This window comes from Choloepus didactylus, chromosome 9, assembly GCF_015220235.1.
Source record: "Choloepus didactylus isolate mChoDid1 chromosome 9, mChoDid1.pri, whole genome shotgun sequence".
In the NCBI taxonomy this organism is placed as follows: Eukaryota; Metazoa; Chordata; class Mammalia; order Pilosa; family Megalonychidae; genus Choloepus; species Choloepus didactylus.
The window spans coordinates 72,892,825-73,024,095 of NC_051315.1; the positions used below are offsets into that span (position 1 = coordinate 72,892,825).

The following is a 131,271-nucleotide window of genomic DNA, read 5'->3' on the forward strand; positions in this document are numbered from 1 at the left end:
CAATGTTCAAAACTTGATTGCGGTGATGAATGCACAACTATATCATGAAACTGTGAACAACTGTACTCTTTGGATGATTGTATGTTATATGAATGTATCTCAATAAAATTGCACTAAAAAAAAAAAGACTGCAGTGGAGGAAATAACTGTATGGGGCATGGAAATAGCTAGAGAACTAGAGTTAGAGGTGGAGCCTGAAGACATGACTGAATTGCTGCAATCTTGTGATAAAACTGGAATGGATGATGAGTTATTTCTTACTGGTGAGCAAAGAAAGTGTTTTCTTGAGATGGAATTTATTCCTGGTGAAGACACTGTGAACACTGTTGAAAAGACAACAAAGGATTTAAGATATTACATAAACAGCTGATAAAGCAGTGACAGGTTTTGAAAAGATTGGCTCCAAATCTTTTTTTTTTGAAAGAAGTTCTATCATGGGTAATATGCTTTCAAACAACATTGCAGGCTACCAAGAAATCTTTCATGAAAAGAAAAGTCAATCGATGCAGCAAACTTCATTGTTGTCTTATTTTAAAAAATTGCCACAGCCACCCCCACCTTCAGCAACCACCACCCTGATCGGTCAACACCCATCTACCTAGAGGCAAGATCCTCCACCAGAGAAAGATTATGACTCATTGAAGGCTCAGATGATGGTTAGCATTTTTTAGCAATAAAGTATTTTTTAAATTAAGACATGTACTTTTTTTTGGCATAATGCTATTGCACACTTAATAGATTACAGTATAGTTTAAACATAGCTTTTATTTGCACTGAGAAAACAAAAAATTTGTGTGACTCGCTTTATTGTGAAATTTGCTTTACTGAGGTGATCTGGAACTGAACTTGCAATATCTTCAAGGTATGCCTGTAATATTCCATCCCAAATATAATAGTAATTTCAAATATTTCATATTAAGGATTTTTTTTTTGTAATTTGCTAATATGCTTTCTGGAGGGCAATTCCCTAACAACATGAAGCTATATTCACTATTATTATTGTTGTTGATGTTGTTGTTCTCACTACTACAGGGAAAGCATTCTTTAATTCCTCACATCCTTGAGTAGTTGTTAGGTAACTAGCCACTGTGTTGTTCACTTTTATATTGCTGTCTTTTGTATTGCTAATAAAAAACACATTTAGTGGAACTTTTTAACTCTTTAATGTCTGCTTAGCAAATGTTCATTTGTAGTGTGGCTGAGATTCTGACTTATAATAATCAATTCTAATTTTCAAAGGTAGCAAAATCAGAGAGTTCCAGCAATATGATTTATCCAAGAAATACATCTCCAAAATGTCAATAAAGCACTTTAAAATACTTGGAAAGAAGTTTCCAATTATCTATTTTGATGGCACTTCTCTCAAAGCACCCTACAGCCAATTTTTAGGTTATCAGTGCATGAACGACTAGATCTATAGATAATGGAAAACGTATTAAGCGAAACATCCACCAAGATTCTTTCACTTGAAGCCCCAAGAAAAACTTTTAAAATAATTCTGCTCCAGGCTATCATCCTCAGAAACACTTCAACAGTATCATGCAACGGTCATCCTTTTTTAAGGATTGTATACCCAAAACATATTCTTTTCTAAACTGTGAAAAGAACAGTCCTCACTCTAAACCCTCAATTTTAATTCACAATGACTTTTGTAATGAAAAATATACATTTTAATTAGCTGTGTTTGGGCTATTTTTCCCATTTGGTCAAAGGAAAATGACACCATGGGACTGTAAATATTTTAGTATGAAACCTCATCTAGCATTGCTCTCCCTCTGCCCACTACCCTAGACTCAGAAGTACTAGAAGTTTAAAATCTAAGTAATTTGGAAATTCATGTTCACAACATGTGAATAATTCCAAGCTTAAACAATGATTATGAGGTTAGTAATGGGAGAAATTTCACAATGTTTTCCCAATTTGAATAGCTGATTCTTCCTTTAATCCTTGGCTACAGCATATATTTCAGAAGAATTATCCCAACTGGTTTAAGATACAATAAAACTTTAAGTCCAAAACATATTCAAAGCTCCTAGAAGCTTTGAGAACTGGAACATTCTTGCTCTTAACCTTTATTTAAAGTAACTAAATAATAAACCAAGCAATACCAAGGCGTGCATGCCTGCGTGTGTACTTAAGAAACAGTATCTGAGAGGGTTTTTCCTGGGATGTACACAAATTCAAGTTAATTGGTTAATCTTGCACAGTGTTCTCCAATGTTCACATATTACCAGATAGATAAACATAAGGATAATGAAAAAAATCCAAATCACGTGAGATTAAAATATTTGCAATGAAAAGTACTTAGTAAAGCAAGAAAGTAAATGAATACGTTTTAGACAGGCCTTTATGAAATAAGAGTTGAGTTGAAGCAAGGAAAGATGGTCTGATTAACTCAGTGCTACTCGTCACTCCTTTTTCCTTTATTCAGTTGACTACTCAGTTCAGTCTCTATTCTGACTCTCTTCTGATTTTGATGATCCTACATTCTCTTGGTTTTCCCCTGCACTGTCCACACCTGACTAGTCTGCTTGCTTCTCTCCTGCTTGACCACTAAACATCGCAGTAATCCAGGACTCCATCTTCAGCCCTTTTATCCTTGCTCATCTCTGTCCACATTCTGTTGGACAATCGTATCCATTCCCAAGGTTGTCAATGAGATTTTGTTCTCTGACACTGACTCACCTGTGAGTTTCAGATTCATTTATCCAACCACCTATTTGACATCTTCTCTTGGAGATCTATTAGGTGTTGCAAACTTAACATGATCAAAAGACAATTTGTCATCTGCCCACCCACCCTCCATCCCCCAAATCCTTGCTCCTCCCCCAGGCTTCTCCATCGCTGTTAAATGACTGCACCACCTATACTGGTTTCCATGCCGAAAACATAAGAGTGACCTTTGATTACATTGTTTGCCTCAACTTTATATCCAATTCTTCATCCAGACTTACTTATACCTGTCTTTTCCTCCTCCCTCCAACTCCATTGGTACTGTGCTATTTCAGCCATCTTTTGCCCTGACTACTGAACAGCCTCCTAGCTGGTCACTATGTTTGCACTCTTGTTCTTCTACAATTTATTTTAAACAGAGCAGAGGGAGTGATAATTTAAGGTGTAAATCAATATCACTCTCCTGCTGTAGATTCTCTCAATGGCATTCCATTTTTCTTAAAATTAAAGTAAACCTCTTCCATGACCTACAACACTCTTAGTGATATAGCCCCTGCCAATTTCTCAGGTTCCTCCAGCATTGTTTTTCCTCTCTCCACTGTCTTCTAGTCACATTAGTCTTCTTTCTGTTCTGTGAACTCCACCTTTGTACTTTCCGTTCCCTCTACCTGGAACACTCTGTCCCCTACATGTTCATGTGATTGGCTTCTTGTCATTTAAATCTCAATTCACATCATACCAATATAAGCCAGTTCTTGAAAATCTTGCTGCTCTTCTGTATAACAGCCTAGGTTAGGTGATTTGTATATGGTGAGTCTCTCAGATAAGAAAGGTAATACATGAGGAAGAACCAGTTTTGAAAAAAAAAAAAAATTAGTTCAATTCAGGATCTATTCAGTTTGAGATAGAATGACCAATAGGCTGTTGAATCAGTGGAACTGGTCCTCGGGTTATGTAGCTCCCAGTGCACAGGTAGCAGCTGAATTCATGAGAGTAGGTAGGACTGCCTCAAAAAATCAGGGAGAAAAAAAACTATAAAAGAGCTGAGAAAAGAACACCAAAAATTCTACCCATTTCACTGATGGGTGGACAAAGAGGAAATTTTAAAACCTGTGAGATAAGGAGTAAAAAAACCAGTGGAGAATGGAGACAGAAAGCCAGGGGAGAAGAAGTTTCCAGAAGAATGAAGTGATACTCTTCAATAAGAAGTTCAAAGTGTAAAAAAACTAAAAAGAGGGAGAAAAACTAAACTGTTCATTGAGAGGTCATGGATGGCCTGGGCTAGAGCTTCAAGCCAGACTGCAATGGATTAGAGGTAAAGAGTAGAGTCAATGACTGTCAACTGCTTATTTCTTGAATGTCCATCTTCTTTGCCAAATTGTAAACTCTCTAAGGGCAGTACCCATTCTGTTCATGTTTTCCTGAAATTCAGTCCAGTGCCAGACACATAGTAGGCTCTCCCATTCTCAAAAAAATGACTTATCCAATAAATGCATGTAAGGAGAAGTAGGGGAGGAGAAGGAAGGAGAGGGAAGTGGAAATAAGGAGAGAAAAGGAGAGAAAATGAAGAAAGGAAAAAAGGGGGAAAAACAAAACAAACAAACAAACAAACAAAAATAAAACGAAAAGGACAAGGAAAAGATACAGCAGTAGATAGATAAGATCTAATTGTTTCCAGGGTGGGAACTACTTCAGTTTATTTACTTGTGGGGGCAATCCAATAGGGGGAGTTTTAAGATACAGGAGAGTTTTAAGACCCAGGAAAGAGAAAGACAAAGAGAAATCTGTGTGTGGGTAGGAAATGGAATCAGGAACTGTTGGGAGGCTGAATTTTATTTTGATATTCAATGAACGTTGTTTCAGAAAGACTGATATTCTGTCAATCTCTATATAGGAAATAATCTATGAAATGTTTTAAAAATTATTTTATAATACTATTTTCATTTCCTTATTAACCAGCTTAATAATGTAATTATGTGAAATAGCTAACATTTATATCCAATTTTATATTCTTCCTTAAATCCTTAATAACCCAGTTATAGTTTTTATTACTTCCATCAGAATTTCTATTTTTTGGAAAAACTTTCTACTTTAGCAATAAAGCATGTTATATCTGAAGGTAAGGTGGAAATAAAACAAAGAATAAGGAATAAAAATGCTGAATTCTCACATACGATAAACGGCGTAATCCCATTAAAAAAAAAAAAAAAAGAGTTCTGCTTTGCCAGAATCAGAGCCAACAGAGGGCAACAGAAGAAACAGAGAGATAAGGTTTGTTATTTGTTTCAAAAAAAGATTCCAGACTAAATCTCATCCATTTTAGTACATGTCCTTTGAGGAATGTAAGCTACCCCCATCCCCAAAGGAAAAAAAAATGAATAGTTATTAAGTTCTATTTCAGTGTTGGCTAATGTAGCCAGATTTCTTGTTTACCAAAATTGAACTCTCATAACATTTGTCCTACATGTTCTATGTTGAGGACAAGGCTCTACTGATTTATTTGTGTTTTTTAAAAACCTTATTTTGGCCTCACCCCCAAATCCAAGGAAACAAATCTGAGTTTTGCCTACTTTGAATCTTAGTTGAAGGCAGGTAAGAAATACAAACTTATTTTATGCTTCCAAAACTAGGTTCTGCTAACCTAATATCAGATTCTTTATTTCTGTTTCATAGAATATTTGTCAGAGCTGAACTTAGAGATCATGAAATACTACACATGACTAAAAAATTAATTATGCAACCAAGAAATGGTGAGTTCCATTTGATTCTTCTAAAATAAAATTTGAATTCCACTTCTATCTCAATCGGACCCCCTTTCACTAATTCAGAACACAGTTATCCTATCCATTGATAACCTGAACCCGTGTTCCCCTTTTGTGTTGGGTCTTTTTATTGCTCAGTTTATGTCTCCCACAGTGCAGACGGGCACTGTGAACAAAGATGAATCTTTCCTTCATCAATTTAGTTATTTTGCAGAGCTAGTAAAAAGTGTGTCAAGAGAGCCTTGAAACAAATGGCTTATCTAGGGTTTTGTGACTGTTTTTTTCTTTTATGTGTGTTTTCCTCTTACATAGTTCCATGAACAATGGAGAGTTCTGGAGTGGACACTGGGGGCTGTTCCACCAGCTTGCTTGCCCCCTCCTCCCTAACATATCCTTCTGCATCCACTCAAAGGCTCTCCGCCTGGACACTCACAACTCCACCCAAGGGAAGATTGAGGCCTCCTGCCCATGCAGGGCCCTGCTTGGCACCTTTTCACCACCACTACCCCACACAAGCACACACTCAAATTGAAGTGCAGGGGTTTTTCACACCCAGGATTTTTGGGGGGAGAAGGAGGGAAGCTATTCTTCCACCTTTCTCTCCAGCCCCTTCCCTGGGTTCTGAAGGCAACCCCTACTAGACCCAAGCAAGTCCCACCTTCCTCAAGCACCAGGAGTTCACTCCCTTGATTGTGTGAAACCCCATCCCTTCTAAGTCTTATTTCATTGGGGAGTTCTCAAAGTCAGGTTGTTGTAGTTCTCCTAGGATGGAGAAGGAAGGAAGGAAGGAAGGAAGGAAGGAAGGAAGGAAGGAGGGAGGGAGGGAGGGGAGAAAGAAAGGAAGAAAGAAAGAAAAGCTGGGTAATGGAATACTTATAAAAGCGTGACACAGAGGTGGTTCTTCCCAGAGAGGTGCAGCACAGATGATAGCTGACACAACTGTAAATCATCCTTTTTATATTTTTGGCACATTGAGGGAGACACAGAGACCCCAACAGTATTTCTTTAAAATCTTTAAAATCCTCTTGCATCCACTAACGCTCCTCCTAGTCTGCTGTCCTCAAATTTCTGTGGTAAAATTTCTCTGGCCCAGCGTGTGCATTTAAAATTCATCATCTTTCCCTCTTCAATCCTTCTGTTTTCAGCTTAACTCTTTTTTAAAAGTCCTCTTCCTCCATTTCCTGCCCACCTTGGGCCCTGGCTCTATGCTCCTCCAAATTTCCACCATAAACAACACTTGTCAAGATTTTTCTAGGAGTTATGACGCCTTAGGATGAGACTGACTCCAGATTCACATTATAACCATGGTTCTCAAAACGTGGTCCCCTGAGCCATATCAACAAGCTCTGGAACTTGTTAGAAATGGAAATTCCCCAGCCCCATCCAGAAACCATGGATGTGGGGCCCCAGCAATTTGTGTTTTCACAAGCCCTCTACAATGCACACTAAAGTTTGAGAAAACTATTTTAGTAACCATTGCCACATGGTTCTCATTCAAACCTCGTTCTATATCACACTCACCTGGAAGCTTTTAAGACTTAAAGAGATTCAGTTTCACCTGGAGTTTCTAGGTGATTTTTATTGTCCAGCCAGGATTCTGAAACATTCCCCTATCCTCAAATAAGAATGGAATAGTGAAAAAAAAAAAAAAAAAAATTCTATAGTAGAGGTTTTTTTTGGGGGGGTGGGCGGGGGGGGCGGTTGCTGGTTTCTTTAAGTTCGAAATGTCTAGGTATATTTATAACCTTAATCCTAAATTACTCATTAGCATGAGTATACAGCAAGAGTGTCCAATTATTTAAAACTTGCTTCATTAAAATATATGTGCTCTTTAGAATTTCTGAGAGGCACATGTGGTAGAATTGCTCTAAGTAAGCCTAACTGCTTCAAGCATCAGGGACACCTACAACAGCTACAGCGTACTTGTGGTTCATTGATGGCTGGCTTGGTGCCTTCCCCCTTAATAAACTTAGCAATGCTTTAGATTGGTGCCCTGGGCAACTGGCCTCTCACACACTCCTCTCCACCCCCTCTCCTTTAGAACGCAGCTACAGTTCTGCTAATGTCTTTAGACAAAGGCATCATTTTATTCAGCTTTTATTAATAGCAGCAAGTGTTAGCGACTTTGTAGACTGAACCCTGTGGGGAGAAAAGTCACAGACCGAGTGTGGATTTAAGTATTATGCCTCCTCATCAGGCCATTTTTCCACTTTCTTTTCATAAGAACCAAAATAGACAATGGAAAAAATGTCATTTCCAATTTTTCAAATGGAAATGAGACACTGCTTTGGGGGTTCACTAGTGAAGTTTATGTTTCGATAAAATAATATATACAATCACACAAATCCCTACCTTTTGTGGCTTAATCTGCCTCACTTACTGCTCAGCTGATTTAAGGATTTTTCTTTCAATTTAATCATATGGCATGTGGTTTTAAGTAGTATACTCTTCCTGTTTTAAGAAAATTATGGGTTGACCAATGTATTCAAGTTTCAGTATTTTCATCTAGTTTGCATGAATTACCCTTGTTGTTCTCCTGACAAAAAAATCAAGCAACAATCCGAAGTGTTATATGGCTACACAACGAACAACTGCCAAACAGCAGTTCAAGGAAAATCTCCAAATTGCATGTGGTATTTATGAAGAACTTGAGTGCCAACTTGTATCTATGTCCAACAACAATAAAATAGTTTTAATATCTTGTCTGTGCTTGCAATGTGCTAAATAAGCATAAAGGAAAGACATAAGAGAGGCACTGTTGTTATGCTGCAAGTGAAAGAACATCTGTTCTGCTCTTGATATCCTAAACAGTGCTGGGAACGGATACTGTCTTAGTTTGCCAGACTGCTATGAGAAATACCACACAAGTGTTGGCTTAAATGATAAGAACATACAAGCTCATGGTTTTAGAGGCTGGAAGTCCCAAATCAAGGTGCCAGCGAGGTGTGCTTTCTCCCAGGGACAGTAGTATTCTGGTAATAGCTGTCCTCCATCACTTGACAATGTCCTTGGTTTCTTCCTGTGTCTGCTTTTCAGGTTTCCACTTACTCCTGCCCTGTAGAGGACTTCAGTAATACAAATTAAGGCTAACACTGATTCAGTTTAGCCACACCTAAATAGGATCTTAGAAATCTCAGTTTGCAAATAAATTCACACCTGTTTTAGTTCCCAGCTGCTATGATAAATATCACACAATGGGTTCGCTTAACAACAGGAATTTTGGGTTCATGTTTTCAACGGCTGGAAGGCTTTCTTCCTCCCATGGTTGGTAGCTTCTGGCTGCCCAGATGGCTGGCAATCCTTGGGTTCCTTGGCTCTCTGCCACATGGCAACGTCATCTCCTTTCTCTTCCGAATTCCACTGACTTCCAGTTTCCAGCGCCTTCCCATGGCTTTCTCCCTTAGGAGATCTCTTTATTACATAGAATTAAAACCCATCCTGATTCAGTTAGCCACACCTTAACTAAAATTAACATCTTCAAGAGATCCTATTTACAATGGGGTCACACACACAGGAACACAGACTAAGACCAAGAACATGTGTTTTTGGGTACATACTTTAACCTACCACAGCACCTTAACTGAGAGAAACCAAAATAAACCCTCATATACATGGCCAATTGGTTTTCGACAAAGGTGACATAGCTTCAATGGGGGAAAGGACAGTCTTTATAACAAATGGTTGTGGGAAAACTGGATATCTACATGCAAAAGAATGAAGACCATGTGCAAAAAGTAACTCAGATTGGATCAAAGACCTAAATTTGAGAACTAAAACTATAAAACTCTTAGAAGAAAACAGAGGAAAATTTTCATCATCTTGGATTTGATAATGGTTTCTTAAGTATGGCACCAAAAGCACAGGCAACAAAAGAAAAAAAACAGGCAAATTGAACTTCACCAAGATTAAAAGCATCGTGCATTAAGAGAGTGAAGAGTCAATCCACAGAGTGGGAGAAAATATTTGCAAATCATATAGCTGATTAGCAATTAATATCTAGACTATATAAAGAACTACAACTCAACGGCAAAAACAAACAACCCAACTTAGAAAATGGGCAAAGGACTTGAATAGACATTTCTTCAAAGCAGATATATAAATAAAAAGATGAAAAGATGTTCAATATCATGAACCATTAGAGAAATACAAATCTAAACCACAATGAGGTACCATACAAAAAAATAACAAGGCTTAGTGAGGATGTGGAGAAACTGGAACCCTCCTGAATTACTTGCAGGAATGTAAAAATGGTACAACCTCTATGGAAAACAGTTTGGTGGTTCCTCAAAAAGGTAAATATAGAAATACCATATGACCCAGCAATTCAACTCTTAGACATATACCCAAAAGAATTGAAAACAGGGACTCAAACACCTATTTGTATGCCAGTGTTTGTAGCAGCATTATTCACAATAGCAAAAGGTGGAAACAACACAAGTGTCTATCACAGATGAATGGATAAACAAAATATGGTTTATACATACAATGCAATATTATGCAAACATAAGAAGGAATATGTTCTGATATGTGCTACAATATGCATGAATCTTGAAGACCTTATGCTAAGTGAAATGTCACCTAAAAAGAGACAAATATTGTATGATTCCACTTATATGAGGTATCTAGAATAGGCAAATTCATACAGACAAAAAGTAGATTAAAGGTTTCCAGAGGTGTGGAAAATGGAGAATGAGATTTTATTGTTCAACAGATACAGGATTTCTGTTTGGAATGATCAAAAGTTCTGGAAATAGAGTTGAGGGTTATACAACTTTGTGAATGTAATTAATGCCACTGAATTGGATACTTAAAAATGGTGACAATATTAAATTTTAAGTTATGTATATTTTATCACAATGAAAATACATAAAGTATGTATGTGTATAAGGGGCTTTTTAAAAGACTCTACTGAGAGTAGATGATAATAAACCTCACCCCCAAAAGGTGAAACATGAACTTTACTCTTAGACCTTAGTTATTTTCTGATAAGTCTGAGGAGGATAAGTTGGATTTATTGAGCTGAAATTAGAGTTGGACATTTTGTACTTCAAAATTATATGAATGTTCAATACAACAAAATAATTTTATAAATTTTGACAGAATTTAAATTCAACAAGCAGAATACAGAGGCAGGATTGCTTGAGTTAATCTTGAGAGGTGTGTAAGCTAGTCATTTAAGAATGTGCAGAGATGCCAGACTCTGAGAGAAAGCAAAAGATAATACCCTGGAATCTTTGTCATGGAGAATTAAAAATATTTTGTGCCCATAAAAGATTTTTAAAATAGGTTGATTAAATATTCTATTTTAAAAATAAAACTTGTAGATTATAGTTGATAAACTTGAAAAACACTGAATGGACATATTTTTAAGCTCATAAAAATAGGTAACATTTATTGGACTTGTACCAGTGGTCAGGCAGTGTGTGAGGATTGTTTTCGTGGATCATCCCACTTGATTGTCTGGCAGTCCTGTTAGGTAAGTCCTGTTAATTCTCCCCCTTTATAGATGAGAAAACTGATGCTTTGACAGATTTGATACTGGATTCACATCCAGCTGTGAATGAACACTGCACTGGCCCTTCTGACCATGAGACAATTAAACAGCCCCTTCTGAATTACCCCCTCCAAAGAGAACCACTGGTATTAAGATTCCCCAGAATGTTTATTACTGAAGCACTTGTAATACAGGAACTAATTTCTTCTCATAAATTGTAAAAGTGAATGCCTGAGTACTCAGATCCTTGTATTTTTCACTGCATTTTTGCAGTGAAACTCATCATTTTTGATGCCTTTAATATGTTATTTTTTCCTCCGCATCTTGCCCAAATTCTGTGCAGACTCCCAAATGTACTTTTTGAGTCAAGACATTCAGCTTAATAGAAATGGGAACCAGAAGAAAAGATGTTTTTGTACATTTTTTTTTTTTTTGGAACCTTAAATTTTGATGCAGCTGTAATCATTATACATATACAACACTGAGTCCTGCTTTACCATTTATATTATATCATAAGCATTTCTAATATTATTAAACACTCTTCACAGAAAAAATTTCAATAGTTGATAGCATTCTATCAAGTGGATAAATCACAGATCTATTATTAACCGATTCTCTGTCATGCAACATAAAGCTGACTTTGAGGTACAAAAGTTAACCTAACTCTTACTTTAGCCCTAGATACCTAGAAACCAATCAGCAGGCACTGTTTTCAGGGTTGTTATCTAAAAGGCTACTGCAATCAGTAAGTTATATAGCATGTCACACTTGATCAATTTTTACCATATTAACATTGATTACACGTTTCTCAGGTTTCACAGAGAAGTCAAATAATGGACCACAGCTGGCAATATTTTATGCTACGTGGAGGAACTTCAGCCTAACCTTAGGCAGGGCTTTAGTTGGCTACAAGCATTAAAGGCAGTGTCTTGTACTGGTTGATTTTCTCTCTTTTGTCAGCCTTTCAGTGTCTGAATATTTTCAAAATTACTTACAGGAGTTACATATCCTTCACTGAGGCCAAGTAGAAGCCAGGGGCCCAACAAGCTTGATTTCAAGAATGAAAAACAACTCCTTGAACGTTTAGAATATATCATAGGCCTTTCTACTCAGCAATGTTTTGAAACTCTCTTGATCTCCTCAAGTTTAGCAGCTGCTTCAAATCGATAACCAGGATAGTATCTTCAGAGAATGTGTTTTGAAAGCCAGTGATTTTTGCTGTGGGATTTTTATAAGCAAAAATAAAATAAAAACAAGAACGGCAAATGAGAAATAAAATACTTTCTCTGCTACTTAGCTTTACAACTTCTTACAAGTTGTGAAATGAGGTGGCCTTGTTATTTTATCTGAATCAATTGATGAAAAACAAGGATTCTGTGAGTGCTTATCCTGTAGGAATGTTAATATGGAGTTGCAATAGTTTGGTTATTAAAAAGAAATGTAAAATCCATTCTACCCACATAATCCACAAAACTTGAATCAACATGTTGTATGAATTTAAATTTTTGAAAAGTGATTAGTTTTTATTGGGTACTGTAAGAAAAAGGAAAAATATGACTGGAGGAAGCATTTTATAGAGCAAATCCTTGATTTATTAAAAATAGAGACAGAAACAAATAGCCCAATCTTATTACAGCTGCTTTTTACTTAACGGAACAAAGAATGCTGCTGTCTACCGGAGAGGCACTTACGGTCCACACTTGAAATAACAAAAATAATCCTTAAAAAAATGAAATAACTAAAATATGTCATCCTATCCTTAAAACATAATTAAGGATCAGTTGGAATCAGCTAGATGAGAATCTTTAACATCTAATAAATATCTTTAAATACGTATGAATGTATACACACACATGTATACTTACCCACAAACTCTAGCTTCTATAATTTTAAAACTTTGATTAATCAGTACTTTAAAGTTTGTATATATTTTAATTGTGCATGACAACATAAGAGTGATTGTAAATTATTTATTTTTAATTTTAAAACTTTAAAATATCTATTTTCATGAAGAACAATTTTAAAAGTTAAAGTACTCCATTTTTTAGTATCCATCAAGCTCTTACTCACATGTTTCTCAGAATCTTACATTTAAAAGAATGTTGTCTGGCAACTTTAAATATGCCTCCATTTCTCCAGACCGTTTTTCATGGAATTTCCTGGGTTTACATGGATATTGCCATTATACACAGCACACAACCAGATTGCAGCTTTAGAGGTATAAAAAGTCTCGTAGGGGTTATATCAATAGCACCTAAAAACTGAGGCGTCATTCGTAGCTTAACACAGTTTATAAATAATTTTTAAGTGGTAAAATATACATTGAAACTGTAAGCTATTAGTAATAAGGGCACAACTTCACACAATTTTAAAAACTAGCATCTTAAGTTTATGTTACCATGGCAGATCTAATTGCCAGCAAACGCAGCCTTTATTTTTTTTAACTCAGCCTAAATGTCTGCAGTCCCATCCTTCTACTAGTGTCAAATGGAGCTGTTGTGTGGGTACAGTGTCTTTTGTACCATCACGTGTGGGAATTCAGTAACCTTTTCACCGCCACAATTAGAAATAACAAAGATGTATGTATTCATTCAGTATGAATTCTTAGCGTCAATACTTGGCCCAGGACTGGTAAAGTTATTAGCCTGGCTCATACCTGGCTCATTGTGTCCCATCTGAGTAAAATAAGCATTCAGCTAGGGTTCTCATGCTTAAGGCTAGACATCAGTTTATAGGGCAAAAGGCAAGAGGGCAATTTAACTTCTCTTTAAGTGTTTTTCCATTAATTGGGCCACACATTTTTACAAGCACCATTGCACTCAGATTCGTCCTGAGAAGATTTGCAAATGTTTTGTGTGTCTTTTGTTAGATCCAACATACAGCTTATCCTTGATTCAGCAGACTATAGTTATACAAGACTTTTCTTAATTGCTTTTCATGCATAGTTGGGAGAAACAGCAGGCAGCCTTTAAGTAAAGGTTTTGTCTCCCGCAATGGTAGCTTAAAGTACCTCCTTTCCTGTGTTTATTGTTGACAATTCAATTAGCATGCCAAAGCAGCTGTGTGCTTTAAAAGACAGGGTCAACCAGACTGCAGATACAACTAATTTTATTAGTGAATGAAACGGGGGGGGGGGCAAAATTAGCTGTCAATGCACTTACCTTGTATACTTACTAAAGAGCACAATGGAGAGGGGAAAATCTAGCTAGTTTTCCTAAATTTAAATTAATCTTGCAGAGAGTCACAAACTGAAGTCATTTTTTTTCCATTAGTGGCTATGAAAAAGTTATGCATTTTCTCACTCTTCACCCTTTAGCAGAAGCCACACTTGGCAGCAATGAGACAAAGGCTTCATATTCATTAAAAGTTTTTTTTCAATAAGAAAAAAATAACTTTTTAACCGAAGAAAGGCAAACAAAATAAGTATTATGTAACAATATTTTATGGATAATTCCATCAACAATGAGATTTTGGGAAGCCACAAGCATACTGAATTGCTTAGTGCTTCTGGTACTTCAACTGTAACTGGTAGATAGCCCAAGAAGTGCAAAAAGGTTGCATGTAGGTAATCTGAGGGGACTTGAGGCAGAATGGGAGCAACCGTTTCAGGGGGAACCTGGCTCTGGAAGGGAGGTTCTAGGGGGCAGTTACCAGGCAAACGCTTCAGTTTCTGCTAATGCAGCTGCTCTCTGGAGCCTCGTGGCACCAGTTCCCTGAGTGCATGCTGGACCTCGGTGGTGCCTGCTGCTTCTCCCAGAGATCCACATGGAGACGGGCCACAGCCTCCTGGTGTGTCCCTGCCAGAGGTGGGGATGGGAGTTCCTCAAAGTTCAACTTGGCTGTGATGATTCCCAGGTGGTAACAATTACTTCTTAATCATTTTGGTTTGTCTTTGAACATCACAATTGGCTGACCCTTGAAGAAAGTGTGAGTTGGAGGCAGAGACAATAAAGGATGTACCCTCACAAGAACACAGCTTGGGGTTGCTGTTCTACCTGCCTTGTTTAGTTGCATACTAAAAATTCTACACCAGGGAGAATTTGAGAACTGCATTACTTTTCTTTCCAGCACTATTGGTGAGGTCTCTTGAGTCATTCCATTATAATCCTACCATCATCTTTGCCTCTTGGCCTACCTAAAATCTTTTTATCTTACCATTATTATTTACTTCCCTAGGGTTTAACACAGATGACAAGCTTCGCACAAAGTATTATTTTCACCCCTATAGTCACGTTGGCTTGCCTGTTGGGCTTATATCTCCTTTTATCATTTTCTGCTACATACCTCATTCCTCTCTGTCTCTCTCTCTCTCTCTCTCTCTCTCTCTCTCTCTCTCTCTCTCTCTCTCTCTCTCTCTGGATTAGACTTCTAAACAAGGACAATTAGGCTTAAAAAATAAATATTTCAGGAAGTGTGTGTGTGAGGGTGTGGATGGCAGAGGTCCCACAAAGATAAGATAGAAAAACTCCTAGATCACAAACTCTCATCAAAAAAAAAATAGGGAGAGGGGTCCAACGAAAAGGATTCTGAAATAAGAGGAAACTAATTCATACAAATCCCCTTGTGGAAAATCTCATATTGGTTTGAGTGATGAGTTGACACAGACATTCTCCACGGTCCCGCTTTGCCACCTAACAGTCTCCTGCCCAAATGTCAAAGTTATTTCAACACTGTGTATTCTCTAAAAGCCTAATGAAAAATTTGCTTGTAGACTGATACAACTTGTTTTAGAATAATTGCAACTACTGTTTATGTATACTAATCTAGATTCCTTAAGGAAAATGTAAGAATCTTTTTTAAGGCAGCATAACAGATTACTTCCCCCTTATTGTATATCTCCATTTCACAGCTCTTTGAAATTGATTATAAAGCTAAAGACTCCATGACCAAATTTGTATTTGTCAGGCATCCTTTACCCCAAGAGTATGCTGAATTGTTGCTGCCCTTTAGAACTTTCAGTTACATTTGGAAGGAATTAGAAAGCCGAATTAGCCAATATTTCTCTTACTTGCTTATTTGCAAAAATGTGGATTTAAGTCTGGGAAAACATCTCCTAACTGAAAGCTTAAAGTCAAAGTCTTAATCCACCAGCAAACATGATATTGGTCACATTTCATGCAGGCTGTAAAAGCCTGGTCTGTTCATTGATTGGAATGGTTCAGTGGCGGTCATATAACTGTTCCTCACAGGCCACTAAGAAATGTAAACTAACTCAGATAACAAAGTTAAAGCCTGATTTATTAAGATGATATACATATTTCACATAACCTACTTCATTCCTGCACACTTGAATGGAATTAAATGATGCAGAATCATGTCTAAATCATAATCCTGCTTTTATACCACCTTCAAAGAGATGTCAACATTGACATATTTGCATATATATTGCTATATCCATTATAACATTAGCAAGTGCCTTCCTACAATTCCTAGAACAACTTTTGTGATGATTACAACTTTGTGCCAGTACTTCTGCCATCCCTCAACATCCATTTTCTATGAATCTTGCAGTGCTACATGAAAGTAACTCTTCAATTTAGCATTTCCACTTAATCTGGATTGGAGCCTGCGGTCGCAGTTGATTCGTCTGGGGGAGGGTGGCGGCCGGTTGCTAAATCCTAGGCTCCCAGGATTGCTCCGAGGGTACCGGCGGCGGGGGCTCTTTCCCGGAGGCGAGGGCGAGGCGGGGGACTTGGCCAGGTCCCCGGCGGGAGGCGTGCAAGTATGGAGGGCGGCGAGAAAGGAACAGGCGGGACACGGTTCTTTTAGGATGAAGAAAACCAAGAGAGTTTATTAGGGGAGAGTACAAGCTTATATCGGGCATTTAGAGGGCGGGGTAGCTGTAAGGGTTAAAGGCTTGGATTGGTTCTGAGAGGGCGCGGAGGTTGATTGAAAAGGGGCGGGAGTTGCTCCGGTAACGGGGAGTGGGTGGGCAAGGTAAAGGGGGCGGTTTTCTCCGGCAAGCCCTCCCCAATGGTTTTTACTTTGGGGTGAGGAAATGGGGCCTGCATTCGGCTCCACTTTCTCAGGCCCGGGGGGCCGTGGAGGGCGCAACCACCCGTGCCCCACTACCTTTCCTAGGGGCTGATCAGTTCCCCTGGCCCAGGCCCGCCAAGTCAGAACTCGATAACAGTGTCCCGCAGGAGCCTGTGTCTTATCTCAACTATTTAAATTATGGAATGAGGCACCAGTAGTGAAGCCAGAAACAGGACTTTTCTATAGTTGAGATAAGTTGCATTTATCAAATATACACTGGTGACTCCCAAGTTTTTACCTATTGCTCTCTTCTAAGTTGCAGATTCCCATTTCTGACAGTCTAGTGAATATCTCCTGCTGGATAAATAATGAGTATATCAAATTTAACACAATCAACAGAATACTTGTCACTGCACCCTATTTTTCTCTCTTCCTAGGTCTTCCCCATCCTAGTAAATAAAGCTACCATCAACCCAGTGGCTCAAGTCAGAACATTGCTGGAGTCATCTTTGATTCTTTTCTCTTCCCAGCTCCCTACATCCAACCCATCAGCTAGCCCTGGGTTTAAAAGTCTAATATATATCCTAATCTGCCCCTCTTTCCCTCAGCACTGCCACCACCCTAGTCCACACCTCCTAGAATTCTGCAACAGCCTCCTGTCTCTAATCTTGCCTCCCATACTTACATCATTGATGGTTCATATAGAGTCTGAGTAATCTTTTAAGAACACACATCTGATCATGGCATTTTCCCGCTTAGAACACTTCAGTGGTCTTACGTATCACTCAGAATATAAACCAAACTCCCAACATGGCCCTACCCATCTGCCCCTGTGAACTTCTCCAACTTTATCTCATCCCCCATTCTAGTCCATCCACATGGTGGAGTTGGCTACGCAATTTTCTGCTTCAGTATTTTCAAATGGCCTTTCAGCCCACCCGGCTTGCTGTCCTCCATGTCTAGCATGACTGATTCCTTCTTATCCTATTGGAATCAACTGAAATGTCTCTTCCTCAGAAAAGTTATCCCTAACCACCGAGGACAGATCCAGATTTTGTGAACCCTGAAGCTTATTCAATTTGGGAGAAGCTTTTTAAAGGAAAAAGAATTTTTAAACATCTCAAGTTTGCAAACTTTACAAAAACATGATATTGGGAATTGTCATTGTTTCCCAGATGCTAAAACAATACCATGCAATGGCTTGGCTTAAATAATGGGGATTCATTGGTTCACAGTCGTGAAGCCAGGAGAAGTTCCAAACAGAGGGGTCATCAAGACGACGCTTTCTCCCTGAAGACTGTGGCATTCCGGGGCTGTCGGCCAGTGATCCTTGAGTCCTCAGCTTTTCTGTCACATGACAACACACATGGCAGCTTCCTTTCCTATCCCTTCTGCTTCCATTGACCTCCAGCTTCTACTTCTCCCTATGGCTTTCTCCCTGTGGCATTCTCTATAGGATCTTTAGTAAAACAATCACAGCCTATCCTGATTCGGTTGGCCACAACTAAAAATATCATCACTAAAAGGTCATTTTTACAATGGGTTCACAGCCACAGGAATGGCTAAGATTAAGAACTTGTCTTTCTCTGGGGTACATAATTCAATCTACCACAGGAATACTCAGGGTCTTGTAAAGGGCCAGTGCAAGAGAGGAACCGTGAAGCCAAGATCCTACCTCTGTGACTAATCCTTTTAGGCAGGTAATCTCCCCAACCCAAGCCTAATATTCTCTATCATTGCATCCTATTAATCATTTTTAGAGCATTTTACAATCTGTGACTTGTCTGTTGTCTGCCTCATACATCAGATTATACATTCCAGCGGGGCAGATATCACGCAAGTATATCCACCACCAAACATCACATGAGGCAAGTAGCACTCAGTAAACACTTGTTGAATGAGTGAAGTGTCTCTTGAGCTTCACAGTGCCAGATAAACGTAAAGAATTATTTTACATTTTGAAATTTGCATGAAACAGCATTATTTTCCTTCCTTTTTCCTCTACAGTAAGAAGCAGCTTATAGAATGGCATAATTCCTGCTGTGAAGGAAACAATTGTTATGCCCTCCCTATCTACTCCAAGCTTCAGGATGTTTTAAGGCCATAACCTATGGTTTCAGAGACAAAAAAAAAGCAGTTATCCAAGAGTGTTGGGCCTGAATACTTGGCTCAAAATCACTCTCCTATTTGTTCTGGAAGAAGAGCTGTGCTTCAACGTGGCTTCCAGTTGTGGGGACCCTAGACTGGGGCCAGGGTGCCACCATCATCTGTGGAGTCCTGAACTCCTCCCAGGTGCAGGCCTACCCTCCCTTGATGTGCTCATGCCTCTGTTCTCTCATTTATTCATGTTTTGCTAGTCGGCCTGGCCTCATCACTATATTTCCCTACTTTCTGGGGAAGATCTGAGAAGATCAGGGAAAGGGCCTGTAGCTTGTCCTCCCCTTTTCCAAGAAGAGCTAATAACTATACCTAAGCATATTTGGAGCTAAACAGCTCTTTTCTGAGCTTGAAGGCAAAAACTAAGACATGAAATTTACAAAATTTTACTAAAATGATACTCAATCTGTTTGAAATTTTTTCAAATTTGACCAAGTGAAAAGCATTGAACAAGCACTTGAAAATATACATAACTTCTATCATTGTAGCCAAATATTTTATGTAACTTAACATCTTATACTAAATCCTGAAAATATAACTTACCCACAGCAGGAATTATTTTCAAACTCTAGAGTTATCTACAAATGGAGATTGTTAAATATCTTCCATCATACTCTTTTTGAATGAGATAGACAAGCCACTTACCTTACATGATTTTGTATTTGTTTTTACCTGCACTGGACAAGAGTTAGTGAGATTGCTTCCTGGTCTAGAGGGCTACAAAAATCTTGTTTGCCTTTCACTGAAAACCGAAGTCCTCAAAAAAGAATGAACTGCACAAATTCAGGCATGAACTCAAGGTTCTTTGTACTTACGTGAACAAACTGCAGTCCACTCATTGACTAGCTCAGAATCTATGCCATTCATTTATTTGTGACAGGTTAATCTGTGCTGTTCATTTATTTGTGACAGGTTGACCAGTCAGCTGGAGCTGTATGATTAAATTAACCTGAGCTAGCTTAATTATGGTAGCAATTGAATTTCAATCTTATACCCTGCAGACCAAACCCTAGTATGACCATATTCAACTCTAAGTTGCAGTATATCAAAGACAAACTTGTGAGGGGGGAGCAGTTTCAGAATCAATCAACATTCAAATAAAAAGGTACTCCAGAGAAAGGCACATTAAGATGTTTAAGTTACGGAGCATGTGGGATTCATCAAGCAACATAGGCAGCTGTAAATCAAGTCTTTGGTGAATGGGTTAAATACACAAGAGTGTTTTAGTGCATGAGCAATGCTTCCTAAGCTCTTTTTTTTAGCTTTAGCAACTTAAATGGAAGTTTTAAGGAAATAGTGAAGAGGAAATGAGGTTTTTAAAAATGACAACTACCAACCGTTTTCATAATTTTTCACTATTATTAGTGAGCAAGCCTTAAAAAGAAGTGATAATTAGCACTAGGAACACATTTCAATACAACAATCTAGAATGAATGGGGGAGAGGGCAAGAGAGAAATGAGATCAGCAGTACAAGGGAATTTTTAAAAGAATTACCCTTTTATTCTTGTTTCTATTGTAGATTTTATCATCTGGTTTTATATGTGGATTTTCTCTGATGGATTATCCAATTCCACTTCTTACCTTCAATTCCTAACACCGAGCCTTGCACCAAAAAGTGTGTTTTGAATGTATGTATGATGAACTAAATAAAACAATATTATTGCGTAGCCGAATGGGCCCTATGAATAATTGTTTAAAAGGGTTGGGGGCAGACATAACAGAAGGGCTAACATCTTCCTTTCATGACTCTCTCTCCTCTTTCAATCACCCGTCCCCCTTCTCTAAGTACTGACACCATCAGTTTCATTAAGTCCAAAGAATAATAAAATAATTCAAACTATTTAATAAGCATTCGAATAGACTCACAAAGGTGCCCAAATTAAGCCTGGGGCCAAACCCAGCCACCGCCTGCTTTTGTAAATAAAACTTTATTGGAACACAGTCATGCACATACCTGCATATGCATGTACCATTGGTGACTGCTTTTGAGCCTCAATGGCAGAGCTGAGTAGTTCCAACAGAGACTGTATGGCCTGCAAAACCTCCAATATTTACTATGTGAACTTTTTACAGTCAAGTGTGCTGACACCTGGAACAGGTTGTTCCCTTTTTCAGCCGGCTCTTTGGTTATCTTCTGTTTTTCCAACATGGACTAGTCCAAGCCCTTATGAGTTATCCTTATTTCCCAAGTTTCAGTAAAAGCTGCCTCTGTTTTGAGAACCCACAGTGTGTAGCCTGGAATGCAGAGCCTGCACTTTTGAAACATAAACACTTTGTCTCAATATGATTTTAGTACTTCTGGAGCTCCCTAGGAAATGAAAAACACCAAGAAGCTCCTTTGACAAAAGTCAGCTCTTATTAAGAGCACATATCTTTCTAAGTGGTCTATCCGTGCTGACCTAAACTATGAACAATGACATTTTGGGGGAGCCAAACTTTTATAAGTAACATTAACAGAAAATTATTTTACTTGCTTTGCTCCTTTATGTGAAATAATCTATTCCCTACAAAGAACAATGGTAAATTATGAAAACTTTATTCCACTTAAAAGTTCGATTAAATGAATTAATCTGGAAGTTGACATCTGCACAGAGATGGCCAGCTGAAGATACTACATTTTCTATAGAGTTACCATCCTCGGTAGTTAAAAGCAGTTGGAGCCAGTGCTGCCAAGGAGAACTTTGAGACCTGCAGATTTGCAGCCTTGAAAGTTACCATGGTTCAGCTTGTGCGGCATAAGAAAGCAGTCAGTTACTCACAGTTTGAGGACTCAGACAGCGATGATGATTTTATTTCTTCAACTGCACCTTTAAACAAGAAATCCAAAATGGCACAAAAAGAGATAAAATGAGACAAACTAAAACTTAAATTGAAGAATCTCAAGAAAGAAGATAGCCCACTACAGGAAAAAACAAACAAACAAAAACCCTTAAAAAAGGATGGCTTTACTTCCCTCCTACATGGGACCTGACTCCCAGGGGTGTAAATCTCCCTGGCAATGCAGGATATGACTCCTGGGGATGAACCTGGGCCTGGCATCACGGGATTAAGAATATCTTCTTGATCCAAAGGGGGATGTGAAATGAAACAAAATAAAGCTTCAGTGGCTGAGAGATTTCAAATGGAGTTGAGTGGTCACTCTGGTGGACATTGTTACACACTATATAGATAACACTTTCTAGGTTTTGATATATTTGAATAGCTAGAAGTAAATACCTGAAACTACCAAACTCCAACCCAGTAGCCTTGACTCTTGAAGACGATTGTATAACAATGTAGCTTACAAGGGGTGACAGTACAATTGTGAAAACCCTGTGGATCATACTCCCTTTATCCAGTGTATGGATGGATGAGTAGAAAAATGGGGACAAAACCTAAATGAAAAATAGGGTGGGATGGGGGGATGATTTGGGTGCTCTTTTTTTATTCTTATTTTTTATTCTTATTCTGATTCTTTCTGGTGTAAGGAAAATGTTCAAAAATAGATTGGGATGATGAATGCACAGCTATAAGATGGTACTGTGAACAGTTGATTGTATACCATGGATGATTGTATGGTATGTGAATACATCGCAATAAAACTGAATTCAAAAAAAAAAAAAAAAAAAGATGGCTTTAGAGGACAAGCTCTACAAGAGAGACTTAGAAGTCGCACCAGCATTATCAGTGAAGGAACTTCCAACAGTCACCATGATGTGCAGGAGTCTCAAGATAAACACATTGAAAAATGTGGCAATAGCAAAACAGAAACAAATGAATAAGTCTTCTCATATCCCTAATTGCAGTGTAGCCAGCAATTACTTAGGTTTGGATAAGATTACTGAGGAAGATTATTTTCACAATGTTCGAGGAAAAAGAAAAGCAGCATCTAAAGCTATGTTACAACAGAAGATTCTTTTGGAAGGCAGTGACAGTGATAACGTAAATGACTCTGAACCAGACTTTGCAACTAGTGAAGATTCTGGGGGGTGATTCTGATTTGGGTGGCAGTGAAGAGAATGATGAAGAGTGCACCATGAGAAAAAGTAAAGCTAAAGAAATGAAAAAGAAAGAAGTGAAGGTAAAATCCCCAGTAGAAAAGAGAGAGAAGAAACCTAAATCCAAATGTGATGCTTCGGTGATTTCAGAAGACTGTACCAGATGCCATCAATTCAGAATCTCAGCCTTCACCAAGAAAGGATTCTCTTCCTTCAACAGCCATTAGGAAACCATTACACATGTGCAGTCCTTCAGCTGAAAGCAAGAGTCCTAAGTGGTCCCACCAGTGGTATCTGGAAGTAGCAGCCACAGCAGCAGCCCACTGGCAGGAGTGTCCCTTAAGTCTCCAAGTCAGAGTCTCTGCCTTGGCTTGTCCAGATCAGCATGAGTAAAACCTTCGCATCCAAATTCTGCTACTAGCTGAGTGCTGTACCAAAGAAATCTTTGATTAAGAGAATCACAGTTTTACACGTGTGCTCATATTTATGTTGTGCTTATGGTTTGAGGAGTGTATTGTAATATAAAGGAATCCTTTAACACATCATGGAAATGATCTCTCCATTTTGTGATTATGTTCTCTGAAAAGTGAACTAGCTATTCAGTTTAAAAGAATTATCTTCTAGTGTCATTTCCTTCTGAAGAGCGTAGTCTATATTTTTTATGTATAATAAGTCATCATGGTTGTCAGTTTGACATAGAGGAAGTGCACATCACATGCTGTTCTTTTCTAGTAACATGATATTCCTTTCTAACTTTGTCTCTTTTATGGTTGCTTAACTGTTCAGAGTTTATCTGGCCAAAGATACATTCCCATTTCCCTCAGGAGACATTTCTGAACTCTTTTAAGTTTCTTATAAGTTTCTGTCAGTTTTACTACAAAGATGTTTCGTATTTTAACCAAATATTTTTATATAAGAATTCAGAATTATTTTACATATTAAAACGGTTGCCCTACTGTGGCATGTATCTCTTACTGAGAAATAAATTCTTATTGGATAGCAAATAGATTTCATGAAATCTTATGTAGTCTTCATTCTCAAAACTTTTAATAAAAGTGTAAACGTTTCTAGACGCTCTTTTCCTTGATAGCACTGCATCCATCTATCCCCGATTGGCTAAATTTCATGATAATATGAGAACTTTGCAAGGAATTTTAGCCATTTTGTTGTAAATGTGAACTGGGGCAAGCTGCTTCTTAATCACTTGATGTTAAGCTAATGCTTTAGAGAGTGGCCATCAGGTGCTTAATCATCCCTGTTACAGTATTAAGTAATAGAGCTTTCTAGTAAGCTGAGATCTGAATTCATGGTGAATAAAAATAATAAGGTGTATTTTATATTCATGATGAGAATTTCAACCAGTTCCTGGTCACTTTTTAATAATATTTTTTCAAATCATGCTAACCATTAAAAAATGTATAATACTTAGTTCTTCCTGGTATATGGAAACATCTATGTTAATGTGAAAATAAGAAATTTAGAACTATAATTAAAATGAGCATTTGTGTTAGGAAAAAAAAATGGTTGGAGGGTCACCTTATTTGATTTTGAAAGAATTTTTTGTTTGGCATCTTAAGGAGAGAGGAGAGAGATCAGGCAGGGACTAGGATCTCTTGGAAGCACTTTTTTCTTCCAGGCATGATTGACAACTGGGTACCTCACAGAGAGGATTTAGGCATAAAAGGTGGACTAATGCTGATGCTTATTAAGCACCTACCATGACCCAGATACTGTCCAAAGACTCCACCCATTTTACCCAGCTCAACTCACTTGATCCTCATAATGCTTATTTTGAAACTCGGAGAGTGGGTTAAACAGCCAGTGAGTTGCAGAGCTAGAATCTGAATTCAGGTGCCCTAACTTACAAGCTTCTTTTCAATGTGTGAAGAGTGTCATTTTGAATAACTGAATTTCTCAAAATGTTGTCTCTAAGGAGAGAAGAGGACGGGCAGCTATAGTTTCAGGCTGATGGCAATGTATGTGTGAGAGAAGCTCTCTTCAGCCTGTGAAAGTTTATCTTGGAAAAGGAAAAAGCTGAATTGGTGGTCTGAAGGAATCATTATGATCTTCATAGATATCAATGAATGGATTTAAGGAACATCAGTTTTTTCTCTTAGCTTTGTGCTTGATTTTCTAGCAATTCTGATGCACTCACTGCAGACATGCGTTTGATTTAAGAAGCCAGGCAGTATGAGGAGAAGCAGAATAGGTGGGAATGGCCAGGAGGGGAAGAAATTAACGCGGGCAGATGGGACAATGCAGACTTTGTGAGCAGAGTGTTTACTGGGCTTTGTGGTTCTTTTTTTTTTTTTTCCTCACAGGTCTTTTAGAGGCAGTGATATTCAGTTGGGTTAGTAGTCATAGGGAAAAAGTTTTTCAGTGGGGATTTTGTTTATATTGTTCTCTTCTTTTGCCCAGGTCTTGGTCTCCCACAGTTAAGTCTATTTATCCCAAATTCTACTCTTCAGTGCTTGTACAGGGATCTCATTTCTGGGAAGCTATAATCTCCCAGAATCACCAAAATAATGTAGAAATAAAGACAGAGTGAGCCTAATCAGCTTTATAACCCTATGGTACAGGCGAAAAATAGGTTGGTCCCTGTTTCAAATACCCGTTACCATCTCAGAACTGTCCTAAACTTCATTAAACTTCACCCATGACCCACCCTTCTTGCTGAGATCTCAAACTCCCCCAAATTCCAACCACATAATCATAACATCAATCCCATTTCTTGATATTGCATGTGGATGAGGGGTGGTTTGGAAGATCGACTCCAGCACTTCTACATAATGAGTGGTGACACCCCCCTCCACATCCATGTGATTAGTGTGAATTCCTTTTCTGCATTTTCTTTCATTTCTGTGTCAACCTCAACAGTCCACAAGTCCCTTCCTTTGGGACTGGACAAGCTTCCCCAAGCCCATCTTTTTCTTCTTCATAGAGCCATACAACATCCACCATACAAAATAGACACTTGAAGAATGATATTTGCATTTTACCCAAAGAACAACTTTGGTTGCCTTTTAATATCAAGCTCAATTCCTGTCATGAGGAAAATATTTAATGAAAGACAAGCAGGGGAATTAGGTCAAATGGAATAGTTTTCTTTCTAGATTATGGAGGATCCTAGTGGTGGCAGGGCTAAGGGGACCAATCTAAGAACAAGAAATCAGAGTTCCCAATGGATAGTAGTCCTTCTGGTTTTATTTGTAGTAACCATCAACTTTTAATTCCAATTTCCTCCCAGTCTTGTTGAATACCATTAAATCCAAACTCTTGCCCAAAGGCTCCACCCATTTTACCCAGAAAACAGAAACTTAGGGGGAAAAAACACATTTTTTTCCTGTTTTAAATCATGTACCTTTAAACTATCAATGCCAAAAGAATCACTTTAATTCATTTACTGGCCTGTATTGTATGCTAACTATTCCATTGTAATTTTGATTTGATAGGGGAAGACAACGGAGGAGTTAAAGTGACAATATTTGGGGTCAGAGTTGGGATTATCTTATACAGGCTTTTGGTAAACCTCAGCTTCAGAAAAAAATATTTGTAGCTGTTATATGCCCAGTACCATGCTTATGTTTGTGTGTTTTAATTTTTTCAAATTTTAAATTCAGTTTTATTGAGATATATTCACATACCATACAATCATCCACAGTGTACAATCAACTGTTCACAGTACCATCATATAGTTGTGCATTCATCACCCATGCTTTTGTTTTTTCACAATGTCAGGATGCTTTTCTTTTTATCAGCTATTGCAGCGTAGAAAACATAAAACTCAGGAAATAAGAAGATCTGAGACCCAGCTTTGCTAGTTACTTAGCCCTGAACTTCTAAAACTTCAATTTCTTCTTCTATGAAATGGGAATAACAATACCTACTTCACAGATTTTCAAGGGTTAAGTGAGGTAATACATGTGTAAGTGTTTTTTATGGAGTACTAGCCACTGTTAGACATTATTACCCAAAAAACAATTACCAAAGGTATGACTCTACTGCTTCTGTTACTATTTATACAGCTGGGAACCATATTTTAAAATACTAAGGGCTGGATTTCAATAACACGGTAATAGAAATCTCTGCTTTACATTGAACATTTGTATGTGCTAAAAAATATTAAAAACTCATAATGCTAAATAAACTCCAATCTTGAAATATTTATGTTTAGTAGTTTTACTTGTTGAAATGTAATAGCAAATAATTTCTTGCAGAAGGCAATAAGTAGTGCTATTTACACACAGTGACTGTGACTTTTGTATTCGTCTTCTTTAATATATAACAGATGTGGAAAGACATGAGTTTGAACCCACCCCCCCCAATACTCAGTGCAACATATGGCACCGAATCAGATTACACTCTGGATATGACACAATAAAATACTCATATATCCATGAACAAGAGAATCCAAGTTTACTGTTGTTCAGTACACATTAACATTTTTCTTGTTGGGCTTTTGGGCTAAGAAAACTAACATCCTGAAGATGAACATTTTCCCAAGAAATTTAATTAATTTTATAGATCCCAAGGTTATTGACAAGGATGCATTATGTTTGACTTTGAAAGTTAGTACCTGACAGAAAAAACTGTGGAGAGGCACTAATGAGATGTATTTGATTACAGCAATTAGAGAGGAGAAATAGTTTTGCAGTCTTATTAGAAATGTGCCATCATCATAAAATCGTACCATTCCCTAGAAGAGGTCTGCACATAATTTAGCAATGAAGATATTACAACTGTCAAATTGAAAAGACCAAATGTGCTTTATTGATAGATCTTATACCATTAGAAATTTAAATATAAATGACAGAAGCCTAATATAGATGAGCAAAATCAAACATTGTCAGTACAGGTCATTAAAATGGGAAGGGATAAAAACACTATAGAACCTAAGAACCTGGTCCTCTTTTGCTTATAAATATTATAATTTAATTTTTGAGTATAAATTGTGTCAAACTTCTACATAGAAAATAAATATACTCTCCTCCCCGCTCGCTCACCCCACCCCCACCCCCCAAAAAATCTCCAGGGACTGGAAACATCTGTGGCTTCCATTGTATATCAAACCATTTACTTATTTAAAATTCTCTTTCAGTGTTTTGGAAGAATCGATGACATTTTGAGGACTTGAAATACCAGTTCCTTTAAATCTCATGCCATCATTTCTTGTCCTTATCATCAAAGGAAGCCAAGAAAGGCCTGAGAAAATATGCTAAAAGCATGACCAGTCAGAAGCACTATTTTCCTTGGTCCTCAAAGCTCAGCTGAGGCATAAACAGTGGGGAGAGAGACCCTGAGATGCAGTTCCTCTCATGTGGCACTTCATTTCTAGCCTGTGACACCCAAACTCACCTTCTTTAAGGCTATAGCCTTAGCCTTCCGGGAATAACGCCAAATGATATACTGCAAAATTATCTGGAAGTAGTCATACGGTAGCCCGGAAGATGAGGCAGTCCTCATAGGGGCAAAGGTGACTCTCTTTCTTCTGGAACTGGGGAAATTGTTGGCACTTGGGTATCAGTCAGAAGGTGGGGATGGTCTCTTAATTCCAAAGAATTTAGATGAATTATTTAACATTTTAAGAAATTTTTGTTTAGGAATGAATTCCATCCTGCATGACTATCCTTGTAAAAGGAAACACAGTGCCGTTTTGCTTCATATGTGTTTTATTCTCAGTATACCATAGCTTAGAAATTTGGTTCTACTAATATCACACATGTAAATTGAAGAGAATGAGATTTGCAAATGACTGGCACAGGCTCTAAATAACCCTGCTGGAGGAAGGAAGTAAAATCATCATTTGTTTCTCGTGATTGCTGGGGGATCACACTCAGCTTGGGTAATGAGAATGTACCTTTGGTTCACAAGTCAGCATAACCTCTCTTCTCACACCCAAATTCCTTTTATTAGACATATTTTACCGAGCATTAAACAGCACAAATCCAAATGATAAAGTGCAGGCCAGTGTGCAGGCCTGGTAATTGAGTCCAGCTTGGGTGTGTGCACACAGACACACAAGTACACAAATACACACACTGCCCTGCAAACTACAGCATTTTACAGAGATACGTATCTTTTAAAATAATACAGTGGTGCACATGCATACAAACTTTCTTTTCCTGGTCGATGCAGCAAGTCAGATTTATTTTAAAAGAAAGGGGAAGAAAAGAAAACGATTTACACCAATGGGTTTATTTAAAAGAAAGCAAATTAAACAGAGCTATGTCTTTAACAGCAGATGTCTAGTTATAATTCACTTCCCTAATGCTGATTAATATATTCATGAACAGGTCAAATATATTGCCAAAAGAAAAATGCTACTGTTAATATCCCAACAGCTACTAGTTTCAGTTGTGCTTCTCAATCAGAGAAAATGTTCTTTCCCCAGCTCCTGTCACTATTTATTTTCCTTCCTGCCAATCTTGCAAATCATTCATCTTGTGTGTCATTTCCTCATAAATACTTCCTGATGCTTGATTGCTTCGCCTATGTGGCATTTGATTTCAAACTGCCATTTTACCTTTATAAACATTTAGAACTTCCTAGGATGAGAATGCCCTAAGGCATAGGAAAATGAGGCTGTAATTGGATCAGCAAATATGTTTTACCACATATCTAGCTTTCTGTGTTTACCAGAAATCTCTCCCTGCATCCAATATTGCATTCCCAATTCTGCATACAGACAGTAAATTAACATTTGGGAACTCCAGCAAAGAAGCCCCAGTTTCAACATGTTTAATTTATTATTATTGCAAAAGAGCAGTTTCTCCAGGATTAGTGAAATAAGAAATATATAATATATATAAGGATCTCTACCCAGACCACAAAAAAGTAGGGGAGGGGCTGGGGAGTGATAGAGGAAGAGAAAAGCAGAAAACAGAGAAAATAGAAGTAGTATCAGTTACCACATGATTTTTGTAGTAAACAATAGAATATGATGTGCAATAGTGCAATTTTCCTTTGCTAGTCCAGCAATGCAAATCTTAATAGGAAGGCCACCAATCTTACTTTTTATATTTCAGAATCTAGCTGCGTGCTTGCCGGGGGTTAGAGTTCCTGCCGGACTTCTGACTTTGAGTGGATTCACTATGGCTAGGATCACTTTTACTCAATCCAAGATGACGGAGCTTCATATCCCAGCGCTGTGAAATTCAAAACAGAAAACGTTCACATGCACGTACCACCAGGATCATCGCGTCTGATGTTATCCTAACATCTGATTAAGACTGCAAAATCATATCTCTAAAGTACCTTACTACTTTTCCAAAAGTGTAAAATCCACACCCTGGGGAAACAACAAAATTGATCCTATGTGAACATAGTTCTCTGATGTTGAAAAGCAGTAAGTAAAGTTGGCCATCCATAATATGGTTTGGTAATACTTTCACATCAAACGAACACAGAAATCACCTGATGAGCTTGTTAAACTGCAGATTATGATTCAGTAGTTCTGGGATGGGGTCCAACATTTTAATTCCTAACAAGCTCCCAGGTGATGCTAATGTTGCTGGTCCAAGGGCCACACTTTGAGTACAAGGAGCTAACATCAGATGTCCCGAATTCAAATCCTAACACTGCCATTGCCCATGCAAATTTCTTGAACATACTAGTTCTCATTTTCATCACTTCTCACATTTGGATTAATAAGAGAAACTACTTATAAAACTATCCTGAAGATTAACTGATGAAAAATGAACAAAGTGTTTAACACATAATAAACACTAGCTATTGTGCCTATTTTTCTTATCGAAAGTAACAATTCTTTCTTCATTTTAGCACACTGTACTCCACAATTTTAAATTTGTTTTTCATCACAGTCACACAGTGTGATTCTCAATTCCTCCATGCAGTCCAAATCTCTTGACTTGAAAATCAGCTGTAAGAGACTTAGGTAAGCAATTTGCATGGCAAAAACCATTAAAAAGGTCTTTATTTAATTTTTGATCTATCCACTGAGAACAAATATCAGTTGAAAAGGGCAACTCATTTTAAAAAAAAAAGTAACACTTCCCCCACCCCCATAAAACTCTTTCTTACATCCTTCAATTAACTGGAAAACTAAATCACAGGTCCCAATAATTCTGGCCAAAAGAGATTTTTCCACCCAAGCCCTTTAGCCCTACATATCTGGATATGAAATAAAAATTGTTCAAGTTATTGGTTTATTTCTTCCTTTTAGCATGTTTAAATCCAGACTGAGAAAATAAATGATCTCATAATAACATTGTGAATTCCCTGTACAGAGCAATGGGAAAAATGGGCAAACGAACCATGTGTCCTAGGTCTTTACATGATGTTATTGTTTTTGTTTGGTACCAAAAGAGGACAGCAAGCCTTGTTAAGATGCTTTGCAGCAGTGATTTTGAAAGCTCTTCCTACTGGTACAAGAATTTAGGACAAATTCCTGTTCTGCATTAGCAAGCAGAAAACCTAGTTAAACGGACAGTACAAGACGCCAACATATTGAAGAGGCACTGGTACTTTAATAAACATTAAACTTATTGAAGAGAGATACAAATAGAGAATTCTCACAAGTCTGAACTTGAAGCAGATCTCACTTTTGACAAATACGCTGGGAGGAAAAGAACTTGCTGGAGGGTAGTTTCTCAATGCAAAATAATGCCCTCCACATTTTTGTAGGTCACTTAAATCCAAATGTGTCTCCTGTGTCAAGTGCCAGATGTATAAGATAAACTGCCCAAGGGTATTTAGCTTACCCTGCAAATGTTTCCCAAGCCTGCAAACTCCCAGAAGGAAGAGGATGTATTATGTTTGGTACAGTTCCCACTCCCCCGCTCACACACATCTTTTTAAATTCTTTGCCCCTCTCTGCATATTCTCCTTCATTCTTTTCTTTGAAACAGATTTGCAGTTAAGTGCAGTAAGAAATGAAATGAAAACTTCTATAATAAAGCAATTTACTGTGTGATCTTTTAAGATGTATCAACTCCAGAATCAAGAATTAGGTTAAAAATAAAGCTACGTTACTGCTCTAAGGACTCAATTGGTCAGATCTCCTGAATTACGGATGATTGTGGCTGCACCTTATACATAGAGGAATTGGTGTCTATGCATAAAGACAGACATTGGTAGTTTCTGAACTGCCATATGTTCTCCTCTTCTTTGACTCACAGAACCACAAATTTGTTCAGGGAAGCAATATGCCCATCTAAAGGACTATCTTTCCCAACTTCTCTTGCAGTTAGGGATGGACATGAGACTCAGTTCTGACCAATGAGATTAAAGTTGCTCAATAGGGCTCCTAGAAACCTCTTTTCCCTCCTCTTTCTTTCCACCTCAAATGCAGAGGTGATGCTGGAGGTGGATCAGCCACTTTCTGACTTCTGGGTGAACACAAGTATCAATACTCTTAAGAATGGCCTAGTAAAAAGGGAGGAGTGGAGCCACCCTACCAGTACTGGACTCTACCTCTAGATTTCTCATTGTGATAAGTTAGGCAACTGTAGTTTAGTCGCCGATACACTATAGAAGAACTTGTTCCTTAAATGAAATAAACATCAAAGACAAACTCAGTCCTTGATGGATGCATGGAGGATAGAGCAGGTTTTACTATTTCCCATGTAGTTGAGGGCAACTATCTCATTTAAATGATAGCTGGATTTCTACTTTCACTTTTGTACATTACTTTGAACATAAAATACAAGCTTACCTTAACTTTTTTACCAAGTCGATCCTTCCATTTCTCAGCTATAGAACCTTCCACCAAGAGTAACCTGTATATTGTAAAGAAGCAACCATTTTTGAAAAGTTGAAATACACTACTAAAAACTACAAGGAATCAGTGCCAAGACACGTCTGTTTATTCTAGAATGGGAGAGCAACATTCTAAACTAATTCTTAACCTTTTGGCAGTCATGGACCACTTTAAGAATCAATGAAAGTTATGGTCCCTCTCCCCAGAAAAATGTACTCCCATAAAATGAATACATACAGTCTGGTATCCAAACTGAAACTGTATGAAATTGAGTGATCCAACTCAAACCCATCTATGCTTCTCTAAAAGGCAGACAGATCCCATGGTAAAATCCCCAGGATTCTTCTCCAGAAGAGAATGCCACCAGGGTAGGAAAGGCAAGGACATTTTTCTGAATCCGTAAGGAGTGATCTACCTGGAGCGTTCCTCGTCTTCGTAGCCCATGATGATATATTCCTCATTAACACTGAGTGGAGGGCACAGGCAGCCAGAGCTGGTGGAAAGGTTGACGGTGTCCCTCGGAATGTTCACCAGAGAAGCCTTGAGGATCTCCTTCACCTCGACTACCGCAGTCACATCGTGGCACTTGGTCTTCACCTCTTTAACTTTAGCCCGAATGACTAGGATAAAAGACAATGAAGCTGATATGGCAACATGATACACAATAGGTGCCCCATTTTAAAAAGACAAGTAGGCTTCTTTCCCGTCAATTCTCATCTACTTGATGCTCGATGAATGGAGGGGAAAAGTCACCCAGAAGTTTTTGCCAGAGACTGTAGTAAGTGACACTATACAACACCCTCGCTCTCTTAATGCTCAGCCCTGCTTCTTTTATAATTTGTGTGTCTGTCCTTGTTTGTGTATATGTGTATTTGGGTTTGATTTTAGATATCAAAAGTTGAGTGAATAATAAAATTTTCCTCCAAATATTTCATTGTGTGTATATGTATTCTGCAGTTCCAGTTGCTGCCAATGAAAATTTAAACTACAAACTTCAAAATATGTAAAGACCTAGTACTCAAATATGCTTTGTTTCCTCGTCAGCATTCTTCTGTCAGATCGATTAAAATATCTTCTAAAGAACCATCGGGAGGTGGAGTGGGTGTTCTTTAGTGTTAGAAAGTTGCCCTGTCTTATACAGTTTCTAAAATGGTTCCATGATCCTTTTCATCTTTGTCACCTTGCCACATTGTTTAGATATCAGCTCCTTTTACATTTGTTTCAGTATGGATTAGCTTTTATGCTTCCCTTTAAGTATACCACATTTTCATTTTGAAGAAACACTGTCACCACCAGACTTTGTTTCTTCCATCTGCTTGAAGTCAAGCACACCAACATGCCTTCCCTTCACCTGATTTTGGAGTATATTCCAACATATCCATCGTATTAATCGACTTCTTTCTATGGGTATACTGGGGACTGATTTAATCTAAGAATCAGTTTCACTTCTCAATCCAAAGACAAACTACCTTAAAAAAAAGCCAAACAGTTGCAAAGGCAAATTAGTTGACGCAGAATCTAGAAAACACAGTTCTGCTTCTCTTCTGTATTCCTCTTCTTTGGAAGAGCCAAATTCTTTAGATTCCTACTTCTGGTAAATGAGCTTTTCTAAATAAATAAATAAAGAGAGTTTGAAAAAGCCTAGGAAGAAGTAAAACTGTCAATTTAGTGACAGCCCCCCTCATTGCTCCAGTTCAATATCTACGGTAGTTTTACAGAAGTAAACACAATTTTCCAAATGAATCCACATTTTGAAAGCCTCTTAGGTATTATATCTGCAAACCATTTTCATAATTTTAAGGGTTTTGGACTACAAAGGACTGGGAAAATGTAATCCATGAAAATATAAAGCCAGCTAATAAACAATTCCCCCATTCATACCCCAACTCCAACAGACATTTATCCAATAACATTCTGCCAGTTCAGCATGCATATGAGAGAAATTGTCAATAATTAATTCTAAAAACTTTAGGACAAAACTTTATTTTTGCTTCACAGGTATTTCAATCTTCAGAGAATTAGTTGCCCAAAGTATGAGAACTTGTAGCAAGCAAACTATCACTGACCAGCTGTCCCTTCTTGGGGCAATTTGCAAGAGAAGTCTCTTTCTTTTAGCATTCTCTTTATTCTGTATTTTAACAAAAGATAAGATTGCTCTTTTGAAAATGTCACTTGGGAGAATCAGATGATAAATTCACAACCCCAACTAGCAGCCATTGTTTTTTTGGTGTCCTAATTTAAGTGAATGCACTTTATGGCATCCATCAACTATTAGAGATTAGTGAACTGAGCAAATGCTTTCAAACTAATGATTTATTTACCTAGTGTGCCTACTATTTTCATTAGAAATTTTTAGCACATGTACCCACTCCAAAATAAATATCTCTCTACAAGACCTACTTTATTATTCAAGTAATTTTGTTAAAGCTCAGGAGTTTCAAAGTTGATTAGTGTAAAAGCAGCAGAAGCTTTGTCTGAATTATCAATTACTCCCATCACCACTTGTTTTCTCAATAGTCACATAAAGATATATGACAATAAAGATTAAAATCAAAATACTTGGGGAATAAAAATTTCTTTTCAGATTTTTTCTTCTATTTAATTATTTGAGTGCCTGCCTTCCCCAAATAAGCTGAAAGCCCCAGACAAATTAAAATCCTTAAAACATAAGCAACCTGATTACTTACTGCTTGTTTTTAAGAAAGAAATTATCTGGTCTTTTCCTTAAATGTTATCTGATCCCATTTATTTTATAATATTCACTCAACTACCTTCTCTAAGAGCTTCCCTTTCCATGACTTGTAACCACTAGTATTTTAACTTTTAACAAAAATATTAGCACCAACCACTGCAACACTAAGGAAGCTGAATAAAGGAAAAATTGATAAGTAAAGATAAGTAAACTAAATACCAATGTAACTAAATTTCCCATATTTAAAATTTTTTCATGTTTTTGCTTTTAGTATAACTATACTTAAAAATTCATATAGCACTTTTCCATCTTAAAAAGCTAGAGTCCTAAAAATACAAGACTCTTTTCCTTCCTGAAGTTTTTCATATCAATTTGTAGAGAAACAGGTCCTCATACGAGCAACTAGGCATTTGGATTCTTAGATAAACATAATCTTTCAACCTTGGAAAGTGCATCCATCATTGGCAAAGAGAAACCAGACCCCGCTTAAGATGAGTATACTATGAGCAAACAATAAAAATAGATTCTACTGAAAAAAACCTTGGGAAACTTGGTGTATTTATTTTAAAGAAACTTAACTGCACTGAGAATTTTCTACTCTAAATCTTTTAATAAGCAGTATTTTCAAAGGTATCAAAGATTACTCAGTTTACAGTCTTAGTCATTTCTCTCCTTTCAGTATCCACAGAGTACAAAAGTAGAAACAAATCTGCTCAATATGTCCTATATCCTCTAAAATAGTGCACATAAACTCAATAGTAAAGCTCTCATTGTAAGAAATAAAATACACTTTAAAAATCTATTATTTGCCACATTTAGTCCTTGTCTCAGCATCAAAGGTCTTCTGCAGAAATAGTAACATGACCTTTATTAATCTCATAGATGCTGGAAAAACTCACGATAAAATGCCTATGGGATACAATAAATATTATTTATCCCTTATTTTAATTGGAAAACTCTATTACATGACCCTTCTAAATATAACAGTAATTGATATTTATAACTGAAACACATCAGTATTCCAGAGTACATCCTGAGTAATCAAAGGACAATTTATGTTCAATCATCACAGATAAAATCAAGATAATAATACCTCTCATGGAGCGGCTGAGAATATTAAGTAAGATAGTATACCTACCAAGTTTGTTGGCTACACTTGGATTGGTAACTATTCAATTAATATTCAGTTTATCACAGTGTCACATTTGCAGAACAAACTAGCTAATACAGCATTTATTTAATACTAACAATTTCTTTAAGTGTTACTTTCCAACTCTGTCAATGTTTTCCATGAAATATACTGACTAAAGAAATAATGTGATTCATTTAACCATTCCTTATGCAAAGTGCTCCTCTCTCCATCCCAATGAAGCTGAACTTAAAAACACACCTGATTGACCTGTGCAGCTCCAAATACTTGAGATTAAATCCTCCTTAGCTTCCCAGATAGCAAAGAGTCACAACTAATTTGAAATTTATCTCTGCATACCTATTTGTATGGTTCTAAGATGCTAGCATTGCGCTTCATATGCTTTAAAATCTAGAGTTTCGTCTACCTGACATTTTAATTGTTTGGGGCAAGGGAACTAGGCTGTAAAAAGTTGTGCATACTTATTTGTTTTTAAGCCTTTTTCTTAAATTGCTCCACTCATTTATACACACACACACACACCTGTCTTATCACAGTCATTCCTAGGTCTACCATGAAGATATCCTTACCATAGTTGTAATTGTTCCGGAAATAGGTCTTCTGTGTAGCCCTAATAGGGTTACATTTGCAGCGTTCTGAAAAATACATTTTAGATATGAGCAAAATTTCAATATTAGCTTTCTTTTGTTTATTCACATTTTTTGGTTTATTCACATTAACTTTCTTTTGTTTATTCACAAATTTGGCAGTGATTAGGGCTGTTAGCAATTCTGCATATCCGATCTCTTTTTTCTGAAGTTATGTTCATTTCTCCATCTACACAGCCTCCCATTCAATGTCGGTATGCCCATAAGTTCTCACCCCTCCAACAAAACACCCAAGCCCCAAGGAAACACTGTTCAGCACCAGGCCTGAGGGCATGACCCCAATCCTGAAAATGACATGCTTAGTGCATATGGGAGTAGAATCAATCCCTACCTAAAGGCTGCAATTTTCTGCTTATGCTCCAATAACTGGTTTTCCCCTAGGGAGTATCACCTAACATTCATATGTGTTTTACAAATTACATAGAACTCATCTAAACGTTAGCTCATGGATCTTAAAGCAACTCAATGAGAGAAGCAAGTATTAGTACCATCTCAGTTGATAAGGCTCAGAATGTTTAAATGATCTGCCCAAGACATAAGTGGTAAATCTAGAACTTCAACATACCTTTTTCTAACTTGAAATTCAATTTGTGAGCTTAATGAAGTTCTTAAGAAGAGCACCATGAGCCTTCCCCCTGTAGAATAACTACCGTTTAACTCAATAATATTTTTATGCTTATGTGGAGAAAATTACTTTGTACATATTTTGAAAACAGAAATCCCATGATTTTTTATTTTTTATTATTTTGTTTCTTGTATTTTTTTCTTAATTTTTTTCTCATGTTTTAAAAATATCTGGTGAGTAGTGACCACAAAATACTTTCTATGTAAATACAAGTATATGCAAAACAAGTTCTAATTATCTCAAAATGTTTCATATACAGGGTAGATCATTTAACACCTAGGAGAGTGAATTAATGTAACTTTTATATAACTTTTATAGAAGAGCCACAATGCTGAGATTACTTAAAGAAATATTCATAATAATCATGGTAAATTGTTAAGAATAAAAGTCATTCTAAAAAATAGAAACTAAAACAGCATTAGTTTAATGCAGCCTTGTTTTACCTCAAGGTTAAGTGTGATATAATTTTGTAGCTAATCCTGACCTTTATTTGAAATTGAACTCCTGAGTCTCATCCAGAGATAGGCTACTATAATTAACTTTGTTAGATTCCAAAAACCCTATGACCTTTCATTTATCATGGCACTGGAAGACTGCTATCAATGAATACGTATTTTTCTGTTGTTGTTTTGTTTTGTTTTCAGGAAGAGACCTTATTCCGTGCTCAGGATTTATTATCAATAAGTGAGGGGAAGTTGTAGGGGGTGGGGGGTAGGAATACAAATCTATTTGTGTAGATATTCCATTGTAACTCTTTCAAGACTGACCCTTCCTAATCCAATCAGAGCTTAAACAATTTTAATTTTTTCTAAATGTATCCTAGCATTTGACCCAGGAAAAATACTTTCCCTCTTAATGCCCATTTTAAGATGTGTAGGAGCAAACAACAAATTTTAAAATATATAGAAAAAATAATTGTTTTTCTATTTGGAAATCTATAGCCTTAAATATGACTTCTTCACTTATACCCACATCTATATTTTCCTATATTCAACTGCCTATAAGAGGTGACTAAGCATTTCTTGGAGTAATTTTAAACATCTGCTCATGTCCACCACACTATGAACTTGTCTTCTTTCTGTGGAAATGAGGGTATATTCTGACTCCACAAACCAGGGATATTTATAGTTCTATAACTATGAAAAAGGAAAGGGAACTAACATTTGTTGAGTCCTCTCCATCATTTATATTAATTAATTCATTCAACAAATCAGTATTGGGCATCTGCAGCATGCCAAACTCTGTGCTAGGACACCGTGATAAACGATACAGGTAACCCAGCAGAAGATACAGATACTGAACAAATAATTACATGCATTATTTTCATACGAGATGCAGGCTGTGAAAGAAAAGTACAATTTGCCATGAAAACATGTAACTTGAGGATCTAAATTTGTCTGACCATCAAAGTCCTCTGAATAAATGATATTTAAACTTGAAACCAGAAAGATGAGCTGTGATTATCTAGGCAAGAGCTACATGATTTATATAGAAGATAGAGGAGAAGTGCTAAAAGGATACTGAGAAGGAGAATCTATTGATGTGGGAGGAAATCTAGGAGAGTGTGGTCAAAAAAGCTGAAAGAAGAGAGAATCCCCCAGAAGAAAGGTGTGCTGTCTTCTGAGTCAGCCCTCAGAGTTCAAATAAGAGAGAAAATGTCCATTCAATTCAGTTGGCAAGGAAATGACAGGAACTTGAGCAAATGGCAGAAGAGGACTTTGAAGGCCAGAGGAACCCTTCATCCGTTACTCAAGAAGGAAAAGGAGAGAGGGCTACTGAAGTGGACAGGTTTATAAATTTGCTTGTTGGGGTGATAGGAGAGTTCCTTTTGATAGCTTTTACTTTCTCATTGAAGGATGAAGTGAAGTCATCAGCTGCAGGGATGAGGGGCTAATGGAGACAGGGTGTGATGTGAGAAGAGAAAGTGTAAAACAGTTATTTCATCAAATGGGAAGGTAAAATTTTGAAAGAAACAAGGAAGATTGCTAGACAATGCTAATTGCCTATTCAAATTTCCTATCTTGAACTTAAAGTGAAACCAATCACCTGGTTGAGTGATTTTTCTCAAGCAAATAAGAGTTGGGGATTTTCTAGGTGAGTAGGACAGAGGAAGAGAAAGGCAAGGGAAGTAAAAAAAAATTTCAAAGGAATGATTATTATGGTAAATCATGGTAGACCATGAAATCTCAGTAAACAAAGAGACTGGGGATGAACAGATAGTCAGTAGCAGTTGATGAATAGGCAGTCTCGATGAAGTAAAAGAAGTTTAGCAGTGATGGTACTAGAGAAAATAAGCTAGAATGATAAAAAGTGGTAGGCAAAGAGGGGGATAATTGATATTAAAATTAACAGAGCTTGTAGCACTGCTAGTTGGCAATGTCCTTGATGTGCTCCTGGGAGTGGATGGCTGGGGTGGAATAGATGAGCAGATTAGTGAAGTGAAGAAGTCAAAGCACCAGATGGATCAACTGCTTTATTATCAAAGTCATTAAAATGGCAATAGGTTTGGGTACCGTTTTGGAACGTATTCTGATAGCCCTTAAATGAATGGTGGGCAGTACACCATTTAGCCTTCCAAAAGTTGAGTTCCACTACCCATCTATAAACAGGGAGGTAGTGAAACATACCTGGACCCCACCCCTAGAACCACCTTCCTTCTTCCCCAAATTGCAAGTCAAATGGACATTTTATGAAAAATCCAGAGATTCTTATTTTCCCTGGGACATCAAAAACCAACCAAATAGGGAAGCCAGAAGTCAACAGAACCCAAAAGAGAAAGGAGAGGACACTGCCATCTGATGCAAGGGAGGTATGCAAGCCAAGGAACCCCATGATTGCTGGCAATCAGCACCAGAATTTTACAGACTTCGGAGAGAAAGCATTACCTTGCTGAAGCCTCCATTTTGGACTTCTCCTAGCCTCAAACCCATGGTAGAGAGGGCTCCAGGGCTATTCACCTTCAGAGGGGACACCTCCTTTCCACACCCCATATAGTGGTTTGAAGCTGTTCAAACCAGAAAAGCATGGTCTCAAATCTAATTCATTCCTGTTAGAAGGAATGTTAGATGGATCTTAATCCTATTACTGGAGTCCTTTATAAATGGAATGAGAGAGAGAGAGAAAGCCATGGAAACAAGAAGCTGAAATCAGCGAAACCTGGAAGATAAGGGAAAGGCCAGAGGACTCTGTCATATGCCTGGCCATGTGGCAGAGAAGACAAGGATCACTAGCAGCCAGTCTTTGGGAAGAAAGCATTGCCTTGATTTGGACATTTTCCCAATCTCTAACCATAAGGAAATAAATTCCCATTGTTTAAGCCAAACCATTTCATGGTATTTGCTTGGAGCAGCCAAGACAACAAAGGATAAATAATACGTGGAAAGGAAGATAAGTGTTAACCACTTAGACCAGATCCAAGAACCTGAAACAATCAGCAAGAGCTGGCAGAAAACATCTTTTTCAAAGCTCCAGAAAATACTTAAAGGATTTCAGCAACACAGTGACCACCAAATCAAGGAAAAAATCCACTTAAAATCAGTAGGATCTCCTGGCTCCCTGACTGACCCCTGCTCTCTCCCCTCACTGATTATGCATGAAGCCAGTCTATGCTCCCAGTGCAGATCCTTGGCCCCAGTACCAGAGAAAGCAGAATAACTCTTATGCACATATGGGAGATTGTGTGTCTGGCCCAATCTGTCTTGTGGTGCCTTCCATGTAGAAGATAGCTCAGAGCTCTCCTAAAGAACACTGTGGGAGAGCAATCAGTTGGATGTCTGGGGCAAAGGATTGCTGGCTGTAGGACATACAGTGCAGTATCTGGGACCATGAGGAAACAGTTTCCTCAGGAAGTGGGGCTATTTGTTTTTGTGTAAATGGGGAAATTCCTAGGGCATTTGCCCAAGACAAGACCCATGTGCAGAAAGAATTAGAGAGGCCCTATGCTTTGGTCTTGAGCCATTCTCTAAACTCATTGTATGGATAAGCTCTGAAGGAAAGCATTCCCACAGTTTAATTTGCAAAGATTGTGGACAGTATTTTCTTTTTTCCTTCTTCTTCTTCTTCTTCTTTTTTTTTTTTTTTTTTTGTTGTTGTTATCTCTTAGCATTTAAAGATAGCTCTGTCATACCACTGGCTGTATGCAAGCCAAAGGAACAGACACTTCAGAGTCTAAATTCCAACAATAACACATTAAAATAGAAAAATTTCCAGATTCAACAAAGATTACAAAACATACAAAGAAACAGGAAGTGATGGTCACAGCAAAAAGAGAAGATTAATGCATTAGAGACTATCAATGAAGAAAACAAGACCTAGGCATACCAGACAAAGACTTTTTAAAAATGGTCCTAAATATGCTCAAAAAACTAAAGGAAAACATGAAAATGATAGATGAACACAAAGATAATTAATAGACAGATGGTAATTATGGAAAGGAACCAGACTGGTCTGAAGATCATAATAAGAGAAATTAAAAATTCCCCAGAGAGATTCAATAGCAGATTAGAGCTGCAAAAGAAAGAAGCAGTGAAATTGAAGAAAGTAAAATTGAAATCATTCAGTCTGAGGAGCAACCGGAAGAAAGAATGAAGTGAACAGAGCCTGAGGAAACTGTGGGATACCATCAGCCATACCAACATATGCATTGTGGGAGTCTCAGAAGGAGAAGAGAGTAAGGGGCAGAGAGCCTATTCAAAGAAATAATGGCTGAAAATGTCCCAAATTTAACAAAAGACATGAATATATACATCCAAGATGCTTAACAGTCTCCAAACAGGATAAGAACAAATAGACCCAAAGTGTCAAATGCCAACAATAAGGAATTCCGAAAGTCACAGAAAAGAAGGAATGTGTCATGTACAAGGGAGCTTCAATAAGATTGTCAATTTCTCACTAGAAACCGTGGAGACAAGACAGCAATGAGATGACACACTTAAAGTGCTGAAAGCAAAAAAATGCTAACCAAGAATTCAATATCCAGCAATATTGTCTTTCAAAAATTAGGGTGATATATGGAGTGATGGTTAGGTTCATGTGTCAACTTGGCCAGGTGATGGTGTGCAGGTGTCTCGTCAAGCAAGCACTGGCCTAACCATTACTGCAAGGACATTTGTGGCTGGATAATAAACCAGAAGGCTGGTTTATTAAATCATCAGTCAATTGGCTGCAGCTGTGACTGATTACATCAATGAAGGGCATGTCTTCCACAATGAGAGACTGTAATCAGCTGGATTTAATCCAATCAATTGAAGACTTTTAAGCAGACAGATAGAGAACTTTCACTTCTTCGGCTAACCAGAGAAGCGTTTCCTAAGGAGTTCATCGAAGTTGCCAGTTCATTGCCTGAGGAGCTCATCGAACACCTTCATTGGAGTTTCCAGTTTGCTGCCTGCCCTATGGAATTTGGACTCATGTAAACCCACAGTTGCGTGAGACACTTTTATAAAATCATGTATTTATAGATATCTCTTGTCGGTTCTGTTTCCCTAGAGAACCCTAACTAATATATATGGGAATCCTGCATTTTATGGTTGATTGTTCTGTAAATCTGCAACTTCTCAAATAAATAAATAAATAGGGAAAGCTTAAGACATTCCCAGATAAACAAAAGCTGAGGCAGTTCATTACCACTAGACCAGCCCTACAGGAGATGCTAAAGAGAGATAGTTCTACAGATTGAAAGGAAAGGACAATAGACAATATATCAAAGTCACATGAAGAAATGAAGGTCTCTGGTGAGAGTAACAACATGGGTAAATATAACTCCACTTCTTACTTCCTACATGATCTAAAAGGCAAATGCATATAACGTAATGATAAATCAGTGGTTTTGGACTCAATATATATACATGTAATTTGTAACAAGAATTATATAAAGGCAGTGGGATGGAAGGGTATAGGAACATAGTTTGTACATATTATTGAAGTTAATAACTGAAGTTAGTACCAAAGAAATATTGACATTAGTACCAAACAAATTATATTGTTATGATTTAGGATGTTAAATTTAACCCCCATGGTAACTACAAAGAAAATATCAGAGAATATGCAGACATTAGAATATAGGTTGCCAGCACCAGGGTGGGTGGCAGCAGGAATGGGGATTTAATGAATAATGTGTACAGGGTTTCTAGTTGGTGAGATGGGAACATTTTAGTAATGAAAGGGGATGAGGTTATCACAATATTATCAATGTGATTAATCCCACTGAGTGGTATGCTTGGGAGTCATTGATATGGGAAACTTTATGTTACCAAAATTTTAAAAAGAGACTAAAGAAACAACAAGGCAATTTTATCTGTTTTCTTTTGTGACATCTGAAGTGTTGTGTATTGTGTCAATTAATAAAAGGACCTCCTTTTTAGAAGGTCCTGTATCTACTTAATGCCAAGCACATAGAAAAAGGGTGGAAGTAAAGGAAAGTGCCAGTCAGCTCCTCACTCCTTCGCCCTTTGTATGGAGCACGACAGGCTCACAGTCCATGTTCCTTAAATTGTTGATAGATGGCGGGATAAATGGACTAGTAAACAAACTATGACGTTTCAGTATTGGGGACCCGGGAAAATGATGGTGCCATATATGAAATAAAATAGTTACAAGGAAGAAATTTTTAATTAAAAGAAAGCTTTAGTTATTAAATATGTTAAGTTTGAGGAACAAATAGGATTTATAGGTAGAAATGTTTATTGGAGGGGTAATGTGGTACTCTCCCTGGGAGAGAACTAGAATCCCAAAAGTGACACTTAAACCTATGGAGCTGGAAGAATTCCAATAGGAAGAAACCATAGTAGGGAGAGAGGAACGGAGTCCAAACAAAGCCTTGGGGAACGGCCATAGATGGATGACTGGAAGAGAAGAAGTAGGACAATCTGGATAAGAATTCAGGGAGGCAAATGCTTAGGAAAGAGAATCGGTCAAAAATGTCAAATGCTGCAAAGTAATGGAAAAAAAAAGGTTGCAGCTACTGAATAATTATAAAAAATACTATTTTTATCTATCATAACTTTTTCCAATGGAAGGTAGAAGTTGACTCAAGTTAATTCAGCTTTCATAGTCAGTAAATATTTATACCAGTGAAAAACCTAGATTCAATCCCCAAATTGGTAGGAGGCCAAAAAGGAAGGAAAGAAAATGGGAGAAGGAAAGAGATAGAATGGGTCTGTCCCACCCAAGCTAGGGCGTAGGCCATCCCGAAACAAGAGGGAGTAGCAGGGGCAGGCCTGACAGCCCCTTGCACCAGGAAATTTCGTTACTCAGCAGCTACCACTCAGCTGCACAAAGAGGTTTCTCTGGGGCATTTTTGAAGTAAGGCCGAGAAGAAGTTACTGAAAACTCTGGGAGAGTATCTGATTTAGACCACCAGACACTAATAATGTTGCCCCAATTTGAAGATACATCAGAGAAGAACTCAGAGGTCAAAATAATCTGATTTTCTATTAGGAAACAGACCCAAAGAAATAAAGTAACTTGGTCATGCTGATATAGCTAATGAGTGTCAAAATATATCACCTACATCTCTCTGGAGAAATTTATGATTTTTAAATATGAAAGCTCATAAATTGGTCTCCATAACAAAGTAGAAAAATGGGGGAATTATTTTTCCTGATTATTTTTAAAAGACTTCTCTTTTCATTGAACCATCTGAATACCTGCCTTAATTTTCTTCATTGATTTGACAGACCAAGTAACCCAGTAGAATAAAACTAAAATTGTTTTCCTCCCTATTCCATGTTGGGGAAACTATAAAGGATCTACTCCTTATGATGAACTGGGTTTGCAACAGTAAAACACACTCACAAAGTGGAAACTGCTCAGAGTCATTTTCTCCAAAAAAAAAAAAAAAAAAAAAAGAAAAGAAAAGAAAAGAAAAGAAAAGAAAAGAAAAGAAAAGAAAAAAAAAGAAAAGAAAAGAAAAGAAAATTCTTAAGCTTCCTTTCTTCCCCCTATTAGCATTACTGCACAAAAGTGTAAAGAACAAATTAAGCTGGAGGGAAAGAATTTATTTTCCAAATTCCAGACAGAAAAAGCTTTTCACTTTTAAAAGAGGGGTTATGTGGGTTACAGTGTTTTTTGTGTTTTCCTCATTTCCTGTTTTATCATGATCAACTTCAGCTGTTACATGACTTGAGCATAAAATTTTGAGTGTGAAAAAATTACGATTTCTTTTTGGAATAAATAAGTATGTTCAAGTGTCTTTTATAAGCAGAATGAGCTTTGGTTTTGTTTGTTTGTCATGTTCCCATTATCCCAAGGTAAAGGAAAACATTTATGAGAGGAGCAGTAAACACCGAACCCAGTAACACTACGCTACATTCATTCTAGGTGATTTTAGACATTGAGCTACTTTTGTATATTGTTTATAATGTTGCTAATGTCTTCTTTTCTCTCTTTCATACATTGGAGTGTTACTTTATTCTAGCTATAATTCTGTGCAAACTGATAGTACATGCATTTGCTAGGCCCAAAATTTTTGACTCACCAACTGAAATATACAAGTGAGATTTTTGGTTTGCTTTGACTGAACATAATAGAAGGGATTGTTAAAATAGTACTGTTGCTGGACACCAAAGATTTCCAAATGATTCTGTGACCCTGAAGAATAAATATTCTCAATTACATTGAGATCATTCTAAATCAATTTTATTTCACTTAAATTTTTAAAAAGATAAATGTTTGTTGGGGCATCTATGGTGGACATTTTCTTGGGTTAAACACTGGTCACCCTGATAAGAGTCAGTGGAAATCAACAGTGAAAACTATACCAATATAATCAAAATCAATATTACAAACTTATTTTACAACTTCATAAAATAGTCAGCTTCAACATACCACACTTCTTGTTGAGGAACAAATGTATCATTAGTCATAGTAACAAAAGCTGAGAAAAAAACAAATATCTATGGACATTAGAATGAATAAAGTACGGTATATTCATATGATAGAATACCATATAACAATGAAAATGAAAAACTACTGCTATATACTACAGAACAAAGAACAAAAGAAGCCACACACACACACACACACACACACACACACACACACACACACACACACACGGAATCATACTATAGGATTTCATTTATATAAAGTTAAAATCAGGCAAAATCAACCTATAGTACTAGAATTCCTGATTGTGGTTGTATTCAGGGAGTAGAGTGGAAGCAGTGATTTGGAAGGGCCACAGGGAGGTTTCTCAAGCAGTGGTAATGTTATGAATCTTGAACTATGTGGTGGTTATATGACTGTTTACTTTGTGAAAATACTGCATGCTTATGATTTGTGGACCTTTCTGCATATTATACTTATCATTATACTGTTTATTTTCTAATAAGATAAACAGTCTCCATCCTGTCTGTCCCACGGAATGCAGCATAAAACCTGAACGGAATGAATGAAGCAACAACATAAGAACACTGAAAAGTGAATAGTAGCAGGCAGATTGGGGAAGACCAGAACCATCAAACTGCTGACAAGTTTACCATTTTTTCCCTCTCATATCCCTGCTATTCTCAACCCAGCCCATAACCTGGAAGTGAGCATTGGTAAAGAAAGTACTCGAGGAGAAGCTCTCTAGTTTTGGATTAAGAAATGGGAAAAGGATCTCCTAACACTCCTTTCTCTTGCACCCCAACCCTCAAGCAGTCCTGGGACAGTGGTGGCAACAGCAGCTGCAGCAGCAGCAAGGGAGGCCCTTAGGAACTAAAACTATGAGGAAGGGGAACCTTCCTCTCTAATGAAAAGACTTGTGGTACCAAGCAAATGTGGAAAGCATGCTTTGCACTTTCGTTCTCTTTCTCTTTCCTCCTGCCACAAAACAGGAATAGTCACATTAAGTATATGGCAGAGTATGGTAAATAAAGCCCCAGCTTTCTGGCCCAAGGACCAAAAGGGGGAGACCCAGGGAACTGAAAAGCAGTGGAAAGATAACAGAGAGGGAGGAGTTTGGGAAAGCAATCCCATGAAGTTATTTATGAACTGCTGGGCTCATCCTTGATTTGGGCATGTGTAGATCTGGACTAAACAAAATAGCACAGACTTGGAAAACTGAACTATGGGATAGACTATTGCCCTGGTTTCAGACTGGTCACCACACATGAAAGATCTGAAAGACCCTGAAAAGGCTTTGGAAATGGAACCGATTAAAACCACAACCCACAAAAGGCTGGTTGGAATTCACAGCCTGAACCAAACTGAGTTGATTCCTGCTAAAACAAAAATATCAACACTCTCCACAGGATTTTCACTAAGACCCAAATCTGATGATATTCAAAATGACCAAGATGCAATTCAAAATTACTTAACATGCAAAGAACTAGGAAAATCTCAATTTGTATGGGAAAGGATAATCAGATGGTACAGATATTGAAATTTTTGGACAATGACTTTAAAGCAAGTATTATAAAAATGCTCCAACAAGTAAGGGTGAACACCCCTGAAATGAATGGAAAGTAGAAAATCTCAGCAAAGAAATAGGAAATATAAAGAAGAACAAAATGGAAATTTTTAAACTGAAAAATGCAAACTGAAATTTAAAAAAAAATCACTATATTGGCTCAATAGCAGAATGGAGATGACAGAGGAGTCAGAAAACTTGAAGATAGAACAATAGAGTTTGTCTAATCCGAATAATAGACATTAAAAAAAGGATTGGGAAAAAATGAACTGAGTCTCTAGTATTTGTAGGACAATATCAAAAGATCTGACATTCATATCATCAGAGTCTCAGATGCAGAAGAGTAAGTGTAATGCAAAAATAAATATTTGAAGAAATAATGGCTGAAAGCTTCCCAAGTTTGGCAAAAGACATAAACTTATAGACTCAAGAAGCTCAATTAACCCTGAACAAGATAAACCCAAAGAAATCAATGCCCAGATATTTCATAATCAAACTGCTAAAAATTAAAGATAAAAATTAAAGAAAAAACCAGGAAAGCAACCAGAGAAAACTGAGACATTACTTACAGGGGAACAATGATTTGAATTACTGAATATTTCCCATGAGGAATCATGGAGGTTAAAATTAAATGTAATAACATTTTTCAAGTCTTGAATGAACTGCCAATCCAGAATTCTACATCCAGTGATAATACCCTTCAGGAATGAATGTGAAATGGAGACATTTTCAGATGAAGCAACCTGAGAGAATTTATTGCAAAAAGATCTGCTTTAAAAGAAGTGCTAAAGGAATTTCTTCAGACAGAAGAGTAATGATACTAGAATGAAGCCTGGAACCTCAGGAATGAAGGAGAGCAATAGAAATTGTAAACATCTACGTAAATATAACATACTTTTCTTCTCCTCTTGAGTTGAATAAAACATAATTGATTTCATGAGGTTTTCAACATATATAAAAGCAATATATTCAAAACCCAAAAGAAGACACAAAATGGGAAATAGGAATGAAAAGAGAAGAAACAAACAGAAAATAAGTAGGATGGTAGGTGTAAATACAACCATTCCAATAATTACCATTAATGTAAATGGTTTAAACACCAATCAAAAGATAAAAACAGGAAGAATGGATGAAAAACAAAAACAACACAAAAATGACCCAGTTATAGATGTATACAAGGCATTTATTTAAAACAAAATATATGTATGCTAAAAGTAGAAAAATAGAAAACGATACACCTTGCAGACACTAATCCAAAGAAAGCTGGAGTAACTCTATTAAATGCCGACAAAATAGACTTTAGAGTAGAGAAAGTTACCAGAGATAAGAAGGAGATTACATAATGATAAAAGAACCAATTCACATAAAAAATTTTTAAAGGTGTTTGCACCAAACAACAGAACTTCAAAATATGTTAAGCAAAAAGCTGACAAAATTGAAAAGAAAAATAGAAAACTCCAAAATAATACTTGGAGATTTAAATACTCCTCTCTCAGTAATAAATAGATCTAGTAACAGAAAATCAGCAAGAATATAAAAGAATTGAATAACACTACCAACCAACTGAATCTATAGAACACTCCATCTAATACGCTTTTTTTTCTTCAAAGTACACACAGAACATTCACCAAGATGGAACTTATCCTAAACTTTAATAATTTAAAAGAATTTAAATCATACAAAATACATTCTCTGGCCATAAGGGATTATAATAGAAATTGGTAACAGGAAGATAACAGGAAGATCTACAAATACTTGGATATTAAACAGCACAATTCAAATAATCCATAAGTCAAAAAGCCAGTCTCAAGGGAAATTATAAAATATTTTGAAATGAAGAAAAAAAGGAAAACATAGCCTATAAAAATTTATGGAATACAGCTAAAGTCATTCTTAGAGGAATATTTATAGACTTAAATGCTTCTATTAGGGAAAGAAAAAAAGAGAGAGAAAGATCTTAAATGATAACCTAAGCTTCTTCCTCAATAAACTTAAAAAAAAAAAAAAGAGCAAAATAAATTCAAAGCAAGCAGAAGGAAAGAAATACTAAAGGTAAGATAGAAATCAATGAAATCAAAAACAGAAAAACAATAGAGAAAATTGATGAAACCAAAAAATAGCTTTTATATCAAAAATATATAAAGAACTCTTAGCATTCCGTAAAAAGACAACCCAGTTGAAAATGAGCAAAAGACTTGAACAGGCACTTCACCAAAGAGGATAAGGATGGCAAATAAGCACACTAAAAGATGTTCAATGTAATAAAGAAATCCAAAATAACCATAGAGAAATGCAAATTTAAACTCTGACGAGCTATCTCTAGATACCTATTAAAATGCCTTAAAAAACATGCTGAGAACACCAAGTGCCAGCAAGAATACAAAGCAACTGGGACTCTCTTAACGTTGCTAGTGCAAAATTGAGCAGATTTTTTTTTTATAAAGTTAAACACACACTTAACTTATAACCCATAAATCCCATTTTTAGGAGTTTACTCTAGAGAAATGAAAACTTGTGTTCACACAAAAACGTATACACAAATGTTTATACCACTCTATTCATGATTGCTGAAAACTGGAAACAACCCAAATGTACTTCAGTGGGTGAATGGATTAAAAAATGGCAATACATCCAAATAATGAAATACATAGCAATAAAAAGGTATGAACTGTTAATACAAGCAGCAACTCGATTAATCTCAAAGGTATTATGCTCAGTGAAAGAAACAAATCTCAAAAGGTTACATACTCTGTCATTCCATTTTTATGGCAATCTCAAAAAAACAAAACTATAGTGATAAAAAACAGATCAGTGGTTGCCAGGAATTAAGGATGGGGGCAGTTTGTGATTATAGAGGTATAGAGCTTTTTTTGGGGTGATGAAACTATTCTCTATGCTGAGTGTGGTAGTAGTTACATGAATCTATACATGTGTTAAAATTCATAGAACTGTGTACCAAAAGAAAAAGTCAATTTTACTAAATGTTAATTTTTAAAATAAAAATGTACAATTTTTAGAAGTTTACTTTAAAACTGTGGGGCACAAATTTTCCCCAAATAAGACTTGGGTATCTAGGTTACATTAAAGACTAAGTGGACCCACAAATAAAAATGAAGAAGATATTGATGTACTTACCACTGCTTGCCCCTCTACAGTTTCCATTACTAGAATCCATAGGAAAATCTGAAAGGAGGTATTAGAATAAAGAACCAGAACATGTTCGTTATTATATTATATCAAGCATTCCCATATAAAAATCTAATTTAGCCAAAAGTTGATTTGGATAAGAATCCAAGTGTTTCAAGGAAATAGATTCTTATTAGTGTCCTGAGCTTGGCATTCTATCATTTGTTGTTCGAAAAAGGATAAGATCAGTTCTTGTGTGAGTGAAAGGTGATACTCTTTTAAATCCTCATCACCTATACATAAAATTTCAGGATTTAATAAATAACTTTTTAAGTTTTGAGTTTCACAACATTTGTGAATTACGAGTGTCCTATCATAATAAAGCCCATGTACGTATTAGGCCCTCACCAAACACTTGTGACTTGACTAAAAAGAACAAAACGCACTTATTCAATAAAGAGATGAATCATGCTGTGCTGGCATCCATTTAAATCCTTAGTGTATAGGAAAACATTCAGTAAGTGTTCTTATGCCCTTTGTTAACTGCAAACTAAATAGTTCTTCTGCAGAAAAGAAACCACCATCCAAGGACTATTCAAGCCAATGCAATTAAAACACATGGCAATAATTAGAAAGTGCCATGAATCCTTTTCATGATCCCATAAATCCCAGGAAATGGGCCATAAAATGTTCTAGTTTAAAAAGCAGCCTCTAAAGAATGACGCTGAGTGCCACAGCAAAGCACCATGCTGACAGATGCCACACCTAGGTATATATTCTTATTGATACCCGCAGTAGGGGTGTCACGTCAGTACTTTTATTAAAAAGTTTTATATTAGTCTCAATATTTTATGCTAAAAGATTTCAATGCCTCTATCCTAATTGAAAATAGCAATCTTCCTCTGTCCTTTTTCTTCATAGGTTATATCATGAATAAATTAAACAAGGAGGGTTTAATACTGTTTTAGGACAATAACACCCCAAAATTGCAATTAATGAATTACCAGGTTTAGCAATCATCAGCTGGTACTTAAGAAGCTATATACAAGGAAAGATAGCAGCTACCATATAAATAAATAGATAAGCAGGCAAACATTTAATTCTAAACTATTTAGTTTGACTTTGTCATGAGCTATTAATTTAATGACCTTTATTCTTTTCAAAGATTTTATTTATGATAAATGTATCCAAGTATTAAAGTAATGTGTCAGTGGTCTTTCTATTCCTGAATAACTCGATTACCATGTGATAATACACATATGGTTTATACAAGAATGGTTTCCCTGTAAATGAAGAATTGATATTGATCCACATATAAAACAATCTTTTAGTGTTCAAAGGCTGAAATAAAAATTGAAAAATAAAATCCTTCTCTTGGAAAAAGAAAACCCCTCTGAAGAGCTGAGCTAAGGAGAGTGGTTTCCTTCCTTCCTTCCTTCTTCTTCACTGAAAAATGTTCCTACACTGTAAAAATGCATAGACGTCAATTGTGAGAATTTTAAGAAAACCAGAATGTTCTAATCATAAATAATCCAAAAACCTTCTTTTAGAAAGTTAAATTTAGAAAGTCCACCAACAAAACTATCCTAAATTAAAATAGTAAATATTATTAGAATGTTTTATACCCCCAACTATTTCTGATGGGGTCAGAGAGGTTTCTAGAAGAAGAATCTTAAAGGATTTGGAGAAGGTGGGGGGAGTTTTCCAGATAGAAAACAGCATGTGCAAATGTACACAGGTAGAGACTGTATACTCATTGAGGGAACTGCAAATCTTCCAGTGTGACGGATACAGAGAGCTGTATAGACAGAGATTAAATTAAGCTACAGAGAGGTAGGGAGAGGGGCAATCTTGACTGCAGAAGGCAGATACGGAAGGATTTTAAGCAACAGATTTGCATTTCAGAAATATCACCCTGTTGGGGTATGGAGGGGAACACTGGAGATAAGGAAGCCGATTATCATGCCTGACCAATATCATGTAAGGTCCCAACTAAGAAGTAGCATTAGAGATGGAGGGAAGCAGGAAAACGGATAGTGGGCGGTGGGGGTGGGGGGATAAATCCAACAGCATGTAGTAACTACTGAATGAAGGTAATAAGGAAAATGGTGGAATCAAGGCTGACTCCAGGCGTAGGCAACTAGAGTGTGGTGTTACCTCCTATCAACATAGAAAATACTAGAAAAAGAACAGGTGTGTGAAGGCGAGAAAGTGGAAACACTGAGTTAGCTCTGGGGCATGCTGAGACCAATGGGCTCAGGGTTAGATGTGAGAATCTGGAATGTACTTTCTCTGCTATTCAAAAGTGCCACAGAGCAGTAATCTCTTACCACCCAGGATCCACAGTCCAGGGCCGCCTTATATTCTTTTAAGCCGTATATAAACGGACTTTCAAAAATAAATGATAAAAAACTTTGTTCCTTTAAATGCAGTTCAACGGACAAAAGAGACAGATCTTCTAAAAAGTTAGGAGTCACCTCTTCTCTTAATGAAAGAAAGCATAGTGTGGAATAGGCTCAGGTTTGAATCCTGACTCTTTCTCTAATCAGCTTTATGAACAAGTCACTTAACGTCTCTATATGCCTCAGCTTTCCCTCCTCAAAATGGGAGTGATAGCACCTACCGGGTAGTTATTGTGAGAGCTAAATGAGCTAACATGCATAAAGCTCTTAGATCTGGGCCTAGCATGTGGTAAAGCATTGTTAGTTCTTATTCTGCTGCTGCTAATCCTGAGGATGGCCAAACGCCCTCTTGCCAATGATGATGGTATGAACACTTAAATCGTGCTTTACCGTTTACTAATCACCTCAAATGACTATTTTTCTTGTTCCTCACGATCCCCAGTTGATGTCAATGTGAAATGACTTGCTCAAGGTACAAAATTAATAGTAAATCTGAAATTCCAGTTAAGGGCCTATAACTCTAAAAATGTGGCTTTCTTTAAATTGAAGAAATGTAGCCACTCTTAATTATTGAAAGCTATATGTCTATATGGCTGGCTCTGAGTTCCCTCTTTCTAGATACCTAGTAGAAAAAAGAAAGGCTAATATAACTTAGTCACATTTTGCTATTCATAGCTATAACTATTTGAAAGTTTGGTGCAAAGGAGATATTAAAATAAGGTTTGGGGACTACATAGAGTCAAATGACCTATACTCCTAAGATTCCTTTACAACTGATAATCAAGTTAGCTGCCAATAAAATTAAATACCATAACACTCTGAGATACTCTGCCCTACTCCATCCAAAGTATCTTCCAATATTTTTCATGATGATGGATTCTTAGAATCATGTTTTCCCTCCAGTCTTAATCTAAAATTTCCATTTCTCCTTTGCATTCCACTTTCCTCCTCATATCACACTAAATAATTCTCCTTTCTTGGTATTTGGCCTCTCAAATATTCGTAGACCAGGGCTAAAGAAAAGACTGCCTGTTTCTCACAGAGTGGAGAAATGATTAAACAGCAGTTCGTGCCTGTGAAAGCTGGCGCAGCTCTGCCAGCTGAGAGAGCGCCTGGAGGATCAGCAGAGCAAGAGCTGAGGTGACAAGTTAACCCTGCCACGGAAACCAGCTATGACTGAGAAGTGATTATAAAGCCCTTGGCGTGGCCAACCGTGGTTGTTGTATAAATAGCTGTTAAATATCACACCAGAAATGTTCTTAAATACTTGATTTCTGGGTCTCTGAGGTAAACAAACTACTTGTAGTTAACAGGGGTAGATCAGCCTCCTCCCTTTTTTCCTTTTGCTCCCAAAGGTATTTGTTCTTGAGCCTGAGGTCCAGGTAAATTTGTATGAAATGAAATACAATCTTTATATATTCTGCAGAAATAATATTCGCTTTTCCTATTAGTTCCCAGAGTAAAGTTTCTTTCCCAGAGTTAAACTGATTAAAGTTCTAGGCTATATTTTTGCATTTACTAACATAACCATTCAATAAACCAAAGAAAGTCGATTTGATATAACAATAATAGTAAAATAGCAGCAACACTTTGTTAACAGCTGACTATGTACCAGCTACAGGATTCAATACTTTATATTTTATTTCAATCTTCACCATGCTCTTAGGATGTAGGTGGTATTGTTTGTCCCCATTTTACACACAAGAAAACTTTGGAAAAGAGACTTTTCCTATGATTAGACTTAATATGGGGCAGAATTTCTAAACTCAAACTCTGATATTAAAGATTTAACTAAATGTCTTAATTACCTGGCTGATTGACAACACTGAACTGAATTCTCAGATAATTATTTTAAAGCAGTTGTGCATACGGCCACAACCTAAGGTAAATATAAAATATATCAGAAGAATAAACAATGTGAATTCACTAGTAATGGACAGGATGTACCCTTTTCTCTATAAAAGTGTGTTTGCTCTAAGTATTCTGAAAGCAAAAAAGCAATTTGAAGCAATAAGCTATTTCAGTAAGACTTTGCTTTGTAAAATGTTCTAAGCTTGTTTGTGGTGTCATAATATACTATGGGGAAGCAGATCCATGTGAATGGTAGCATTTGAAAATCTTCTTGGCATTGAAGGATGTGCAAGGTGGTCCTGTTCAAGGAAACGTTTTTATATCTGGCCTGGAGAGATTCTAGTCATAAGACACAGGGACTCTGTTTATACCGGACAGTGAAAAAGAACCCTACTTAGTGAAGCATCTTCCCACTGAGCCATAGAGTATACCACATCTTACACCGGCCACATGTGGTCATTCCAAAGTAACTCCAGGTGTCTGACAGTTTGACTCAGCATAGACAATATAATTTTCAGCAAGCTGGCCCTGGAAGCCAGGGGACCCTTCTGGCTAGAATCTACCTCCCCACTCCTCACCCCCATCTCCCCTTCAGCTGCTTCTGCCACCACAGTCTCAGTTTCACGGTGGAGGTTATGGTAAAGGGCCGAGAGGAGGACCATCGTTGAATATGGTTCCAAATGCCACCTACCCCTACTTATTTTTCTAGCAAGGATGTTATCAGCAAGGAAAATGTTATGGCATTTTTAAGAAGCTCAGAAATTAGGTCCCATGGGCACACAGAACATTTCCATGTTTATCCTCCTGGAGCACTTCAGTGAGGCAATTGTGCTACATTTGGTCCACAGTGATCGGTAACTCAGGGGCACTTGGTGAAACTGCTTCTCATCAATATTGAATAGGATGGCTTTTGAGAGCCAGTAACTTTGCCAAACCTCACTCTTTCGGAGTCCATCTCTAAGAGAGGTTTAATAGTGTATCTTCTCCTTTAAGAGGAGGAATGCCTTTCCACGTGAGCCATTGCCACCTCATTCCCAGCCCGTGGCTTGAAAGGACCACCCGCATCTGACTGATTCTAAGTTCCTGCCAGACCAGGGTAGCAACTGCTTTGAGCTCTTCACAAGTCTGCAGTCTGTAGCTTCAATGACAACAGAGATTCAAGATTGCCCTTTGGCCCACTGATTCATAAGTACATTTCTTTCTGATTATTGTATACAACCAGCTCTTGGATCTTGATTAAAATCACAAAGAAAATAGATATAATCGAAGGGTGATAATCTAATTGAGGTGACCATCGGAAAATCCTTGAAATCTTTGTGTTTGGTTTTAGTTTTCCAATTATTTGTACAAATCCTTCCTTCTCCACTTATTTATTGAGTGAGCCAATGTGCACAGAAAGTAACAAAGTGGGTCCCCGATCTTTTCACATCGATTCCCTGAAAACCATAAATCATTATCTACAAATGGACTAAGGACATAAACTTAGGCTGAGCAAACAGAGACAGAGAAAGAAAAAGTTGATGCCTAAGAAATGAGCGGAATGGAGGCAACCAAGTCACCTCATCTGAATCCATCTGGGGAGGTATGAAAGCGGATGGCCCAAAGAATTGGGTTTATTTCTAAAGTATATGAAGTATGAAATTGGAGGCTTGGGTTAGTTGGTAGGAGTGGTGATATTGAGTTAGAATTAAATGGACCATAGTGAATTGGGTTTAGTGGAGTCTTAGGGCTATGAATATCATAATTAAACCAAATTCTAGTGGAAAAACAACATGTGATTGATTCCACTAAATGTAGAACTGCAATAAAAATTTATGAAAGGGAAAGATTGAAATGAATGTGCAGCTGATGCACATACAGAACAAGGGCACAAATAAGATATTAAAGACAAGTTATTTGTAGTGTATCAGAGTGGGATAAAGGTAAATTAGACTGTGTGGGGTAAAAAAGGAGGGATGAAATTAAAAATAACATTACATGGGTGCATGATGATAACAAGCCTTAAATATGACTCCTTTCATCCATATATCATTTACAAAATGACTTGAAGGCATGTAGGCACAGGAAAAGAGCCCAGCTATTTCCCTCCGCCAGCTCTGTGGCTGGAGCGAGTCACGGAAGCTAACTGGCAAAGCATAGCCACGTTTCACAGCTGTTTTCAGTCTGGAATGGAAGGATACTTATGTCATTGAAAGGAGGGGGAAATTTAAGGTGAAGGTAATTGCTCAAATTGGAATCTGAGCAAACATATACCACTAACATCTGTGGGTTGGAGTAAGGTTACTGAAATTATCTTGGCATTTTTAATGATTAGAAAAAAATGGGGCCTCAGTTTTCGGTTTTCTCCACACAATCTTAACAAGCAGCTAAAACACTGAAGAGAAAGAAACCTGTTGGCTGAGAATTCATAAGAATGGGAGAATGAGGCAAGAAAGCGTGGTGATTCTAAACAAATTAAGAAAGTAAGAAAACAGCATTCTATGCAAAACATGGTTACATCCACGTAGGGAAGGTGGAAAGTGAGGGGTCAGTGTCGGGTAGAAGTGTCATGTGAGTGGAATGAATGGAGTGATTTAGAAGACAAATCACCTATCAGAATAAAGGGCATTCACTTGGAAGGGTAATAAGGTGAGCTAAAAAGGGAATGGTGCTTGATGCAGCAGTGATTAAGGGAGAGATTAAGAGAAGTGACCAGAAGGAAAAAGAATTAGGAGGAAGGAAGGCGGGTAACAAGGTCTCCAAGAAGTAAAGTGGCTGGAAGGCAGGGGAGAGTATCAGTACTCACCGGCTCCGTCCGCGGTGACGATGGCCTCGGGAGAGATGCACACACCGCGGTCGTACACCGGCAGTTCCTCGCAGGCCAGGCTCTCCGGCCACGAGTGGCGATACTTGATGAGGATGGGCTCGCAGCCCTGCCGGGCCCGCTCGCACACAGACTTGCACGGCTTGATGGGCTCGTGCTGGAAGTCGATGGTGCAGATGGGCGCGTACATGGCACAGAGGAAGAAGAGCAGATCCGGGCTGCACTGGGTGCCTAGCAGACCTTCGAACTGCTCGATAGCCAGGATGGCGTTGGCCTGGGTGCTGTGGTGCAGGTGGTTGGGCATCTTGGTCATGTTCCAGGGCAAGGACTTGCAAAGGGGGATGCGGACGGGCTCACAGGCTGCAGCCCGGGCTCCGGGCACTCGGAGCAAGCAGAGCGCAGCCAGGACTAGCAGCCCGGTTCGTAGCAGCAGCAGCATCGCTCCCGCGCTGCCGCAGACCATGATCCCGGCAGGATGGGGCAGGGTGCAGCAGTTCCGTGGCCGTCTAGAGGCCCGCTCCGCCGTCTCCTCCTCTCCCCTTGAGGTGGACACAATGATCTGGTAGCTTCTCCTCCCCTCGCAATCCCACAGCTTCCTTGGATCAAATTCCCCCAATGGGGTCCCACGAGCTTCGCCCAGTTCCAGCCGCCGCCCCTCTACTACTGCTGCTGCCTCTCTGGCTGCTCTTTCCCAACGTCTAAGCCTTCTGGGACAGCCGCGTCTATTTATTTCTCTCTCTCTGGCAGCAGCGTCCGACTTCGCAGATTAATCAGAGGCGAGAGAAAAAAGAGGAAGCGAGGGAGAAATAAAAACAAAAGTAGAATTCATCCAAGAAAGTTGCAGCTCTGGGGTGTCACATTACTTAGATCACAAAATCACTAAAACAAGCGTTAAATTCTCCAAAGTGGGGAATGGGGAGCGGGAGGCGGGGGTGGACAGAAAAGGGACAAGGGGAAAGCCGAAAAAATTCTAACGCAGGGGACCAGGCAATATGAGTTTGCAAGTCCTGTAGGCTGGGGAAGAAGATCTAACTCTTGGTGTGAGCTCTGGCTGCAAGACCCTCGCAGGGAGGTGTTTGCCTCGGACCCTGCTGCTTTCCCACCTCGGGGCCCCAGAGGAAGCTCCGCCCCCGCCCGTGCTGTCCCAGGCCTCCAAAGCCTGCTCCTTTTCCCAGTAAGGGGGTGGAAGATTGGGGGAAAAGAGATCTGTGGGTTGGAGAAGTTGGGGAGCGGGGTCTTGAGAAGCCAGCGGCTGCGGTAACCCAAGGCAACGCCGACCCCGTTGGGGAGCCTGCCTCTTCCTCACCCCAAAACTGGGAGCCTTTCGTTGTCCTCCACTGGGGAACCCCCTTTTCCCAAATATGAGCCTCCAGACCCTCACTAAAAAGCCCATTCTAGTTCCTCTCTGAGGAGTCCCCTGGAGTCTCCACTTGGGGACCCACCCCAGGCTCTCATGCTCTGGGGATACTTTCTTGAAGCAAACCTCAGCTCTACCTCTGAGGAGACACCTGAGCTGGAAAGGCTTAAACAATATCACTTTAATGTCCAAGTCCCAGATAACATGGACAACTGCAGATAAGATGGACAACTGAGCAGTGGAGGATCCTTATCAACCCAGAGCTAGTGATAACAGAGGTCTGCATTTTCAATAACTAGGTGGGGAGAAATTGCCTTTCATAAAAAGAAAAGAAACTGCTATGCATGATTATAAATAGGCCACCAGAAGCAAGGAGCAAGGTGTTTTATTTTATTTTTCTTTTAGTGTTTTCTTTGTCCTGTGGAACTACAACTTTTCCGTTTTGCTTTTAAGCATAAGATTTTAAACTGCTTTAAAATGCTTGAACTTTTTTTTCCCTGATTTTATTCACTAAAATAAAATGTCATTTATGTCTAATTCTTCTCACTCCCAGATTCACCTAATACTTGAAAGAAATATGTAGGAAAATTGCACCACACAGATGATGATGAAGATGATGAAAAAAATTCTTTCCCTTTCCATACAGATGAATTCAATCTAGAAGAGAAAACAGAAAACAGATCCCCTAGTGGTCCGATCCTCCCACTAATGAGCACCCTTTTCCCTCCTTCTCCCCTCAGTACCCTCCCTTTCAGAGTATTTTGTAAACGGAATGACCTGCAGAGGCAGTTGCATCCTGCACTTTCAATGGGAAATCACTGAGCAAAAGGATCACAGAAAGTCAGAAAAGACAGCCCTCATTGAGAAGAGTAGGAAACAAAACCTAAAACAAAACAGGAAGTCACCTTTGCTCCGCATCACTGAAATATTTCTCTGCATTGAGAGAGTCATTTCTCACTGTCAATAATAAGCAGATAAAATATGCCTCCACTTCAGAGAACACAGTGGTATGTTGGTTTTAATTCCCCAGCATTGACTTGGAAGTAGCACTTATAAAATGTAAGTGCTAACTTGAGTTTATGGAATTTTATCTCTAAAATGGCCATAAACAGCAGTTTGTGACTGCTGTAAATTTTTCTGGAAGGAAGTCTGTTCCACTTAGGAGAAAAAAAAAAAAACAGATGGCAGATAGTCATATAGTTAATATTAGTACACAAACTTTGCCTTGTCTACAATTGTTTAGTGTCTTTTAAGAAATCAAAACCAAAAATTATTTAAAAGAATTAGAAGAAAAATGATATTGTAAGTAAAATTTGGAGAAAAATTATAAAGCATAGACAATATTAGAACACTTGGGGGCTATTCTTTATAAATAAAATATAGCTGGGATTTTCAATACATCAGAAGAAAGAAGTGAGCGGTAGATATGATGGATTGTTTATTCAATACTTTTCCCTGTTTGTTTTTTTAAATTTTACAACCTAAGAAGAAATGAGCCATTGTTTTAATGGTTGTAGGTTGTTGTAGAACTATCTGAAATAAAGTCTGTTTTCCTTCCCCTGCACATAAGTCAGGTATCTTTTTTGCCTAACATGTCCACTCCCAACTTTTCTCCCAAACTTGTGCTCTTATCAAAACCCAAAATAAAGTTCCCAGCCTTCAGGAAGCCTTTTTGAGTACTCTGCCTGATTCCATTCATTTTTCCATTTAGTTCTCCTTGAACATTGTTCATTTTTGGAAACAAATCTTTACAATACCGATTTATTGCTTCAAGAAAATAATTTTTAGGTTATTTATCTGCGTGTGCTCTGCTTTCCTAAATATCATGTATGTTTTTTGGAAGAGAATCCATCTTCTGTTTCTTTTGAAATAAACATTTGAGAAATGTTGGCTATTAGAATTTGGAATGCAATACTTGAAATGTTAAAGCATAAAAGATAAGTAAAATACAAATTCAGTAACTAGTCATAGCTGGGGTTTGAAAATAGGCTATAAAATCAAGTAGGAAACAAATTAGATAAGGCATACAGTTCCTAAAATGGAAAAGCTGTACCCAAAAAAATGAGTGCCTTCAAAGAAGCCCACATTTAAAAAAAATTAATAGATGGCTGAAACCTGGTCCCCCCAAGGAAATGGATTATAGGTAATTTGTTTCTTTTACATTCTATTTTACACAGTTTCATTTAACCAGAATGTAACCAGCAGAACACTGATCGTTGTGTAAAACTGCACCTGGGCTTCAGGAACGACAACTGACTGCTTCAGACATTTCCCCAGAGCTGTTAATGAAATGTCAAAGTAGAAAATCTGCAGGCAACGGAAAAGGGCTGGAGAATTGGAGCTTTTAAGTGATATTTTGATGGACAAAAGGTGAGTCTTTCAGAACTCGCTTTTTAGAATTAAGGACAAAAATGAAAGAGGAGTTTTATGCTATGGATTTCACATTTGAAAAAGTTGTCAAGGTGGCAAATGCAAGTTATTAATGTACCAATACCTCTCTGAAAAAATCTTATGCAGAATAGATTCCAAGTTCTCCTCAGCGCACATTCAGTAATGCTCTTCCATGGTGAGGACACTTCAGGGGTAACCACTTGCTCTGTCTGAGAACTGCAGAAGTAACCAGTTGCTCTCTCTGAGAGCTGCAGCATAGCGCCCCCTAGCACTGAGTTGGGACTATTGTCAATTCTGGTTTCAACAGCCAGAACCAGTCATGGCCAATCATTCTTACACTGTCATGGAACTCTGATCATTGGCATTTCATCAAGTGTCTGTCAAGGGTTCCCGAGAAAACAAGAAAAGATTTTGCTAGATGTTACCAGTGTGGAACAGTCATATTACAAAACTTAAATGTGATCAATTTATTTTTTTTAAAAAGTTGCAGTCTCATTTTCTCAAAATCTTAAATATTAACATTATTTTTCATCTGTTTAAATAAACCTTTTAACTTACCCTAGGTTTGTGATAATAAGACAACCCACATCTTTCCTATATAAAATCTGTTTATATTCCTGAAAACCAGGGCTGATATGCAAAATAAAAAGATACAGAATGGGCATCTGCCAGTCAGAATGGTTGTGACCAGTCCCACTCTGAACCAAATGAATATTAGTCCTAGGTAGCCAGGGAACAAGGGAAAGAGTTTTTATTGAGTATCTGCTATGTGCATGGCACATAAATTGCTTTTGGGGCAAATAAACCACCCAACGATGCTTTGCAGAATGTATTAGCACAAAAGATGAAGAACTGAGGCTCAGAGAAATGAAGTAATTTCCCAAAGGTCTGACAGCTGGATAAGGACCATCCAGAACTAAGACTTGAATCCATGCTCTATTCACATTTCCAACAATTACGCCTCTTTGTGTGCAGAAAGGAGCTGGGAAAAGGGTTCTCTATGACCCTGGACCTGGGCCCAGGCCTGAAACTTTGACCACACTGACCCTCAAGTCTTGGCTCTGCCTTCCCAGAAACAGAAACTGAAGCTTTGGCCTTCCATTGGGGAGGCCTCTACCTAGGTATTCTGAGAATCTAGAAATTCCTCAAGTTCCACTTTGGGAAGATCCTACCCTTTCTAGTGTTCTAGCAATCCAATAAAAGCTTCCTTCCTACTAGCTATATTAACATTAGGGCAGTGATTCTCAAACTGTAGCAGGCAGCAGAATCCCCTAGTGGGCGTCTGAAAACAGATTGCTGGACTCCACCCAGAGTTGCTGATGTAGTGTGTCTGAGATAGGGCCTGAGAATTTGTGTGTCCATTAAGTTCCCAGGTAATGCTGATTCTGAGTGATACTGCTATCCAGGAACCACACTTTGAGAATCACCTCTTTGAACTGAGTATTGGACCTTAATTAAGACTCAGTAACCTCTTCACAAAAAGGTTTCATGATTTTACCTCTTTATCTGTTCTTAAGGGGAAACTAGAAACAAAATCAATAAAGCAGCTTAATAGCTAAATGGCACTCTAAAGGGGAAGAAGGGAAGGCTAGATATCTCCATTAGTTACTCAAAGACCATTCTAATAGCCCCAAAATGACTTGACACTAAACTCAGCTGGCCTTCTGACCTAATGCACTTTCCTAAAGGGTGATAGCACCATTCCACCACCATTGCAACCAAAGGAACAATAGACCCAGCCTCAAAGAAGCTCCAGAAGGAAACATAGTGTCTTCTTGGTAGAATGAACCTCAGCAATCTAGACCGCCAACCTCTTCCCCTTTCCAAACCCCCAGTCCCACATACCCTAACTTGAAGAGAAAACTCAAGGCGATGAAATCACTTATACAAAATCATTAAGTCAATTAATAGCAGTTAACTTTCCTTCCCAGTTCAATGTTCATTCTGTTTACGCCATTCTCCTTCTCTACTGGAAGTGTGCATTTTTCTTACATCTGGAAACACCAAGTGCTTATATAAATTTGTCTGATAATTAAGTATAATGATATTCAGTTTACATAATCCCTTAAAAATCATCCACATCTTCCAAATAGCCCAAAAGGATTTAGGGGTCTGGCAGGGGGTGTATAGGACACATCCAAGAGCATCCCACCCAGTAGGCTTTCCGAACATCTAATGATAATTGAAAAACAGATGATTTTAAATTTCTTTCTAATACCCCTTTGACAGGGTTTAACTACAGATTATTTCTAGAACACTCTTTCTACCATTGTACTCCAAAATAAACTTTCATGGTTTGCTACATCTTTTATCTTATCACATCTTTAAATCATTGTTTTACTCCTTAGTTGCCCTTCTTACGGTGAAAAGAAGTCAGGTAGCAACCAGGTCATTCCAATGGAGACTTTAGTTCTGAGTTATAATGTAAACAACTGAGCAACTGGCTGGAATCAGCAAGGCAATAGTTGAATATGGCCTTAAAATGATCTCCACAAGATTAGAAATCCTGCATAACTATTATTTTAAAAGCAACAACATTGCTAGTTTCAGTCATTTGTCATTTGCTAAATGTGAGTCTGAAGTCTAAACTGGAAGGTGAATCAATCTCTTCCATGGATATATAAATAAAATGAGAACATGATTTTGCCAACTTGGCAACTATCTCTATTTCTAAATCCAATGAATTTCTTAAAAGTCAAACTTTTTCTCAGTTTGAAAGACTGAATGCTCCTCAGAATGTCAAAAATGGCTCTGGAAAGCTTTCTAGGGTCAAAGTGAGGTACTTCAAAACAAATTAGCTGACGTAAAGGGCCTACTGCTAACAGGAGCTTTCTTCTGTGTCCCTATATCACCAAGCAACTAATTTGTCCTATCTGGAAATCCTGACCTGCTGACCTTCTTGCTAACCCAAGAACATTAATCATTCCATGCAATTTTCCCTCAAGAATCCTTACTAATCGAGGCCCTAACCTTTAAGATGGCTCTCAGCTATTTCACTCTTCCCATCACAGGCTAAGAACTCTACCTCTTTCTTTATTTCAATCTATCTCCCCATCTTTCTGTACACCAAACAGGGATCATTATCATGCACCACAGTCCAGAAGAGCTGGGTCTACCCAATGCTAACAACATCAGTTACCCAGTAGTTGTAAAATTCCCTAAGTCTTAAAAGATAAATGCAGACATCTTGCCTCTTTCTTAGGGTATATTTGGTCACATTTCACAGAGAAAATATATTATTTCTTAGAATGTAGCAGTATAAGGAGGCAAATGCAAATGTTACTTTATCCTTCCTCTGTGTTTTGTTTTTCTCTTATCTGTCTGAAATCTGTCCCTCAGAAACATATTTTCCCTTACTTAGATTTTTGGTTCCTTTTCCTATATGGTTACTAACTTGGTAGCTACTGGAGTTGGAATTCAGTCAGCACCAGAGAGATATGCTTTAGGATTTTGTAGCTTATATAACATAGCATTTTAAAATGTTTATTAGGATATAATATGTGCCAGGCACTCTTAAAGCATTTAACTCATTTAATCCTCACAACAATCCTATAACGTAGATACCATTATTATTCCCATTTTATGAATGAGGCAACTAAGCCAGAGAAACAGTAATTTTCCCAAGGCCCCACAACTTAAAATGAGGTCATGTTAGAATCTAAATCCAGACAGGTTGGCTTCAAGGCCTGTGCTCCTCATTTTGACACTATATTGCCTCTGCATAAAAACTTGCTCCTCCAATCTTAACTCAATGCCCATCAAGAACAGTTTGCTATGCCTTAATATAAATATCCTACCTGTGAAACTGCATGCCAGTCCATCATACCATTTTACATAACAGATGTATTGAGATAGAATATGAATACCATAGTTTGCCCTTTTAAAGTATACGATTCAGTAGATTTTAGTATTTTCAGAGTTGTGCAACCATCACCCCAAAAAGAACCCCCTTAATCTATTAGCAGTCACTCTCCACTTTCTCCCAATCACTCCCATCCTAAACAAACATTGAACTATTTTCTGTCTCTATAGATTTGCCCATTCTGGGCATATATATGCCTATTTAAATAAGTGGAATTATACAAAGTACTGTCTTTGTGACCAGGCTATTACACCTCGTATAATGTTTCACTACTTCATTCCTTTTTATTGCTGAATAATATTCCATTGTATGGATATACCACATTTTTTAAAATCCATTCATCAGTTGATGGACACATGGGTTGTTTCCACTTTTTTTGACTTTGAGGAATAATGCTGCTATGAACGTATGAGTATGAGTTTTTACGTGAACATAGGTTTTCAACTCTTTTGGTATATACCTAGGAGTGGAATTGTTGACTCATGTAGAAACTCTAAGTTTAATCTTTCAAAGAACTGTCAAACTGTTTTCCAAAGGAGCTGCGCCATTTTACATTCTTACCAGTAATAGCTCTATATTTCTCTAAATCTTCACCAACTCTTATTATGGGTCATCTTTTTTATTATAGCAATCCTAGTGCATGTGAGGTGGCATTTCATTGCGGTTTTGATTTGTATTTGTATTTTCTTAATGACTAACAATGTTGAACATTTTTTCATGTACTTATTGGCCATTTGTGTATCTTTGGAGAAATGTCTATTCAGATTCTATGTCAATTTTTAAAATACCTTATTTACCTTTTTATTATTGAGTTGTAAGTATTCTTTATATATTCTGGATACAAGTCTCATCAGGTAAATGATTGCAGATATTTTCTCTCATTCTATGGGTTGTCTTTTCACTTTCTTGAAGGTGTCCTTTGAAGCACAAAATTTTTAATTTAGATGATATTTATTTACCTTTTTTTTTTTTTTTTTTTTTTGTCATTTGTGCTTTTGGTGCCAAATTAGCTAGATAGGCTTTGAGTAACACTAGGTCAAACATATTTACTTCTATATTTTCTTCCAAGAATTTTGTATTTTTAGCTCTTATATTTAGGTCTATGATCCATTTTGAGTTAATTTTTATGCATGATGTAAGCAGCAGTCCAATTTCATTTTTTGCATGTGGCTAACCAGTTTTCAAAGTACCGTTTTTCGAAAAGACTTTTATACCCAATTGAATTGTCTCAGCACACTTGTCAAAAATCAACTGACCATAAATATAAATGGTTCTTTCTGCACTCTCAGATCTATTCCACTGATTTCCCAGCTATCTTGATTCAATCTGATGATAATTCTTGAAGCCCTGAACACCAAGATTGGTTCAGTCTTTTACAGCCTGTCTCCTCTGAGCTGTCTCAGAAATGGTAAAGCAAGAAAGGAAGGTTGTAATTTCTAAATCCTACCCTGAATGTATGACTGATATGACATCAATGCAATATTATAATTGCACATAATAATTAATAATTTCTTGAACCCCAAGGAAGAACATCGGATCAAGCCCCTTAATTGCTATATTATTATGATACATGATAGTCTCTGGAACAAGTCCAGGGGTGAATTCTACCTTTAATCACGAAACAAGAATCTGCTTTTTACTTATTTCCTTCAAAGGAGATAGGTTCCAAGGCTCTTTAGAAATTGATCTTTATCATTATAATTTAAAAATATTTATAAATATAATTTATAATGAATAATATTAGCTTTCACTCTCAATACTGGCTGTCAGTCTTATCTCCATTAAGATTTTGAGTTTGGGAGAATAAACACAGTAAGAAGAAGTGACAGTCTCTCCATATCCTTGCTCAGCCTGCTGAGGTTGAGAATTTGACAGGACTTTGCACATGGGTCTTCTGGGAAAACCTCCTCCCGTTAGACTACATGTCACGTGAAAGGCAGCCTGGGGATGGAAAAGATCTCCAGAGAGAGAATCAGGAAAAGATGTAATATAGAGGGAAACCAGTCAATTCTATTTCTGAGGTGGAACAGGGGAGCAGAGACAGAAAATCAGCCATCCTTTTTCTTAGCCTGACAAAGATAAAAACCTGACAAAGTTATCGAAACTATGACACAAATGCACATGAAGATCAGTTATGGCCATCCAGATACTTCCAAAATTTCAAATTTCCATAAATTCTTCTCCTGTCTTGATAGAAGTTCACATTTTGTCATTTCATTAGTAATTGCCAAAAACAATGTGAAATCTTAAAATATTTTGCAAAAGTAAGGAGTAGCGCCTCTTTTCTTAGATTTCCTTTCTTCCTGATTTTGAAACTAAAATGCTCCTAACTTGTAAGCAAAATACAATCTGCTTTGAATGATAATAGATTATAGGTCTCCTTGGCAGAAGTATTGCCCATTGGAGCCCATTCATATCATTTCATACACAATATAAATGTTTTAATGATTTTTTTTTTTTAGCATGGTGATGATGGAAATTAAAATAATGACAAGAGAGTTATGGAGGCCTAGAGTACTGTGTCTGATAGGACTAGTCAGGATACAGAGAAATAAAACTTCTTTCATGGGGGGAAATATAATATCTAAAGAAGGTTTAAAAAATAGTTATTTCACTCAACATGATGTCTTCACGTTTCATCCACATTGTAGGATGCATCAGAACTTCTTTCCTTTTTACAGTTGACAAGTTACCAGGATCTGGGGGTAGGAATGGGTTCTAAAGACTGTTCTAGCATAGAGGCTGGTAAAGCCCTGAACTTGGTCCCTTAAAAATAAAGTTACTGTAGAAAGAGAGAGCACCTTTCTCTCCAAAGGGTTTAGATGGCACTGCCTGCGAGTCAGGCCACTTATGTCATTGTTTTCTTCAGACATCCTTAAACCTTGGGTGGAAAGAGGGCTGTACTTGAGGGAGAGACTTTAAAAGAACTGGCAAGTGGGAAAAAAAATGACTTGGCATTTTTGATGGTGTGGCTAAACTGCTTTTGCAAAATTGCTTACATTTCACTGATATATTTTCATGTCAGTGTATATTTATTTGGTCACTTTTCATATAGGAGAAACCTAAATGTGTACATTTGAAATTATTATTTGCCCTGTAGGTAATATTTTTAATGTTTCTGTTCACCAAATTATAGGTCTGTATTTTCATTTTATTTTTGTTTTTCCTCCCACATCATCCAAGGACATAGTTTTTGCAGAAAATTGTATTTCCTCTTATAGGTATAAAAATTTTTAACTAGAAGTATCTGTAAGACCATAATTGCCAGGTTTGTGCAGGCCTAAAGGAACGCTCGGTCACTCGGCACCACATCAACAACTCAGTGGGTGCTGCCTAGTGTTAAAAATATTTATGGTGAAAGGTTAGGGGGGAGCTTTGCAGTGCTTTACATCTGCTATGCATTTTGTTTTAGAGGCTGTTTTTCTCTGAAGAATGTGGTCAAGCCAACAACAGGCTAAGATTTCCCCTAAAGTATTTAAGAAGAACCAAACAGAAAACCATAAAATTGTAACACTCAATCAGTAGTAAAACTATGACAAGGGAACTAACGGCAATTAAGAAACTACTTTGCATACAAAAGAGTTCGATCATGTAGAGATAAAAAAAAAAAATTATCCACATAGGCAGCCAATCAATCGCTCCTATCTAGCTATTGGTACCTCTAGGGAAACACAAGACACTGTGTATGAAACAACTTATTCTTTATTTTTAACAAATTTAATGCTCCTTGAGTATTCACGCAGTCCATGTTTTCAACCTCAATGCAAATTACTTTCTCTTCCTGGAATATAGAGATTAAAATTTGTATCATTTTATATATAAATATTAAAAAATATAAATACATAAATTATATAAATATACAAAATATATAAATTACATGTTCCATTTTTCCATTTGAAAATGGGTATAACTAATATTACTTTTATACAATTAAGGATACGATATATGATTAAAATAAATTAGGGGAAAAGACAGACACATATTCATGGGTGCCCATGATCAGGATAGTATGAACACCCCAGGCAGGGAAAGAGAGGTGGGCAGGACAAAGGAAATGAAAAGAGATGCAGCAAAAATAGGTTGGAAGGATGCCAGGGATGAACTGAATGTCAGTGGGGAAGCAAGAAGTTATTTGCCCATTCTTCTCCCAGGACTAAAAACATGGGAAGCCCCTGGGTGGAGGAGAAATTCTCCTGGACTGTTCTCTCTCCTTTGGCACTCTGCAAGACCTCTCCCAGGCCCCTTATGGTCACTTCTAGGAGCAGCTCGGCCACTGCACAGGGGGCCTCCAGTGGCCCAGGACTCCCGTGACTGGGTACTTAATTCTTATTAATTCCGGATTCAAGAATTAGCAAATCTCTTAGGACTGCTGCAACAAACTGGGTGGCTTAAAACAAAAGAAATGAATTGTCTCACAGTTTTGAAGGATAAAAGTCCAAAATCAAGGTCCTGGAGGGTCCTGCTGCCTCTGAAGTCTGGAGGGAAGAATTTGTTCCATGCCTCTCTCCCGGGTTTTGCTGGCAGCCAGCAATCCTTGGTGTTCCTTGGCTAGTGGCATACGTGGTCTCTGCCTCCGTCATCACGTGGCTGTCTTCTCTCTGAGTGTCTGTCTGTGTTGCCGCTCCCCTTCTTATAAGGACATCAGTCATATCAATTAAAAGTTTACCCTACTCCAGTATGATCTCCTTTTAACTTGCCTGGTTTTGTCCATAGTGACCCTATTTCCAAATAAGGTCACATTCTGGGGTATTGGAGAGTAGGACTTCAACGTGTCTTTTTGGGAGACACAACCCCTAGCACCCTGTTAGTTATATATCTAAAGCCGCATTCGCCAATGAACTCTTTCAGTAATAAACAGACTGCCTATCAGTCTGTTGGCTGTGACTTATTTTTTCAATTGGTTCCCAATTTAGATGGGTAACAGAGGTGGTTTTTAATTGGACGACTTCAAGATTACCAGGAGTCTAATGTCATCCCATGACCTCAGGGACACCCTGGAGGGTGGTTCTCTACAATACAGATAGTAATGAGATCCCTGTGCAGTGCCTTTTAGCGATAACATCACCCAAAAGGATATAATACCAAAAATATGCTTTTGATCCCAAAGAGCTATGCTTATTAATAATATTCTTTATTTTTATAAATCGGACCACAATGAACAAATAGGTCACAGAATGATAGAATATAAAATATCATTGGCCAGGACTTCAGCTTTCACAATCTTCATTATTCTCATGTAGGCTTATGACCCCCCCAATCAATTTTTCTCTCATCTTACCTATTCTTTGCCTACCTATAAACAAAAATGCCCTGGAAATTAAGGACAACCTAAATGTAAGATGGAGCAGACGGTGTGCTGAATAACCCTTTTCCCCTGAGAAAACCCAGGACTAAAAGCACTTTTGACTTACTGCATGTTTTTTTTGTTTTTAATTTAATTTCTGGCCTTTATTATTTAAATAAGCTTGTTACTTGAGAATAGTTTTAGACTTACAGGAAAGTTGCAAAACTAGTACAGAGGATTCTGGTATACCCTCATCCAGTTTCCCCTATTGTTAACAGTTTACATTGCTATGATACACTTGTCAGAATTAATGAGCCCATATTGATAAATCATTATTAACTAACTTCATACTCTATTTAGATTTCATTAGCTTTTCCCCTTTTGTCCCTTTTTTGTTCCAGGATCCCATCCAGGAGACCACATCACATTTAGTCATCGTGTCTCCTTAGGCTTCTCTTGGCTGTGGTAGTTTCTCAGACTTTCCTTTTTTTTTTTTTTTTTTTTTTTTTTGAGAACTGATATTTATATATTTTGTTCAGTTGTCTTAGTGATTTTTTTTTTCATTTTTATTGAGATTGGTCAGATACCATACAATTATCCAAAGATCCAAAGTGTACAATCACTTGCCCCTGGGTACCCTCATACAGCTGTACATCCATCACACTTAATTTTTGTTCAATTTTTAGAAACTTTTCATTACTCCAGACAAGAAATAAAGTGAAAGATGAAAAAACAAAAAAAGGAAAGGAAACTAATCTTCCCCTATCCCTAACCAACCCCCCTCAATTGTTGACTCGTAGTATTGATATAGTACATTTGTTACTGTTTATGAAAAAATGTTGAAATACTACTAACTGTAGTTTATAGTTTGCAATAGGTATATAGTTCTTCCCTATATGCCCCTCTATTATTAACTTCTAATTGTATTGTCATACATTTGTTCTGGTTCATGGAAGGGATTTCTAGTATATGTACCGTTGATCATGGACATTGCCCACCATAGGATTCAGTTTTATACAGTCCCATCTTTTGACCTCCAGCTTTCCTTCTGGTGACATATATGATTCTGAGCTTCCCCTTTCCACCTCATTCACACACCATTCGGCGCTGTTAGTTATTCTCACATCTTGCTACCAACACCCCTGTTCATTTCCAAACATTTAAGTTCATCCTAATTGAACATTCTGCTCATACTAAGCAACCACTCCCCATTCTTAAGCCTCATCCTATATCTTGGTACCTTATATTTCATGTCTATGAGTTTACATATTATAATTAATTCCTATCAGTGAGACCCTGCAATAATTGTCCTTATGTGTCTGGCTTATTTCACTCAGTATATTGACCTCGAGGTTTTGTCATCAACCCATTTTTTTTTTTTTTAATATGGTTTTGTTCACTCACCATACATTCCATCCCAAGTAAATAATCGATGGTTCTCTGCATGGTCATACATTTATGTGTTCACCACCTTCACAACTATCTATTTAAGGGCATCTGCATTTCTTCCACAAGGCTGGAGGGAGAGTCAAAGAAGGTAGAGAGGCAAAAGAAAGAGGAAAAAAAAATGACAGCTAGGAAGCAGCAAAAGGAAAAATAACCTTAAATCAAAGTAGAGTAAAGAATCAGACAATACCACCAATGTCAAGTGTCTAACATGCCTCCCCTATCCCCCCTTCTTATCTGCATTTACCTTGGTATATCACCTTTGTTACATTAAAGGAAGCATAATACAATGATTCTATTAGTTACAGTCTCTAGTTTATGCTGATTGCATCCCTCCCCCAATGCCTCTCCATTTTTAACACCTTGCAAGGTTGACATTTGCTTGTTCTCCATCGTAAAAGAACATATTTGTACATTTTATCACAATTGTTGAAAACTCCAGATTTCACCAAGTTACACAGTCCCATTCTTTATCTTTCCTCCTTTCTTGTGGTGTCTCACATGCTCCCCACCTTCCTCTCTCAACCGTATTCATAGTTACCTTTGTTCAGTGTACTTACATTGTTGTGCTACCATCTCCCAAAATTGTGTTCCAAACCATGCACTCCTGTCTTCTATCACCCTGTAGTGCTCCCTTTAGTATTTCCTGTAGGGCAGGTGTCTTGTTCACAAAGTCTCTCATTGTCTGTTTGTCAGAAAATATTTTGAGCTCTCCCTCATATTTGAAGGACAGCTTTGCTGGATACAGGATTCTTGGTTGGCGGTTTTTCTCTTTCAGTATCTTAAATATATCACACCACTTCCTTCTTGCCTCCATGGTTTCTGCTGAGAGATCTGCACATAGTCTTATTAAGCTTCCTTTGTAGGTGATGGATTGCTTTTCTCTTGCTGCTTTCAGGATTCTCTCTTTGTCTTTGACATTTGATAATCTGATTATTAAGTGTCTCGGCATAGGCCTATTCATATCTCTTCTGTTTGGAGTACACTGCGCTTCTTGGAGCTGTAATTTTATGTCTTTCATAAGAGATGGGAAATTTTCATTAATTATTTCCTCTATTATTGCTTCTGCCCCCTTTCTCTTCTCTTCTTCTGGGACACCAATGATACGTACATTATTGTACTTTGTTTCATCCTTGAGTTCCCGGAGACGTTGCTCATATTTTTTCATTCTTTTCTCCATCTGCTCCTGTGCATGTAGGCTTTCAGGTGTTTTGTTCTCCAGTTCCTGAGTGTTTTCTTCTGCCTCTTGAGATCTGCTGTTGTATGTTTCCATTGTGTCTTTCATCTCTTGTGTTGTGCCTTTCATTTCCATAGATTGTACTAGTTGTTTTTTTGAACTTTTGATTTCTGCCGTATATATGCCCAGTGTTTCCTTTACAGCCTCTATCTCTTCTGCAATATCTTCTCTAAACTTTTTGATTTGATTTAGCATTAGTTGTTCAAATTCCTGTATCTCAGCTGAAGTGTACGTTTGTTCCTTTGACTGGGCCATAACTTTGTTTTCCTTAGTGTAGGCTGTAATCCTCTGTTGTCTAGGCATTGTTTCCTTGGTTATCCAAATCAGGTTTTCCCAGACCAGAACAGGCTCAGGTCCCAGAGGGAAGAAATATTCAGTATCTGGTTTCCCTGAGGGTGTGTCTTAAAAAATTGCTCCACCCTTTGATGCTTCAGGTCCCTGTGCTTTTCTGCCCAGCAGGTGATGCCTGTTAGCCTATAATTCTTGACTGGTGTGAGGCGGTATGGCCATGTTCCCCCAGGCTCTGGGGTCTGGTTCTGAATAGAAAGGGCCCCACCCCTTTCCTCCTAGAGAAGACAGACCCCCCAGGTGGAGGTCATTAGCATTTCAATGGTCTCTCTCTCTGCTTGTGCTGTCTCCACCCTTTCCCGAGTCACAGCCCTGGAAACTGAATATGACTGGGGCTTTCTCCACTGAGCCAAAAAAGAAACAGTCCCCTTCAGACCCAGTTCAAGGCGACCCTCTGGCTCTCAAAGGTCAGTCGTCACCCAAAGCCTCTGTCTGTTTTTTGGGGATGCGTACCTGTAGTGAGCAGTTCACACTCACTACTTAAAAACCCCAGCTGGAGCTCAGCTGAGCTATATTCGCTTGCTGGGAGAGAGCTTCTCTCTGGCACCACGAGGCTTTGCAGCTCGGGCTATGGGGGAGGGGGTCTCACGACTTGGTTCCGCAGGTTTTACTTACAGATTTTATGCTGTGTTCTTGGGCATTCCTCCCAATTCAGTTTGGTGTATGATGAGTGGATGGTCTTGTTTGTCCCCCCACAGTTATTCTGGATTATTTACTAGTCGTTTCTGGTTTTTTGTAGTTGTTCCAGGGGTCTACTTAGCTTCCACTCCTCTCTATGCTGCCATCTTGCCAGACTTCCGACATACTGCATGTTTTTAAGAGGCCAAAGTTGTGTTATATATTTTTATAATATGAGTACTATTCGGGAACCCAATTTGTATCATGGCTAAGGCCATAAAATAGTACAGGCTTCTGCCTATGTGTGAATCTGCTTGTAATTCAACATGTGTTCTATCAAGTTTATCATTTGTCATATCAAGACAGTCTTGCTTGTTTTATTTGCAACTCCCCGCTGATAAAGTAATGAATTCAGATTGTGTTTACATAGCCCTGTGAACCAAGACTCAAATTGGGTCATAAATATGTTCCCGTGTTATGGAATGATTACAAGATAGTGGTGCCTTTGGAGTTAAAAAATTCCTAGGCATTTCCATTATTAATTAGTTTATAAATCGTTTATAAAAATTTACATCTGGTATATCCTTAACTGATCTCTCATCTTTTCTTTTTTTTGCTCAAGAGAATGTCCATACATACATATGTATTTACTAGATAACAATCACATATAATTCCAAAGGGGATAGTGATTAGAGTTAAAGCATTCTAAAACCCTTTATTGTTTGGGGGAGTTATTTTATTATCTTATTGTTAACATAAGACTGCGTTAAGTTAAATGTGTCCTTTAAAATGCCTAAGGCAGACACTGCAAAGATAGCAATAGTGTGTATAACTTCCAAACTAACAAATGGGAAAATATATGAGGAGTAGGCAAAAAATAAATAGAAAATTCAAAATGTTTCTCTGTACTTGACAGTGGACGTGGTCTGGAAATGATTTACCTTTGCAAATATTCAGATGACCCATAACTCCTCGACTCCGCAAACTTCAACTCCTACTCTCACTAAAGCCAAGCTTCTTTTCTCTCTCCCTCTCTCTCTCAATATCTCTCCTCCCTACCCCCACCTCCCACATCTTTCCCTCTCACTAACTTGGATTAGATGGCCCTGATTTGACAAATGAATCACCTTAAGGTTAGAATTAGATTCAGTGTCTCATTTTTATGGCCTCTCAGAAAGACAAGACAATCTATACTTGTGAATAATGTGATCAGCTATAGCTAGAATCTGCCTGTGGTCTCTGCCTATGCAGGACAGCTTGATTAGCAAGGAAGACAGGAGTGTGGAAATATTCACAAGAGTGCAGGCACTTACCAGGCCTCTGAGTTTAGATTGAAACGTGAGCAAAATACAATTCTTTACAAAAGCACTCTATTCCAAGGGAAAGGAATTTTAATGTTTAATTTATGAAGCTCTTCAAGCTTTATGAATATCCAGTAACACATCTTTACTTCATTTGATTGATTTAAAGTACACTGATTAGAAAAATGCTAAAGCCTTAGACTTTCCGTTATAGTTTTAGTTACCATTCTAAAACTGAAGACTCTCTGTAATAACTTATCCATATCTTATATGACCCAGAAATCAATAAAACATTACATTGACTTAAAAAATTCTCCAAGATTGCCATTTTGTCTTAAGATGGCACTTTGAGCCACAAATTTTGATGCATTGGGGTAAATGCATATTAAGCAATTCTTTTTTTTTCAGACAAATGTGAAATAAATACTAGCACCTAAGTTTAAAGAAGGATCTTATTGCTACCAATTAAAGATTCCTAGGTGCAATGTTTCAAAAATGTTCCAAACCTCAACCTTTTTTAAAAATGAGCTTTTTGCCAAAGCCAGTGTTGCTGCATTTGTCCATTACTAAACGAACAATCTAAAAGCTGTAGCCCTAAAGATTAAAAGAGCAAACAAAAAAAAATTTTTTTTAGATGTACTATACTAAGAGTTCTGTATCTCATTCATTCCCTTTTGACTTTGTAGGGAGGCATATATGAAAGGAATGTTGAAATTTGTGAAACCAATCACAGTATTTTTCTTTTTTATTAAAGCAATTAAGATACATACTGAAGTTCAAATTGGCCATTCCAAAAGAAGGCAGCTTTGGGAAGAAAATCTAATGTTAAATAATGAAATCAAAATGCTTTGAATAGAAAAGTCTTGAAACCCCTATCCCACCAAATGCCTATGCCTTCTTTCCTGCTTGTTATTAGAATAGCCCTCCAAAACTAAATAACTTCTGCACTAGATATCTCTATAGGCCACTATCCTTCAAGGTGAGCACATGGACAATTTCAGCTGTATGACTATCTGAAACAACAAAATGGCCTGTTTTCTTTAACCAAGAGTTTGGTCATGATGTTCTCCTTTGGGGTGCACAGGTACAGGGACTAGCTGAATAAAATTGAGCCCACTGATTGAGGTTATGAAGAGTGAGTGTGATGGAATATATATACAAACTACTTTTTCCTACCAGAAAGTGTTCCTACCATAACATGACATGATGTGAGCACATCTCAGGGACCTCCAGAGAAGGCGGGGATGGAGCTCCATCCATCTTTGTATCCTCAGCATGGTAACTTATATAGTAGATGTTCAATAAATGTAGATTGTGAAAATGAGAGGATGAGAATTAGTGAGTGAATGAATAAATGAATAAACAAAAGAATAAGTGTCATTTTTATCTCATGTAGCAACTTTCTGTTCTTTAAGAATGTTTTGGTATTAAAAAAATGTTTTTTTTTTTAAATTTCAAAACATGTTTTCCTGATAAGCTTAAATCCAAGTGGGGATAAGAGAAGAACGAAAACATCCCTAGGAAGCCATTTCCTGGGCCCCTCATATCCAGACAGGCTCCAGAAGGTCAGTGGAGCTGCTCAGCATCAATCTCCAGCACGAGTTGGCACTAGGAGTCCTGGCATCCAGCCTTCCCCAAAGTTGTGGTTCTTCAAAGGAGCATAAGAAGTGGCTGGGGCTGAGACTTTCCCTTTGAAGTCTTAATCAGAATCCTTTAGAGACTTGCCCCATGACTGCCAGACCCCCGACATTCTCCCACCATCTAGGCCACACTCTTCTCCTCAACCAATACCTCACCAGGGCTTCCCCAGGTACTGGACTCTTCATTCCCCTTACATAGACCCCACCCCACTCCTCTCTCCAAGTCAACACAAAATATACTCTCTGCTCCATTTTGCCTGTTCTATAAGCATGAGCTGCTTCATGAACTTTTCCTCAACCCTGGCAGCCTAAGTGGATGCTCTAAATCATGGCTATATCATTTAATCAGATTACACCTTATTATATATACCCATGTATCAATTTGTGATGCCTTGAGGTTGCGGGTCATATTCTAACTCTTTTGTATGCACTGTATTTTTTTTAAATTCAGTTTTATTGAAATATATTCCCATACCATACAATCATCCATGGTATACAATCAACTGTTCCCAATACTATCATACAGTTATGCATTCATCACCACAATCTATGTCTGAACATTTTCCTTATATCAGAAGGAATCAGAATAAGAATAAAAAAATAAAAGTGAAAAAAGAACACCCAAACCATCCCCCATCCCACCCTATTTTGTGTGCACTGTATTTTGCAATGTGCTATTCCCATAGAAGATATTAGTATTTGTAATCTAAATGAGATGAGATTCTTTTTCTCTGGAACTACCATCTGAAGCTCCTTTATTTGAGGCATGTTAATCAAGCTAAGTCTTTCTGGACCAATATGCAATGGTGTAAAATAGGAGATGACTCTTGTTATGTGGAAGAGTCAGCTAAGGAATTTCACCACCCAGAAAATTCACCACTGCCAAGGATATGCAAAGAGGTCAGTTGTACACATTGTTCTTCAAATCACCATTATGGCAGATCTAGTTCATATAACCAATGTCACCTAATCACATAATCACTGAAGTGATGATAACAATGGCAATGGAACTATCTGGATACCTAGGAGAATCCGGGTGTATTTTCTACCTAGAAGATGGCCCTCAACATCCTCATCGCCCTGACTTCTTAATGTTGGAGGTCTTCAGGGCTCAGTCCTTGATCCTATTCTCTTCTCTATCTACACTATTCCCATGGTGATCTCATCCAATCTCACTGCTCTACATTCTATCTGGAAACTGAGGACTCCTAGATTTATATAACTAGTCCAGACATCTGGCCTGAACTCTACTCAACTTCCTATTCAACATTTTCACTTGGCTATCTAATAAACATCTGGAACTTAACATGCTCCTAATTATGCTCCTGATCTTTCACCACTACCACCACAGCCCTCAAAACAAAACAAAACAAAACAAACAAACCAAAAAAAACCCACCTGTCCCACTTGAAATTTTTCCAATCTCAGTTAGTGCTAACTCTGTCCTTCTAGTTGTTTAGGCCAAAATCCTTGGAGTCATTCTTCCTTTTGGTTCTACCTCCAGAACATACAGAATCTGATTTGTCTCCCCACCCACTGATAATAGAATGGTGCATATAAAGATTTTTGCAATAGCCTCTTAAATTGTCTCCTTGCTCCCACCCTCAGCTCCTTCCAGTCTAATCTCAACACAGCAGTCAGAGTGATATTTTAAAAATATAATTCAATCACATTACTCCTCCAACGGCCTCCAATTTCACTTAAAGTCTAAGTCCAAATCCTTACAGTGGCTGACAAGGCCTGTTCTAGTTTGCTAATGCTGCTGGAATGCAAAACACCAGGGATGGATTGGCTTTTATAAAAGGTTTATTTGGTTACACAGTTACAGTCTTAAGGCCATAAAGTGTCCAAAGTAACACATCAGCAATCGGGTACCCTCACTGGAGGATGGCCAATGGCGTTGGGAAAACCTCTGTTAGCTGGGAAGGCACGTGGCTGGCATCTGCTCCAAAGTTGTAGTTTCAAAATGGCTTTCTCCCAGGACATTCCTCTCTAGGCTTCAGCTCCTCAAAAATGTCACTCTTAGTTGCACTTGGGGTGTTTGTCCTCTCTTAGCTTCTCCAGAGCGAAAGTCTGCTTTCAATGGACGTCTTCAAACTGTCTCTCATCTGCAGCTTCTGTGCTTTCTTCAAAGTGTCCCTCTTGGCTGTAGCTCCTCTTCAAAACATCACTCACAGCTGCACTGAGTTCCTTCTGTTATGTCAGCTCATTTATATGGCTCCACTGATCAACTTAGACCCACCCCGAATGGGCGGAGCAACACCTCCATGGAAATTATCCTATCAGAGTCATCAACCACAGCTGGGTGGGACACATTCCACAGAAACACTCAAAGAATTACAATCTAATCAACACTGATAACATCTGCCCACACAAGATTACATCAAAGATAATGGTGTTTGGGGGACACAATATATTCAAACTGGCACAAGGCCCTAAGGGATCTTCCTCTCCCTAATTCCTCTCTGACTTATTTCTACTACTCTTGCCCTTGCACCCTCCTCTCCAGCCATTTCTTACACACTGAGAATGGGAATGCTCCTGATTCAAGGATATCTCCTTGCTGATCGGTCTGTCTGAAGTGTTCTTACTCCAGATTTCATGTGGTTCACTCTTGCACCTCTTTCAAGTCTTTGCTCAAATGTTAACTTCTCAATGAAGACTTTCCTGACTTCTCTATTTAAAAAAATCCCCAACTCCATGACCTTCTCTATCCCCTTTTTCTTCTTTATTTTCCTCCATAACTCTTATGAGCTTCTAATATGCTGTATAACTTATGTATTTATTCTATTCTCTACCTTCTTCCCCTAGATTTTCAGCTTCATGGGTAGAGTGATTTGTGCATTTTGTCCCAGCCTGCAACACAGCCGGGCACATAGTAGGCACTCCATAAATATTTGTTGCATGAATTAATGAATGAGTGACTCTGAAGAAGAGCCTTTTCTGTTTGTCACAGAAAGGAACAAAAACATTGTGTAGTTACTCATTATGACAAACACACTGAAAATAAAGACAATTGAGGCATAATAGGTTTTTGTTTGTCTGTTTGTTTTGGCTTAAACAATGGAAATTTATTTATTTATTCCCCCAATAAATTTCTAGTTTCAGAACTAGGGGAAGTCAAAAGTCTAGGCAACAGTGCAAAATGAAACAAAGTATAGTTTCACTGGTTGGGAGATTTCAAATGGAGTTGAGAGGTCACTCTGATGGGCATTCTTATGCACTGTATAAATATCTCTTTTTAGGTTTTAATGTATTAGAATAGCTAGAAGTAAATACCTGAAATTATCAAACTCCAACGATGTAGCCTTGACTCCTGAAGATGATTGTATAGCAATGTAGCTTACAAGGGGTGACAGTGTGATTGTGAAAGCCTTGTGGATCACACTCACTTTATCCAGTTTATGGATGGATGAGTAGAAGAATGGAGACAAAAACTAAATGAAAAATAGGGTGAGATGGAGGGATGATTTGGGTGTTCCTTTTTTTTTTTAATTTTTATTTTGAAATAATTTCAAACATATAGGACAGTTGCAAATGGAATACAAACCCCATACAGAGAACTCCAACACCCCCCCACCCTCAGATATCTGTATCTACCAATTTTACATTTTGCTACCTTTGCAGTACCTTTCTCTTTCTTTCCTTCCTTCCTTCCTTCCTTCCTTCCTTCCTTCCTTCTTTCATTCCTTCCTCCCTCCCTCCACCCCCTCTCTCTTTCTTTCAACTATATCTATTATCTTTCTATCAATTATCTATCTGCCCATTTATCATCTTCTGAACATTTGAGAGCAGGTTACATATATCATACTCCTTGAACTCATAACACTTCCTTGTACATTTCCTACAAACAAGGATATTCACTTATGACATTAACTTAACTGCAGTCAATTCAAGAAAATTAATATGGATATAAGCTTAAATTCTATATTCCAATTTTTCCTTATGCCACCTTTGAGTTTCTCTCCTCCATTCTTAGATCCACTCCAGTATCATATATTGCACTGATTGTCATTAACTCTTAATTCTTTTTTTTTAAATTAACTATATAAAAAAATTGTTTTTAAAAAGATACACAATAAAAAAACATTTCAAACAAACCATAACAAGGGAGTAAGAAAAACACAAATAACCTAAGATAACTACTTTTCTTCCAACATGTTCCTACTGTACTGCAAGAAAATAACCTAATATAGCAACATTTCTGTAAACTTGTTCCTACCATACCCATCAGAAATTAACAAGCCATAGTCATTCCTGGGCATTCCCAGAACGTTAAATTTACCCACGATAGCTTATCTGTTCTTATTGGGTTATGATTCCCCCTTCATTAATTGCTCTCTATCGCTAGTTCCCCTACATTCTACATTATAAACCATTTATTTTAGGAGTGTGTTGTTTAACCTCCAGGTGTTTGTGAATTTTCTAAGTCTCTGATGGTTATTGACTTCTAATTATATTCCATTGTGGTCAGAGAATGTGCTTTGAATAATTTCAATTTTTTAAAATTTATTGAGGCTTGTTTTATGTCCCAGCATAGGTCTATTCTGGAGAAAGTTCTGTGATCACTAGAGAAGAATGTGTATCCTGGTGATTTGGGATGTGATGTTCTATATATGTCTGTTAAATCCAATTTGTTTATCAGATTGTTTAGGTTTTCAAATTCCTTATTGGTTTTCTGTCTGGTTGATCTATCTATAGGAGACAGTGATGTGTTGAAGTCTCCCACAATTATTGTGGAAACATCTGTTGCATCCTTTGATTTTGCTAGTGTTTGTCTTCTGTATTTTGTGGCACCATGATTGGGTGCATAAACATTTACGATTGTTATTTTTTCTCGTTGAATTGCCCCTTTTATTAGTATGTAGTGGCATTCTTTGTTTCTCCTAACATCCTTGCATTTAAAGTCTATTTTATCTGAGATTAATATTGCTACACCTGCTTTCTTTTGGCTGTAGTTTGCATGAAATATTTCTTCCATCCTTTCACTTTCAATTTCTTTGTGACCCTATGTCTAAGATGAGTCTCTTGTAAGCAACATATTGATGGTTCATATTTTTTGATCCATTCTGCAAATCTGTATTTTCTAACTGGGGAGTTCAATCCATTTACATTCAATGTTATTACTGTGAAGGCATTTCTTGAAACAGCCACCTTATCCTTTGTTTTATGTTTGTCAGATATATTTTTTCCCTCTCTCTCTTAATGTCCTTTAATGAACCAATATTGAACCTCTTTAGTACTGAACCTTTCTCCATGTCTCTCTCTCCTTTCTTTGTTTCTCTGTCAGTAGGCCTCCCTTTAGTATCTGAAATAGGGCAGCTCTTTTATTAGCAAAATCTCTCAGCATTTGTTTGTGAAAAATTTAAGCTGTCCCTCAAATTTGAAGGAGAGCTTTGCTGGATAAAGAATTCTTGGTTGGAAATTTTTCTCTCTCAGAATTTTAAGTACGTCATGCCACTGCCTTCTCGCCTCCATGGTGGCTGCTGAGTAGTGACTACTTAGTCATATGTTGTTTCCTTTGTATGTGGTGAATTGCTTTTCTCTTGCTGCTTTCAGAACTTGCTCCTTCTCTTCAGTATTTGACAGTCTGACAGGATATGTCTTAGAGTGGGTTTATTTGGATTTATTCTATTTGGAGTTCACTGGGCATTTATGCTTTGTGTATTTATATTGTGTAGAAGGTTTGGGAAGTTTTCCCCAACAATTTCTTTGAATACACTTTCTAGACCTTTACCCTTCTCTTCCCCTTCTGGGACACCAATGAGTCTTAAATTTGGACGTTTTGTTTTATCTATCATATCCCTGAGGTTCATTTTCATTTTTTCAATTTTTTCCCCATTCTTTCTTTTGTTCTTTCATTTTCTGTTCTGTGGTCCTCAAGGTTGCTGATTCATTGTTCAGCTTCCACTAGTCTTGTACTATGAGTATCCAGAATCTTTTTAATTTGGTCAACAGTTTCTTTTATTTCCCTAAGATCATCTATTTTTTTATTTACTCTTGAAATATCTTCTTTATGCTCTTCTAGGGTATTCCTTATGTCCTTTATATCCTGTGCCATGTTCTTCTTCATGTCCTTTATATCCTGTGCCATGCTCTCACTGTTTGTCTTTAGTTCTTTGATTAATTGCTCCAAGTACTGTGTCTCCTCTGATCTTTTGATTTGGGTGTTTGGGTTTGGGTTATCCATGTCATCTGATTTTATCATAAGCTTTAAAATTTTCTGATTTTGGCCTCTTGGCATTTGCTTTACTTGATAGGGTTCTTTTAGGATATGTAGGATTATTCAAGGACAAATCTCTAATTTGTCAGATCTCCATCTTGGTGGCATACACTTTCTCTAACCAGCAGGTGGCGTCCACGAGCCACCTATTCCCCTCAAGCCAGTTCTCCCCAGCTTTGTTTTTGTGGTAAGTGGGGGTGTGAGTCTTGTGTGGGTCCAATTGGTGCACCAAGTTTGGGTGTGTTGTTGGTGCTGTCAGCCCTGAATGTGGGGCATGTGTCTGAGTGGTTAGGGAGGGAGGGCAGCTTTAACAATCAAACCTCCCAGGTGTTCCTGGAGGTTTAAGTCTGTTGCAAGAGTCTAAACCTTCATTTCAGTCTTGCCACAGATTGTCTCTGCCGCTGACCCACAAGTCTTTGGTATTGGCATATGGTCCCTGGGACTTCTGAGTGGGTACCTCTTCCAAGCTGTGCCCTTCTAGGGCCTCTGCTGAGGGAAGGCTGTGCTACGTCACAAGTGTGTACTATCCCTCAAGTGAAGTTCTGGACCGCTGGACCATGTAGGGGCATTCCCAGCCTGCTGAGAGGATGGCTGAATGGGGCCTGTTAATTTCCCCCTTTTCGCACAGCTCTGCCTTCCCAGCTCCAGGACAATTAGTTTTGGGTACACAAAAGGCTATTGTCCACGCCCAATATTGTGGCATGTACGTGTGTTGCTGGAAACCCTTCCTGTCATACTGGGTTTTTTGGCGCAGCTCTGGGCTGTGGCTCCAGTGCCGGGCAGGAGCGTTACCAGCCCGCCAGGAAGATGGTTGCAAGGGGCGTGGGTTTTTTCCCCTTTTAGCTAACCTCTGCCTTCCTCACTCTGAGACAATTAGCAGTGGTGCACGAAAGGCTATCTTCAATGCCAGATATTGAGGCGTTCGCACAGCCCATTCCTGCCATGCTTCACTGTGCGGTTCTTGCTGCCATATCTGTAGCCGCTTTTGGGTTTTTTTTAAAAAAGAACTAGTCTGCCTCCAAACGCCAACGTTTGGTTTTCCCAAACTGCAGCATGGCTGCTGGATGTTAATTGCCTTACTCACTCATTTCAGAACACAGACTCCCGGTTTCACCAAGTGCATGGTCCCTGTGGATTTAGCAGACCTCGTCCAGCTGGTGCATGACTGGAACTGGTGTTCTGGGTCACTTTCTGGCTTTTATCTAGTATTTTTCATGGAGGTGTTTTTTTGCCCTGTCTCTTCTAGCTGCCATCTTAGGTTTCTGGTTGTTCGTTTTTACTTTTATTCTTTATTCATATTTTTATTCTTTCTGCTGTAAGGAAAATATTCAAAAATAGATTGGGGTGATGAATGCATAAATATATGATGGTACTGAGAACAGATTGTACACCATGGAGAACTGCACAGTATGTGAATGTATTTCAGTAAAATTGAATTAAAAAATAACAAACAGAAAAAAAAAAAAGTCTAGGCAACAGCAAGGTGATGCTTTCTCCCGAAGACTGTGGCATTCTGGGGCTGGCTGCCATGATCCTTGATTGTCTTTGCTTTTCCTTCAGAGGGCAATGCACATGGAGGCATCTTCTTTCAAGGCATAATAGATTTTAAGCCTGGTTCCATCTCATACTTACATCTTGACCTTGTGTAAGTCACTTGCTTGACCCTCAGTGTCTTATTCTGTAAAGTGGGGATAATAGTCCTTACTTAGTCTACATCAAAAGGTGATTTTGAGGATAAAGTATGATACTGCATGTGAAAACAGTGTGAACTCTAAGTTCTAATTTCGACAATTTTAAACAAGTCAATTTAATTTTAACCTTAGAATTTCAAGAATAAATCACCTCAATTCTTTGATTTCTTTTTATTGAATTCATCTGTTTGACTTATTTAACATCTTATCACATAATGGTCTGTGGCATTTACAGTATTGTTGTCAGTTAGTTTTACTCATTCAACTTTTCTTGTGCATCCATCCAAAGGAGATTTTTATTATTGTTTTTATGTCTTGCAATTGTATGATTCTAAAGGGCAGGAATCTTGTGGTATATAATTTCCTATTTTCCTTTTATAGTATAGGTTCTCAGTACATGTTTAATGGCTAAATTTTTGCCAAAAGAACTTGTTGAATAGATTCCTAGAAAGGTGAGCAATGGTGGAAATTGCTCAGAAACACTGGCTTGCACAAACCAGGTCCAAATAACTTGGACTTGATGTACATAGCAATATTAATTATATATTATATATAATTAATATATTGTAATATCACATAATTATGTTGTATTATTCTAATTAGATAATAATTTATAATTCAGATAGGCTATCAAACTCATCATCTTAAATATTATATCATCCTTCATCCTGCCTTCAGGTAGGACTGTGTTCAAACCATCTTAAGACTGGTAAGAATAAATAAAAGATCCTTTTCTATAATCTTGGGCAGAACAAGACATATGGTTACATCAAGTTAATTGCATACACCAGACTTACTTAATTATCTCACTCTAACCTACCCCACAGTTTTCAGGAGAAAGTGAAACCTTTGGTCTTCATAGTTCTTTCCTCTGTCAGTTTTCAGGAGCAATAGTTCTCAACAAGTAAAGTTTATTTATAAAAGCCACCAAAAAATGTAACTTCTGTTTAATTAAACCCTTTTTTTACAAGGATGTTTGCTGCTGGATACTTTATAATAACAGAAAGTTGGAAACAACATAAATGCTGTCTATAGGAAACTGGTTTGATAAATTGCAGTACCTACACAAAACTGACACTGTATAGTCATTGGAAAGAATGAGGTAGATTTGCCCATCTTGACCTGAAAATAAAGCCATGAAATATGAAAAGAAAATAGTTACAAACAAATACATATAACATTATTCCATTTTGTGGGGGGAATACTTGCATGCTCCTGCATACATCACCATGTCTCTATAGGAAAAAATTTGAAAGGATAAGCAAAAAATTTAACAAGGGTAATCTTTTCCCTGGAGGATGGTTTTAAATGTGTGTGTAGGCAGAAGGAGGGGAGATTCCACCACTTACTTTATACCACATGTCAATAAAAAGCTGGAATAAGTGGTTTTACATTATGGTATTTACACCATTTTTCAAATAAAAAGTCTAATTTTAAAAAGTTGCTTAATGATTTCCACAGCTCTTCAAGTACTCAGCAATGCTGCAAGGCAAGACTAGAGGAAGCGGCTGCCTATGTCAGGCCAAAATGCCCAGGCAGGATAGGCAAACAGAGGAGGGCAGAGAAGTTTTCAGATGCTGCAGCCAGGAGACAAGAAATTCCACCTTCATTTGAGTGGGAACTTAAAAACACAGATCTAGGAAGTGAAAGCCAGGAGTTTCCAAAATCTAAACTGCTCCAGAAAAGAATATCCTACAGCCATCCTTAGCAAGGCCTTGAATTTGTTTCCCCAATTTACACAGTCAGTATTTCCTGGCATCATCTGCTTATCTCCATGACTCCTTTTCATGCCCAAGCCTGTGCCCTGTGTGTTCCTTTTGGCTAAGACCCCAGGAACCCAGCCACTTTCCCTGATGTCTCACTTGGTCACAAGTTCAATTCTCTCACAGCTCCAAGAAATCAGCACACAGGTTTATTTCACCAAAAATGCTGTAAAGAGATTTTTTTTTCTGGGAAATCAAGAGGAATGGCAATAGCCAAAGTGAGGTGGTTCCAAAGCTGGCAAACTGCTGAGTTTGGCTCACAGCATTATGCTTCTGAATGGAAGTGGAAGCCCACTAGGACTTTAGCTCTCCATCTTTATTTTTCTGGTGCAGGGACTCACCAAACTGTCTCCATTTCCTTCTCCTCATCATTAGAAAATGCCACCAACTCTCTGCATAACTTTGAGCAAATAAATGTCTTAACCTTTCTCAGCTTTGATCTCCTCCTCTATAAAATGAGAATAACGGTACTTGACCTCACGAGGATGCAGTGAGGATTATATGAGTTAATGTGTGTAAACCATTAGAACAGTTCCTGGTACATAATCAAGCTGGATAAATGTTAGTTATTATTATTCCTTGTCCTTAAAAGCAATCTCTTTGTCACGTGGCCACTTGGTCTGCCAAGCATCTCCAGGTTTCATGGTATCCCATGTATTGGGCCTTGGCTCTGTCTAGACATAACCTGGGCATTTCCTCCACCTACCACATTCTCAAACCATCACTTATGCTTTCTAATCAAAGTACATAGGTCATTAATAATTTCCCAGCCTCCTCTGCCTAAGAGCTTCTTATCCCCACTAGAAACGAAGAGAAGTGCCTTGAGTTTGTTTCCCCACCATAATGTTCCGGTGGCTGACTTTTAGGCAATTTCTGGCCTCGGATGAGACAGCTTGCCCGGTAGCATCTTTGTAACCAAGGCGACCCCTTTGTCATTTCTCCAAAGGATGTGTGGAGGAATTTGCACAGCTACTTTGGAAATTCTCACTCTGAGACTTTTCAGTGTTTGCTCCTCCCAGACTGGAAAGAGTAGGTGGATCCGTGATCTGTGCCCAGTCTAAGTGGAGGTCAAACTGATTCCAGCTCACCCTCCCAGGTCTGAGATTCTCAAAAACCCAGGTCAGCTCATCCCTAGCTATGGACCTTTCAGTCACCATAGCATGCCAGGTGAAGAGAATGTTGCATCTGTTTAAATATGGGAAACAGAGATAAAGTGACCTGTCTTTAAGAAAATGACTTGTTCATTCAACAAATATTTATAAGTATTTACCTTTTCCAGGCACTGTTCTAAGCCCAGAGTTTTACAGTGATTAACAGAACAGACATGCAGCACTTACAATCCAATGAATAGATTAAAACTGCTATCAGTAGAAAGTAACGGGATACTTGATTCACTCTCTATTCCCAGACCCAGCTCCTTCTACAGAGACTATTGAATAAATCCTTAGCAGGGCCTAGAATCGATCATGTGACAAATCTCCTTCCCTTCCTTCCTCCCCATATTCCTCCTTTTATCTCTCCCTCACTTTTTGCCTTCCTTCCATCTTCTCTCCTTGTTTTCCCTCCTCATCAGCACTGTTTAGTTCTCAACTTGGATCTTACTAAACACCACACTATTAACTTGCTACTCATTCAACTTTTTTTCCCAGCCAACTCTAAATGGAAAGCTTCTCTTTCTTAACTCTAGTAAAAATAATCGAGCTGATGAGCTCTGCCAAGGTAGGTTTTAGAAGGCAGAGGGTGGTGCTGTCCTTTCTGCAGCTTATAGGTGTTGATCTTCAAGATATGGTATTAGGCTACAACTTATTAAGTTTATAAATATCATTCATTTTCCTCCTCCTTTTCGAGGAAAGTGAGAAACAGAAACATCTCAGTTTTGGGCCACATCAGGAAAAGCAGAGTTAGTTCTGAGTCTATGGGTCCTGCAGATGGTGAAGCATGACCTTTGAGTGCTATGAAATACATAAAAAACATCCTCTTTGATGTAAAACTCTTAAACTATATTAAGCTCCAGGCTGGTAGGATACCTATAAGATTATTTAAAATACCAAGTACATCCAAAGCAGCAGAGAAAGGTTCACTAGAAACAAGAATGGCGAACACTGCCTCCCCACCACCTCCTCAGCATATACACGGGCCCCTGCTGCCGTGCAGGTGCACATCACATATAGATACACACGTTCACACCTATGCACACAAGCAGACACATGCATACACGTGCACACACTGGCATACCTTTCAGACAACCTGCTCGCATAGCAGGTCTCTTCAGCATTTGCATTGCTGGAAGCTGAGGTTCGGTGAAGGATTCTCATAATGCCCCCCTACCAGTAGGCTCAGCTGGGGCAGTCAGGTGGTCTCTCCATGTTAACTTCTATCTTTTCCATCCCTTATGTGATGGAGTGAGTGAATTAAAAATTAGTGGCTTCTTTACTTTTTGTCTTTTTTTTAAGTATAATTTTTTTATTAGAGAAGTTATATGTTTATAGAAAAATCATGCAGAAAATACAGAGTTCTTATATACCCCTCTATGATTAACACCTTGCATTATTGTGGTATATTTCCTACAATTAATGAAAGAAGATTATTTTAATGTACCATTGAATATAGTCCATAGTTTATGTTTAGGGTTCACTGTTTATATTGTACAGTCTTTTTGGTTTTTTTAAAATTTTTATTGTAGTAACATATACAATCTAAAATATCTTTTAACCACATTCGAATATATAATTCAGGGCTGTTAATTATGCTCACAATTATCATCATCATCCATTACCAAAATTTTCCATCAATTCAAATACAAACAATTATAATTTAAGCATTAATTCCCCGTTTCTTGACCCCACCCCAGAACTTGGTATCTTATATTCCAGTTTCTGACTCTATGAGCTTACTTATTCTAATTATTTCATATCAGTGAGATCATACTGCATTTACCCTTTTGTGTCTACACCATTTGTTGAAGAGACTATTCTTTCACAATTGAGTAGACTTAGCACCCTTGTCAAAAATCAGTTGGCTGTGAACATGAGGGTTTATTTCTGAACTCTTAATTTGATTCCATTGGTCTATATGTCTGTACTTGTGCCAGTACCAAACTGTTTTGACTACTGTACATTTGGAATAAGTTTTAAGATCAGGAAGTGTGAGTCTTCCAACTTCATTCTTCTTATCAAGATGGCTTTGGTTATTCGGGGGTCCTTACCTTTCCATATAAATTTGATGATTAGTTTTCCTATTTCAGCAAAGAAGGCTTTTGGAGTTTTGATTGGAATTGCATTGAATCTATAAATTGCTTTGGGTAGACTTAACAGTTGGAATTTTGTTTGGGATTGCATTGAATCTATAAATTGCTTTGGGTAGAATTGACATCTTAACAATATTTAGTCTTCTAATCCATGAACACAGAATGTCTTTTCATGTGTTTAGGTCTTCTTTGATTTCTTTTAGCAGTGTTTTATAGTTTTCTGTGTACAGGTCCTTTACATCCTTGGTTACATTTATTCCTAGATACTTGTTTCTTTTGGCTGCTATTGTCAGTGAAATTTTTTTTCTTGATTTCTTCTTCCAACTGTTCATTGCTTATGTATAGAAACACTACTGATTTTGGGGTGTTGATCTAGCTGAATTCATATATTAGCTCTAGGAGATTTGTTTTGGATTTTTCAGGATTTTCTGTATATAGGATCATATCATCTGCAAGTAGGGAAAGTTTTACTTCTTCCCTTCTAATTTATATACCTTTTCTATTTCTTTTTCTCAGCTTACTGCTCTGGCAAGAATTTCCAGTACACTGTCGAATAACAGTGGTGACAGTGGACATCCTTGTCTTGTTCATGCTCTTAAAGGAAAAGCTTTCAGATATTGCATTAACTCTTGTGTGTTTTTAAAATCCATTTTTCTTCAAAAACATTTAAATTTTCTTTAATAAATGTGTATTAATTACTTTATTATATGGAAAATTATTTAAAAGGGTAACACCAGAGGAAAATAATACATATAAACCAAATAGTAAACTATACCATAATCACTCTAGAAGATGAACAAATGAATTCTTACCCATATGGGCTTATACTTTTCAAGGCCAAACTCCACAGACAAGTCTCTTGCTTGTCAGGCTTTGTTGCAGGCAGAAATGTGCCATATGGCCTGGGGAACTGAGTCATCACCACCCTCCCAGGCCTCAGCCTCAAAATTACTCAGGGAAAACTGCACTGGGGTCCTTTGATCCCCTAGGGCCTCTTGAGGTATTTCTGACTTTTCAAACTAATTCTAGGACACTAGGCTACCCATCACCTGAAACTATGATAAAAAGTCACTTAGTTTGATGTACTCTAAATTCATTTGGGAAACATCTTCGGATTTGTTAAGTAAAGGTGAACTTAATTTTATATGGCAAGTAAAATGGGATCCAGTGTATCAACCCAATAGCTGAGAGCTGGGTAACACAGGGAACCGGAAAAAATTGTTCTGGCTTCCAACTCCTTATTTTATTCATCCGGGACTGCCTCCCAGTTTAATAACAAAGAAGGAAATGTGGTCACCTCCACTAGAGAATATCACCTTAGGGTCAAATATTTCTGGTATAATATCCTCTTTGTAGAATGCTGGCTTTTAAGCAGAATGCTTTAAAGAAATAAATATAGGAATTTTCTTTACCAGCTTTAGAAAATTGAGATTCATCCAGATATGTGACAGAAAGCCTAGATATTGTACTAAAAAACTTGGGAAGGAACAATTATTGAATCCATCTTTTTGCATTATTATTTAAGCTACAGCATAGCCTCTTTAGAAAACAGCACCTGGAATAGAAATACATATATGCTAAAAGACTCGGCATAAAAGTCTCATGGAAGGAGCTTCGTTTTTTATTCATTAATTTTCCTGAAAATGGTCTGTGGATTGGGAAAATGAGATTGTTTCTTCTTTTCTTTCTTTTTTAAAAGTTAGCCTTTTGGTAACAGTAATTAAAGTACAACTATATTGAATTTAAAAGAAAGTCAAGCATCGTTCAGATCATTGGATATGTCTCTCCCTGGTCCTAAACCTCATGAAATCAAAGTAGAGACCTTTGGGGGGAAAATGTTGAGCTAATAAACCCTGTTCCTGAAATACTTCCTTAGTTTTAAGGCACCTAATTTTTTTTTTCTATTCAAATTAATAAAAGCCAGCATATCATTTTTAGTTTAATTTACCCTCAGGAAATCCCATTATATATAACCTTTCACATGCTTGGTGTCAAATGCCTCTTTTATCTCTATTTCAGCTTCATAGCTGATTATGCGCTACCTACAGTGCAGACACAAGCTACTATTGCAATGAGGTGCTAAATACACAAAACAGGTTATTATTCAACAGAGACTTTTTAGTAATATGTAACTTGCAATTTAATTTACTTATTTCCTCCACAAAGTTACATAACTATTGCAAACACCATAAAACATGCTCAATTACAGAGTCATAAAAGGGGGATTTATTATACATTTCCTGTTTAAGCTGAGGTTTTGTTATAGTTCCCACAGGTAGACTAAACACAGGAGAATTTTAACTTCCTTTAATAACTGTTCAAACATGAATCTAGCTAATATACAAGGAAATGGTAATAGGTTTTTAAAAATATGTTCAAGTCTGAAAATTTGATTAAAATTTTTTTTTTACTTGTAACCATGTTGCAACCTCTGGGTGTATAGGAATGTCTGTTTTGTATTTTTAAGTTGATACTTAATCACTTTGTCTTTTTAAAAAATTATTAATTGTGAGATTTCTTTTCCTAAAAGAAATTAACTTGTTCAAATTTACATAATACATTGGGATATAATTTCAAAGCTAGATTTCCTATGTTACATTTTCAGTCTTTTCCTTTGCAATATACACTTGCTTCTTAAAAAATAATAAATAATAATAAAAATGGTTTTCCCAATCACCTCAATCTACAGTTACAGCTGTATTTGGTTACTCTTTGGATGGGAAATAGGCCGGTTGTTTTTCTTTTTGGCTTTCGAGCCTCGCTCCTGAATCCTTTCCGTACACACAGCTCTTATTTCAAAGAGAAACCCCACTGGGAGTCTGGAAGACAGGATAGCCAGAGAAGCAAGTTGTGCTAATTTCCCACCCCCCAAAGACACCAGTGAGTGTTTCAAATACTTGCAGCTTAGAAAAGAAGGCTTCATTCTACATTGATTGAAATTTTGGTTTTTCACACTCACAACTTTTCACAGCTCCACCATCTCATCCCTCTTTCCTCTCTCACCAGTGATTGGCTTAGCCAAATACTGTGACTGCTTAAGAAGCCATGTCTCGGTGGCAGCAGATGGCTGTTGCATCTAGTTGCAGAGGCCACAACTTTATGTTTAGAGGAACACATGGCCCCCGAAGCATTACTAACTTGGCAGTGTAGCTTATCCGACTTCAGGAGTACTTTGACTCTCAACCTTAAAAAATTCCAGAAAGAAGAAGCAGGGAACTCTGGGAAAGGAAACAATTTTTACATGTTTACATATTTGCTGATAGTGAAATAACGGACCCTAAACTTTGTTAATTGAGGAGAGTTTCTAATGGAGAAATCTTTCAAGAAGAAAGGGAATATATTAAATTCAGTTTAATGCAAGCATTCAACTATTATTTTATTCATCACACAATGCAATGATTAACTTTTTTCCCACCCCCTTTGAAAATATAATATATATGGATTATTTCCCCAGGAAAACACACACACACACAAACACACACATAAATGTAAAACTTATGCCATAAACCTCTTGAAACAAACCACCCTGGAGCCCACCAGGTCATCTGCAAATAGTGCAAGTTTGACTTCTTCCTTTCCAATTTGGATGCCTTTTATTTCTTTTTCTTGCCTAATTGCTCTGGTTAAAAACTTACAGTACAATGCTGAATAACAGTGGTGACAGTGGGCACCGTTGTCTTGTTCCAGATCTAATACAGAAAGCTTTCAGGCTTTGACCACTGAGTATGATATTAGCCGTGGGTTTTTCATAGATACCCTTTATCACGTTGAGGAAGTTCCCTTCTATTCCTAGTGTTCTAAATGTTATTATCAAGAAAGGATGCTGAATTTCTTCAAATGCCTTTTCTCCATCAGTTGAGATGATCATGTGGGTTTTTTCCCTTCATTTTGTTAATGTGGTGTATTACATTATTTTCTTATGTTGAACCACCCTTGCATACCAGGGATAAATCCCAATTGATCACGGTGTATAATTATTTTAATGTGCTATTGGGTCTGATATGCCAGTATTTTCTTGAGGATTTTTGTATCAATTTTGATGAGAGATTGGTATGCAATTTTCTTTTCTTGTAGTATCTTTATCTGGCTTTGTATTAGGGTGATATTGGCCTCATAGAATGAGTTAGGTAGATTTTTCTTCATTTTTTTGGAAGAGTTTGAGCAGGATTGGTATTAATTCTTCTTGGAATGTTTGGTAAAATTCACCTGTGAAGCCATCTCTGTTGTGATGTTTTTGATGACTGATTCAATCTCATTACTTATAATTGTTCTTTTGAGATCTATTTCTTCTAGAGTCAGTGTAGGTCATTCATGTGTTTCTAGGAATTTGTCCATTTCATGTAGGTTGACTAATTTGTTGGCATAAATTTGTTCATAGTATCCTCTTATGATCCTTTTTATTTCCGTGGGGCCAGTAATGTCTTTCTTCTCATTCCTGATTTTATTTATTTACATCCTCTCTCTTTTTTTCTTCTCAGGCTAGCTAAAGATTTGTCAATTTTATTGATGTTTTCAAAGAACCAACTTTTGGTTTTGTTAATTCTCTTTTGGTTTTTCTGTTTTCTGCCCTAATCTTTGCTATTTATTTCCTTCTGCTTGCTTTGATTTCTTAGTTTGCTGTTCTTTCTCTAGTTCCTCCAGGTGTGAATTTAGGTCTTTGATTTTAGCTCTTTCTTTTTTAATGTAAGCATTTAGGACCATAAATGTCCCTCTCATCCCTGCCTTAGCTGGATCCTATAAGTTTTGGTATGTTGGGTTCTCATTTTCTTTTGAAAATTACCCTTGTAATTTACTTTTTGGCTCATTAATTGTTTAAGAGTGTTTTATTTAACTTCCACATATTTGTGGATTTTCTGGTTCTCTGCCTGTTATTGATTTCCAACTTCATTCCATTATGGACAGAGAAGATGCTTGGTGTATCTTTTTAAATTTATTGAGACTTGTTTTATGACCCAGCATGTAGTCTATCCTCTCTAATGATCCATGAGCACTTGAGAAGAATGTGAATCCTGATGTTTGAGGTGCAATATTCTGTATATGTCTATTAGGTCTAGTTCATTTATCATATTTTTCAAGTTCCCTGTTTCCTTATTGATCATCTGTCTAGATGTCCTAAATATTGATGAGAGTGGTGTGTTGAAGTCCCAACTATTATTTTAGAAGTGTCTATTTCTCTGTCCAGTTTTGCCAGTATTTGCCTTATTTGGGGGCACTGTGGTTAGGTGCATAAATGTTTATAATTGTTATTGCTTCTTGGTGGATTGACCTATTTTTACTACATAATGCCCTCCTCTGTCTCTTGTAACAGCTTTTGACTCCAAGTCTATTTATCCAATATTAGTACAGCTACCACAGTTCTTTTCTGGTTACTATTTGCATGGAATATCTTTTTCCATCCTTTCACTGTCAACCTATTTGTGTCTTTGGGTCCAAGGTGAGTCTCTTAAAACAAACGTATGGTTGGATCATGCTTTTTTATCCATTCTACCAACCTGTCTCTTGATTGGGGAGTTTAATCCATTAACATTCAGTGTTATTACTGTAAAGGCAGTACTTATTTCAGCCATTTTTTCCTTTGGTTTTTATGTGTCATATCATTTTGTGTCTTTTTTGCTTTATTGCAGCCTCCTTTTCTGTATAGTTGATCTTTTGTGATGCACCTGACTGATCCCTTTCTCATTTCTGTTTCTGTAAATTTTTAAAAATACTTTGTGGTTACCCTGGGATATGTATTACAAAATCTACATGTATAACCTTCTAATTTGAAAAGATACCAACTTAGCTTCAACAGTATATATGTTCTCTGCTCCCATATTCCTTCATTTTCCCTCTCTATGTTGTTTTTGTCCCATCTTATCTCTTTATATTTTGAATGTCCCTTATCAGGAAAAACAACTTTTTCTTGTTCAATTGCATTCTGATTCTTACAGGAATTAAATAGTAGACTTATATATTTAGGATATGGCACTATTGGATTTTGCATTTACCCTCTTAGTTACATTTACTGAAAATTTTCACTTCTTTACGCTACTCTAAGCCACTCTCCTGTCCTTTTCTTTCAATCTGCAGAACTCCCTTTAGTATTTCTCATAGGGCAGGTCTCTTGATGAACAATCTCAGTTTCTGTGTATCTGTGAATATTTTAAACTCTCTCTCATTTTTTTAAATTAAATTCAGTTTTATTGAGATATATTCACATACCATACAATAATCCATTGTGTACAATCAACTGTTCACAGTACCATCATATAGTTATGCATTCATCACCCCAGTCTATTTTTGAATATTTTCTTTACACCAGAAGGAATAAAAATATGAATAAAGAATAAAAGTAAAAAAGAACATCCAAATCATCCCCCCCCATCCCATCCTATTTTTCATTTAGTTTTTGTCCCCATTTTTCTACTCATCCATCCATACACTGGATAAAGGGAGTGCAATCCACAGGGTTTTCACAATCACTGTCACCCATTGTAAGCTACATTTTTATACAATTGTCTTCAAGAGTCAAGGCTACTGGGTTGGCATTTGATAGTTTCAGGTATTTACTTCTAGCTATTCCAATACATTAAAACCTAAAAAGTGTTATCTATATAGTACGTAAGAATGTCCACCAGAGTGACCTCTCGACTCCATTTGAAATCTCTCAGCCAGTAAAACTTTATTTCATTTCAATTCGCATCCCCCTTTGGTCAAGAAGATGTTCTCAATCCATGATGCCAGGTCCAGATTCATCCCCAGGAGTCATATCCTGCATTGCCAGGGAGATTTACACCCCTGGGAGTCAGGTCCCACTTAGGGGGGAGGGCAGTGAGATCACCTGCCGAGGTGGTTTAGCTAGAGAGAGAGGCCACATCTGAGCGACAAAGAGGCACTCAGGGGGAAACTCCTAGGCACAATTATAAGCAGGTTTAGTCTCTACTTTGCAGTAATGAGTTTCATAAAGGCAAACCCCAAGACAGAGGGCTCGGCATACCAAGCCATCAGTCCTCAATGTTTGTGAGAACATCAGCAACAATCCAGATAAGAAAGTCCAACACTTCCACATTTCCCCCAGCTCCTCAGGGGGGTCAATATTCCACTGTATGAATACACCACAGTTCATCATTCTATTCCTCAGTCAGTGTACTTTTAGGCCACCTCTACCCATTGCGAATCATGAATACTGCTTCCATAAACAGCAGTGTGCAAATGTCCATTCAGGTCTCTGCTCTCTGATCTTCCAAGTATATACTGCAGAATGAGGTTGCAGGACCTTATGGCCCCCACATACCTAGCTTCTTGTGGAACCACCACACTGACCTCCAGAAAGGCTACACCATTCTGCCTCCTCATCAACAGTAAATAGGTACATCCCTCTCTCCATATTTTCTCCAGCACTTTTATCCCTATTTATATTTTTTCCTACAATTTTGTAGAGATATATTCACATACCATACAATTATCCACAGTGCACAATCAGTTGTTCACAGTATCATCATATAGTTGTACATTTATCACCACAGTCAGCACTTGAACATATTGATTACTAGGAAAAAAAGTGTTTTTTTTTAGTGAATAAAAAAGATAATACAAAGAAAAATAAAATGTCATACAATACAATATAATAGTAAGGACAGAAAACAACACCACTACCAAGAATCCCATATCCCTCCCTTATATCCACCTCTCATACACATTTAGCTTTGGTGTATTGCCTTTGTTACATTTAATGGAAGCATATTACAATGTTACTGTTGACCATAGGCTCCAGTTTGCTCTGTTTTTTCCCCAATATCATCCCTTTTTCAACACTCTGCATGGTTGACATTCATTTGTTCTCCATATGTAAAAACATTTTTATATTTGTACATTTAGTAACAGTCATTGGCCACTCCAGTTTTTGCTAAGTTATACAGTCCCAGTCTTTATCATCTATCTTTACCTCTGGTGTCGTATATTCTCCTATCCCACCACTTTCAGCTTTACTCACAGACATCTTTGTTCAGTGTACTTACAATATTGTGCTACCATTACACAGTTTTATGCTATCTATTTCTGGATCTATACAGTCAATCCTGCTGAACACTCTGTAGTCCTTCAGCGTCAAATGCCCAATCTCTGCCCTCTTTCAATCTCCTGATAGCCTATGTTCTCAGCTTTTAACTCTCAAAATTTGCTCATTAATGTTAGTTCATATTAGTGAGACCATACAGTATTTGTCCTTTTATTTCTGGCTAACTTCACTTAATGTAATGTCCTCAAAGTTCATCCATGTTATTATTCTGTCTTGTAGCTGCATAATATTCCATTGTGTGTATATACAACAGTTTGTTTATCCACTCATCTGTTGATGGGCATTTGAGCTATTTCCATCTCTTGGCAATCGTGAATAATGCTGCAATAAACATCGGTTTACAAATGTCTGTTTGTGTCTTAACTTTCAGTTCCTCTGAGTATATACCTAGCAATGGAATAGCTAGGTCATAAGACAAATCTATACTTAGCTTCCTGAGGAACATCCATTCTGTCTTTCAGAGTGGCTGCACCATTCTACATTCCCACAAACAATGAATAAGTGTGCCTCTTTCTCCACATCCTCTCCAGCACTTGTAATTTTCTGTTTTGTTTTTTGTTTTGTTTTGTTTTGTTTTGTTTTTTTGGATAAAGCCATTCTGGTAGGTGTGAGATGATATCTCGTGGTTTTGATTTGCATTTCCCTAATATCCCTCATTTTTGAAAGACCATTTTGCCAGATAAAGAATTTGGGGCTGGCAGTTTTCTTCTTTTAGTACCTTAAATATATCATACCACTGCCTCCTTATTTCCATGGTTTCTGATGAGAAATCAGCACTTAGTCTTTTGAGGATTCCTTGTATGTGATGAATCACTTTTCTCTTGCTGCTTTCAGAACTCTCTCTTTATCTTTCACATTTGACATTCCAAGTGGTATGTGTCTTGGAATAGGTCTATTAGGATTTCTGTTTGGAGTATGTTGTGTATATTTAGGTCTTTCATAAGAGTTGGAAAATGTGGGGCTATTATTTCTCAAATATTCTTTCTGCCCCTTTTCCCTTCTCTTCTCCTTCTGGGACACCCATGATGTGTGTGTTTTTAAGCTTCATGCTGTCACTCAAGTCCCTGAGACACTGCTTAATTTTTTCCATTTTTTTCTCCATCTGTCCTTCTGATTATATGACTTCAATTGTCTTGTTTCTGTTTGCTCATTCTTTCTTCTGCCTGTTCAAATCTGCTATTGTATGCTTCTAGTGTATATTTAATCTCCATTGCTGTGCCTTTCCTTCCCATAATTTCTGTTACATTTCTTTCTAAATTTTTGAATTCTTTTTATGTTCATACATTGCCTTCTTAATATCCTTTAGCTCTACATCCACCATTAGTTTATTTCTATACATATTTTCCTTCATCTCCTTGAATTGATTTAGGAGATATGTTTGAACTTCTTTGATTAGTTGTTCCAAATTCTGTGTCTCCTCTGAAGTTTTAATTTGTTCCCTTGACTGAGCCATATCTTTCTGTTTCTTAGTATGGCTTGTAATTTTTTGCTGATGTCTGGAGGCATCTGATTGTTTTTATGTGTTAACTCTGCAGATCAGTTTCTCCCTCTTGCCTAGTGTTTTATTGTTGATTGGCCTGTTTTAAGGCTCTTCTTTGATGCTTAATCAACTTATTCTGGTTCTTTAGAGTAGTCCATGTTCAACAGTCCAGATTTTCTCTATTCTGCACCTGATTCTTGCCCTGGATATGTGGAACAATTTTTAAGATTGCCCTTTTTTGTGCAATTGTTTCACCTTCAGGAGAAAGTTTCCTTTCCTCTGTTCCTTTTCTAGAACTCTTGATTGGTTCTGTTTGTTTTCATGCAGAATTCCCCCCACCTCTCACAGCTCCTATGATTTGTTTAAGGTCTTTCCTTCACTCATTACCCCCTTTTCATTTCACTTTTCAGTTCTGGGACCCTTCTTGTCTTATAGCAGTTTAGTGTCTTCCCTTTTTAACTCCATGAGGCTTTTCCTCCTCTAGTTTCTTCCCCATTAGGGTATCCTGCCCTGGAGAGTCAGATGAGGTCAATCCAGAAAGGTCTGTTTTGTGTTTAGATGCTCCAGCAAACAGAGACTGGCTTAAGTGTATGCACCTCTTGCCAACACTTCTGCTGTGGTCTCTTTTTCCCTGAGGTATTTTGTATGTGGCACTCCTCGGCCACTTGTTTTCCACTCTAGGTCTCTGCAGACTCGGGTCCCTGTGCCTGGATATGTGTGGGTTCTGACTCACTGCTGTGAGTGGCTCTATGGCTCTATAAGCTATGCTGGACTGAGTGAGGGGGATGGGTCTGGACTGGTAGGTCTGGGACATAAATTTCCTACCTGATTTTGGTGTTTTCTTTTCTTTCTATTTGATTCAAAATTTGTTTTGTGGAGTCTTCCTCAGTCTATGTCATACTTCAGAGTTCCAAGAAGTAGGATTTTTCCTTTCATTAGTTGATTCTGAAGGGAGAATTTTCCAGGGGATGTCTTATGTCGCCATGTTGATGACATCACTCCTCAAGCATTGCTTTTAAAATGAAAACTAACTCTTACCAAACCAATCTAAAAATCAATTAAAATCATTGAGACAGAAAATAGGGAGACTCTAGTATATAATTTCTCAGAAACCCATTGCCCTCTACAACCATCTTTGAGGACATGCCACATTTTAAAAGTGCCATAATACTGTATTCTCTCTTTTACCAATTGCCCTTAGAACTTATCGTTTAGAATGACATGAGGGTGTTCTGTTACTAATATCAATATCCACAAAACAAGGAAGAAAATCTCCCTCTCTAATAAATGGTGCTTAGGGGAGCATTTACTAGCCTTTTCCCTCTATTCTCTTCAAAGAAATCAAATTTTGAAAATGCTGATAAAACCAAGACAAGGAGTGATTATTTAAGCTGAGAATACAACCCTGCCAGTTTTCAGAGCATGTCATTAGCACCTGTACCTGGGTTTTGTCCCTAGAAATACAGGTACTCTTGCCTCCTCCCTCTCATTCTGAGAGCCAGTTAAATCCATTCCTGAGGGCTTGCCCTCTTCATTCACTTTGAGGAAACTCTATTTCAAAAGGTACAATGAAGTTAATAAATGAAGCAAAGCAGAATTTCTAGCATAGGATTTGGATAGGGTGGCTTGGGGGATTTGGAAGCTTTTCTAAGAACACCAGACCTAATTTCCAACTGCAGCATTCTAGATAGAGTGAAAATAGACTTTGCCTTTCTAGAGGGTTGACTGGCTCAGGGCTGAAAAGAGTATAGTTCAGAGCACTGTGATCTATCCTTCAGACTGGAGGCATCATCTTAGTCCACTTGCCAGCAAACCTTGGACCAGGACTCAGATGCGTCTGGAATAGGAGAACTCACTAGAGGTCACCAGTTGCTTCCTCTAATCATTTTCTGGCTGCCGTGACCAACAGCAGGAGGGGCATTCATTCTCCAAGGGTTTTGCCATCTTGAAAACCTATAATCCTTGTTGGTCTTCACTGTGTGATCCGCTGCCAAAGAAACTGCCAGTGCAATCCTGGGAATAGATGAGGAGTCATATGATAGGATAAAATTTTAAGGCCTACTAATCCTTGTGCTTAGTAACACGAAAATAGCATCAGATCAACTTGAATACAGGGGATATTTCTGCAAAGGAATAAGATTATTTTTGTGTCTCAAAGGTCCTGCCTTCTTGTGAAGTATTGATAAGAACTTAGAGGTGAGTTACCAGAATCAAAGGATCATTTCTGTATTTCAGCACAATGATCTGAACAGTCACTTTGCAATTTCCCTGATGGTTTCTCTTCTTTGCTGTTGTCATTTCACTTACATTTCCAGATAAAAACATAATTTTCCTATAACACGGAGCACATTTTTGATTGATTGCCAATACTTCTACCCATATGCTTATTTATACAAGAGGATCAGATTCTGCATCTTCTCCCATAAATATTCCAGAGACTTGAATTACCTCATCAGGAGAAAACTCAGACACTCTTTCTTTGTGTCACCATGGAGCTACCTTCATTCTTGGAGCTGGTAATCCTTATCAACCTGTACCTCATAATGCCCTGTCCCCTCCAGAGGAACAAAGAGAAAAACAACCATTTGCTATGAACATGAAGAAGATGACATCTCTACCAATGGAGTTTTGCAGCATCTATCTAACTGTCAGCCTTTATCACCTCACATCATATTTTATGAGAGTTGTCTAAGGGCAGCTAAATATACTATACCCATACCTATACCTAACCTATACCTATAACTATACATAGACCCTGACCTCAAGGCATTCTCAAAGGTATCGACAAGGTTCAGAAGGAACAGAGGATGGCATAGTAAGGAAAAGAGAGGTACTATTTGAGCTTACTGTTTACAATATGATCAGGAGTTTGTCAGCCCAAATATAAGAGAACATACCACTCCAGGGATTGGAAATGGCATGTGGAAAAGCAGAGGCTTCCAACAAGCAATGGTTGCAATTGTTCTGGGTATTGCAATGCCATTGAAAACATGATAAGCTTTACGTCTTTTACATGTTTTATTTTTGTATAGTATACACAAATATTGTATAGAATATGTACAGTATAAAGCAGTATTAAAATTAATTTTACCATTGCTTTATGTGAGTTACATGAGAAAAAAAACATCTTTCACACTTAAAATTATGGAGAATAGGCTGACATGAGAACATCACGTTCTCATGAATGGAAGTTGTGACCTTATAACCATTCATAAAAACCATGATGAATTCACTTTGAAGGCAATTTTGCAAGATGCAAAACCAAACAGCCTAATAATGATCAGAAAAACAACCACAGTTTATTGAATACTGCTGTATGACAGGCCCCAATCCTGATTTATATACATGATCTTACTTACTTTAATCCTCACAGTAGCTCTTTGAGGTAGATATTATCTAAATCTAGATAATATCTAGACTATATGAAAAGATAATTTTAAGTGGGAAAGATTTTTTTTCTCATGTAACTCACATAAAGCAATGGTAAAATTAATTGTAATACTGCTAGATAAAGGCAGAATCAACCAATGAACCAACCAATCACATTCAGAGAGCTCCCCTAATTAAGTCTAATCCTTATACATTCCAAAGCCAACGTTATATATTCCAAAGTAGAATCTCATTGCAAAATTTTGGTTAGCATCACAAGGGAAACAAAACATCATTTTTGTTAACATAGAAAGTTTTACTGTGAAGGTTTGAGCCTTAAAAGCAAAATGAGTATATTCAAAATTGGTAAATATGTGACATTCTATCTACTATATATGGGGGTAGAGATAGACTAGGAAAGGAATTGGATTGAATAGAATTTAAGCTGTGGAGGAGCAGAGAGAAAAAGTAAAGAAGCAAATTAGGATCAGGGAGGACAAAGTGAGTGTGGTATCCCCAAGCCCACTGTCATTTACCCAGGAAATGATATGTATATGTCTAGCACATATATATATCTCACATATCCAATAGTCCAACAGCTCTGACTTTCAGAGTGTAATGTTAAGAATGCAGCTCTATCTGAGTCCAGATTCAGAGCTTGACTCTGCCACTTCCTTGCAGTGTAATTTTCTTCAAATCACTTTTTCTTCCCTGATCTTCAGTCCCACAATAGTAAAACGGGTATTAGTAATAATCATATAGAGTTACTGTGAGGACCAAATGAGCAACTCAGAGGAATAAAGTAGATAAAAGTCAGCACAGTTTCTGGTACCTAATGAGCTCTCCATGAACATTAGCTCTCATTATTACTTTAGACAGCACTTTCAGCTTGGACATAACCCCTATTAAAAGTCGAGGTTAAATTCTTCCTTCCCTCCCATCTCAAGTTCTGCCAGCTGGGCCTTGCTTTAGGCTGCACACAAAGATTCTTACACATTTTGGCTGAAGGTAAGAATTAGGAATGAACTGAAGTTCAATTTCAGCCTGGGAAATTACCTATTATCTGCTCCTCAGCTTCAGCTTCACCCTTTGCAAGGTCTAACATACCTTCTGGCACTGGGAACTTGTATGAAATCAATGACCATGTAATTTTATAAGTTACTGTGATACCTAATTAGCATGACATTCTGATTTATTATCCCATATTGAATATTCACTTTTAAATAAAGATAAGCATTCCAGATGTAATTTGGAGGGAAAATCTCCATATAGGTTTTTTTTTTACTTTTTAATGCATTTTATTTTATTTTTTAATGCATTTTTAAAATTGTGAACTTTAGTATGTATTTATAATAATGATAACTTTCAAAGTACGATTTAACATGAGGTTAGAGAGCAAATTTCAAAGAATGTCATGGGTCACAGTTCCACAACTTCAGCCATTTCCATTATTGTAAAATATAGTTTACATATAGAAAGGTGTCAACTTTTGATGTACAGCTCAGCAAGCAGTTATATAGGTAATTTCAAAGATTGTTGTGGGTTACAGTTCCACAGTTTCAGTTCTTTCCTTATTATGCAATATATGTATACACAGAAAGGTAAAGACTTTCAAAGCACAATTGAACAAGTAGCTATAAAGCCAATCCCAAAGGATGCTATAGGTTACAGTTCCACCATGTCATTTACCTCCTTCCAGCTATTCCAACACCCAGCATCTAAAAAATTATATGTATTTATATAAAGTTTCAGGATTCATAGACTTTTGTTAAATCTTATCATGTTTGTTGCTACCCCTTCCTCTCACTTAATCTCCTTCTCCGTCTTCAGGGTTGTCTAGGCAGTGAGCACCCTAATGTGTTCATATTGAAAGGGGGTGTTGACAGTATGGGAAAGGGGGCTGCATCTGATTGCTGCTCTTAAAGAGGCTGTTGCCTCTGGGTTTTAGGACTTGTCCAGCATGGGAACACTCTGGTGGATTTAAGTTTCTGAGAGATAAAAACTTAGTGAGTGAGTCTTTTGTAGAATCTCAGGTAGGGACCTAGGTATTTGGGGACTATTTTGATAAGGACATGGCATATTGTGGTCCTTTAGAATGTCTAGCTGGAACTTGCATAAGAGAAACTTCCAGGATAGCCTCTCAATTCTATTTGGGATCACTCAGCCACTGTGACCTCAGCTTGATACCTTTCTTTACTCCCCCTTTTGGTCAAGTAGACATTTTCAATTCCTCACTGCCAGGGCCAGGCTCATTCCTGGGAGTCATGTCCCATGTCACCAGGGAGAGTAATTCCCCTAGGAGTCATGTCCCTCATGGGGGGGAGGTTAATGAATTTATTTGCTGAGTTGGGCTTAGAGAGAGAGAGGCCACATCTGAGCAACAGAAGAGGTTCCCTGGAGGTGCCCCTTGGGAGAGGCATAATTATAGGAAGGCTTAGCTTCCCATTTTCAGCCCTAAGTTTCACAAGAGCAAGCCTCAAGTCAGGGGCCTGATTTATTAAGTAATGCATTCCTAATTTCACTTAATGTATATTCTATCCCAAGATAGTCAGTTTCTTATATTATCTTCACTTAGTTGTACAATCATCATCATTCTCAACTTTAAACAATTATCATAACATAATACATCCCAGAGCTCTTATCAGTTGCTAATTATTCACCCCTAGTATTAGTGTAGTGTTGCTAAGATATTCCTATTAAATATATTCTTTAATATGTAATGGGTGGTTTTTCCATATACCACTCTGTTGTTAACCCTCTGCACCAGTGTCGTACCTTATAAGTATATCTTCACATCACTGATACTTATAATCCCATTAATGAACCATAGTCACACTTGACCATTCCCGTATCATTAAGTTCACCCTCGTTATCATATCTGTATATATTACATTATCATTATCCCTTCACTAGGTTCTATTTCTAGGTCCCTTCTATTCTACTTTATAAGACACTTATTTTACATTATTCACGGAGTTCACATTAGTGGTAACATACAATATCTCTCCTTTTGTGTCTGACTTATTTCACTCAGCATTATGTCTTCAAGGTTCATCCATGTTGTCATATGTTTCATAGCCTTATTCCTTCTTACTGCTGTGTAGTATTCCCTCGTGTGTATATACCACATTTTGTTTATCCACTCATCTGTTGAAGGACATTTGGATTGTTTCCATCTCTTGGCAGTTGTGAACAATGCTGCTATGAACACCAGTGTGCAAATATCCGTTCATGTCACTGATTTTAGATTTTCTGGATATATACCAAGAAGTGAAATTGCTGGATCATAGGGTAACTCAATATCCAGTTTTCTGAGGAACCACCAAACTGTCTTCCAGAGTGGCTTACCGTTATACAGTCCTACCAGCAATGAATAAGAGTTCCAATTACTCCACATCCTCTCCAGCATCTGTAGTTTCTGTTTGTTTAATGGTAGCCATTCTAACTGGTGTGAGATGACATCTCATTGTGGTCTTGATTTGCATTTCCCTAATAGCTAGTGAAGATGGTTTTTAGCCATTTGTATTTCCTTTTCAGAATAATGGCCTTTCAAATCTTTTTGCCCATTTTATAATTGGGCTGTTTGAACTATTGTCATTGAGTTGTAGGATTTCTTTATATAAGTAAGATATCAATCTCTTATCAGATACATAGTTTCCAAATATTTTCTCCCATTGCATTGACTGCCTCTTCACCTTTTTGAAAATTTCCTTTGAGGTGCAGAAGCTTTTGATTTTGAGGAGTTCCCATTTACCTATTTTTTCTTTTGTTGCTTGTGTTTTGGGTGTAAGGTCTAAGAAGCAACCTCCAAATATTAGGTCTTGAAGATATTTCCCTACATTATCTTATAGGACTTTTATGGCACTCTCTCTTATATTGAGGTCTTTGATCGACCTTGAGTTAATTTTTGTATAAGTTGTGAGGTAGGGGTCCTTGTTCATTCTTCTGGATATGGATATCCAGTTCTCCCAGCCCTATTTGTTGAAGAGACTGTTCTGTCCCAGTTCAGTGGATTTGGGGGCCTTATCAAAAATCAGTTGACCATAGATCTGTGAGTCTATTTCTGAAATTTCAATTCAATTCCATTGATCAATATGTCTATCTTTTGCCAGTACCATGCTGTTTTGACTACTGTGGCTTAATAGTAAGTTTCAAAGTTAGGAAGTGTAAGTCCTCCCACTTCATTTTTCTTTTTAAAAATGTTTTTAGCAATTTGAGGCCCCTTTCCCTTCCAAATAAATTTGATTACTAGCTTTTCCAAGTCTGCAAAGTAGTTTGTTGCAATTTTGATTGGAACTGCATGGAATCTATAGATCAGTTTGGGTAGGATTGACATCTTAACGATCTTTAGCGTTCCTATCCATGAACACAGTATATTTTTCCATCTCTTTAGGTCCCCTTTTATTCCTTTTAGTAAAGTTATGTAATTTTCTGTGTAGCGGTCTTTTACATCCTTGGTTAAGGTTATTCCTAGGTACTTGATTCTTTTAGTTGCTATTGTGAATGGAATCTTCTTATTGAGTGTCTCTTCAGTTAGGTCATTTCTAGTGTATAGGAACATTACTGAGTTTTGTGCATTAATCTTGCATCCCATCACTTTGCTGAACTTGTTTATTAGCTCAAGTAGCTATGTTGTCAATTTCTCAGGGTTTTCCAGGTGTAAGATCATATCATCTGCAAATAATGACAGTTTCATTTCTCCTTTTCCAGTCTGGATGCCTTTTATTTCTTTGTCTTGCCGGATTGCCCTGGCTAGCACTTCCAGCACAATGTTGAATAACAGTGGTGACAGCGGGCATCCTTGTCTCATTCCTGATCTTAGAGGGAAGACTTTCAGTCTCTCACCATGGAGTACTATGCTGGTTTCGGTTTTTCATATATGCCCTTTATCATATTGAGGAAGTTTCCTTTAATTCCTACCTTTTGAAGTGTTTATCAAAAAAGGATGCTGAATTTTGTCAAATGTTTTTCAGCATCTGTTGAGATGATTATTTGATTTTTCCCTTTGGATTTGTTAATGTGTTGTATTACATTGATTGATTTTCTTATGTCAAACCATCCTTGCATGCCTGAAATGAACCCCACTTGGTCATGGTGTATGATTTTTTTTAATGTGTCTTTAGATTCAATTTGCAAGTATTTTGTTGAGAATTTTTGCATCTATATTCATTATAGAGATTGGCCTGTAATTTTCCTTTTTTGTAGCATTTGAATCTGGTTTTGGTATTAGAGTGATGGTGGCTTCATAAAATGAGTTATATACTGTTCAATTTTCTTCAATTTTTTGAAAGAGTTTGAGTAGGAATAGTGTCAGTTCTTTTTGGAAAGTTTGGTAGAATTCCCCTGTGAAGCCATCTGGCCCTGGGCTTTGATTTGTAGGAAGCTTTTTGTTGACTGATTGGGTCTCTTTATTTGTGTTTGGTTTGTTTAGGTCATCTCTGGTCAGTCTAGGTTGTTCATCTATTTCCAGGAAGTTATCCATTTCCTCTATGGTTTTTAAAATTTCCTCAGGATCCACAGTAGTAGCCCACCTCTCATTTACTTTTTGTTTGTTTTTTTTATTTTGGTATTCTCTCTTTTTGACTTTGTCAGTCTAGCTAAGGGTTTGTCAATACATTGATCTTCTCAAAGAACCAACTTTTGGTTTTATTTATTCCCTCCATTGTTTTTTGTTCTCCATATCATTTATTTATGCTTTAATCCTTGTTTTTTCTTTTCTTCTACTTGCTTTAGGATTAATTTGCTGTTCATTTTCTAGCTTCTTCAGTTGTTCCATTAGTTCTTTGATTCCAGCTCTTTCTTCCTTTTTTATGTACGTATTTAGAGCTATAAATTTCCCCCTCATTATTGCCTTCACTGTATCCCATAAGTTTTGATATGTTGTGTTCTCATTTTCATTCATCTCTAGATATTTAGCAATTTCTGTTGCAATTTCTTCTTTTACCCACTTTTGTTTAGGAATGTGTTGTTTAACCTCCAGGTATTTGTGAATTTTCTAAGTCTCTGATGGTTATTGACTTCTGATTGTATTCCATTGTGATCAGAGAATGTGCTTAGAATAATTTCAATCTTTTTAAATTTATTGAGGCTTGTTTTATGGCCCAGCATATGATCTATTCTGGGTAAAGTTCCATGAGCACTAGAGAAGACTGTGCATCCTGGTAATTTGGGATGTAATGCTCTATATATGTCTGTTAAGTCTCATTCACTTATCACATTGTTTAGGTTCTCAATTTCCTTATTGGTCCACTGCCTTGTTGAGATATATGTATGAGAGAGTATTATATTGTTTCCATGATTATTATGGAAACTTCTAGTGCTCCCTTCAGTTTTGCCAATATTTGTTTCATGTACTTTGGAGCACCTTGATTGGGTGCATAAACATTTACAACTGTTATTTCTTCTTTTGAATTGTCCCTTTTTTTAGTATATAGTATCCTTGTCTCTTATGACGTCATTGCATTTAGAGTCTTTTTATCTGAAATTAGTATTGTTACCCCTGCTTTCTTTTGGCTGTGGCTTGCCTGGAATATTTTTCTCCATCCTTTCAGTTTCAACTTCTTTGTGTCACTGGGTCTAAGATGAGTCTCTTGTAAACAGCATATTGATGATTCATATTTTTAAATCCATTCTGCCAATCTATACCTTTTAATTGGGGAGTGTAGCCCATTCACGTTCAGTGTTATTACTGTGAAGGCAGTTCTTGAATCAGCCATCTTATCCTTTGGTTTTTAGTTGCCAGATCTGTTTTTCCCTCTCTCTCTACTTTAAATTACCCTTACTAATACTCTTCAGTTCTGTACCCTTCTCCAAACCTCTCTCTCCTGTCTTTTTTTCTGTCAGCCAGTATAGCTCCCTTTAGTATTTTTTGCAGGACAGTTCTCTTGTTAACAAATTCTCTCAGCATTTGTTTATCTGTGAAAATTTTAAGCTCTCCTTCAATTTTGAAGGGGAGCTTTGCTGGATAAAGAATTCTTGGCTGGTAAGTTTTCTCTTTCAGAATTTTAAATATGTCATACCACTGCCTTCTTGCCTCCATGGTGCCTGCTGAGTAGTCAGCACTTAGTCTTATGTTGTTTCCCTTCTATGTGATGAATCGCTTCTCCCTTGCTGCTTTCATAACTTTCTCCTTCTCTTCAGTATTTGACAATCTGATCAGAATATATCTTGGAGTGGGTTTATTTGGATTTATTCTATTTGGAGTTCATTGGGCATCTTTGATTTGCATATTTATGTCATTTAGAATGGTTGGGACATTTTCCCCAATAATGTCTTCTAATGCTCTTCCTAGCCCTCTTCTCTTCACCTTCTGGAACACAAAGGTGTTCCAGAGCCCTCCCCCAATCCCAAGGACTCACAGATTGATGGATAACACAATATTGATGGACAACATTGTGTGCTTCATGTTGTCCATCATTTCCCTGAGATCCATATCCAGTTTTTCAAGTTTTTTTCACCTTTCATTCTTTTGTGCTTTCACATTGCATCATCCTGTACTCAAGTTCACTAATTCATTCCACTGCCTCTTCAAATCTACTGTTATGTGTCTCAAGAATATTTTTAATTTGATCAACAGAATCTTTTATTTCCATAAGATCTGCTATTTTTTTATTTAATCTTGCAAATTCTTCTTTAAGCTCTTTTGGGTCTTCTTAATGTCCTTTATATCCTAAGCCATGACATTCATGTTTGTGTGTACTTCTTTGATTAATTACTCTAAGTTCTGTGTCTCCTCTGAATTTTTAATTTGAATGTTTGTGTTATCCATATCTTCTGGTTTCTTCATATGCTTTACAAATTTCTGTTGTTTTTGGTGTCTTGGCATTTGCTTATCTTGATAGGGCTCTTTTGGGATATGCAGGATTATTTGAACATTTATCTATAATTTGGCAGAGCTACAGCTTGGTGAAGTGCACATTCCCTGACCTACCAGCAGATGGTGTTCCTGAGCTACCTCTTATCTACAAGCCAATTCTCCCCCAACTTCATCTGTTCACTGAGTGGGGGTCAAAACCATGTGGAAGTCCAACCACTGCACCAATTTTCCATGTGCACTGGAAACTACCAGCCCTGTAGGTGGGGGGCATGCCCTGTGTAGTTAGGCAGAGAGTCTGCTCCAGGACAGAGTGGTCCTGGACGTTTCAGGGGCTGTACTCTGGGGCTGCAGATCTGTATGCCTCACCGTCCAGCTCAAATGACCCACAGTCCCTGTCTGCCATGTGCCTGTGAGTCCCTAGGATTGGGGGAGGGCTCCAGGCACTTCTGTGTGGTGCTCTTGCTTTAGGCTGTGCACACCATTGGCTTGTGTGGAAGAAGAGTAGATGCTGTCACAAGCCCTCCAAATTGTGAATTCCCTCAAGGGAACTCTCAGCCACAGGGCTAGGAAGGGTTATCTCCCCAGCTAACTGCAAAGATGGCTACACAGGGTGTGGGAAGCTGCCCCCTTCTACACTAATCTGCCTGCTCCAACTGCCAGTCCCTGGCACAGTGTCTCTTTGCCATGGGTCTGCAAAGGGTTATCACCCCAACCAAGTGCTGAGGAGCATCTCTGGGGCATGGAAGTCTGCTCCCCTCCATGCTCATCAGCCAGCTCCAACTACCTGTTCCTCCACTCACTGGTCTTAAATGCAGTCTCTTGGCTTCTCCAAGTACATACTCACTATGTGGTGAAGAAGTCCCTGCCCAGCTGGTGGAATCCTGGAACTCTCCATATAGGTTTTATATGTTGAATCCATCAGTTTAAGTATGAATGTACCTTGTATTCCTAACATGATACCTGATGTACAGATTCTACCTTTCTTCTCCAAGGAAGATGCTGAAATTGGTGTTCACACAATTAAAAATGATATGCAGATGGAGGCGGGGCAAGATGGCAAACTAGTGAGCTGTATGTTTTAGTTACTCCTCCAGGAAAGTAGGTAGAAAGGCAGGAACTGCGTGGACTGGACACCACAGAGCAATCTGACTTTGGGCATACTTCATACAACACTCATGAAAACGCGGAACTGCTGAGATCAGCGAAATCTGTAAGTTTTTGCGGCCAGGGGACCCGCACCCCTCCCTGCCAGGCTCAGTCCCGTGGGAGGAGGGGCTGTCAGCTCCGGGAAGGAGAAGGGAGAACTGCAGTGGCAGCCCTTATCGGAAACTCATTCTGCTGATCCAAACTCCAACCATAGATAGACGGAGACCAGACACCAGAGAATCTGAGAGCAGCCAGCCCAGCAGAGAGGAGACACGCATAGAAAAAAAACAACACGAAAAACTCCAAAATCAAAGCGGAGGATTTTTGGAGTTCTGGTGAACATAGAAAGGGGAAGGGCAGAGCTCAGGCCTGAGCTCAGGCCCTGAGGCGCATATGCAAATCCCGAAGAAAAGCTGATCTCTCTGCCCTGTGGACCTTTCCTTAATGGACCTGGTTGCTTTGTCTCTTAGCATTTCAATAACCCATTAGATCTCTGAGGAGAGCCTATTTTTTTTTTTTTTTTTAATCCTTTTTTCTTTTTCTAAAACAATTACTCTAAGAAGCCCAATACAGAAAGCTTCAAAGACCTGCAATTTGGGCAGGTCAAGTCAAGAGTAGAACTAAGAGAGCTCTGAGACAAAAGGCAATAATCCAGTGGCTGAGAAAATTCACTAAACACCACAACTTCCCAAGAAAAGGGGGGTGTCCGTTCACAGCCATCATCCTGGTGGACAGGAAACACTCCTGCCCATCGCCAGCCCCATAGCCCTGAACTGCCCCAGACAACCCAGTGTGATGGAAGTGCTTCAAATAACAGGCACACACCACAAAACTGGGCGTGGACATTAGCCTTCCCTGCAACCTCAGCTGATTGTCCCAGAGTTGGGAAGGTGGAGCAGTGTGAATTAACAAAGCCCCACTCAGCCATCATTTGAGCAGACTGGGAGCCTCCCTACACAGCCCAGCAGCCCAGAACTGCCCTGGGGGGGACGGCACTCACCTGTGACATAGCACAGTCATCCCTCAACAGAGGACCCGGGGTGCACGGCCTGGAAGAGGGGCCCACTTGCAAGTCTCAGGAGCCATACGCCAATACCAAGGACTTGTGGGTCAGTGGCAGAGACAAACTGTGGCAGGACTGAACTGAAGGATTAGACTATTGCAGCAGCTTTAAAACTCTAGGATCACCAGGGAGATTTGATTGTTAGAGCCACCCCCCCCCCCCGACTGCCCAGAAACATGCCCCATACAAAGGGCAGGCAACACCAACTACACACGCAAGCTTGGTACACCAATTGGACCCCACAGACTCACTCCCCCACTCACCAAAAAGGCTAAGCAGGGGAGAACTGGCTTGTGGAGAACAGGTGGCTCGTGGACGCCACCTGCTGGTTAGTTAGAGAAAGTGTACTCCACGAAGCTGTAGATCTGATAAATTAGAGATAAGGACTTCAATTGGTCTACAAATCCTAAAAGAACCCTATCAAGTTCAGCAAATGCCACGAGGCCAAAAACAACAGAAAATTATAAAGCATATGAAAAAACCAGACGATATGGATAACCCAAGCCCAAGCACCCAAATCAAAAGATCAGAAGAGACACAGCACCTAGAGCAGCTACTCAAAGAACTAAAGATGAACAATGAGACCATAGTACAGGAGACAAAGGAAATCAAGAAGACCCTAGAAGAGCATAAAGAAGACATTGCAAGACTAAATTAAAAAAATGGATGATGTTATGGAAATTAAAGAAACTGTTGACCAAATTAAAAAGATTCTGGACACTCATAGTACAAGACTAAAGGAAGTTGAACAACGAATCAGTGACCTCGAAGATGACAGAATGGAAAATGAAAGCATAAAAGAAAGTATGGGGAAAAAAATTGAAAAAATCGAAATGGACCTCAGGGATATGATAGATAATATGAAACATTCAAATATAAGACTCATTGGTGTCCCAGAAGGGGAAGAAAGGGGTAAAGGTCTAGGAAGAGTATTCAAAGAAATTGTTGGGGAAAACTTCCCAAATCTTCTAAACAACATAAATACACAAATCATAAATGCTCAGCGAACCCCTAATAAAATAAATCCAAATAAACCCACTCCGAGACATATACTGATCACACTGTCAAACACAGAAGAGAAGGAGCAAGTTCTGAAAGCAGCAAGAGAAAAGCAATTCACCACATACAAAGGAAACAGCATAAGACTAAGTAGTGACTACTCAGCAGCCACCATGGAGGCGAGAAGGCAGTGGCACGATATATTTAAAATTCTGAGTGAGAAAAATTTCCAGCCAAGAATACTTTATCCAGCAAAGCTCTCCTTCAAATTTGAGGGAGAGCTTAAATTTTTCACAGACAAACAAATGCTGAGAGAATTTGCTAACAAGAGACCTTCCCTACTGGAGATACTAAAGGGAGCCCTACAGACAGAGAAACAAAGAACGGACAGAGAGACTTGGAGAAAGGTTCAGTACTAAAGAGATTCGGTATGGGTACAATAAAGGATATTAATAGACAGAGGGGGGAAAAATATGACAAACATAAACCAAAGGATAAGATGGCTGATTCAAGAAATGCCTTCACGGTTATAACGTTGAATGTAAATGGATTAAACTCCCCAATTAAAAGATATAGATTCGCAGAATGGATCAAAAAAAATGAACCATCAACATGTTGCATACAAGAGACTCATCTTAGACACAGGGACACAAAGAAACTGAAAGTGAAAGGATGGAAAAAAATATTTCATGCAAGCTACAGCCAAAAGAAAGCAGGTGTAGCAATATTAATCTCAGATAAAATAGACTTCAAATGCAGGGATGTTTTGAGAGACAAAGAAGGCCACTACATACTAATAAAAGGGGCAATTCAGCAAGAAGAAATAACAATCGTAAATGTCTATGCACCCAATCAAGGTGTCACAAAATACATGAGAGAAACACTGGCAAAACTAAAGGAAGCAATTGATGTTTCCACAATAATTGTGGGAGACTTCAACACGTCACTCTCTCCTATAGATAGATCAACCAGACAGAAGACCAATAAGGAAACTGAAAACCTAAACAATCTGATAAATGAATTAGATTTAACAGACATATACAGGACATTACATCCCAAATCACCAGGATACACATACTTTTCTAGTGCTCATGGAACTTTCTCCAGAATAGATCATATGCTGGGACATAAAACAAGCCTCAATAAATTTAAAAAAATTGAAATTATTCAAAGCACATTCTCTGACCACAATGGAATACAATTAGAAGTCAATAACCATCAGAGACTTAGAAAATTCACAAATACCTGGAGGTTAAACAACACACTCCTAAACAATCAGTGGGTTAAAGAAGAAATAGCAAGAGAAATTGCTAAATATATAGAGACGAATGAAAATGAGAACACAACATACCAAAACCTATGGGATGCAGCAAAAGCAGTGCTAAGGGGGAAATTTATAGCACTAAACGCATACATTAAAAAGGAAGAAAGAGCCAAAATCAAAGAACTAATGGATCAACTGAAGAAGCTAGAAAATGAACAGCAAACCAATCCTAACCAAGTAGAAGAAAAGAAATAACAAGGATTAAAGCAGAAATAAATGACATAGAGAACAAAAAAACAATAGAGAGGATAAAATATCACCAAAAGTTGGTTCTTTGAGAAGATCAACAAGATTGACAAGCCCCTAGCTAGACTGACAAAATCAAAAACAGAGAAGACCCATATAAACAAAATAATGAATGAAAAAGGTGACATAACTGCAGATCCTGAAGAAATTAAAAAAATTATAAGAGGATACTATGAACAACTGTATGGCAACAAGCTGGATAATGTAGAGGAAATGGACAATTTCCTGGAAACATATGAACAACCTAGACTGACCAGAGAAGAAATAGAAGACCTCAACCAACCCATCACAAGCAAAGAGATCCAATCAGTCATCAAAAATCTTCCCACAAATAAATGCCCAGGGCCAGATGGCTTCACAGGGGAATTCTACCAAACTTTCCAGAAAGAACTGACACCAATCTTACTCAAACTCTTTCAAAACATTGAAGAAAATGGAACACTACCTAACTCATTTTATGAAGCTAACATCAAACTAATACCAAAACCAGGCAAAGATGCTACAAAAAAGGAAAACTACCAGCCAATCTCCCTAATGAATATAGATGCAAAAATCCTCAACAAAATACTTGCAAATCGAATCCAAAGACACATTAAAAAAATCATACACCATGACCAAGTGGGGTTTATTCCAGGCATGCAAAGATGGTTCAACATAAGAAAATCAATCAATGTATTACAACACATTAATAAGTCAAAGGGAAAAATCAATTGATCATCTCAATAGATGCTGAAAAAGCATTTGACAAAATCCAACATCCCTTTTTGATAAAAACACTTCAAAAGGTAGGAATTGAAGGAAACTTCCTCAACATGATAAAGAGCATATATGAAAAACCCACAGCCAGCATAGTACTCAATGGTGAGAGACTGAAAGCCTTCCCTGTAAGATCAGGAACAAGACAAGGATGCCTGCTGTCACCACTGTTATTCAACATTGTGCTGGAAGTGCTAGCCAGGGCAATCCGGCAAGACAAAGAAATAAAAGGCATCCAAATTGGAAAAGAAGAAGTAAAACTGTCATTGTTTGCAGATGATATGATCTTATATCTAGAAAACCCTGAGAAATCGACGATACAGCTACTAGAGCTAATAAACAAATTTAGCAAAGTAGCGGGATACAAGGTTAATGCACATAAGTCAGTAATGTTTCTATATGCTAGAAATGAACAAACTGAAGAGACACTCAAGAAAAAGATACCATTTTCAATAGCAACTAAAAAAATCAAGTACCTAGGAATCAACTTAACCAAAGATGTAAAAGACCTATACAAAGAAAACTACATAACTCTACTAAAAGAAATAGAAGGGGACCTTAAAAGATGGAAAAATATTCCATGTTCATGGATAGGAAGACTAAATGTCATTAAGATGTCAATTCTACCCAAACTCATCTACAGATTCAATGCAATCCCAATCAAAATTCCAACAACCTACTTTGCAGACTTGGAAAAGCTAGTTATCAAATTTATTTGGAAAGGGAAGATGCCTCGAATTGCTAAAGACACTCTAAAAAAGAAAAACGAAGTGGGAGGACTTACACTCCCTGACTTTGAAGCTTATTATAAAGCCACAGTTGCCAAAACAGCATGGTACTGGCACAAAGATAGACATATAGATCAATGGAATCGAATTGAGAATTCGGAGATAGACCCTGAGATCTATGGCCAACTGATCTTTGATAAGGCCCCCAAAGTCACTGAACTGAGTCATAATGGTCTTTTCAACAAATGGGGCTGGGAGAGTTGGATATCCATATCCAAAAGAATGAAAGAGGACTCCTACCTCACCCCCTACATAAAAATTAACTCAAAATGGACCAAAGATCTCAATATAAAAGAAAGTACCATAAAACTCCTAGAAGATAATGTAGGAAAACATCTTCAAGACCTTGTATTAGGCGGCCACTTCCTAGACTTTACACCCAAAGCACAAGCAACAAAAGAGAAAATAGATAAATGGGAACTCCTCAAGCTTAGAAGTTTCTGCACCTCAAAGGAATTTCTCAAAAAGGTAAAGAGGCAGCCAACTCAATGGGAAAAAATTTTTGGAAACCATGTATCTGACAAAAGACTGATATCTTGCATATATAAAAAAATCCTACAACTCAATGACAATAGTACAGTCGGCCCAATCATAAAATGGGCAAAAGATATGAAAAGACAGTTCTCTGAAGAGGAAATACAAATGGCCAAGAGACACATGAAAAAATGTTCAGCTTCACTAGCTATTAGAGAGATGCAAATTAAGACCACAATGAGATACCATCTAACACCGGTTAGAATGGCTGCCATTAAACAAACAGGAAACTACAAATGCTGGAGGGGATGTGGAGAAATTGGAACTCTTATTCATTGTTGGTGGGACTGTATAATGGTTCAGCCACTCTGGAAGTCAGTCTGGCAGTTCCTTAGAAAACTAGATACAGAGTTACCATTCGATCCTGCGATTGCACTTCTCGGTATATACCCAGAAGGTCGGAAAGCAGTGACACGAACAGATATCTGCACGCCAATATTCATAGCAGCATTATTCACAATTGCCAAGAGATGGAAACAACCCAAATGTCCTTCAACAGATGAGTGGATAAATAAAATGTGGTATATACACACGATGGAATACTACGCGGCAGTAAGAAGGAACGATCTCGTGAAACATATGACAACATGGATGAACCTTGAAGACATAATGCTGAGTGAAATAAGCCAGGCACAAAAAGAGAAATATTATATGCTACCACTAATGTGAACTTTGAAAAATGTAAAACAAATGGTTTATAATGTAGAATGCAAGGGAACTAGCAATAGAGAGCAATTAAGGAAGGGGGAACAATAATCCAAGAAGAACAGATAAGCTATTTAACGTTCTGGGGATGCCCAGGAATGACTATGGTCTGTTAATTTCTGATGGATATAGTAGGAGCAAGTTCACAGAAATGTTGCTATATTATGTAACTTTCTTGGGGTAAAGTAGGAACATGTTGGAAGTTAAGCAGTTATCTTAGGTTAGTTGTCTTTTTCTTACTCCCTTGTTATGGTCTCTTTGAAATGTTCTTTTATTGTATGTTTGTTTTCTTTTTAACTTTTTTTTCATACAGTTGGTTTGAAAAAGAAGGGAAAGTTAAAAAAAAAAAAAAAAGAAAAAGAAAAACAAGGAAAAAAAAAGATGTAGTGCCCCCTTGAGGAGCCTGTGGAGAATGCAGGGGTATTCGCCTACCCCACCTCCATGGTTGCTAACATGACCACAGACATAGGGGACTGGTGGTTTGATGGGTTGAGCCCTCTACCACAGGTTTTACCCTTGGGAAGACGGTTGCTGCAAAGGAGAGGCTAGGCCTCCCTATGGTTGTGCCTAAGAGCCTCCTCCCGAATGCCTTTTTGTTGCTCAGATGTGGCCCTGTCTCTCTAGCTAAGCCAACTTGAAAGGTGAAATCACTGCCCTCCCCCCTACGTGGGATCAGACACCCAGGGGAGTGAATCTCCCTGGCAACGTGGAATATGACTCCCGGGGAGGAATGTAGACCTGGCATCGTGGGACAGAGAACATCTTCTTGACCAAAAGGGGGATGTGAAAGGAAATGAAATAAGCTTCAGTGGCAGAGAGATTCGAAAGGAGTCAAGAGGTCACTCTGGTGGGCACTCTTATGCACACTTTAGACAACCCTTTTTAGGTTCTAAAGAATTGGGGTAGCTGGTGGTGGATACCTGAAACTATCAAACTACAACCCAGAACCCATGAATCTCGAAGACAGTTGTATAAAAATGTAGCTTATGAGGGGTGACAATGGGATTGGGAAAGCCATAAGGACCACACTCCACTTTGTCTAGTTTATGGATGGATGAGTAGAAAAATAGGGGAAGGAAACAAACAGACAAAGGTACCCAGTGTTCTTTTTTACTTCAATTGCTCTTTTTCACTCTAATTATTATTCTTGTTATTTTTGTGTGTGTGCTAATGAAGGTGTCAGGGATTGATTTAGGTGATGAATGTACAACTATGTAATGGTACTGTAAACAATCGAAAGTACGATTGGTTTTGTATGACTGCGTGGTATGTGAATATATCTCAATAAAATGAAGATTAAAAAAAAAAAAAAGTAGCTTATGAGGGGTGACAATGTGATTGGGAAAGCAATATGGACCACACTCCCCTTTGTCCAGTGTATGGATGGATAAGTAGCAAAATGGGGGAAGAAAAAACAAACAAACAAAAAAAGGGACCCAGAGTTCGTTTTTACTTTAATTGCTCTTTTCTACTTTAATTTTTATTCTTGTTATTTTTGTGTGTGTGGTAATGAAGGTGTTAGGGATTGATTTTGGTGAAGAATGCACAATTATGTGGTGGTACAGTGAACAATTGAATGTACGCTTTTGTTTTGTATGACTACATGGTATGTGAATATATCTCAATAAAATGAATTAAAAAAATAATAAAATTTTAAAAAATGATATGCAAATGAAAATTCAGATGCAATATTTCATCTTGAGAGCCATTTACATTGCTTTATTGCCACATTTCTAGAACCAAGGTTTAGGAACAATTTTTTTCTCAAGTTGTGCCTGTTTGAAACTATTATGGACCCCAGAAGAGTCATGACCTCTTAAGCCAATCTTGTTGGGTAAAAACTTTTGATTGAATGTTTCCATGGAGATGTGACTCACCCAATTGTGTGTGAGACCTTTTGATTACACCATTTCTGCGGCAGTGTTGGACCCTGGCCATTCAGAGTGAGTCTTCATTGGATCACTGGAGTCCTTTAAGAGAGGCCACAGACAGAAGGGGCTCAGAGAAGTTGAGAGACACATTTTGGAGAGAAGCTAAGAGCTGACACAGACCCCAACACTTGGAGATGATTGGAGATGCAGATAGAAGGATATTTGGAGATGCTAAGCTAAGAGATGGAGCCCAGAGTTTGCTCCAGAGAAGCTAGAAAGGAACCCCATACACTTAGAAACACCCTAGGAGAACAGGCAAGAATGCCCATGACCTGAGAGGCAGAAGCTAAGAGACATTTTGGAGGAAGCCCTTTTGAAACCAGAATCCAGTAGCAAAGGACCAGCACATGGCAACCACATGCCTTCCCAGATGACAGCATTGTTCTGGACCCCATCAGCCTTTCCTCAGTTAAGGTATCCTCTTGTTGATGCCTTAGTTTGGACACTTTTATGGCCTTAGAACTGTAAATTTGTAACATATTAAATCCCTTTATAAAAGCCAATCCATTCTGGTATTTTGCATAATGGCAGCTTTAGCAAACTGGAACATCAAGTAATTGTGTGATGTAGCAAATGCATGCAAAATGTATTAGAAATAAAAGGTAATAAACAAGGGCAACTCTTTGTTGCTCAGATGTGGCCCTCTCTCTCTAGCTAAGCCACCTTTGCAGGTGAAATCACTGCCCTACCCACTACATGGGATCTGACACCCAGGGGTGTAAATCTCCTTGGCAATGTGGAATATGACTCCCGGGGAGGAATCTAGACCCGGCATCATGGGATGGAGAACATCTTCTTGACCAAAAGGGGGATGTGAAATGAAATGAAACAAGTTTCAGTGGTTGAGAGATTCCAAAAGGAGCCAAGAGGTCACTCTGGTGGGCACTCTTACGCACAATATAGATAACCCTTTTTAGATTCTAATGAATTGGAATAGCTAGCAGTAAATACCTGAAACTATCAAACTACAACCCAGAACCCTTGAATCTTAAAGATGATTGTATAACAATGTAGCTTATGAGGGGAGCCAATGTGATTGGGAAAGTCATGTGGATCACACTCCCCTTTACCCTGTATGGATGGATAAGTAGAAAAACAGGGACAAAACAAAAAACAAAAACAGAAACAAAAAACAAAAAGGAAAACTAAAGGAAGATTGGGGGGGAACAATTTGGGTGTTCTGTTTTTACTCTTGTTTTTCTTATTCTTGCTTTAAATTCTTCTGGTACAAGGAAAATGTTTAAAAAAAATGATCAGTTTGATGAATGAACAACTGTATGATAGTAATGTGATCAATGGATTATATACTTTGGATGATTGTATGGTATGTGAATAAATCTTAATAATAATAATAATAAAGAATGACCTAAGAAGAACTCATAAAAGAGCTGACATTGTAAGACCTTTAAATAATAAAGTAGCATTTGAATGAATGGAAAAAAAAATAAACAAGGGCATCATATCTTAGGTTTGTTTCAGAAAGTCTTCGGAAAACATTATCTTCAAGTAGTATACCAAGTTTCAGTTTGTGAGAATGATTCAATTAAATTATATCATCACCACCAGTAAATCTTTAAATCCAGCCATTAAAAAGGAGATGCCTTTACCTTAATCAGTTACTAATGTAGCAGAAGCAATTCTCAATAATCTGGTAACAATTTCATCATGAGTTGCTCTCCTATCCATACTTGAAAGTTAACTATTTAGTGTCTTAAATGAGTAATTTAATGAATATGGGAGCAATTTTAGCAGCTGGCAAAGCTATTACTGATTCTGCACAATTTTAAAATTTAAAAGCACAACTAATAGTCTATTAAAACTGTAATAATTTTTGTACAAAATTTCATCTTTATTAATATATCCTAAAAACTTATCCTATGATGTGCATCTTCAGCTGAGACCTTGGCCAAATATTAATTTTAAGACTTGGCTACTGAGCACTTGGTCAATGTGTATAATTAAGTGGACAATGGATGTGACCCAGCCATATGTCACAGATGAGACATGACAATCACCCAAGTCACATACCAGGTACAACCCCATCTCTAGGTTACCCATTTCCCAGATTTTGTGGACTTCATATAAAAGGCTGATTAGCACACTACTGCACCAAGTTTTACACAGTCATGTCACTCTGTAAGTTAAGAGAAAGAAAAGGTAAAGGTCAAGAGGGCTACACCAAAATCAGAAATGAGACATGGCACTCTGTGGCTAGGCTCCTGGTGAGGGGTTGCTAATTCATCCTATTTTATTATTTTTAGGCCAGAACAGCAGGCTGAAACTTTCCGTGGAAATTAAACATTCTGGAGTTAGACCCGCTTGATCTGGTCTGTTAATGACAGCAAGACATATGGAAAATTCAGTTCATACAAGAAAGAATGAAATTTTAATATACTTAAAGTAAGTTTCCACTCTGAAAAAAAACACCAAGGTGGAGTTGATAGATGTTATTTAATTTTCCTTTCAAAATTCAACAGGACCAAATAATTTAAAAATCATTTTTGTTACTAAAATTTAAAACATTTAAAAATTCAAACAAATCCTTTTTCTCAAAGGCAGAAATCATTGCAAATCTTCAGAAAAAGAGGACATGTTTCCTGTTTGGAAATTCAAGCAATCAAATGAAATGATGGTTCATGTGGTCACTACAAGTGGCTATAAAGAAAAACAGAATGTAAAGAGTTACTACTATTTTAAAGATTATTCACAAAAATCAGTAGAAATAACACAGCTGAAATCTCCCAAAGACAAATCATTATGATAGAATGATGGACATGATTACATACTAAATTAATCAGTAGGTTACTGTTCACTTCACTGTCTGATGATAGAAATTGGGCTAGTTTTAGAAGTCCTCATAGTGTGTTCTAGACTTTACCATTCTCAGATTAATGCCACAGCAAATTAATGAATTCATGTTCATTTCCTTCTTTACTAACTTACTATATATTGGATTTGTAAATTCTGAATATAAAAGCAAAGAATAAAGAAAGAAGGAAGGAAGAAAGGCCAAGAAAGAAAAATTGCTAGCTAGCTCAGTGAGACTCTTAGAGAAGGCTTGAATGCTCCTTGTGACAGCATTGCTAATTGGTACACTTCTTTCTACTTTTCATACATGCCATTTGTTCTTACCTTCTGGGCCTTTACCCTTGCTGTTCACTCTGCTCATTTCTGGTTCCTTCTCATCCTTCATATGCTCAAATGTTGTCTCTTGAAGAGACCTTCCCCAGTTGATAAAGTAGTCCTCCAAACAACCACTGCCCAGCACATCATCCTGTATATTTCCCTATCACTATCAAGTTTTCTTTGCTGTCTACCATCATTAGAATACAAACTCAACTATAAAGGGGAGCCGTCTCAATTTTGCTCACCATTCTATCCAAACATCTAGAAATAAATAATTGCTGAATGAATGAAAGGAAAAGTGGTAGAAAATGGAATACCAGAGTGTCTGCTCAGAATTGGAATACACGTTCACCAAGTGACACTGACTAGCAGGATCCAGAATGCAAAGCCATAGGAAGCACATGCACCAAGTTCCATGATTACCTCTCAAAAAGAGACAGAAGAGAAAATTAAAAGAAGTAAGTTGGACATAAGAAAGAAAAATGGAACAGATAGGAGTCCAACGGAAAATGAAGGAAGCCCTCATTTTAACTCTGAGGCACTATTTCACAAAGAGGGGCAATTTAAAGACTTGGGGCATTGCTTGCTTAAACTAAATTTATCTCATCCAATGAATACTTGCTGAACTGCACTGGATTCTCACAGCTATCACCAAAGCACTATGCCAAGTGCAACCCCTAAAGCCAGGCTCCGACTTTTTTCTGGACTCAACCTTCTCTTGCCTATAAGTTTCCAGCATCCTCCTTACCTGGATAAATACCTTCGTTCTAGTCCTATGGCACTGAACTTTGGAATTCTCTATCCTTTTTGAGTGAAGAAATTGGTAACATTAGCACAACAGAATAATCGGCTGACTAAAATATAACTAAAACACCGAACAAGTTCACTCTAAACTTCTAGAGGGCAAGAACAAGATCTAATACGTCTTTTACATCCTCATCAGTGCCTAGCACACATATACACTATGACGTCAAATTGACTGAATGCACAGAACCTGCATCAATCTATAAAGGTAGGGAGTAAGAGTAAAGATAAGATGAACTCAAGATAGGTAGAGCAGTGACTTCCTCTCCAGGAACTATTTTAATTACATTTAAAATATGATATAGATACCTATTTGCTCAGTATATTTGATAACAAAAAGTCCACTTTAAGTTCCAAAGCATTTTGTAAAACTAGAAAACTTCACATAAAATGAAGTCTGGGGTAGAATGCAGGACAGAAAATTTAACAATTTTATCAAGCATATTAAAATACCAAGAGCTTTACAAATTAACTTTAGAGGAAGTAATTTAATGGAAGTGTTAGTATTAAATACATTGATTTAAGAACAGAATGTGATTTGTTTTTGGTCTTTTTTCTTTCTTTTTATGTTAAATGCTGTTGAAGGGCAAGGATAGTCTTACAACTTTTTGCCTTTTGATTGGTGGATGTTTTTACTTGGGAATATGAAGTTTCCCCAATAACACCTGAGAAATTACATTAAGTGACATGCATACTCTCCCATAGATAGTATCTAAGCACACAAACAAAGCCTCTTTCTACATTAGCTTAACATATAATCTACAGTATACTTATCTAATAGTACAAATTTAGAATATATAAATTAGGATGTTGGTGTAATTTCAATCTACACTGAAGTTCATATATTTAAATTATACATCTTTTCATTTTTAAGAGATATACACCCTTTTTATATCAATTCTCTTAACTTGGACTTGGAAACAAATATTCTATACCTCTAAAAGTAAATTAAAATTTAGCTATCAAAGTAGCTGTATTCTGACATTATTTAGTATATACTAGTAGTATATTTTAAGACTCATTATATTCACGATTGTATGGAGGTTATTTTCAGTCTTAACTAAATGCACTAAAAAATTTTATATATGCAAATAGTCAATTAGTATTTTAAAATAAAATCTTTTAATACTCCTCTTGAAGATAAAAGAAGAATGAACAAGTAATTCATTAAAGAAATACAAACAACTAATAAACAAAAAAGATATTCCCCTTCACTTATAAGCAAAGAAATGCAAATTAAAACAAGATCTATGTTTTACATTTTGAGTAGGCAAAGATGCATTGTCAATGTGGAGGAAACTATACCTACACACACAATTGCTGGGAATAAATACTGATATAATCTTACTGGAGGGAAATCTAACACTACATCAATATTTGAAATGTATGTACTCTTCCCACAAGCAATTTTAATTCTGACTAATTATCCTAAAGAAATAACAGGTCAAGTTCATCAAGATATAAGTATACAATATTTATAATAATGAAAAACCAGAAAATGCCTAAATGTCCATCCAAAGGAAATTTGCTAAATTAAGGAGATGTGGCCTTGCCAATTCAGCATGGGCCTTGATTAGTTCACTGGAGTCTTATAAAGGGGCTCACAAACAGAAGGACTTCAGACCAGCTGCAGCTGAGAGACACATTTTGGAGATGGCCATTGGAAGCTGACACTGACATTTTGGAGAACACCATTTTGAAATCCAACCTGGGAGCAAGCAGATGCCAGCCACATGCCTTCAGAGTTAACAGAGGTTTTCTGAACACCACTGGCCATCCTTCAACGAAGGTACCCTACTGTCAATGCCTTACCTTGGACACTTTATGGCTTTAAGACTGTAACTCGGTAACCAAATAAAACCCCTTTATAAAAGCCAATCTATTTCTGGTATTTTGCATAATGGGCAGCATTAGCAAATTGGAACACATGCTATGATCACATTATTGTAAACAAGAAAAATTGTATGTGGTGGCATAAGTTTAAAGGAAAATAACATTGATTAAAACAAACAAACAAGAAGTTCAAAATAGTAGTTGTGACTCTAATTTCTGCTCTGACATATAAAGAGCTTTGAAGAAATCACTCCCATTCTAAACAAGAAAAATACTGAACAAATCAAAACAATTCTTCTCAGGTCCACCAGAGAATTGAGGGGACAGAAGAAGCTGCTGAGCCAAAATCTGGAGAGGTAGATACAGAGAATCATAGTTTACCTGGAGGAAAAGAAAAGGAACAGAAGCTCTCAGCTGGAGCAAGTACAGGTAACTGTAATTGACGACTTGCTGTAGGCTCAGTGTGGATTAGCTTGACAATTAAAAACTTGAGGGAGGCGGGAATTGCTGGATGGTCGGGCATGCTTTCCTAGGTTTTATCACCAGAAGCCAAACCAGCTTCTCACTGTGAAGACCAGAGAAAACTCTCTTACTTTTTCCAGCAGTTAGAGGCGGAAAGTAATAATACTGAAGACCAGAAATTTAAAATAACTATAATTAATATGCCAAGGGCTGTAATGGAAAAGTGGATATGCAAAAACACATGGGCAGCTCTTCCGCCGCCGTTTTAAATCCAGCTCCACACAACGCTCCCTGCCGCTGCTACCGGGACTGTCTGCGCGCCAGCACCCATCTACCGACAGCTCTGCCCCCACGGAGGACATGAACAAGTACAGCAACATAGAGGAATGCGCAGAGGGATCCAAGATTAATGCGAGCAAGAATCAGCAGGATGACGGTGAAATGTTTATTGGAGGCTGGAGCTGGGATACAAGCAAGAAAGATCTGACTGAATATTCGTCTCGATTTGGAGAGGTTGTAGACTTCACAACTGAAAGAGAACCAGTCACTGGAAGATCAAGAGGATTTGGATTTGTGTTTTTCAAAGATGCTGCCAGTGTTGATAGGGTTTTGGAACTGAAAGAACACAAACTGGATGGGCAAATTGATAGACCCCAAAAGGGCGAAGGCTTTAAAAGGGAAAGAACCCCCTAAAAAAGTTTTTGTGGGTGGACTGAGCCCAGATACTTCTGAAAAGCAAATAAAAGAATATTTTGGAGCATTTGGAGAGCTTAAAAGTATTGAACATCCCATGGATACAAAAACAAATCAAAGAAGAGGATTTTGTTTTATCACATATACAGATGACGAGCCAGTAAAGAAATTATTAGACAGCAGATAACATCAAATTGGTTCTGGGAAGTGTGAAATCAAAGTTGCACAACCCAAAGAGGTATATAGGCAGCAATAACAACAACAGAAAGGAGGAAGAGGAGCTGCAGCTGCTGGATGAGGTGGTACAGGGGACGAGGACAAGGTCCGGGCCAAAACTGGAACCAAGGATTTAATAACAATTATGATCAAGGATACGGAAATTACAATGGTGCCTGTGGTGGTGATCAGAACTATAGTGGCTATGGTGGATATGATTATACTGGGTATAACTATGGGAACTATGGATATGGACAGGGTTATGCAGACTACAGTGGCCAACAGAGCACATATGACAAGGCATCTCGAGGGGGTGGCAATCACCAAAACAATTACCAGCCGTACTAAAAGACGACCTTGGAGAAAAGAGGAGGAAATGCTAAAGTAACCCATCTTGCAGGACGATGTTGAAGATTGGTCTTTTGTTGATCTAAGATGATTATTTTGTAAAAGACTTTCTAGTGTACAAGATACAACTGTCCAACTGTATATAGCTGCCAATTAGTTTTCTTTGTTTTTACTTTGTCCTTTGCTATCTGTGTTATGCCTCAGTGTAGATTTGTGTTTATACATATTTTATTTGTATGATTTCATGTTAAACCTCAAATAAATGCTTCCTTATGTGAAAAAAAAAACAAACATGGGCAATGTAAGCAGAGAGATGGAAACTCAAAGAAATAATCAAAGGAAATGCTAGAAATAAAAAAACACTGTAACAGAAACAATGCCTTTAATGAGCTCATCAGTAGATTGTACACAAAGAAAAAAATCAGTGAACTTGAAGATATGTCAATAAAAACTTCCAAAAGTAAAAGGAGAGTGGATAAACAAACTGTAGTATATACACATGATGGAATATTATGCAGCTGTAAGACAGAACAAAGACATGGATCATGTAATAATGTGGATGAACCTTGAGGACATTATGTTGAGTGAAGTTAGCCAGAAACAAAAGGACAGATTCTGTATGGTCTCACTAATATGAACAGACATTAATGAACAAACTTTGGGAGTTAAAAGCTGACAACACAAGCAACGAGGAGATAGAAAGAGGGCAGAGATCAGCCATTTGATGCTGAAGGACTACAGAATGTTTAGGATTGATTGCATAGATCCAGAAATAGATAGCATAATACTGTGTGATGGTAGCACGGTATTGTAAGTACACTGAACAAAGATGTCTGTGAGTAAAGCTGAAAGAGGTGGGCTAGGAGAATGTATGACACCAGAGGTAAAGATAGATGATAAAGACTGGGACTGTATAACGTGGCAAAAACTGGAGTGGCCAATGACTGTTACTAAATATACAAATATAAAAATGTTTTTGCATGTGGGAAAGCAAATGAATGTCAACCATGTAGAAATTTGAAAAAGGGATGGTATTCAGGAAAAAACATAATCAAAGCAAACTGGAGTCTATGGTCAACAGTAACATTGTAATATACCTCCATTAAATGTAACAAAGGCAATATGCCAATGCTAAATGTATATGAGAGGGGGAGATAGGGGAGTAATATGGGATTCTTGGTAGTGGTGTTATTTGCTGTCCTTAGTAGTATATTGTATTGCATGACATGTTATTTTTCTTTTTATCATTTTTTCTTATTGCTAAAAAAAAAAAACAATTTTTCTTGTAGTAATCAGTATGTTCAAGTGCTGATTGTGGTGATATATGTACAACTTTATGATGATACCATGAACAACTGATTGTACACTGGATAAATGTATGGTATGTGAACATAACTCTATAAAATTGTAGGAAAATATATATATAGGAGTAAAAGTGTTGGAGAAAACATGGTGAGAGGGATGATGCCTCACCAATATGGACTAACTACAATGTGTAAACTCAGAATTGAATCTTAGAACATAGCCTAACGTGGACACAATAATTGTAATAGTCCCTAGATTGTAAGCTCTTACAGCAGTTAACTCTATCCCTGAATTGTAATGCCTATCTCTAAACTTTGAGATGCTGATCCCCTAGTGTATAACCTGATTGGTCTCTGGAACAATGCATATCTCTGAGACACCTGAAACTCAGAGCTAGAGCTCGGCAGATATGAATGTCAGTATTAGTGCATACAGCCACTGTCAAAAAAAAAAAAAAAAAAAAAAAAAAAAAGCTGAAAAAGAGCCCAGACTTCAATTAGTGATATGAATGAAGCAAGTCTGGTTAAGACCAGGGCAAGCCAGGCCAAAGGGTAAAGGTTGAAACTGATTGTGTTTTAAAACTTCAACTTTCATATGAGACCAAGGGAATAGATATCTATTTGGTACAGGATCTAAATTTTCTAAACGGTACAGCTCTACAGTCGATTTGTTCAAACACCACAATTGCATGGAACTTTGAATAGGAAGTGAGATATGGTAGGTTAGTATAGGCTGGAGTGAAATAGTGACACATCCTATAGTAATTTGGGCAGATAATAAAAAATATATTTACAGCCTCCCCCTCCCCAGCCTCGAGGATCTGGGGGAAGGTGTGGATGTGTTGGACATCCTCACCTGGACTGGTGTTGATGTTGTCACAAACATTGGGACTGGCGGTTTGATGTGCTGAGCCCTCGAGCATGGGACTTGCCCTTATGAAGCTCATTACCACAAAGGAGAGTCTAAACTTGTATGTAATGGTGCCTAAGAGTCTCCCCCTGAGTACCTCTTTGTTGCTCAGATGTGGCCCTCTCTCTCTCTGAGCCATCTTGACAGGTGAACTCGCTGCCCTCCCCCCTACGTGGGATCTGACTCCCAGGGGTATAAATCTCCCTGGCAACGCAGAGTATGACTCCCGGGGATGAATGTGGACCCGGCATCGTGGGACTGAGAGTATCTTCTTGACCAAAAGGGGGATGCAAAATGAGACGAAATAGTTTCAGTGGCTGAGAGATTCCAAACGGAGTCGAGAGGTCACTCTGGTGGACATTCTTATGCACTACATAGATAACACCTCTTAGGCGTTAATGTATTGGAATAGCTAGAAGTAAATACCTGAAACTACCAAACTCCAACCCAGCAGTCTGGACTCCTGAAGGCAATTATATAATTATGTAGATTACAAGGGTGACAGTG

The 131,271-nt window shown here is 37.8% G+C and overlaps 1 protein-coding gene and 2 pseudogenes across 2 annotated transcripts; 2 read left to right on the plus strand and 1 right to left on the minus strand.

Moving 5' to 3' along the window:
- Positions 1–21,582: 21,582 nt before the first annotated feature.
- On the minus strand, positions 21,583–59,452 carry FRZB (frizzled related protein). 2 transcript variants are annotated; one of them, XM_037850227.1, is made up of 7 exons: positions 58,430–59,452; positions 51,401–51,448; positions 37,170–37,235; positions 33,174–33,378; positions 32,714–32,777; positions 30,052–30,185; positions 21,583–21,870 (listed from the first exon to the last, which is right to left on the minus strand). In XM_037850227.1, exons 1-6 carry the CDS (start codon positions 58,908–58,910, stop codon positions 30,069–30,071), a joined length of 981 nt encoding a protein of 326 aa, XP_037706155.1. In that variant the 5' UTR covers positions 58,911–59,452; the 3' UTR covers positions 21,583–21,870; positions 30,052–30,068. The 2 variants fall into 2 exon arrangements, with proteins under 2 accessions (XP_037706155.1, XP_037706154.1); XM_037850226.1 differs by lacking the exon at positions 21,583–21,870 and having other exon boundaries at positions 29,220–30,185.
- LOC119544721 lies at positions 21,780–23,465 on the plus strand (annotated as a pseudogene).
- A 64,206-nt stretch (positions 59,453–123,658) lies between the features above and the next one.
- Positions 123,659–128,603, plus strand: LOC119543767 (annotated as a pseudogene).
- Positions 128,604–131,271: the final 2,668 nt, after the last annotated feature.

Coding starts and splice junctions, on each gene's coding strand:
- FRZB (XM_037850227.1), bottom strand. CDS start 58,910: ATGGTCTGCGGCAGCGCGGGAGCGATGCTGCTGCTGCTACGAACCGGG. Junction 33,379..37,169: donor CCGGAACAATTACAACTATG/GTAAGGATATCT, acceptor CTTTTATCCTAG/TCATTCGGGCTAAAGTTAAA. Junction 32,778..33,173: donor GAAGACGAGGAACGCTCCAG/GTAGATCACTCC, acceptor TACAATATACAG/GTTACTCTTGGTGGAAGGTT.